The 144,179-nt window shown below is 38.4% G+C and overlaps 3 protein-coding genes across 4 annotated transcripts in view; all 3 read left to right on the top strand.

Annotated features, from left to right (window-relative positions):
• The window catches only part of il12ba (interleukin 12Ba), an 18,362-nt gene extending 6,085 nt beyond the window's left edge, over nucleotides 1-12,277 (top strand). The window contains exons 3-7 of the mRNA XM_039776064.1: nucleotides 1,035-1,152; nucleotides 2,005-2,186; nucleotides 6,169-6,338; nucleotides 7,320-7,447; nucleotides 12,194-12,277. Of these exons, the coding sequence (XP_039631998.1) occupies nucleotides 1,035-1,152; nucleotides 2,005-2,186; nucleotides 6,169-6,338; nucleotides 7,320-7,447; nucleotides 12,194-12,242 (647 nt within the window). The 3' untranslated portion in view covers nucleotides 12,243-12,277. The remainder of the gene's footprint in view (nucleotides 1-1,034; nucleotides 1,153-2,004; nucleotides 2,187-6,168; nucleotides 6,339-7,319; nucleotides 7,448-12,193) is intronic.
• Nucleotides 12,278-40,219: 27,942 nt separating this feature from the next.
• On the top strand, nucleotides 40,220-73,673 carry LOC120543301 (matrix metalloproteinase-21-like). The gene is made up of 8 exons (XM_039776337.1): nucleotides 40,220-40,396; nucleotides 54,673-55,342; nucleotides 58,012-58,151; nucleotides 65,472-65,499; nucleotides 65,578-65,703; nucleotides 68,363-68,620; nucleotides 71,414-71,586; nucleotides 73,365-73,673. Exons 1-8 carry the CDS (start codon nucleotides 40,220-40,222, stop codon nucleotides 73,671-73,673), a joined length of 1,881 nt encoding a protein of 626 aa, XP_039632271.1.
• A 16,045-nt stretch (nucleotides 73,674-89,718) lies between these two features.
• Nucleotides 89,719-143,865, top strand: LOC120542037 (sideroflexin-1). Of its 2 annotated transcripts, XM_039774133.1 has the most exons (11): nucleotides 89,719-90,448; nucleotides 123,220-123,389; nucleotides 123,721-123,891; nucleotides 127,962-128,060; nucleotides 128,150-128,225; nucleotides 128,632-128,717; nucleotides 130,547-130,674; nucleotides 132,007-132,056; nucleotides 136,019-136,068; nucleotides 138,464-138,511; nucleotides 140,234-143,865. In XM_039774133.1, exons 2-11 carry the CDS (start codon nucleotides 123,226-123,228, stop codon nucleotides 140,328-140,330), a joined length of 969 nt encoding a protein of 322 aa, XP_039630067.1. In that variant the 5' UTR covers nucleotides 89,719-90,448; nucleotides 123,220-123,225; the 3' UTR covers nucleotides 140,331-143,865. The 2 variants fall into 2 exon arrangements, with proteins under 2 accessions (XP_039630067.1, XP_039630068.1); XM_039774134.1 differs by lacking the exon at nucleotides 89,719-90,448 and having other exon boundaries at nucleotides 123,297-123,389; nucleotides 123,726-123,891.
• Nucleotides 143,866-144,179: the final 314 nt, after the last annotated feature.

The raw sequence follows: 144,179 nt of genomic DNA, 5'->3' as shown, positions 1-144,179 counted from the left end.
TGTTTCATACCTGCCTTATCTATCAAATGGACTTGTTTCATACCTGCCTTATCTATCAAATTTATTTTAGGCTTACGGTTGTTCCCTCTAATTTTGTGTAATGTTTGGGGGGCCGTGGGAGGGGGGGATTTGAATGTACGAGTGTGAGCGAACCCACCAATGCTTGGAGCTTTGCGCTGGCTTGTTACCTGCCTTGTGTGTGGTGCTTTTGGGATCGTCTCCACTCCTCCAGCGACTACATTATGAAAAACAGAAAAGACTAACTTAATTTAATGATGGGGACTCCTACTATGTTTAAATGTTGATGACTTATAGAATAGTCTATAAGTTTCTCAAACTCGTGCCGATTCAAATATAATCGCTCCAATGCTAAATATAGCCTACAGTATATGCATACAGTTATAAAATACCTACACTTTTAGCAGTCCTGACAATGAGTGTACTTTTTGTATGTAATTCTTCAACATTTTTTTTTTTTTTACGCATGCACCTTTAAAAATAGAAATGTTTTTAAGAGAAAACACTGACTTCGTAGAGCAGTTATTATAGCGCTGCTTCTCTGTGAATTCTCTGTGTGAATGATGTGTCCTGTGACTGATCGGCGTCCGACCGTGGCGCCATTCTCTTGACCTTGTAAAAAACGGACAGCAAACCTATATTTTTATTACTTGGTATTACCCAAGGCGACTTACAACATACGAAATACAATTTATTACATTTGTTTTTCCATTTGGATCACATGATGGTGAAGTGACTTTAGTGTCAGTAGCGGGTCTTGGATCCATAACCTCGGAATGTGAAGTCCAAAGCTTAAATTACTACACTATACGTATATTTTAGTTAAAATATTTATTGTCTAGTGTGTGAAAAAGTTTTCAGTAACCACGAACTTTATGTCAAATAGTTTACTTTTTATAGGTTAATCATTATCTTTCATAAATAAATGTTGAGAACAGTCAAATCAGATAATTTCAGCTACAAGTTTTATGTATTTTACAATCACGGACATTATGTATATTTTTGTTTTCTTTTAGAGAAAAATTACATTAAATGTGAGTCCAACAGTCACTGTGGAAAATTTGAGTGCTCCTGGAATTTTGATGTCAATTCACGAGGTGTCGAAATCGTGGCCAGTGCCCACCGGTCATCCGGGTAAGAATTGTTTGTATTCGCACGTTTGCTTCGAACCAATAGCGCCTCGTTATGTAAATTAGAAATATCGAAGGCTCTCCTTCCTGTACAAATGGAAAAAGTGTGAATTAGCATGAATAGAATGGAGTGATTACTTCATGTATACAGTATAATAAACAAGAACACGTGCGTCAAATATTTAAAATATTAAAATTTGGGTTTCGATGTGAATGTTTTAAATCTGAATATTCTCAATTGTAACAGAAATTTGTTATTTCTAACCTTTTGAAGATTGTCCATAGAGTGCTAGATCTCAAATAAACGATTTAAAATAAAAACAAAATAACATCATATTCATAATCTGGTTTTAAAATAGTCAAAAACGATACCCCACATACTTATGTTTGAAATGTGCCATTTATAACTTTATGGGAGTGATTCTTAGTGGGATAGGACCACAGAATCAGATATCAAACATGTGATCATATTTGTGATCAGCAACCTCAAAAATAACACAAAAACGGCATTCAAGATGCCTATATTACTTTTATGCTTATATAACGATTTATCATATGTGGAGGTTTTATGGTACCGGTTAATAAGGAGGCGCCAGATAAAAAAAAATAACTGAAGTGATTTTAAAGCATCTACAAGTAATTCTTAGGAACACAATATACGGTTGTGAAGTTTAATCAAACGAATACGAAGCTTTAGCGCAGATTTCTCTCTCTGAGCAGAATGGCAGTTGTCCTTTTAGTCACATGCATCAGCTCTGCACGCCTTTTGCCCTTTGGTGCCTTCATAATGGCCGTCAGACATTGCAAGCAATGCTTTCTGCTCCTTACTGGATGATGACACGCTTGAATGTTTTAGGTCTTCAATGGATGGCAGCATCCAGTGCACTATCGGCACAAAAGAGAAGAACAAAGCCCTATGTGAAGAACTGCGTTTTTGCCCTTACCGAGAAGAGTCGGACCAGGTCACATTTGTGATGCACATCATCCACGGCACACAGCTAGAAGAGTACGTTGAAAAATTCTTCTTGTCAGACATCGGTAAGTCATTCACAAGAGTGTTATTTTCAGATGTAACTTGTTACTCACATGTATTGGCCAGGTATGAGAGAGGGTCATCATGAGTGCCCTCCCTGCCTGGAATGGATTCATTAGTGGAGCTCAGTGCAGCCAGGTAATGCTGATCTGGATGATAATAATAATGATAGTAATAATAATAATAATAATACACATTTATATAATGCTTCTCACACTATTCAAAGCGTTTTAGTGAATGGGGAGCCACTCCAACCACCACTAATGTGTAGCATCCACTTGATGATGGACGTATAGGAATCCAGCTATGATTTTGCTTGATATATTCCTGGCTGCTGGTGGCTTTGCATTTTCTTAGCAATATGTCACTGTAATCACGGGGTTGCATTTTAATTTTGGTAGTCTTCACCAAAGTCTTCACTCTTAAGCTAGAGGGCAGTGTTACTAAATTCTACCAGGAGAAGGCGCACCCTGTTGACCTGCAGTTTCGGCATCGCTACCCAATCTGGTACTGACATGCACATATAGTGTTTTCCTTTTATTGTCGTACCTCTCTACCGTATTAAGTTTGCTCCTTAATCACGTATCTGTAAAAGAAAGTCCATATTTTGAGGCTAAATATGCTTCTCTATGATGAATTAAACACTATTTAGCAAAGAATATATGCTAAACATCTGACATAGGCATGGTGGCTTATTTTTGGAGGTAGCAAACAACTCCAAACTTACTATGTTACTCCAAAGTTCTTCATAAAAGTCAAGGAGGAGGTGAAGAGAATCAGGAACAGTAAAAGGAAATTAAGATATTCAGACAGTGAAATGGCAAATGCTCTAAATTTGTATGTATCTGAAGGTTCCTCATATGAGGAAGTGGATCACCGCCCAGCAGTCACAGTGACTACTAAAGAGGTACATAGACTTTGAGAAAGAGTAGAGGGAGAAGTGCTGCTCAGATTAAATAAGCTTAAATTGAACAAAAAACAAAACCATATCCTCAAGTGCTTAAGGAGGTTAGATAGTTCATACTGTATATAGAGCTTTGACGTATATTCTAGAAAGTTACTGAGCAATGGAGTAATTCCCAAGGACTGGAAAATGGTAAATATTATCCACTTACATGAAAAGGATTATCGAGTAGATCCAAGTAGTTATAGGCCAGGAAGCTTAATATGCATTACAGGTAAATTAATGAGAATAATTATTAAGAAAAATATTGAGCAGAACAGGAGTTTTAGGGAACAGTCAGCATGGACCCAGACAAGCACGATTGGATTTTGCTTACCTGCTGGAATTCTATGAAGGATGCATAAGAATGGTGCATATGATATTATTTATCTTGATTTTTAGAAAGCATTTGGTAAGGTCCCACGTGAGAGGTTGGGTTGGGCACCAAAGTAAAAGAAGTTGGAGTTCAGGGTGTGGTGTGTAGATGAGTGGAAAATTGGCTCAGACAGAGGAAGCAGAGGGTGATGATGTGAGGAACCCCATCAGAACTGGCCGATGTTAAGAGTGGTGTTCCACAGGGGTCAGTGCTAGGGCCGCTGCTATTTCTTATATATATATAAATGATTTGGATAAGAATATAAGTAACAAGATGGTTGACTTTGCAGATTATACTAAGCTATGTGGATTGGCAGATAATCGGACAACATACAGGTTTGGGCAGATTTGTGGCTGATTAAAGTTAAAAAGTAAATGTAAAATGTTACATACAGGAAGTAAAAATGCTAGGGTTGAATACACAATGGAAGGTCTGAATCTTGAAAGCATCTCCTATGAGAAGAACCTAGGAGTCATGGTGGGCTTATCACTAGCAGCCTCCAGACAGTGTTCAGAAGCCATTAAGAAGGCTAACAGAATGTTAGGTTATATAGCGCCTTGATATATGGAGTTCAAGTCCAAGGAGGTTCTGCTCAAGCTTTATAATGCACTGGTGAGGCCTCATCTGGAGCACTGTGTGCAGTTTTGGTCTCAAGGTTTAAAAAAGTACAAAGTAGCGCTAGAAAAGGTCCAGAGAAGAGCGGCTAGGCTGATTCCAGGATAACAGGGAATGAATTATGAAGAAAGATTGAAAGAGTTAAACTTTTTTTAATTTAAGCAAAAGGAAGAGGTGACATGATTGAAGTGTTTAAAATTATAATGGGAATTAGTACAGTGGATTGAGACTGTTGCCTTAAAATGAGTTCAATTAGAACTTGAGGCACATATGGCAACCTGTTAAGGGTAAATTTCACACAAACATTAAGAAGTTTTTCTTCACACTTGGAATAAGTTACCATACAGTGCGGTGCAAAGTAGGACTCGAGAGACATTCAAAACTTGACTTGATGTTGGTTTGGAGGAATTAAGTGGACAGGACTGGCAAGCTCTGTTGGGCTCAATGGTCTGTTCTCTTCAGAAGTTTCTCTAATGTTAAATTAGTTTTACTTGATAAATGCCACAAAATCCCATTAGAAAGACAAAGATGGGTAACACACCGTCAGTCATGCTTAGCAAATGTGGCAGGCAAAGATGCTGAGAAGAAAGCAAGCAAAGTACAGCAAGACTCTGGACAAATTATCATAAATTGTCAGCCTTCATTTGCAGGAGATATGCAGGACTCCCCTGACACTGACTGAGCATCACACTGTCATTTGTTTTCGGGGAATTCCTTTTTATAAGATAGTGTTTTCAGTAGGTTACAGTTATGCACTTACACATAGCAAGCCCAGTTTTATTTAGGAGTTTAAAATCACTTTGTTCTATTCTACTTAAATGATATAAAAGTCACAGACTCTGTTATTCTGTTATTCACACGAAAAACAGATCAAACTAACAATTGCTTCGAAAAGCTGGAATGCTGAGAGATGCCGGCGAAGTGAAAGTTGCCCATTGTTTGAAGAGTGTAGGTGTGCGGTTTATTTTGCCACTCGTGTAGCCTTCCATTAAAGTGCACAACTGTGCACTCTGCTTGTGTGAGCAGCTTTCATGTCAGTTTTCCTCACTTCAACACGGTATTCACTTCATGAGTTAAGAGTAATTTGGCGCCTCTGTTTTGAAAAAACGTACAATTCATAATGTAATATTTTAAAATAACAATTACTTTGAAAAATATGGGAACAACATACCCCATCCCACACATTGTGACCACCAGCATAGCAATGTGCCTGGTTCTCAGTGTGTTTAATAGTTCATTACTTTTTGCTGAATAAAACTGTAAGGATAAACTGGATTCTTTTCTACATCTAGGATTAAAAGAGTTTCATTAATGTTTTATTGAGACATACACAGACAAATCTAAAAATGTGTGACAGCCATACCGGTGTTGCTATTCTGCTGCAGCCCCCTCGAGTTTCACACACCGCACTGGTTGTTCATTCTTCCCTCACAGTCTTATGCTGTCCTCTAGTGGCAGGAGCTGCTCATCCTCATAATGGACTCTATGACTTCCTTGTCGACTACAGCACAGCTCCTACAGTCTGCTACCTCCTTTTTTGGTTGTAACATACGAAAGATGAGAGACCAACACTTGGAACTCACCTAACATTTATGATTGAATCATGCATCAGCTTTCTAATAAAAGCCCCTAGCATACACTTAGCCTGTTTGTCATAAAAAAAAAATCTGAAATAGGAACACTAATAGGGCGGCACGGTGGCGCAGAGAGTAGCACTGCTGCCTCACAGTTAGGAGACCAGGGTTCACTTATCGGGTCCTCCCTGCGTCGGTTTCCTCCGGGTACTCCGGTTTCCTCCCACAGTCCAAAGACATGCAGGTTAGGTGCATTGACGATTCTAAATTGTGCTTGGTCTGTGTGTCCTGTGGTGGGCTGGCGCCCTGCCCGGGATTTGTTTCCTGCGTTGTGCCCTGTGTTGGCTGGGATTGGCTCCAATACTTACTCTTAATGTAGTAATGTACCCTAATGTGGAAACTATGCACAACTTTGCACAATATAATCACCTTACTCTTAAAGGACAACTTGTGACCCTTGTGTTCTTGCCCATATTTAGTAAAGCCAGATAAGCCTCAAGACATCGAGAAAAAGAATGCCAGCACTGTCGTGTGGAAATATCCCAGTACCTGGAACCATTCCTCTACCTTCTTCCCTCTGTACTTTGAAGCCAAAGCCATCAAAGGAGGAAAAAACTGTGATGATGAAAGCGGGCAAAAGAGAAGGAAGGTCAGTGAGTTGTCATCTATCTATCTATCTATCTATCTATCTATCTATCTATCTATCTATCTATCTATCTATCTATCTATCTATCTATTTCATAGTTTAATTTCTTTAACATCTTAACATATCCATTATTCATTCAGTTAATGAAATCTTATGCAGTAGTAAAGACAAATGGAATGATTTCTTTAAATTGTTAACACAAACCATGATGATGTCTGCCAATGTTTTCTTTGCAAAGGCACAATACTAATAACTATAATAATCAGCAATAACTACCTCCGCCTGAGACCAGAATCCTCGTGTGGTGACGGATTGTGTGATGTTGGTTTGTTCTCCCACTGTCTGCATTACTCTTCCTCCCACATCATAAACACATAGGACCTCTAAATGCTCCAATGTGGCCATAGACATAGCTGTACTCTGGGGTGGACTACCACTCCATCCATGTTAAGTATTGCCTTAAACCTAATGTGACAGAGAGAGGCTCCTGCATCTGTAGGGCCGAACTTCACAGCGTTATCACTGTGACATGTACAGAGAACAGTGAAATTCTTACTCGCATGTGCTAATGAACATGCAACACATTGACTCCATGATCAGTGAGTACAACTAACTTAAAACTTCTGTGTTTCTTATCTGAAATAACTAGCGTACCTTGAAGTTAGAATTAGAATGTGGAGTTAAAGTAAAAGTATTCACCTCATTAGATTTTTCCACATTTTATTGTTACAGCATGGGCATATTATAATATTTATGACTCCTTTATTTTGATAATTTGTTGGAGTCTGAGAGCATATTTGAGGCTTTGCATTATCTGCATGTAGCTTTAAACCTCAAAATGTGAACTTAATGGATGGCATGAAACTAAAAACCTTAAAGCAGCTGTGACAGCTCAGTGCCTGTTTTTTTTTTATAATATTAGTTTATATTTATGAACCATGAGGAAACTGAAATTATTAAATTATTTCCTTGACTGCTTCACAGGAGAGCTCAACTAGTGTCTTCACTGAAGATCTTCATTTCAGCAGCAGATGTTCAAAGTGTACTGTCTGCATTCGGGCGAAGGACAGGTTCCACAACTCTTCATGGAGTGAGTGGAGTTCAGTGAACATGTAGGTATCCTTCAGCCTCAGTGCTCCCTACATGTTGGAAAATGTTCTCAATAATTCTTTTGCTCTGCACTGCCTGCTGCCCACCTGTCCATCCACCTGTTTGCCAGCACTGCCTTCCCAGTTCTCTAAGCAACAGTGATAATGCCCAAAGACGTTGGCTGCTCACTTTCAGTACCCATATCTCTTCATACTTCAAACCCCAAGCACATGCAAGGGAAACAACAGGAAACCATAACAAGTCTACCAGCCTAACCCTGCTATTGAACATCTCATCTGGAGAGTTATGGTCTCACAATGAAAAAGTTTAGCTCCTCTTGAATTCCAAACAATCGCACACTACACTAGTCATTAAGTGACTGGCATATGTAGGCGAGCCAAGCTGTACCATCATCTGTAGAGGCAGGGACCTGCCACCCTGACCCTCTGCTACAAGACTGGTTGAAGACCTCCCTCTTAATGGCTCAGACTGAGTCCATTTAGTTTTGCTGCTATGCCACCACCACCCCTTAGTGACCTGGTCCACTCTGCCTGGTTTGCCCAGATAGTCTTTGCCGGCATTTCCATTCATCCCATGTACAATGTGCAGTCAGAGCCTATTTGTTCATGAATGAATAGTTTTGGAAAATGAACTCAACACAAGAAAATGTAAGCCAGATGATGAAGAGAGTGCACTGCATCAGAGTATTAGTGTCTATACACATGAATCCATTTTCAGTATTTGAGGCTTCAAAAGTATCCAACAGTATCAGACCAAAGGCACTTTCTCAACGTGAGAAACTCAGTAACCTTTGTAGCATTCCCGCCTCAGGAACTCGGCTCATTTGTAGTTCCTGCTACTTTTTTCTGTTCCTATTTCAGGGTTTGAAACTTTTCATTCAACCAGGAACTATTGTGGGTGTGGCTTGAGAGATGACTTGTGCTGATTGGTTGACCACAAGCAGTAGTGCCATCTTACAAATCTGTTAGTAGTTTGGACTTTAGAGAGTTATTGGTGAAGATGGACCATTCTTCATAGCTGCCACTCTGGTGTGCCACATCATGCACCTCATCGAAGCAATAAGCTACCCTGTGACATCCAGAGTACGACGAAGCAATAAGAGGGAGGGGGTCCTCCATGAAGTTCAGATCACTTCACACCACGTCATTCTGCTTTGCAAGTCACGTATTTTGCATAAAGCTTACAGTTCTTGTGGTGTGATGGGAATGCAATACACAGATATAGCCAGGGACCACAAGTGGTCCAGGGCCTACATTGTACAGCACATAGTATTTTTTGGTTCCTGAAAACAAAGGACCTGCAGTGCAGTGACGTGAAAATAGAGGGCTCGCACATCAGGACCATCCTGACTGGAACAGTCCATGTTCTGCATCATAGGAAGGACAGAGGAACTCCAGCCAGAAGAATTTGGGCCTCTCACCTAAGTGCCATGGTGCCATCTTAGTGCTAGTAAATTTGTTTCATTATTACAAGAGACAGAAGCATAGATTGAAGACTCACCCAACTTCTTGAGTCTTACCGTCCATGGAGATTCATCCCACACCCCATGCTGATTGCTACTTCAATCTTGCACCCAGTTACTGCCAACTATGTAGGCATTTTTAGGTTTTTCCCCCAATGGAATATTTCTTTGGAAGGAAAAGTTTACTGGTAGTATTTATTTTGTTTTCCTTCTTAGCTCCAAAAAAACAAGAATCAAGAAATCGAGAACAGCCTCCTCAGTGATTGCTTGAAGAGATAAACAAATGTGTTAAAATGTTGTCATTCACGGAGAGCAGCCCCCTGCCCCTCATGGCCCCGATATGAGCTAACATCAAACTAACAAAGAAAGAGGGAGACTCCACGTTCAAGTGGCCTTCACTGCAGAGAGTACTGGAATAAGCTGCCCAGTAGAACACGTTTCTACTTTTTGCTTGTCTTTTTTTGCACCTTGCATTTTAAATTATTTAACTGGAAGCTGCTGAGGAATATTCATTTGTATTTATTGAAGCATGTGTATTTATTACTTTTCAAATAAACTGATCCATTCTTAACTCACCCTTTGTATTTTGTTCTCATTGAATTTCTTGTGTCTGGTCTTCACATAAGCTTCATAAACTTGCTCTCTGGAGACCATCTCCCCAGACTAGCAGCACCCAGCATAGCATGGCATCCTTATTAGGGTCTTGATTGGGGTCCTGGTCTCTGGTACTCCTTGTTAGGATTGGACTCAGCATCAAAGAGTCAGAGTTAGGACCTACTTGACTTCTCAGTTAGATGGAGGTCAACAGTGGGGGAGTCCTTTAGTTTGAGTATCTCAGCTCCGTGTCTCACCACAAAGACAAACTGATAGGAGTCTTCATGGTGTTAATAGAGAAAAGGGCAGCACCATCATGCATGGAGAGGACGAGAAAGCCAGCCAAGTACCCCTGCAGCTCTCTGTCCCTCCAGGCAAGAAAAAAGGAGACCTTCACAAACTCACAGGTAGATTGAGATCTCCTGTGCACCATCAATGTGTAACAGAGCAACTGATTGGGGACTGGGGAGCGCACTGCATGGTGGGTAAATATGGCTCCAATCAAAGAGGCTCCCTTTCTTTAATTAAACTTCAACACACCCTCTTGAAATTACAGTAATGTGTCTAAGAGCTGACCAGAAAATATCTACATCTGACTGACACACCAAGTCTGCTCCTAGGCACCCTTGGGCTAACCTCCTTACTTTAAATCTTCTTAAAGCAGACTCAGAAACCAGAAGAAAGACGAAAATGCTCATCCCAAAGGACTGATTGCAACTCTGAACTGGGAAATTAAAATTGTCAAAGGGGCAATTCAAGAGCATTGTCAATTAAACAGGCAGGGGGACAACACAAAGAAGTCAAAGAAAAAAAAGATCAAATTCAAAATGCAAAGAGCAAAAATTAGAAGCCAATAACACAGATACAACAGAAATGCTAATTATAAGAGGGAACGATGCTGATTGTAAAATTATTTTTTTTATTATATAACTTAGTTGGAAATCATCATTAGTTTTATATCAGCCCGCAATCAAGCTGTTGCCTTTGACACTAGCATGCACTTCTATCCAAAACATGTTTTTACCATCATAATCATAAAAGTTTCCATCTTAATCTTAGAAGTAGTTTTTCAGCAGTTAAGTGATTATTTGAATAACAATTTTATTCCAGATAAGTATCAGTCAGGTTTTAGATTAAATCATAGTACTGAAACAGTTCTAGTGAAATTAGTAAACGATCTGTGAATTAATGTAGATGCAAATTAAATATCTGTACTTGTTCTGTTAGTCCTGAGCGCAGCATTTGATCCTGTAGATTTGATATCTGATACTGTAGATTTGATATTTGATACTGTTGATCATGATATTCTTATAAACCGCCTTAGCCAGTGGGTAGGGCTTTTGGGTGCTGCCTTATGCTTGTTTAAATCATAACCAGGAGGAAATGTTTTACCAGTTGAGGCAGTTGTGCATCAAAAATACACAATATTCTATGTGATGCACTTCAGGGATCAATTTCATTATTTCCATTCTGCATGCTTCCATTAAGCCGTATAATTTCAAAGTATAACGTAAATTACTATAGCTATGCCGATTACACACAGCTCTATTTATCCATTGTGCCTGATGACCCAGAGGCTCTAAACCCTTTAATCCAGTGGCCTTACTAGTATAACAGAATGGATGAGTTTGAATTTCCTTAAACTACTTAAGGGAAACACAAAATTGTTATTTCCTGGGAACAATAAACAAAGTGAGATTCTTAGAAATAATCATCTGACCCTACGAATCAAACCAGAGGTTAAGAATTTAGGTGTTATTATTGACTCTCACCTTCAGATCACACATTAATAATATTACCAAGTCTGCTTTCTTCTAAGAAACACTGCAATGGTGCAGACTCTTAATATAAACATAACATTTAAACAACAACAACAGCATTTATTTATATAGCACATTGTAGCTCAAAGTGCTTTACAAAATGAAGAATAGAGAAATAGAAGACACAGTAAAAAATAAAAATAAGTCAACATTAATTAACATAGAATAAGTAAGGTCCGATGGCCAGGGTGGACAGAAAAAAAAAAAAAAACTCCAGAGGCTGGAGAAAAAAAATAAAATCTAGATGCTGAAAAATTCATACATGCATTTGTATTTAGCTGACTAGATTATTGCAATGATCTCCTATTAGGACTACCCAAGAAGGACATAAATCGGCTACAACTAGTCCAGAATGCAGCAGCAAGAATTGTAACCAAAAGGAAAAATATGAGCATGTATCCCTAATATTAAAATCTTTACACTGGCTGCCAGTGTCTTTTAGAATCGATTTTAAAATACTCCTTCTTGTATATAAGGCTTTAAACAATCTTGCCCCCTACCTACATCTCAGAATGCCTGTTTCCTTATGTACCAAATTGCAATCTCAGATCTGCTAATTCAGGTTTGCTTGTTATTCCAAGATCAAAGCATAAAAGAACTGGTGAGGCAGCTTTCTGTTCTTATGCACCTAAAATTTGGAATCATTTACTAATAGAAATACACCAGGCTAAATCTGTGCAACATTTCAAACAACTTCTAAAACCCTTTTGTTAATTTAGCTTTCCAGTAATTCTATTATAATATAGTGATCTGAATTATAAGTTTAGCTCTTTGGTGTGTTAATAAGTACCCAGCATTAATCCACTGATTTTTTTTTTTATGTTTTCTGTCTCCCATCCTGTGTGGTGGTGCTAATGCGTCCTTTTCTGCAGTCACCTGGGGTACTGGAAGAAACGAGGAGGACTTGGAAACCTTTATTGAAGACTGTAGCAGCTGTGCCCAGTGGAGGGCGGGCGACCAGCTGGCCTTTTGCAGGTCATTCTGGCTTTCATGATGCAGAAACTGATTACCACCAGACCTATTATTTGATTTGCTGGTTTCTGTTTTCTGACTGTGGTCCTCCAGAGGTTTATTTTTCTCCATCATATGAGTTTTTTGTTTTCCTTACCTCCATGTCAGCTGATCAAACATTCACATTCAGAAATCGAGAACTTCCTCTACATCCTAAATTTACTGAAACTGCTATAGACTGTTTTATTTGCTTTAGTATCTTTTTATTAACTTGAATAACATCAAACTGTTATTACTAAATGGGTTATTTAGGTAAAATGTAGATACATACTATATATATAAATTTTTATATATACTGTATTAATTAGCCTTGGTTGCTCTATTGTCAGCCTTAATGGATACATATCTAAGTATTTTAATTACAAAACCTTATTTTGCACTTTAGTGGTTAAATTTTGCTTAACAATACTGGATTGATTGTGTATTTAGTATACTTACATTTCTTAGAAATTCTCATAGTATTAATTAATGATAATAATCCAAGCAAATGTGGTATATCTTTGTTTTTGTTGATTAATCTATGGAAAGCACCTTGAGTTGCATGTAATTGTATGATAAGATGCTATATAAATAAAGTTATTATTATTATTATTATTATTATTATTATTATTATTATTATTATTATTATTATTATTAACATTGTAAAATTAAGGCATTTTCTAAATAAGCAGGATATGGAGAAATTATTTCATTTTTTAGTAGGATTGACTACTACCATATGTTATTCACTGGCTTTTCAAGTCGCTCTTTAAACAGCATTCAGTTAATTCAAATTGCTGCCTCAAGAATTATTACAAGAACCAGAAATTACAAACACATCCAGGTAACTCCAGTTCTCAAGTCCTTACACTGGCTCCCAGTTACATAAACGGCAGATTTCAAAATCCTCCATATAACATATAAAGTCTTAAATGGTCAAGGTCCTGTTTACTTATCTGAACTTAGCATTGCTCACAAATCAGAGTGTAGATTAAGATCTCAAAATTACCAGCCTGTTTATGATTCCAAGGATTAACAAAATAACTGTGGGAGGCCAGGCTTTTACTTACAGGCCCCAAATCTGTGGAATGGTCTGCCTAATAATATAAAAGTCACCCCTAAAGTCTCAGCTATTAAATCCAGGCTACTTTAGTCTAGCATACCCTGACTAGAGCTGCTGCCTACCCTGACTAGTAGTTGTGCGTACTGCATCTCTGTTGTTAGTCATTAGCACTGAAATATAAGCAATACAATATTTATATACTGCTACTAACAATCCCCTATTCTGTTTCTTTTCTCGCTATCCTTATGTGACATTTGGCGCCACTGTTCTATGGCCAAATTGTTTGGCTACCATGGAAAACTCATCTCGGATAAGGGAATGCTGGAATCATCGGGTAGATGGGTTCTTTCATCAGACTGACCAGCACAGCACTGACTCAGTTGTAAAATGGCCAGAAGAGGGGAAGGTGGCTTGTTGACCGAGGTTTCCAGGACTCTGACTGTGTCTGGTTTGCCTGGCTCCTTTTCTACAGTCTGGCTGCGGTTCTACAGTTAACCAATGAACAGATATTGTTGTTTTTGGTTTATGTTAATCAGCTTCTACTTTGCTTCTGATGTATTTTTGTTAGACAGACAGCACCAATTGGGATACACATATCATATTTCAGGGTGCACATCTCAGCATGCAACAGAGCACATATGTATTTATGGGTTGTTTGTTGAGAGAAAGAGATGCATGTACTGGTTATTTCCATATAGAGATGTGGTCATTTGTAATAACTAAGAATCCACAGTATCCTGAATCAGTAAGAGAGTGTGCATTTAATGGCCAGAAGTAAGTTCACTTGTACTTAACTTGCATTACCTGTTTGCTATACAGTTAAGACGTAATTTTGTTTAAAGTGTTCTGTTTGGTGTTTACGTATTAAGAATGTTCGTTATTTAGATGTAGTAATGATTATTTCAATAATAATTTAATTTCAGTACATTAGTATAACACCCCGTGACCCTGTGCTTGGATTCAGTGGGTTGGAAAATGGATGGATGGATGGATTAGTATAACACTAAGTTTTCGATACTTATTGATAAATTTTATTGTTTTGAATTTCGTACTGTCAACAAGTTAGTATCTAGACTAATTTGAGAGTAATACTGACATCTAGTGGACTTTTGTGTAATTTACTAATGAGTTTGCTGTGTCCTTTATTGTACAGGGTGGTTCAGATCTAATTATGCAGATCCAGATCATTTGGATGACTTTGATTTATGCGGGATGATTCCAGTTCGGTACGAAGACGATTCTTCATGTCATCAGGTTCACACACTTCTCGATAGTCTGGCATTTTTCGGGTGATTTTCTATGTAATAAACTTAATAAGTAACAGCGTAATGAAAATTGCATAATTAGATCTGAACCTCCCTATAGACACACACACAACTATTCAAATACATGTATGCTTCTTTATATATCCTCAAATACCTCAGCCATAATTTCTTTCTGAGCTGCTATGTGGAATCCTCAGAATCCTTCACCAGTGTTCTAACTGGAGTGAACACTACATGTTCAGGACTTAGAAGATTATACAGTCCTCCATTTGTACAATTTTATCAAATTTGTATCTTCATATCTGATAGTTCTGTATTTAGTGAGTGGTGTGATCTATTCTTGCATTTTGCCAAGAGTTGTTGCGGCACTCATGCACCTGCACTTGGTGAGGAGCGCTGTGCAAAAACATAGTAGTACTGTACTGTTGGATTGTATCTCTGAGGTGTCCATGATAGTTTGGCCATCTATTACTTGTGTTCTAGAATCCATTTAATCATTACAGAGGGACTTGGACAGCATACAGACGTGGGCAGAACTGTGGCAAATTGAATTTAATGTCAGGAAATGTAAAGTAGGGCGGCACGGTGGTGCAGTGGTAGCGCTGCTGCCTCGCAGTTAGGAGACCCGGGTTCGCTTCCCGGGTCCTCCCTGCGTGGAGTTGCATGTTCTCCCGTGTCTGCGTGGGTTTCCTCCGGGCACTCCGGTTTCCTCCCACAATCCAAAGACATGCAGGTTAGGTGGATTGGCGATTCTAAATTGGCCCTAGTGTGTGCTTGGTGTGTGGGTGTGTTTGTGTGTGTCCTGCGGTGGGTTGGCACCCTGCCCAGGATTGGTTCCTGCCTTGTGCCCTGTGTTGGCTGGGATTGGCTCCAGCAGACCCCCGTGACCCTGTATTCGGATTCAGCGGGTTAGAAAATGGATGGATGAATGGAAATGTAAAGTATTACACATAGTAAGTAAAAATGTTAGTTTTTGAATACACGATGGGAGGTCTGAAAATTGAGAATACACCATATGAGAAGGATGTAGGAGTCGTAATGGACTCAACACTATCAACTGCCAGACAGCATTCAGAAGCTGTTAAGAAATACCAAGATGGTTGAGTTTGCAGATGATACTAAGCCTTTGTGGATTGATAGATAATATAGAATCTGTTAAATCTTTACACAGGGTCTTGGACAGCTTATAGGTTTGGGCAGATTTGCAGCTGGTGAACGTTAATGTCAGTAAATGTAAAGTGTTACATGTAGGAAGTAAAGATGAATACACAATGGGTGGTCTGAAACTTGAAAGCACCCCTTATGAGAAGAACCTAGGAGTCATAGTGGACTTGTCAGTACCAGCCTCCAGACAGTGTTCAGAAGCCATTAAGAAGGCTAACAAGAATGACAGGTTATAGAGCACAATTGTGTGGGGTTCAAGTCCAAGAAGGTTATGCTCATGCTTTATAATGCACTGGGGAGACCTCATGTGGAGTACTGTGTGCAGTTGTGGTCTCCAGACTACAAAAAAGGACACAGCAGCACTAGAAAAGGTCCAGAGAAGAGCGGCTAAGCTGATTCCAGGGCTACAGGGGATGAATTATGAAGAAAAATTCAAAGAGCTGAGACTTTTCTGTTTAAGCAAAAGAAGATTACGAGTGACATGACTGAAGTGTTTAAAATTATGAAGGGACTTAGTACAGTGGAGCATAACTGTGACTTTAAAATGAGTTCATCAAGAACACGAACACACAATTGAAAAGCTGTTAAGGGTAAATTTTACACAAACATTAGGACGTTTTTCTTTACAGAGTGAACCATATGCACATTGAATAAGGTACCAGGTAGTGTTGTAGACAGTAGGGACCTTCAAAACTCGACTTGATGTTATTTTGGAATTTTTAAGTGAATATGACTGCCGAGTTTTGTTGGGCTGAATGGCTTGTTCTTGTTCAGATTGTTTTGTTATCTAATGCTGCAGCGTCAACAGATGCCTGCGCTATTCAAGTCTGCCGACCTGTTTAAGAACCTCATTACTTGTGAAACAGTCCATGATAGTAATAATCAACATAAGAACGTCAGCACAGTGACTTTGAAAGTGGTTTAGTACTTGGCAAAGACTGACTGGGAAATGAGCTACATCGTTGATGGAGGTGCTGGGAACAAGGCCAAGGAATGGCAGATGAAGACATGGATGAAAGTGGTGGGGCTCATTTGAGATAAATCGCTCATGGTCCTAAAGATGTGCAAGAACTGTTGAAGGGGATAAAATGGAATCAGAGGAGCAGTCACTGAGTCCTGGTAATAACAGATAATAGTCATGATGGTTTTGAGATGGTTTTGTGCAATAGATGAACTTTAAAGGAATGGGCACATCACTTGTGCCATCCATTGCATACAGGAATCAGCTTGTCCAGTACTTGTTCAAATGCCTTGATTTGTCAGCGCTTGGAAATAAATAGTCTGCTGCAAGCTTCTAAAGATCACTGAGAGGGTCTCATATGCTGTAAATGGAGTGCTTCAAATATGTTTTGCCCCCCAGCTCCTCAGCTCTTCTGCATAGGTGTAATTGTCCAGGCTTTTTTCTATTTTGCAGACTTGCCACGCTGTTCTAAAGAACATTCCTTTGCTGCACGCCAACCCACATTCTCACGAACACTGGGCTCAACAAACCTAAATCTGTTACTTGATATTAAATGTTCAATTAGCGTGCAGGTTGACAGACTTAGCGCACTAACCACAAAACACGCCTTTGTGGCACCGCTCCATGGCACAGTACAACACAGAAAAATGAGAGATCAGACAAGTTACAAGGCAGCTTTATCGTTTCATTGTTTTTTCTTTTCCTTTTTCCTTTAAGTAATAATCCCTGCGATCTGGTTTCTTCTCTTGGTCTAAAGCAGTGCATGTTAGGAAGAGCGTCACCAGTGGCCAGCAATACACAGTCGCCACAAACCTGGATAGTATGAGGCAAGTCTTCTTAGCTGGTGGGCTGTTCAGGAGAAGCCCAAGGGTCTTATTGGCCATTTTTCTGCCCTTCCTGTTTACTAGGACCTGGACATAAAGTTAAAATCACTGATTTATCAGAGTGTGTTTATATCAAATTATAAATGCCCTTGGAATACAATCACTGCTATTCATTTTTCTACCCTTATGACCTTGTGATGGTGCTGGTGGCATGGAAGGTAAAGAAGACATAAAAAAAGGAGCAGGACAGGCAGTGAAAGAGATAAATAAGAACAAGACATCCATGATTCCATATGCAATTAGTTCGTCACAACACTGGGCTTCCAGTGTTCATAGGGTGACCATTCAAAAACGTATGTATAGCGGCCCTCAGTTGGGAAAAACTAGCAACACATCCCAATTTGTGTTTTGTAGTTCATTATTCTTTCTGCAGGGGACAGAAAAAGAACAATGAAGACATTCATTGTGAGACTTAAATGAAGTCCATGAACAGCCGGAACGATTTAAATATTTGTAACACTTTTAAAATGTTAAAATTAATAATGACAACAGTATTATTAAGAATTGAATGAATTGCTGTAGTTATCTTCTACTCCCAGAAGGTTTTATTTTCTGTGTTGACATTGTGCATGACATGTCAAGTTCATCTTTATCATCAGTTTCTTTCCATTTTTCTTGACGTGGGCTGCAGTAGCAATACACTGTGGTAGGCTGACTAGGCCACCTGATCCTCAGCAATGTCTTGCAGCGTCTCTTTGGAAATTTCCAGACACTCGAAGCCTAGCTGAGAGATACGCTCCTTCCAGTGAGTCCTGAGTAAGCCCCTTGGTCTTCTTCTAGTGAGCCCTGCCTTGCACATCTGCCATGCAACATGCTGAGCAGACATTTTAACTGCAGATTAAAACCACCTCAGCAGTCTGTTGTTGATATGAAGAGGCAATTCTTCTACTCCGGGGTCCTCCTGCATCGCCAAGCTCCTCACCCTGTCATGGTCAGTGAACTCAGCACAGGAACCTTATTTTAGTTGCTTGTATTGACCATTTTATTCTTTCATTCACTACCCAGAGGTCATGAACACTGGCAAAGATGGGAATGTAGACTGACAGGTAAATTAAAACTTTCATTTAAGGGGTAACTCTTATTTCACCAACTTGTTCCAGTGCTGCATCTATAAAACTGAAGAACTGAATTGTTGATCATTTTCAATGTCAACTTCACTTTCACTTTTCATTCAGAACCAAGCACCTGAGAAAGCTGCTACACCCATAACCGCAGGTTACTCTTTTACCTTGCAATATGTTCTGTGTCTGTCTTTTTCCAGTGGGCCATGCCTTGTATATCTTCCATAGACGGTGCCCCAAGGACATAACGACAACAGACCAAAACCACCTTTGTTTGTTCTTCGTGATCCAAAGAAGCAGTACTTCCAAACTGATGCCCTCTTGTTTTGCCAGGCTGCCTACCCAATCAGCCATTAAATCAGGCAGAAGCTCCAGAGGATTATGTTTAGGGAGAACTGAGAACAACATCCATCCATCCATTATCCTAACTACAGGGTCACGTGGGTCTGCTGGAGCCAATCCCAGCCAACACAGGGCGCAAGGCAGGAAACAAACCCCAGGCAAGGTGCCAGCCCACCGCAGTGAGAACAACATCTAGTTAACAAATTTGGGACAATCACAGTATTCTGAAAACGAACTGCTTTTATCCACAATGATATTCACATTTTGAAAAATGCTTGGCAGGAAAATTTGCTTTCAGTGAAATGTGCAAACACAAATACAAACTGCGTTAGACAAAGCAAGCTGTGGAGCTCACTAGATTAGGATATGGTGACCAGCGCAACTACAACTTGTTTTATGTTAAGTCTAAGCATTTTAATATCTTTAGTCTGTTACTAGCTGTTTGAAGGTGACTAAATAGCTGTGCTGCACTGTTTTCTTAATTTCTCGGTTTTTTTTGCTTATAATGTTTTTGCCTTTTTGGAGAACTAAATTTTTTTGTGTCTGGCTTAGGTTTCTGTCATGAAGCAGATGCTGTCATTGGATTAGACAGATTTGGTCATAAATGAATGGACGGATTGGAAACATCATATGTTAAAAATTGAATATGCTTGGTCTGATAGTCATTTTTGCAAGTCTAGAATGTGCTTTTACACTGTGATGTAAATCTAAAGTTGTTATCAGTGGCAATTTTAAATCATGACAATCATCAAAGATTGGGTCTCAATAACACTTAGACTGGCAAGATTGGGTCTCAATAACACTTAGACTGGCAAGATTGGGTCTCGGAATGATTTTCAATAATTAGTAATAGGAGTGATTTGTGACAGACGGGTATCAGCAAGAGTGAAAGGGAAGGTCTACAGGATGGTAGTGAGACCAACTATGTTATATGGGTTGGAGACGGTGGCACTGACCAGAAAGCAGGAGACAGAGCTGGAGGTGGCAGAGTTAAAGATGTTAAGATTTGCACTGAGTGTGCACAAGGATGGATAGGATTAGAAATGAGGACATTAGAGGGTCAGCTCAAGTTGGATGGTTGGGAGACAAAGTCAGAGAGGTGAGATTGCGCTGGTTTGGACATGTGCAGAGAAGAGATGCTGGGTATACTGGGAGAAGGATGTTAAAGATAGAGCTGCCAGGGAAGAGGAAAAGAGGAAGGCCTAGGAGAAGGTTTATGGATGTGGTGAGAGAGGACATGCAGGTGATGGGTGTGACAGAACAAGATGGAGAGGACAGAGAGATATGGAAGAAGATGATCTGTTGTGGCGACCCCTAATGGGAGCAGCCAAAAGAAGAAGAAGAAGAAGTAATATAAACAAATGTAATACACTATTTAAAAGTACATGATTAAGCTGTCTGTATGATTTTTATTAATTTATATCCATGAAAAACATTCAATGTTGAAATACCCTGTGCCCACCCCATGCCTTTCCATGGGGCATCAAGTAGTCGTTCCAAGAATAAACTTGGGTGAATGAGTAGGACAAGATGTCACAAAAACACAGTTCTTAATAAATACAAGTTATATGGAAATAAAGTGAGGTCAATAAATAATTACATTAGTAAGTGCATCAAAATGTACAATTCAATTAAATAAATAAATGAAATAAAAAAAATAAAATAAAATCAAAATTAAACATTCCAAAAACAAACAAAAACTGAAGGACTCCAGTCCCATTCCCTTCTCCCTTGTCCAGGCCACTAGAAGGGACCACCAAAGATCTTTCAAGTCTAAACAAACAAAAAAAAGAAAAGATTTATCAAAACTCCCAGTCCTTTTCTTCTTCACCATCTTTTCCAGAACAAAGAACTGCATATCTGATGAAAACTCAAATCAAACCAATTTCCAGCTCACCACATTTATCCCCATTCCTCTATTGCTCTTTGGCAGAGTTTCTTAAACTTTGGTTGCATCCTCCCGGCTGGTGGGTTGTATTTAATGTGAATGGGTCACATATGGTTTAAGAAGTGTCTCTGTACTCGCAAGTCAAGAATTTATTCTTTCCGGGTCCAATTGGATTCCTTGCTGGACTTGCAATCATGAATACTGTCATGACTGACACGTCCTGTTAGTTCAAGGTAGACATAGTGCTTAAATTATGAGGAAAAGCCAACAAGCAGGAATTAAATAGGAACTCTTTGATTCTTCTTTGAGTTGCACTGCATTTCCACTCTCGATAAGTGATGTTAAACTCTGGTCATTTTGTCTGCTAGTTCGGCTTCAGTTTGTTTTAATTTTTTTCTTGCCCTGACCCAGCAAGACTCAAAATGTTGGGCTCCAAAGTAGTCTGTATTGTCTGTGTGATCCTACAGGGCAATTTGGTCCAGATTAGTCAAAGGGTACAAGATTGTACAATATAGGAAACATAACAACAGACAGACATACATTCTAGTTAATGCATTGTACAGTATAAACTCTCACTGGCCACTTTATTAGGTACACCTGTTCAACTGTTAAAGCAAATATCTAATCAGCCAATCACATGGCAGCAGCTCACTGCACTTAGGCATGTAGACATTGTCTAGATAACCTGCTGAAGATCAAACCAATCATCAGAATGGGGTAGAAAGATGATTTAAGTGACTTTGAACGGGCATGGTTGTTGATGCCAGACAGGCTGGCCTGAGTATTTCACAAACTGCTGATCTACTGGGATTTTCACACACAACCATCTCTAGAGTTTACAGAGAACAGTCTGAAAAAGGGAAAATATCTAGTGAGCCACGGTTCTCAGGGTGAAAATACCTTGTTGATGTCAGAGGTCAGAGGAGAATGGCCAGATATGTTGAAGCTGATAGAAGAGCAACAGTAACTCAAACCACCACTCATTATAATTGAGGTATGCAGAAGAGCATCTCTGAGCACACACCTTGAAGCAGATGGGCTACAGAAGCAGAAGACCACACTGATTGCCGCTCCTGTCAGCTAAGAACAGGCAACTGAGCCTACAATTCACACAGGTTCACCAAAATTGGAAAACAGAAGATTGGAAAAATATTGCCTGGTCTGATGAATCTTGATTTCTGTTGCAACATTCAGATGGCAGGGTCAGAATTTGGCATCAATAACATGAAAGCATAGATCCATCCTGCTTTGAATTAATGGTTTAGGCTGATGGTGGTGATGTAATGGTATTGGGGGGATATTTTCTAGGCACACTTTGGGCTCTTTAGTACCAACTGAGTATCATTAAAATGCCACAGCTTACCTGAGTATTGTTGCTGACAATGTCCATCCCTTTATGACCACAGTGTACCCATCTTCTGATGGTTACTTCCAGCAGGATAACGTGCCATGTCACAAAGCTCAGATCATCTCAAACTGGTTTCTTGAACATGACAATCAGTTCACTGCACCCAAATGGCCTCCACAGTCACCAGATCTCAATCCAATAGAGCACCTTTTAGGTGTGGTGGTACTGGAGATTCTCATCATGGATGTGCAGCCAACAAATGTGCAGCAATTACATGATGCTATCATGTCAATATGGGCCAAAATCCCTGAGGAATTCATCCATCACCTTGTTGAATCTATGCCATGATGAATTATGGCAGTTCTGAAGGCAAAAGGGGGTCCAACGCGGTACTGGCAAAGTGAATGTAATAAGGCAGACTGTGATTGTAGATAAGGTTCTAAACAATTTAGCACCTTCATATACTTTGGAGTGTTTATCTTCCTACATTCCTAATTGCAAATCTAGATTTTCAAACACTGACTTCACTTCCAAGAGTGAAGCATAAAAGAACTGGCCAGGCAGGATTTTGTTTTTATGCACCAAAATGTGACTTACTTTGCCATTAGAGCTGTGCTAGGTCAGTAGAGTTGCAAGCTTCCAGAAACATCTCCTTAATGGGTATTTTTCTTGATCTCTTAAGAAATTATTAGCATCTTTAGCATTCCTTCATAGCCTAGAATGGTAAAAATGATAAAAAGCAGTTTTATTTACTATTTTATAGACTGATCACTATTCACTACTTGTGTGTGTTTTCTTTTTCCCAGTACTTGGTGTTGGCACAATGAGCCACTACTACCTGGCCAAAGGACTCTACAGCCACCAGCAGTTGCTGGGAAGTTCAAGAAAACTCCATAAGAGTATCCTGTTACTGGTGACAATGTTGATGTCAAAGTAAAGTTCCTCAACTACAACTAGCTGAAAAAGAAATGACAGGTGAAAACAGTAAAGAAAGAAAAAGAAATTCGGAATGAACCCCTCAGGGGACCTGCTGAGTTGTGAGCTTTTCATTTTTTGCAGTAGTGGACAGAGAAAGTAAACATCAGGTACACTCAATTTGTAGACTAATGGCATAGCCTGACCCAGAGCTGCTGCCCTGAATGAGGTCTACCAGATTTTAGGGTGAACTTTTGTTAAATGGCACACGGTCAATGCCACCTTCTTTTCCTGATTAAACACTTGCAGTAAAGTTCTTCTTCTTCTTCTTTCAGCTGCACCTATTAGGGGTCGCCACAGCGGATCATCTTTTTCTATATCCTTCTGTCCTCTACATCTTGCTCTGTTACACCCATCACCTGCATGTCTTCTCTCACCACATCACGTCTTCCTCTTTTTTAAGTCCTTGGCAGCCCCTTTCCTTAGCATCCTTTGTCCAATATACTCAGCATATCTCCTCTGCATATGTCCAAATCAACGCAATCTCACCTCTCTGACTTGCAGTAAAGTATTCATGATAAAACAATAACAAACTTATGTTATTTTATGCTAACCCTATGCATGGCTCATTTTCCATGACACATACTCAGTCATACCAAACTGATCATATACATCATTAGGATTTGAGGAGAAACTGAAGTACCAGAAACAAAACAAAAGCCGTGAGAAGAGCATGCAAACTCCAGCACCAGTGGTGATCATGCTGGGATTTGAACCCGACTGCCTGGAGCTGTGAGGTAGTAAGGCTGCTGATCGTTAGGCTACCTAAAAGCTCCAGTGTTTCACCACTAAATTCTGTGGTAGGCTTCGACAATGACCCTTTCTGTTTTAATGTTGTTTTTGAGACCCTGGAATTGTGTTCACAACACGATTAAGCAGAAATTCTTTTGTTTCCCATGAGCCGTTAATCACAGGGAGCGAGAGTTCTAGTAGCTTGAAAACAGTTTACAGTTTTGTTTTAAGGATGCTTTCTAAAAGCCTTGTGTGCAGCGGTGGCTCTAATCCGCCAAGTGTGACGCACGCTGTGCTTCAGGTTATACTGGCCAAAGGTAATGAATGACGAAAGCAGACTCCCTTATTCAAACTAATTGTGCTGTAACCACAAAGAATGAAACAGAACAATTAGACTAGCAGAGAATTACTGCTCACTTGTGTAGACAGACTTCAGGGAGAAAGGCAAATGTTATTTGTGGGCCTGCTTCAGGTTGTGCAAACTTATTGTGCATGCGTCAGACTTTTAGAAAGCAAGGTGAGAAATAAATTTAATTACAGTGAGGCTAGGCAAAGGCTAAATTCACGTTTATAGCTGGAATGCCTCTATGTCTATTTGGATGAACTCAATTTAAATGCAATCAGGCAGATTTTAATAGTGCAGCCATCCTCCTCTTCATTCATTTAGTTAATCACAATGGGGAGCTGTGTCTATCCCAGCAGGAAGGCAGGATGTGGTTCTCTACACAACACCAGCCTATCCCAGGGCGTCTTTACTAGCACACACATTTTCTAAATGGAAGTCATTCAAAAACAGCACTTCAGTTTTTGCAAAGTCTTGAATGGGAAGGCCAGTGCTGGGGAAACAAGCATGGAGGTTGTTCTGTCAATGCCCTTCAGATCAGTTGCACATGTAAAATTGCCCCCCACTTCCAAAGCAATGCCACTGACAGTTTACTACTGTAAACCCTGGAGCCACTTGTCACTTATGCATGCAGGGAATTTATTCATCCGACTCCATTGATTTTCCAAAGCCTGCCTAATGTGCTTTTGGTTTTTTTTTTCTTATAGGTTTAGAAAGCTACAAGTTATGTATCCACCATTGTGCCAGCAAGCAAGTTTTCTTCCAAAATATATTAACCTGTTTCTAGCAATGCAGGTGCATGAACTGCGTCGCACGCAAGGCAGATTCTGTTATGTTTTTGCACGCACAAAACATGGAGGTGTGAAGTGTCGGGCAGATTCCCCTGCACCTGCTGACTGGCAGATAGGCTGTGTAATCCAATCACACTGCAGTCCCGCTCCTGGGGAATAATGCCGTGCCTTTCATTAGGAACTGACTCTGTGATTAAAAGGTAAAGTGATACGCGTAGCATGCGTGTTGTTTGACTGGAAATCTGCTTACGTGCAGGTGGACATCTACTGTATGTTGTGGTAGCACTACTGTACAGAATATTTATTTTTATGCTGTCTATGTATATATATATATATATATATATATATATATATATATATATATATAATTTATATTCTGTTCATACATTTACCTCAGATTTTGCCACTTAGCAATCATTATAAGTATTACTCTTTGAAGTTCATTCAATCCACCTTTCCTAGAAGGCAGTTTAGTGAATTTCAGAATGCAGTGTGCCATCAGTTAAGCCTTGACAAATTTATGTTGTAAGTTTCTCTTTTAAATAATTATTTTGTAAATGCTTGTCAAGATGTTCATCTGCCAGAGTTAATAAATTTCTACATAAATGTATTTCTGTACTGATTGTTTGATGTGAGCATTGTACTGAAAGCACTCATTGTATTGCACTTTGTAGTTTTACAACCAAGAATGAAAGATTTGTCAGTAAAAGCCTCACTCTGAGCAAGAAGCAAGTTTACTGAAGTTACTGCTCCCTATCTACACAGACACACAATCGCAAAGACATACAAGTATATGTCTAAATACGTAATTATGGATTATTAAATATAAAGTAATAGGCAAAATGGTAAATTTGTCCATTTAAAATTAATTGTATAACACAATAAAGTGTACAGAAAGTGAAGGGGTTTGAATACAGAGTGAATGCAATGTACATTATGTAAAGAAGACAGGCTGCACCTTTAAGGGGAGAAGACAGGCTGCACCTTTAAGGGGAACGAGAGAGGCGTCGGAGGATCGGGGGAGTGAAGGGGATTGTATGTACTCATTTGTGCTTTTTTGGGATCACGTGGGGGCCGTCACCCTGGTTGCTTTGGGGGCCACGGGTAGAGGGCTTGGAAGCCCTACCCTGTAGGGGCCCGTGGTCACCGCCAGGGGGCACCCTGATGCCATTGGAGCCCTGGACCTCAGCACTTCCGCCACACCATGAAAAAAAAATGGTGGTGAATTTGCAACATGTCTGCCTGTCTGTGCCCGGGTGACGTTCACATCTGGCGTAGTCGGCAGGGTTCTCTGCCTGTTCCAAGGCGGGGACCTGTATGTACAAATCTTGTTGTGGACAGCAGGGGACCCCACCCACATGCCGCAGGAGCGGCGTGCACACAGCCCCATGGGGTAAAAGTACCCCACGGACTGCCATGGGTCCGCAGGAGAGCCATTTTCTCCTGTGGTGAATCAACGGCTTGCGGAGCAGGACTGCAGCAGGCTCCTGCGGGCGCGCCATTGCTGGAGGCACCCAGGACAGCATCGCGTCTAAGAAGGCCACGCCAAGGACGTTTCCTCGGTCGGACGGGACCCGGGAGGTGAGTTCCCTGCCTAGTGGCAGTCAGCCCTGGGGGGCCGGGTGTGTGTTTTATCTTGCAGGCAGGGACAGCACGGATCCGCATCAGTGGCAGACACATGTTGGTCGGCGGGGCTTCGACAGCGCGGCGACGCCTGTGGGAGCTGATGAAACAGAGCCACTACAGCACGAGAGACAGCAAGGCTGCCGGCAAGCATGTCGCCGCCGCAGGAGAGGATCCAAAATGGCGGACCAGAAGTACCCCCCCATGATAGGCATGCGATTGGATGGTGTGTCTTGCGTGCCCGCCGATGACTGGAGAGAGGCAGGATGAAGGAATGTCCATCACATGCCGGGGGGAGACCTGATTAGGCCGGAGGAAGAGGCCCTCAGGAAGTTGCCTGCGTCTGGGGCTGACGTCGGAGCTGGAGGCGTGCCTTCAGGCCGCGGAGCAGCATTTGTTGCAGGTGCTACGTGTCCACCGGCCAGAATTGCGAGTACTGGAGATGAAGGCAGTCTCGTCAATCGAAGAGCTGTTGATGGCGATTAGACGGCGCAACGCTAAATTCTTCAGCCGGAGGAGTACGGCGGGGAAGGTGAGTACAGCCGTCCCCATACAACATAAAGGAGGGTCTGCCGAAATTGGCTGTGATACCAACAATTAGCATCGAGTAAGCAGACCTCCGACAGTGGATGCAGCACAGGGGGGCTGTGCGCGTGATGAGGAGAGAGACAGCGAGAGGGCTGGCAGGACACAGGCTGTTGAGTGCCCCAGGTCCTAGCGCCCTCCTCCCCGAGTCGGCGGCAGTCTCGTGCCGCTCTACAGGGATGCAGACGGGAAGGAGTCTCTTTTTATGCAATAAGGAGAATCAGACCGTCAGGGCGTCCCAGAGTGACAGAAGGAATTGAAGGGTGAATACCGGTTCCTCCGATAGGAAGGGACGTGGTGCTGGGTGCACAGTCCGAGTGCTGGCCGCCCTCTGCGGGAGCAGAGGAAGCCCATGAAGCCAGCGGAGAGGAAAGGACTGTAGGCGGTCCTGTCTGGTTCACCGACAGGAGGGACACGGAACCCACAGAGGGGGTGCCGAACAGGCAAGTGCCGGGGTCATGTAAAAATGGTACCCTAAAACAGAAAATACCACAAAATTAAATTTCCAAGAAACATGCAATATGCTTTAACATTACTTAACTTAACTTAACATTATTTAACAACGTAGACAATGTGCTACAATGTGTCCAACAAATACGTGTCATTATAAGAAAGTCAGTGCCACAGGATGTTTAAAATTCTAAATCCAATAAATAAATACTTTAAAAGCCCCAATGTCAGAGAGATTAAACCATTTCATCTTTTCTTTGGTCACTCTATCCTCGTCAGTACCTCTGGACTCAAGACCGCAGCCTGATGAATTCTAAACTGCCATCTTATTCAGTCATTGCAGTTCCAAAGCTGACATCTGTCTTGGTCACCACCCCAGAGTACCTTTCCCTCAACCTGATGCTACTGCATCCTGATCCAGCGGTGCTTCTCCTAATTCTTGTCTGCTTCTCCTAAGGTAAGTCAACACACTCAAATTCTATCGTAGCCATTCTCCAAAACCTCCTCACAACTTTGGTCTTGCTCCTCTGTAGCCACTTGTAGCCAGCGGGACACCACCATATTTTTGTATTTGTTGCAATAAATCCACAACTAAATCAAAAAAAAATAATGACATTTTTACATGTCCAAGGCTATCTGTTTAAAATAGATCTTTAGTTTTCATGTTGCCTGCTATTTTTTTTAGTAAAATTTGCAATTTGCCCACATATATGCCGAGCATCACAGCGGAGTGAATCGGGATAACTAAGATTCAGACCTTTCCAGTGATGCATAGTTGTCCATGATTAGTCACTTGTACTACATCTCATAGCTGTGTGTAAAAGGCAGGAAATATATTGCTTGTGTCTTTATGCATTTGTTTGTACTTAGGAATTGTCTTCCTCAAAAAAACAGAAAACATATGCCTGAGGAATTCCTAGAAAAGTTACAGAATGCTAGTGATATGGAATGTGAAGACCATGAGTCACAGTTTTGACTCTATTGAGAACTGCTGAAGGACTCAAAGCTATGCTTAATTTGTAAGTCCTATTTAGTATAACTTTGTGTGGCGGTGTGCACTTTTACAGTTCAAGCATCACAGGTTCAATTATTATACCTGGACACTGTCTCCTGCATGTTCTCCCTATGTCAGATTTCAGAACAGTGGTCTTCCACTTTCAATTTTTTTGTGTACCAGTTTCATGTGAGGAGCCCTTTGATCAAATGTCACGCAAACTTTTATAGGGGATCGCCCTTTGAGCAAATGTGTTTGTATAGTTCCATGCCATGCTGCTACTTGCAGTTTTATGTGGAAATCAGAGACCCAATAATCAAATGTCACTTAAGGACACTGAGTGAACTTTCAAAGGGGACCACTCTTCAAACTAATGTCACTGAATCACACCACACCACCACTTACAGTTTCACATGGGGAACCTCCCCCTTGACCCCCTTGTCATCAAATGTCACTATATCACACCACTCAAGAAAAAAATCTGCTTCAGCTAATGTCTCATTCACAGTAAAATTGAAGAGGCAGATAGTGCCATACAATATTTTTCCAGCCTCCTCTGGAAGACAGAAACGAGAGCGACTGCCACACTTAGTTCTTTCTGTAGATGCGCACATGCTTTTACTTTTGTCTGGACCCCTTCCCAAAGCCCTTATTTTAAATATTTAATTCTAAAAATAATCCATTAATTCCAAATCTCCATGACCTATACATGAAAAAATGAGATCAGAAAATTAATTAATGAGTAGAAGAACTATTCATATTTTCCTATACTGCATTTTTAACAAAAACAACATGTTCCTGAAAGTACTCAATGTTTATTCCCATTAGAATTAGTAGCAAAAATAAAGCATTATGTAATGAGCCCCTAGAGACTAATTAATATGTAGCCTAAAGTATACATTTACACATGTACCGCAGGTGATCTTGACTGCACCTTATGAAAGACTTTTTGTTCTTTTTCGCACCTCATTGTTTCAATGGTAGGTATTAGCATCTGACACCCAAAAAGGGTTTAAGGATGCTCCCATCCTCTTTTTTATTATATGTAATACTGATTTTATGAAATTCATTGCAATGAGTAAACCACAATTTGTTAAGACATACAGTTCTACATTTTTATTTCTTTATTTTCTAATTCACTCTTTCATTGCAGAGTTGTGTAGACCCAGAGTCTATTCCATCAGTACCCACTGTACAGCAGGGACCACCAAAGAATGGGAGGCTAGTTGATCAGAGGAGACTCACACATAGGATCAGTTTAGTTGTTCTGCAAGACCAAATAGCAGAAAACAATTTTTAAATGAGGAACAGAAGATGAGCATTATTCAAAACCAAGCTGAAATAGTTAGCCAAAGAAGTCAAATCACTCCATCATCAACTCCAAAACAATACCATAAACTCAAAGTTGATATCAAAACCAAAACCCTTTAACAAAATGCACTTGCTAAATTATAAAATAAACCCAAAACACAAAACTAACCTCGAACATCAATTCAGTAACCAAGAAAATTACTGTATAACACCATAGTATTAAAAGTTTCTGGAACAAGAAAAAAAATCATTAACAAAGCACAATCACAGCTTTAGTGAAGTCAATAAACCTAACATGCACACCTTTTGAATGGAGCATGCAGCCCTGTGTGAACAAGGGGAGAACACACAAGCTCTACACTGACTGGAATTAATGGCAGATCATTGGAGCTGTACGGCTGCACCAATAACTGTTGTGCCATCATACAATGGGACCACACTTCTCGGGGTCAAAGTCCCAAAGTCCCTGGAGCAAAGCTAAGCGTACACAAGGAAAAATTTCAAAATCCACAACTCTGTCAAAAAACCTCCAGAACACTTAAACAGAAGCACTTGTCACTGTGTCACACCTCCACTTTATATGAAGAGAGCATAATAATTCCAGTGTGAAGTGTCATCCTGTAAAGCATGACTTGTAACTCCAGGTTAGGTTGGAGATCAGGATAAAGCCACAGAAAGGGACATGCTGCATTTCCACTGAGATGATTGTCTCCACTAATACACTCTTAACTTCATGCTCAACCAAGGGGGAGAGAGAGAACTCTGTGAGCAACCTACTGAAACGATTCCTACCTGAAAACATGATCAAGAGGACTCTGCCTGACTTAGATGCTACCTTGATTCATTTACTACCTTCTTCCAGGAAGGTTTTATGCTTTTGCAGGAACTACAAGACACCTTTCGGAGAGTCATGTTCTGCATGCTTCTCAACGCATGTATTGTAGCGCCCAGCCGGGACGCCCCTTTGTCACTAGATCAGGGGCAGCAGCCATGGGAGCCACGCTACGTCCCTCGGAACATTTGTTGGCAGCCCCCTGGGTTGCACTGGGGGCACTTTTGTGGAACACCGGAGCTCATCTTGGTCTCCGTGGCCTCCGCCAGGGGGAGCTGCATAGAGCTGCACGGCTTAATGAGCCCGTCTGGGTGGGAGAGTAGCCACACCCGGAAGTGCAGCCAGATGTAGGTCAACAAGCACCTGAAGCACTTCCGGGTGGGCTATAAGAGAAGCCTGCAGCCACTACTCAGGGCGCAAGAGTCGGGAGGAGGTAGACGAAGCTACCCTGGGAGGAGTGGAAAGAAAAGTGTGAACTAGGGTGATTTTTCTTTCTATTTTGGCACTGTGTTGTGCCTGTGGGATTCACGGGGAAGATGTGCCCCATAGGTGAAGAAGAAAAAATAAATCTTTTTGTTTATTTTGCCCTTGCCTCTGGTGTTAGTCTGTGTCGGGTTGGCACCAATCAAGCGCCAATCTCACAGTATGCAAAAATAAAGTAAAAAATGCCGAGATTTACAGAAAAACTAGCTATACAGTACACACTTCATAGAAATGTTGTACATAAAAAAAATCTTTTCCCTGTGGAGCAAATCAAACGCCAGCTTTTCTCACTCACAGCCAAGAAACTCTCAGAAGTGACCTTCCCTCCATCATTACACACTTCTGAATACTGTAATTATCTCATTATTTCTTAAACCTGCACTCAGTAATTTTGAAAAGCCTTAAAAAGTTCACAATGCCCTAATAGAGGTGTTGTAAAACACCACAGAGACGTGCCGCTTTAGCCTTCCTCTAATTGCTGTGTCCACACACTACAAGAAGGCTGATGGGATCCCAGCTTTTTCATGTAGTGTTTTGTTTTAATTAAAAATCATGCATTGTCCATTCCTGCAGTGCCAGTAAGCATTATTAGACAATTGTCACATTACCAGGCTTTAGCTTTGCGCTCCTCTGCCATTCTCTTTCATTTTGTTTTCTTTTTTTATGAAAAGTTTTCAAATGTGTGAAATGTTGCAGACGTGAAGTAAGTAGGCTTATGAAGGTCAACAAAAGTACCAAAGTAACTGAACTGAACTCCACTTCAGTCCAGCTTGTATAGAATAATATGGCCACCTTCTGTTTGAAATGGTCATCCTTCACTCAACGTTCATTCCTGCAGGATTCTCTGTTATTGTACTATTTTATTAGCCCTGGGAGGTCATAGCAGCAGACATACTAAGCCTTTACTAAGGGGACCAATCACTTGGGGCCAGGAAGGCTTGTATTTTCCAGTCCACAACCACAAAAGGGGAGTCTTTTACTTTAGTGTCTAGCTTCTGTGTAAACCAGAGACTGAGTGGGGAAAATCATAGAAAAATGGAAATACTCATGCTGTGAAATATAATATCTTTTGTGTTCTCCACAATTATTCTGTAGGCCTGTAATATTTAAGAGCAGACTTTTCGTCCCTGATATTAATGCTGAACAATACCTGGAATAATTGACTTAGGAGTCATAGTGGACTCTATGCTATCGACTTCCTGACAGTGTTCAGAAGCAATTAAGAAGGCAAACAGAATGTTAGGTTATATAGCACGATGTGTGCAGTACAAGTCCAAGTAGGTTATGGTCAAGCCTTATAATGCACTGGTGAGGCCTCATCTGGAGTACTGTGAGCAGGTTTGGTTTCCAGGTTACATAAAGGACACAGCAGCACTAGAAAAGGTCCAGAGAAGAGCGACTAGGCTGATTCCAGGGCTACAGGGGTTGAATTATGAGGAAAGATTAAAAGAGCTGAGCCTTTACAGTTTAAGCAAAAGACGATTAAGAGGTGACATGATTGAAGTGTTTAAAATTATAAAAGGAATTAGTACAGTGGATCAAGACTGTTATTTTAAAATGAGTTCATCACATAGCTGCAAACTTGTTAAGGGTAAATTTTGCACAAACATTAGGAAGTTTTTCTTTGCACAAAGAACGATAGACAATTGGAATAGGCTAACAAGTAGTGTTGTAGACAGTAAAACTTTTTTTGGAAGAAATAAGTGGATAGGACTGGTGAGCTTTATTGGGCTGAATGGCCTGTTCTCGTCTAGATTGTTCTAATGTTCTAATTAGCCATTATTAGTTTAAAGAAGCTGTAAGTATAATTACCTAATAATATGGATGGCCCTGTACAGTAATAATTAAATTAGTTTCTATGTCAGTGATCCTTGGCATTATTTACCCACTGTAATAGCTTGGGCAGGGTGCTAAGAAAATACAGTATGTGACATATGTGGACACAGCAGAATAACTATGCCAAAGTTAGTACAAATGATATTTGTGACACTTTCACAACTCTAGAGGAAGACACAGCTTTATGCCTGAAGGGCCATTGTGATCACTGATGTTAGGGTAAGCTAATGGTGAACACCTCATATACTGTAGGCCTCCATTGCCTTGGCACTAAATAATGGACAATGGACCTTGTCAAGTGACATCAACATCTTTAGCACTTCCACCATTTGTGTGAAACCCAGGGTTAAGTGGCTGACCATTCAGAAAGGTTAAAAGAGCACCTGGGCTGAGGCTTTCACTTCCATTACATGATGAAACAAATGGATTTTCTGTAAACAGAGCCATTCTTAGGTTTTTGGGGGCCCCAAGCATGGAGCGTAGGTAGGGGGCCTCAGGAGGGGGGTGGGGTCCACCAAGGAGCTGAGGATAAAACTGAATTGTGAAGTTGGAAAATGGACCTCAGACGAGAGATTTATGTCCCACTACCTCTCTTCCTTTTTCAACAGAAAAGATAGCCTACATGTATAATTACAGCAGAGCAGACAGACGGACGGAGCAAACCACCCACTGTCAAGTCGCTTTGTGGAATGGTTTTTATCTTCCCAGCTTCCACTATTTATAGCGTGATCGATTTGTTGCACAGACGCTTGGAAGCAGGCGAGGTGGATGATCAGTGCCCTCCCACTGCGGCACAACCTACCACTCCGTCACCTCGATTCTGCCTGTCGTCGTCACTGTTTCCTATTTGCTCACTCATAACCATATTGATAATTCTGCCACCAGAGAAAATTTGTACTTCTGAAATATATGGACCTGTAAATCGTAGGCTATTTGGTTAAAAAAAAGCGCCCGGCAGGGCCCCCTTGGCAGTGGGGGCCCTAGGCGATCACCTAGTTTGCCTATGCCAAAGAGCGAGCGGTCCTGCTGTAAAAGCCTTGAGATGTAAGAATAAAAGAATCAGAGTTAACACACACGTTCAGGTTTCTACTTCCCAATCACTTTAAAACAGGGGTGCCCAATTCCGGATGGCCACAGTGGCTACAGGTTTTCATTCTAACCCTGTTCTTAAATAGTTATTGCTGCTGATTAATTTTATTTAATTGATTTGCTATTTAAAAATCAGACCCTTTAAATCAGGGGTGTTGAACTCCAGTCCTTGGAGGGCCGCAGTGGCTGCAGGTTTTCATTCTAACCATCTTCTTAATTAGTAACCAGTTTTTGATGCTAATTAACTTTAGACTTAGCTTTAATTAGCTTGACTCAGGCCCCTTAGTTTATTTTTTCCTTAATTAACAGCCGGACAGTAATGAGACATAAAGCAAGTAGGACATGACCAGCTCACCTGTACCCATCAAACAAAATCTGAAAATAAAGATGAAGGTCTCAGTAAGGTTGATCCCTCAGGTTACCAAAACATTTTAGGAGTTCTTAGAAAAAAACAGAATATCAACAGTTTTGGAAATGTCTGCTGTGGCAAAAAGAGAGCAGCAACAAGCCATGGAATTGAGTAACGGGTTCAATTAACAGCAAGAATCAGCTTCTCATTAAGAAACTGGTTGGAGTTTGAAGCCCCAATTTAGCTGGTCATCTATCTGTTGGCTCGTTTCACGTCTCATTTCTGTTTGGTTGTCATTTAATTAAGAAAAGAATCAACTCAGAAGACTTAATCCTTAAAAACAGGGCTATTAAAATAGAAGAAAATGATTTAATTAGCAGTGAAAACTGGATACTGATTAGGAAAAGGGTTAGAAAGAAAACCTGCACCCACTGCGGTCCTCCTTTGACACCTGTGCTTTAAATCAAGAGTGAACAACATCAGCTCTGGAGGGCCGCAGTGCATGTAGGTTTTTGTTTCAACCTTAATGAGAAGTTAATTATTGCTGACTAAGTGCTTATTTCTCAAGTGACATTTTTTTGCTTCATTTTAGTTGTTTTGCTGTTAAGAGTTTTAATTGCTTATTTTAGTCTTAAACAGCAGCATTCACTGTTTCTATTTGCTCCTTATTAACAATAAGACGCAAACAATGAGGGAACCAGCAGTTCTCCATTTAGCTTATTTCCACTTACAACTGTGTGTACTCATTACACACTATTTGTTTTAATAAAGTACTCAGAAGAAAACTGAATAAAAAGTGAAAAACTGAAAATTACTCATTTGTTTTAGGCTTCAAATCATTAAATGATATCAGAAAGGAAAAAATCTACAATTTAAGAATGACCTGACACTGCAGAGTTAAAACACGGACAGGTTATGTTGTGAAATAAGACCTATTATTGGCAAGGATTGTTTTCTAATAAAGAAACTGGGTTAGAAAAAAAAACCTGCAGTCACTGCAGCCCACCAGGATTGACGCTGATCAAAAATCAGAAGGGCATGTACTATGTGGACTATGAAAGGTACTTTATAAATTAAAGGATTTATCATTTTCAGTAAGTTGAAGTTTCTCTGCAGTGAAGGCCACACCAGTTGGTTTCTACATGCACACCACTTGGTGTCTAACTTTGATCTTCAGTACTTTTCATAGCCTTAACAAAGTATTGAGGATGGATTTCCTTTCTCTTTTGATCCACAAAAAACCACAAGAAGGATTCTGTCAGATGATCACTTAATTTTACTGGCAGAAACATTGTAACTAGATCTGGCTTTGCAATGAATAGACTTAGGCCTACAGTAAGACATTCTCACTTACAGACCTTACAGGCCTGGACACCCCCACCTCCCCCAGTCCAGAGGTAGAGTTTAAATGACAAGCAGTGATGAACATACAACAATAAATCATGTTTACTGCACACATGAGCAATCTACTGATATTTCTTCTTGCTTATCAAGATAACTGAAAGAAATACAGTTATGAATAATGTCAAAATGAGGATGAAAAAGTGTTGGGGTCCCAAGAGGGAAACAATCTGTTTATTTCTGAAGAGATGCAGTCTGACAGTGACTATTCCATGATGAATTTGGCCATAGAATAAAGTTGTCGATTTGAGTGTGGAAATAAGGGTTTTGGCAAAAAACAGAAAATGATTTATAAACCCTGCCAAACACACATTTCTACAAAATTTACCCTTTATAAATCACAATCATCTTCTAAATGGGTGTACGTGAACACTCCTTGAACCCCACATGCCTGCCACCCTGATAAAGCCCTATATTGATTATGCTAATGAACCTCATACATATTTAATCATGATGCCACAGACCTTCATTGGCTAGTAGAGCTGCCTCCCGCATCTGAAGAGTTCTATGATGCTTGCTGCACTGCATTTAAAAACACATGTTTGTTCCTCTGCATTTTGGGGGTCAGGGAAAGGTGTTAGACCCCAGAGTCTGAGTGGGTAGCCATCTGCTTCATGCAACAACGTGATTGCTATTAGAGTAAATAGTATAGGCCATATGAAACACCAAGGGTTCTGCCAGTTACCTTACCAACAAGCCACCCATCATGCACAGCACCTTCAGCAAGTCGTCTAAACAATGCTACTTTGCCTCAGAATAAGTCAACACAGGCCACTGAGCGACAACATTTGTCAGTCTTATCTTGGTATCGCAGATAACTTGTGCATTAATGGAATGTCATTGGTCACAGTCAACAAACGCAGCGTCATTCTTGCTAGGTTTCCTTATTGCAATCTAAGTGCAGTTAGGTGCCACAATTATGTTAGGGAAAACCAGATGCTGCTGTAAATTTCCTCTTTATTTTGACATGTACAACCAAATAACACAGCAACTAATTGTAGCACCTTGTCAGTCATTGATGGCTTCCAGCACGGGGGGGCATGGTGGAACTGAAGCTTGAATGAGATAATCCTGACCTGTTGGCCAGTTCCCCTGGTACTGTAGATGTCTGTTGCCAAAAAACAGCCATTGTTAAAGCCTGCATATGAGTAGGTGTAGCTGGATTGTGGGCATTTTATTTTTCTAATGCTGAGGCCAACTTTGCACAAAGTTCCAAAACAATAGCTCTTGAAAGTCTCATATGCTAGTCATTATAATGGGCAAAAATTCAGGTGTGAGTGTCAGTAGGCTTTGCACCCTAGGAACCAAGTTACCCAAACTATTCTATAACATTTCAGTAATTATTTATTGTTCTGATGCTAATCTTTCTGATCATAAAATAGGTCATTGTGACAGCAAATGATAAGAAAAATGCATAATTAAGTACTGAATTATGGTATTTGAGGGTTCCACTAAAGTGCCTCTTTCTCTTGCAAGATTTGGCTCAAAAACAAATTAGTATATCAGCATCTCATAACAGGTTTAAGTTTCGAGTTTGGTATTTTTCCATCCAGCCATTTTATCTGTAGACCATCTTGAAGAAACTATTACACTTGGACACACACACAGATAGACACACACCCATCATTGAGATATCAATGTTTTCAGTATCAGGGGGCCCTAAAACATCGAGTTCCATCAAAAACCGGAGATTGAAATTTTTGATGTATCTAAAGCTTTTGCTCCTCCCCAATAGATGATAGGTGTGCACCTTGGGGCCTGTGATGGCAAGGGGCCTTTTCAACAATACTCAACTCAATGAAATGGTGGAGTATCCACACACATTAAATGGTCAAGGGGAACCCCACTTGATGAAACAATTTAGTATGCGTCAGTTGAAAAGACCAGGGGGGATAACCATGATGAAGTGATTGAGTCTCACACCAAAATCAAGAGTGAGAAATACTGGGCTGGGTTAAATGACCTGGTGTCCGAGCGCTGCACTGTTAAATGTATTATTGACTTTCTGCTAAGGAGGTAAGTCATCCAGGGGCCTGTGGGGGTCTTAGTCTGGCCATGTACTCCCTCGTAAAATTTAGAAGCCTTTATTGTCATTATACCATTATATATTATTTTACCAAATTACAGAACAGCTACTCCTTCAGATGCAACAAAAAAAGAAAAAAACAATAATTTATACAGTAACTATAAAGTACTACATATAAAACTGCTAAATAAAAAGAATATAAATTCTAATTAATAGGTAACAATGCAGCATTGCCAAGCAACAAATGCAGTATTGCTAAACAAGAAATATTGCTGATCACAATGAATATTACACAAAGAATACTAATAACATAAAATATTGCACATAGAAAAAAGAGCAATATTGTACTGGACTTACACAGCAGACTATTGCACATCCAAATTAAAGGTAAGCAGGGGAGTTGGAGGGAGAGAGTCAGAGAGAGAAGGAGAGTGAAAAGATAGAGGGTTAGAGACTGAGACAGGGAGAGAGATGGTCAGTGCATGAAGAGATTCAATCTAGTTATAGCCCCAAGCCTACTTGTCCTTGATTTAATGGACCTGTAGTGCCTACCAGAGGGCAACAGGTCACACAAATGAAAACCTGGATGTGAGGAATCCTTCAAAATGTTTTTTGCAAGAAGTATACAAGTCTTGTACGGAGTGCAGAAAGTAGCCGAAAATCTTCTGAGCTACATTGATGACATGCTGAAGACCCCCTTATTCATTGCAGTGCAGCTTCTGTATCACACTGCGATATAGTATGTCAGCATACTCTTTATGGAGGAGTGGTAAAAGTTCACCAGCAGATTTTGATCCAGATTATTCTTCCCAAGAAAAAGTGGCAGAAATATTACATATGTATATCCTAAAGTTGTTCGTTCATCTCTGAGGGTCTTCATTTTTGATAAACTCTCACCTGCTCCAGGCCAAAAATCATTTGGATGATATCCCCAGAAAGGAAAATCTACAGTAAAAGAATGAAGTGATGTGGAAAAATGAAAACACCAGATAACAAGTAAGCATTTAGACTGCAGGAAACAAAAAAACATGCAGCTACTGATGCTCTGCAGGACTGACCTTGACAATTCAGTTTTACCTTCTTTTAAAACTATTATCACAGGAATCCTACATGTTTGTGTTCCTTCCATCATCAGCGTCATCTTGGACTCTCACCTTTTTTAAATATGCCAATGATACAGCACTGGTTGGGTCTTTAAAATACTTTATGAAATAGGAAAGAGTTTTAAGTAAGAAAGAGACAGTAGTCCCCTCTTCTCTGCTAAACTGGTCAGCAAAGCACCTCCTACAAATATCTGGGAATCCATATTGACTGTCACTGGAGATTTATTAATTGACTTTGACCAAAGTGAAGTAATTTCAACAGGTATTCTTATGCAATTTGAATGACTTCAGTATTGCATGTTCTATTTTATGTATATGCATTGCAAAAGTTATATCATAAAAAGCTCAATCAAATCTTGAACTATTCTAGTTACAATCTTCTTATTTATTCTGTTCTCAAGAGTTAGTATCGTGCAATGCAGAATAACAATATTGTGAGATGTGATGTCTCACCCCCCCATATTCAGCCTCTTTATTGTAAAATATCAACCAGATTATATGAAATGTTCATGCATTTTTCCTTTTTGTCTGTTATTTTCTATATGCAGTATACATGGCCAAATATATTTAGCATTATGGGATAATACATTTTCTCTTGACTCTGGACAGCAATTGAACCCATGCCCTGGAGCTGCAGGAACCCAGTACTAACCAGTGTGCCACTCACACATGTTCACTGCAGCTTATCTGCCTGGCCTAATAATAAAAGATCAAAGCAAATGGGTATGCTATAACTTAATGATGGATGCATTACAATCTTCCAGCACTACCATTGAATAGAGGAACTTTGGTTTCACATGCTTCTTTAATCTTATTATAATAATAGCCAGAACCTGTACAGGTGGGTGTACTCGCAAGACGTCAATAAAGAAAAGAAGGAGGAGAAGACGTGTCCCTGAAGAGTATTAAACTTATTGTCGTTAACAGAAACTCATTTACAGTAGTCGGTAGGCTTTCATTCACATTTGCTAGAGTGAGTGCACTTTCTTTGACCAAAGGATCAGCTGCCATGAACTGGTTCACCTGTGACAGGTGTGGTGTATCAGGGGCCCTTGCTGCCCTGCTCTTCTACCTGGCGGCATGGTGTGCAGTTGCAGAAAAGATTTTTCATCAGCGAAATCACTCCGACATCCAGGATCTGCCAGCACGACAAGCGAAGGTAATCCTGGAGCCCCAATCTGCAGAGGTAAGTTGCAAACTCAAGGACACCTTAATTTGGTCAATGTAAAAGAAATGGGATCACAAGAAATCTGCAAGAGAGTCATATTCAGTATGCTTTTTCATTGCAAAAAGATGCATGAATTAATTCTTCTGTTCTATGAATAAAATACAGTATATTGTATTCATTCATGGTATTCCAAACATTTTAAAATCCTTTTAACCACTTTCCCATTAGTAATCTCAAATAAGGGGCACCAGTGTGGTCTTGCAGTTCTGCTACATTTGGAAAGTTTGCAGAAATAGGGGACTTGCTTTTACACATAGAATACATTGATTGACAGATTTGTTTTGCACACTCTACTAAAAATGATTCACTAACTATGCAAAATGAATGACAATTTTAGAAAAATGTGACGGTGTGGTGAGTATTTAGTGCTTCTTCCTCACAGCACTAGTGAGTTGGGTTCAACTCCCAGCCTAGTCTATGAAATATTTACATGTGCTTTCCATATCGTCATGCTGTGGATGTCTCAAGAGTCAGTTCCTGCCTTTTTCCTGATGCTGCTGGCACAGCTCTCTGGGATGCTGTAATGGAAACAATGACTTCATAAAATGAAACAAGGTTAACTAGCTCCACTTTGTGCCAGCCTCTAATTCTCTTTGGAGGCTGATAAACATAGCTTTGTAGTTTCAGAATTAAATGTTTGGCGCCACGGTGCTTTTTAGTGTTCATGAGATCTGACTGTAGTACAATAACTAGAAATTGCACACAAAATGAAAAAAATACAATTTATCAGCCTTTAGGTAGCAGCTGTTCATACACAGACTGCATAGAGTCTTGTTAACTGGTGGCATCTGCCTTTTTCTCATTGCCACCAAGACAGTCTCTGGCTTCCTGTACTAAGACTGTAGGTTCAAAAATTGGCAGTTAAACAGGGCAAGCAGACAGAAAAGAAGAGCATTCTGTAGTAATTATCAAAAGGCCAACAGACAAACAGAAGGCTGCACAACTCAGTTCTTTCAATTTTGCATTTAGCACCCTCTTTTACAAGTGAGTGTCTGAGGTATAATTTTATAATCAATATGAGTTAGAAATATTATAGATGGCAATATTAAAATGAGTATATGTGCAATGTAAAGTTCTTAAATATAAAGGAGATAAGTAACCTGAGAAGTGAAACAGAATAGAGAGTGGTGTAAACAAACTACTGTAGTTTGGCTGAAGAAGAAAATTAATTACAGAAGCATATCTGTAAATTTTAAAACATTAAAAGAAATGTAAATTAAGAATGAGAAATTGATAAAAAATATCAATGATGGATCAGTGAAGCCTGATGCCACACATATGTTGTAGTCCTAGTTCTCTATGCCATGTATGGGATGCCTCTTCTTAATATCATAACCATACACGCTCACCTTTTGTGTTTTTCCAGAATATTCAATTTTTTCTTTGTTTTAAAAAAGTGCTTGTTTTTAATGAAATACTTTAAATGAACATAAGGTTTACTTGACTCCTTAATTACATTCAACTGGAAAACATTCTGGGGTTTGTCAGGGGTGTGTTCTTGCACCTTCTCTGTTCAATGCTTGCATGGACTGGGTGCAGGGCATGGATGTTGGGTCCAGCGGCTTACTGATCTCGACTTTGCTGATGATGCTGTGATCTTCATTGAGTCAGTGGAGTCCCTGATTGGGGCTCTCGAGAGACTGAGCAAGAAATTTGAAAGTCTGGGCTTGCAACCTCGTTGAGAGGTTTGCTTACCTCAGCAGTGACTCTTTCTATAAAGTCAGTAAGACCGATGGGGAGAGCATGGGGTATCGTGAGGTCGCTGGAAAGGGATGTGTGGCACTCCTGATATCCCTGCAAAAGGACGAAGGTACAAGTCTTTAGAGCCCTGGTTCTTCCTGTCTTGCTATATGGTTACGAAACATGGACGCTATCCAGTGACCTGAGATGAAGACTGGACTCCTTCGGTGCTGTGTTTCTTTGGAGAATCCTTGGGTACTGCTGGTTTGACTTTGTGTCAAATGAGCAGTTGCTCATGGAGTCCCAAATGAGGCACATTACCTGCATTGTGAGGGAGCGTGAGTTCCGGCACTACAGCCATGTGGGAATGACGACATGAGGGTGATCTGGCTTGCAGGCCAAGGAGACACCCATCTGGTTGCAACAGATTGACGGTCATTTCCAGAGGGTAGGACTGGACCACATATCTCCCTGGGGGGTTGCCAACCCAGCTGTGTTGTCGTGTGGTGGGTGTGGCAACACAGTGTACCAGTACATTGCTCCACAACCTGACCTGACCTAATTGTATTATTAACAGAAATCAGATACTATTAAGCTAGGTTTATGTTGAGGGAAACTTTTCAGAATTAGGTGATGTTGACAATGTTGCGAACCTCAGGAATTAGTGCTGGGCCTGCTGCTCTTTTTAATATACAGTACATAAATGATCTAGAAAAGAATATAAGTTGGTTAAGTTTGCAGATGATACTAAACTTTGTGCAAGGGCAGATAATGTAGAATTGGTTAAATTGTTAAAGAAGAACTTGGATAGCATACAGGCTTGAACAGATTTGTGTCAGATAAAATCTACATATAAAGCACAAAGTATGTGTGTGTGTGTGTGCATATATATATATATATATATATATTGTGAAGCCAGCCCTGACACAGACAGGAAGGACACCAATTGTCAAACAGCACACAGTTTATTTACAAAGTGTTGTCTTCCACAGCACACAAACCACAGATCATAACACAGTCCTTCTTGCCACCAGTCCTTCCGCCTCCACTCCTCCTCAGGCTTTGTCCTCTTCCTCCCAACTCTGGCCGCTGACTTCTGGTGACCAGCCCTTTTTTATAGGACACCCAGAAGGACTTCATGGGCCCAACAAGTTTCTTCCAGCTGTGGCAGAAGTGTGGCCAAATAGGGCCATGAAAAAATACATGCGCCACCTGGCGGTGGCCATGGGCCTCAGCAGGGTTGAGCATCAATGACCCATAGCCCCGCTGGAAACCAAGGGGGCTGCCCTTTGTCGGTCCAGGGGAAAAACTGTCCTGGAAATAGTCTCTCCCCTGGTCCTTCCATAATCAGGACATCCACCACAAAATTTATATATATATATATACTAGCAGAATACCCGCGCTTGGCAGCGGAGAAGTAGTGTGTTAAAGAAGGTCGAAAAAGAAAAGGAAAAATTTTAAAAATAACGTAACATGATTGTTAATGTAATTGTTTTGTCATTGATATGAGTGTTGTTGTCATATCTATCTATTTATATATATATATATATATATATATATATATATATATATATATATATATATATATATATATATATATAGCAAAATACTCAGCAGCTTGGCAGCGGAATAATGTTAAAGAAGGAAGAGAAAGAAAAGGAAACATTTTGAAAATAGCGTAACATGATTGTCAATGTAATTGTTTTGTCACTGTTATGAGTGTAAGCTGTGATATATATATATAGCAAAATAGCAGCTTATCATAGCAATGTCATGTGTTAAAGAAGTCATGAAAAGAAAAGGAAACATTTTAAAAATAATGTAACATGATTGTCAAAGTAATTGTTTTGTGTATTTGGTGGCAGCATCACAAAGTTATTTTCGTCTAGCTGCATCAGAAAATGTACCACGACGTCTGACACACCTCCTTTTTACTGTTTTCTCACAGCTTGGATTGCTGCTGTCATATATATATACACACACACACACACACACACACATACATACATACATACTGTAGCAACCCGGCAGTCCGCTGGCGGTGGCTGTGTGGGTAAATTATGTAAAATAGTTGTGGGGAATTCATGGGAAATTTATGTGAAAGTTATTGTGTGTAAAGATTAACTAAGTTCGTAATTGTCTTTCCTGTTGTAAATGTTATATGTGTTTGTGCAGCCGGTGGGGTGGGTTGGGATATCGCCGTCCGGGGTTGTAAAAATGTAAATAGATACCGCCGTTAAGAAATGTCGTTTTGTTGTTGACCTTGACAGTGGTTAAGCGGATGAATTTGAGCTTTGCTTTCTGGCTATCTGTGAATAAAGAGATACAACAGGACAGAGCTGTTATTCATTGCTAAGATTTCATCTAAGCAATTAATGCGAGACACTCAGAGTCGTGCGGTGTATGGGACACGAGTGCTCGTTACTTGAAAGCTGGGTACAGCTGCGTGCTGCCGAGGCGCTTCGTAGTCGTGCGGTGTATGGGACACGGCTCGTGCTTAAAGAGCTGGGTACAGCTGCGTGCCTAATGCTGGCAATCCGCTAGCCGACAGCTTGGAAGAGGTGCGGCGAAATCGGCTTGAAAATCTTCAAGACTTCGACCACGGTCGCTACATTGGTGTCAGAAGTGGGAGACCAGGCTGTTTAGAAGACGCCGTCATGGAACAGAGTCTTGAAGAAGTAGAGCGTGCCATCTTAGAGAACAGCGTTACGTTAAAGCGCCTGATCAGCGGAGCTGTCGCGGAGAAAAGAGGCAGACCGACCTGATGGTGCCAGTGTTCCCGGACAGTGTTGCGATCGTCCAAGCACGGCCAGAGTGGGTCGTCGGCAGCCACCGCGATACCCCAGGTTACCAGTCGGCGGTCCTCTTCTCGGTCACCTGCTAAGCTGCCGCGATACAGCGGATTGGCGCCCTTAGAGCCCTACCTTGCACAAGTGGACCTGGCCGCGATACACAATGAGTGGAACCGCGAAGAAGCTGCGACACACTTGGCCCTTGCCTTGGAGGGTCCCGCACTACAGGTACTCATTGATCTGACATCAGAAGAGTGTCGTGATCTTCAGGCTCTCACAGCTGCTCTCACCAGTCGCTTTGGACAAAGAACTTCAGCAGAATGCAACAGAGACAAGCTGACTAGCCGGCGTCGGCATGAGGGTGAGAGTATAGGAGCCTTTGCGCTGACGTCAGGGTATTGACAAGAAAAGGTTATCCTACCTTCTCGACAACAGTGAGGGAAGAACTCGGACTTCATGCTTTCCTGCGGGGCCTCACACCAGAGCGTCTTAGCCAGCATGTCTGTCTATCATCACCCGAGATTTGGCGAGGCAATGAGAGAGGCTGGCGGGTGAAGACATACTACAGGCGAGTCACCGGCAAAGCGAACACCACGACCGAGTCGATTAACCAGAGCCGTTGAACGAAGGGTGGAAGGGGACCTGTCTGAGGTAGTGGAGGTCAGCCGCGCCCAATCAACATCCACCCCGACAGAGACAGCGAGTGGACTGCTGTTTTCGATGTGGAGAGCCAGGACACTTTGCCAGGGATTGCCCCGCCCCAAGTCCGTTACCTCGTACAGCATCACCGCAGGGAAACGATATCGGGGTGAGGCCGTGAGGGGGCCCTCGCTCCGTTTTCCAGCACCCCTCAACAAAGACTGCTTCAAAGTTGGGCGCTGTGGATTTTCCACTGGACTATACCTGGACTGCACTATTGATGGATGGCCATGCAGTGCCTTAGTGGACACGGGGTCCACTATTTGTTTGCTGAGAAAAGGAGTGTTGCCGAAACAGCTAGTCTTCTTCCGAGGGCTGGACCCCACACATAGCGAACTACACGCGTTCGGGTGAGCGGACAGTAATGCCGGAAAGAAACTGTTATCTGTGATGGTAGGGACGAGCCAGACCAACCACGAATTCTGGCTTGCAGATATAAAAGATCCGTGCATTATCGGGTTGGACTTGTTGGCAGCTGGGAGCATGTGTCGATGTCTCTAGGGCCGTCCTTTGCTTAAGTAATGAGACTGTGCGCTCCAAGCGGGCGGAACCGTCCTGGAAGGGCTGCTGGCTTGGATGTGCCTGAATCCCGCGGCTCACCGGCTCCCAATCGTTGCTCAGGAGAATGTTGCAGCTCAGACCAGTGCTTCCCAACGGTCTTCCTCACGCGACCGCCCATCAGCTGAGACCGTCGCGCTGTAGAGGTGGGCGTCGAAGTGGGGAACATCTGAGCGCGACACAGCAGGAGCAACTTTAGCAACTTTGAGAGACTATGTGGGCGTTTTGCGGCTCGAGAGGAGGACTGTACTAGGGCGAATTTAGTGAAACATCACATAGACACTGGCAATGCCACTCCCATTCGTTTGCGCCCCCACCGATTGCCTCTTGCGAAGCGTCAAGCTGCCGAGGCAATGATTTGTGAGATGGCAGCCAGCGGCGTCATTGAGCCGGACAGCCCCTGGGCTGCACCAATGGTCATGATGCGGAAGAAAGCGGGGGTTGGCCCCTGTGTGGACTTTCGAAGGTTAAGCGAAGTCACTTTCGAAAGACTTCGTACCCACTGCCATGCATCGATGATGCACTGGATTATGTGACTGGATCCTGCTGGTTCAGCACCTTGGACTTGCGCAGTGGGTATTGGCAAGTGGAACTAGCACCAGAGGACCGACACAAAAGCGCATTCACCATAGGGCAAGGGTTGTGGCAATTCAAAGTGATGCCGTTTGGGCTGTGTAGCACCGGCCACTTTTGAAAGACTGATGGAGAGGGTGCTGAAAGACATTCCCCGAACCCGGTGTGTGGTCTATCTGGACGATTTGTTAATCCATGCCAGAGACTTTGATCAGGCTATCCACAACTTACGGGAAGTCTTGGCGGCCATTAAGTAGCGCGGGTTGCGGTTGAACCCCGCAAAATGTAACCTCCTCTCCCAACAGACTCAGTTTCTGGGACATGTGGTTAGCGAGAGTGGAGTGGCTACCGACCCAACAAAGGTGACTGCCGTGAGCAACTGGCCCCACCAGCCAGCGTCACCGAGCTGCGGGCTTTCTGGGCTTAGCTTCATACTACCGAAGATTCGTGAAAAACTTTGCAACTATTGCTAACCCCTTGCACCAGCTAGCGGTAAGGGCCAACAGTTGAGTGGGCCGGAGGACTGCGCCCGATGCCTTCCAACAACTCAAAGCTGCTCTTACCAGTGCACCTGTCCTGGCATACCCTGACCCCAACCAACCCTTTATTTTGGACACGGACGCCAGTAATGTGGGGGTCGGCGCAGTACTCTCCCAAAGGGGAGACGGAGAAAGAGTGGTGGCCTACTATAGTTGCAGCCTCAGTCGGCGGAGAAAAACTACTGTGTTACCCGCGGGAACTATTGGCAGTGATCTTGGCAGTGCGACACTTCAAGCCTTACCTTTTAGGCACTAAGTTCACGATTGAACTGACCATGCTAGCCTTACATGGCTGTTAAACTTCCGGCAACCTGAGGACCAGGTGGCAAGGTGGATAGAAATACTTCAGGAGTATGATTTGAGGTGCAACATCGACCAGGACGGCAGCATGCAAATGCTGATGCCCTCTCCAGGCGGCCATGCGTCCTCGATGACTGCCGATATAGCAGCCGGACTAGAAGAAACGGATGGAGCAGAGGAACCATTCACCATCGACCAGTTAAGGCAACTACAAGCAGGCGACCAAGTGCTGAAAGGGTGTAAGGGGCTGGCTGGAGACCCAGGAATGCCCGATTGGCAAACCGTATCTTCCCAAGGGCGGAACTCAAGTTGTTACATTCGCAGTGGGGCAGCCTGGAGTTGCGATGGTGTGATCTACGAAGATGGCAGGCACCAAGAGGGGGTACTGACCATTTGCAACTTCTGGTTCCCATGGCTTTACGCTGCGGGTCCTCCGTTGGGTTCATGGAGCAGCTGGATCTGGGCACTTTGGAAATACAAAGACAGTCGTCGGCTGCGGCAGCGATTCTATTGGCCGGATGTGCGACAAGATGCGGAGATGCACGTCCACTGCTGTGGCGTTTGCGGCACAGAAAGGACCTGGTCAGCGCTCTCACGCGCCACTACAACAGTATCTCGTCGGGCTCCCATGGAGAGGATTGGGGTAGATGTGCTGGGTCCTTTCCCTACCACAGAGGCGGAAATCGTTTTGTTTTAGTGGCGATGGACTATTTTACCAAATGGCGGAGGCATACGCCATTCAGATCAAAGTGCCTCCACAGCCACTCAAAACTGCTGGGCCGAAATGTTCACTTTCGATTGAGGTGCGAATGAACTGCACAGCGACCAGGGCGGAACTTTGAGAGCGGTTGTTTAAAGAGGTGTGTCAGCGGATGGGGGTGAAGAAGACCCGGACCACCCCCCTTCACCCGCAGAAGCGATGGACTGGTAGAACGGTTTAACCGCACCTTGGCCGCCCAACTTGCGATCCTCACTAGTCAACACGAGAGACTGGGATCAACATTTGCCTCTGGTCTTGTGGTATAGGGGCGGCTGTTCAGGAATCGAGTCAGTGCACACCGGCGGGGCTGATGTTGGAAGGGAGATCGCCGCCCGGTGGACTTGGTGTTTGGCTCACCCCTGAGCCTGAGCTTGCTGGCGGTCCGCGAAGCGGACTATCTCCGGCGATTGAAAGAGCGACTGAACACTGTACACCAACTGGCCAGAGAGGCCCTAGAGGGAGCTGGAGCCGCCAGAAGCGGGCATATTGCACTCAGGCGCATGGTCCAACCCTGAAGTAAGGGGACAAAGTGTGGGTGTTTTGCCCCAGAGGAAGCGGGGTTGTCCCCAAAACTGGCGCACCATTGGCAGGGACCTGGAGAAATTTTGGATGCAATTTGGACGTGGTTTTCAGTCGAATGCCTGGGCAGACAGGCGGGTGGTGCTGCATAAAGACCGTTTGGCACCATACCACCCATTGGCCCCAGCACCAGAAAGACTTGAGAACCAAAGCAACTCTCCAACATCCACCCTCGGTGCGAGACAGAACTTGACAGTCTCAGGACTGAGCCTGGCACGGGTGATGAAGAGTCAGGCAGGCCCAAGCGTGTCCGCCGCCGGCCAGGACATTTATCAGACTTTGTTTGTGAAAATTAGGGTTGTGGGGACACTAACCCTCTTGGGGCTGTGTAGCAACCCGGCAGTCAGCTGGCGGAGTGGCGCTTAATGGAGTAAATTATGTAAAATAGTTGTGGGGAATTCATGGGAAATTTATGTAGAAAGTTATTGTGTGTAAAGATTAACTAAGTTCGTAATTGTCTTTCCTGTTGTAAATGTTATATGTGTTTGTGCAGCTTCGGTGGGAGTGGGTTGGGATATCGCTGTCGGGGTTGTAAAATGTAAATAGATACGCCGTTAAGAAATGTCGTTTTGTTGTTGACCTTGACAGTGGTTAAGCGGATGAATTTGAGCTTTGCTTTCTGGCTATCTGTGAATAAAGAGATACAACAGGACAGAGCTGTTATTCATTGCTAAGATTTCATCTAAGCAATTAATGCCGAGACACTTTCAGTCGTGCGGTGTATGGGACATGAGTGCTCGTTACTTGAGAAGCTGGGTACAGCTGCGTGCTGCCGAGGCGCTCGTAGTGTGCAGTGTATGGGACACGGCTCGTGCTTAAGAGCTGGGTACAGCTCGTGCCTAATGCTGGCAATCCGCTAGCCGACAGCTTGGAAGAGGTGCGGCCGAAATCGGCGAAAATCTTCAAGACTTCGACCACGAATCGCTACAATACGTACATACATACACATACATACATACATACATACACACACATATATATATATATATATATACATACCTATCTACATCATATATACACACACATACATACACACACACAAATTATATATATGTGTGTGTGTATATATATATATATATATATATATATATATATATATATATATATATATATATATATATATATATATATATATATATATATATATATATATACACACATACATACATACATATATATACACATACATATACTTGTGTGTATGTTTGTATGTGTCTATATGTGTGTGTATAGCTTTGGTCACTGAGTGCAAGGGAAAAATAATAAAATATAGTCTATAAGTTATTAAACAGTAAAACATTAACGTTTTAAGAAGTACAGGTACATTGAGCTGCGGTGGGTTGGCACCCTGCCCAGGATTGGTTCCTGCCTTGTGCCCTGTGTTGGCTGGGATTGGCTCCAGCAGACCCCCGTGACCCTGTATTCGGATTCAGCGGGTTAGAAAATGGATGGATGGAGGTACATTGAGCACTACTGGAGTGGTTGCGGGTAAACTACATTTTAAAGACTGTGTAACACAACAGGTAAGTAACTAACAGCAGCTAAAATGTATATGGATCATCTCTCGGTAGTAGATCCCTTTTGAAAGCTACGACGGCTGTGGTATAGAAATTACATTTTCTATGTGAGCGTTCAAATTTGTGCCTCTGGTAATGTGCCTTACCGGCATTTAAAGAAAATTAGTTTTGTGTCCTCTGCAGTGTTAAGAGAGAAAGGCTTTGGTTTGGGATAAAAGGAAAAAGGTGTAAAGAAAGGAAAGTTGCCTTTTTCTTTTATATAGTATAGAGATGTGTTAAGCTGGCGTTATGATGCCTTTTGGGGACAGTCGCGTGGGTCTTGTGTAGACTGGTGAGATGTCCCTGCCATTAATCGGCTGTGATGGCACTGTCAGTCCTTCACTCCTGTGCGTATCTTCATAATCCGAGCTGAGGACCTCATAATCGTTATCGTGCAAAGAAAGTGTGAATCGCCTTAATATTATTTTGCCGTGGTGTATAAAAGGGGTCCGTGTTTGCACTTGTCTGGGCTATAAGCGCAGGGGAGGAAGAAAAAATTAAAAGTGCTCACTTTGACTTAAGGCAGAAGCGCAGTCAGCGTCTCAAAGGCCGGCAAGCTATACCGCCGCGCTGGCTGCTCGACTTTTGCTGGGCAGGAGACCCCAGTTTTTGTACACACGTTCATGATATCAAAAGTCTCAGCGCTCTTTGGAGGTAATTCATATATTATATATATAGCAAAATACCTAAGCCTCATGGCAGATAGTGTGTTAAAGAAGTAATGAAAAGAAAAGGAAACCTTTTAATAATAGCGTAACATGATTGACATTGTCATGAGTGTTGCTGTCATATATATTCCTGCCTAAATAAGTCACCCTCGCTTTGCTCTTACTTTGTTACCGTTCATTTAATCATGGCTAGTGGCAGAAAAATTATAAAATGGAAGGAGGATGGCTTTACCAAAACAATTATTGATGGCGAATCGATTATTCATAAAGCTTGAATTGGTGATCTGTTTTTCTGTGTTAACCTCATATTTTTCATACTTCTTCTCAAACTAAGGTGGTGCGAGGGTAAAATGAATCGGGATGCTGATCAGTGTAATCGGTGTACCAGGAAATCATGCATTGACAAAAGCTCCCTTTGCTTGTAATGCAAAGTGTGATTAAATGCATTATTTTTAGCGTTATGGAGCACATGCATGAAGCTTCTCAGCTGTGCTTGTGCTAAGAAAAGGAAAGATTTTAAAATAACGCAACACGATTGTCAATGTAACCTTTTTTAAGTAGTGCCTGGAGGATTCATTGTGAAGAAACTCTAGAGACAGAGTGTGTATTAACTTGTGGATTTTTCTGTGAGTATTTGGTGGCAGTGTGACGTTGCTTGAGGACGGCGTTAGCAGGCTCAGCTCAGAGCAAAATGAGGTAAATGGGAGGGAGATGATGGCGTGACTCCCCACCCGCCTTAACTGTCAATCCCCACAAACACAGTCTCGGAATTTGCATAAGCACACCCCTTCACCTACAATTTTAACTTAGTTACAAAGTGATCAAAACTCTCGTTTATATCCTGGTTCCTCTCATTAAACTTGTATCCCGCATTACCTGTGGGCATGTGAAGCCAGCGTAGCCTGTCTATGAACTTAATTTAAAGTTTAGGTTTACACCTTGCTTTCTTTCGAGGTAGCAGCACTCATGAATATGGTAGTATATGTCACTTTCGCTTTCTTATTGTTTAGCTGCCTTCTCAATTATATAATGCATGTTTTCTTAAGTGCTTTTGGAGGTCTTCCTGGTTTTCTACGCACTGCGTTGACAGTCAGTTCACGTGATTACGTGGGAGGCGTGATGATGTCACGAAACTCCGCCCCCTCGTCATTGCAGCTCAACTCCATTACAGTTAATGGAGAAAAATACCTTCCAGTTATGACCATTAGGCGTAGAATTTCGAAATGAAACCTGCCCAACTTTTGTAAGTAAGCTGTAAGGAATGAGCCTGCCAAATTTCAGCCTTCTACCTACACGGGAAGTTGGAGAATTAGTGATGAGTGAGTGAGTGAGTGAGTGAGGGCTTTTCCTTTTATTAGTATAGATATATATATATATATATATATATATATACCCGACATTTGCTTAATAGACATATGAATGCCGACAAAATAGCGCCGATTAAAACACGGCATCAAAATCGCGCAGACAAAATAGCAAAATTTTCATTAAATATGAATTACTAGTTTAAAGCATATATAATAATGTTTATTTTAGAAGTCAATATTATGAGACGCGGCATGCCATCAGCACGGCACACAGATAGTCTTTAAGATCACCCCCTGCATATGTAGGAAGAATTGCAGCAAGACGTCTTGATAGTTGAGCGTATTTAGACTTGCTGGCTGCCTGACTGCTGGTAATTACGCTTTGTATACGACGCGTTTTGCCAACCCTCGAGTTATTTGTTCGTGGCATGCCATCAGCAGTTATAACAGTTATAACCTAGCACATAATGTGTACATAATGCGCACGTACGTGTCCCATTAAAATGGGTTTGTCGGCGCTCATTTGTCCGTCGGGGTTTTGTCGGGGCTCATATGTCTATCGCGCTTTTGTCGGTGAACCTCTCTCTCTCTCTCTCTCTCTCTCTCTCTCTCTCTCTCTCTCTCTCTCTCTCTATATATATATATATATATATATATATATATATATATATATATATATATATATATATATATATATGTGGAGTGGTGGCTCTGAGGCTAAGGATCTGCAATAGGCAATCAGAAGGTTGCTGGTTTGAATCCCGTAAATCCAAAAAAGGGACTCTGCTCCGCTCTGCTCTGTTGGGCCCTTGAGCAAGGCCCTTAACTTGCAATTGCTTAGTAGTGAGGAAAGCACTATATAAATGCAAAGAATTATTATTATTATATATGCTGTATATATATATATATATATATATATATATATATATATATATATATATATATATATATATATATATATATATATTGACAAGTTTTTTTTTAATGCAAAAGGCATTCCATCAGACGTTTGTGGATGTGTATGTGTGTGTCACAGTATGAACTAGCTGCCCATCCAGTTGTTCAAAACACAAAATATATCTGTTCTGAAATTGACTAAACTGGTTATTTAATGGATGAAAGAATGGATGGATGTTTAAAATCTGAACACAAGTGTTGAGCAGTTTTTTAAATTAATTTTATTGACACCTTCAGGCCATATGCTATATAGAAGTAGAAAATCAAAAACAACACAGATACTGTAAATGTACAGCTCCGTGAATAGGCCTATATTGTGCCTTAACCATTTTATGCTAGGGCCAGAATCACTTAAACTAGAGGATATCTGGTTTTCTCAGTGAAGAAGTCTTGCTTTTTTCACTGCAGGTTCAAGAAGAGCTAGGGCAGCATGCCAGCCTCATCATAGGCCAAGCACACACAGATTTATATGTAGAGATGCCAATTAGCCAGATATGAATGACTTTGAGATGTCAGGGGATCCCTTATGGGCAAAAGGAGAACATCCCAACTCCACAGAGACAGGGACTTTGATGGGTATTGATGACAGATCCCTAGAGTTGCTAGTTAAGGGTGATAAACATTGCGCTGCTTATCTTCTATTCCATTATTTGTTGGGCCTGATATTGCAGAACGTCTATTCCAAAATAAATATTAACAACAAATTATCAAATTACTTGGGTTATTTTCTTAATTATATTGCTGTCACTGATTTAGAAAAATACAATTATTTGTCCCTGATTGATGTGGTTCTCAAAATATAATATGGTTGATTTTCTTGGAAATTCCATATCATAAATAAACAAAAAAGATAAGCATTGCGTAAATAGAAAGTATGATGAAGTGGTTAAAGTTGCTACTGATACTGTGACCATACGCAAGTCACTTAGTGTGCCCTTGCTCTGATTGGAAAAGCAAAAGAAATGTAACCAATTGTACCCCAATTTCATCTCAACATCAATGTCGGTTAAAAGTGAAAACCCAGCACTAGCACTCTGGCAGTGACAATCAGTCTGCTTGCACAAAATTTTACACTGTGTACAAACCTGGCTTGACTCCAGAGACTCCATACAACAAAAGCAATATCAGGTGTTTGCTAGGAGTATCAAATTCCAAGTGATAAAGAAGTCATTCACACATGTCAAACTTTAACTCTGCTTTACACTTTTCTGTCAGCTGCATTATTTGCTGGGTATACTAGTAGTGGTTTTCTTTCTTTCTACACAGGACTTCCTAAAAAAATATGGCTACATAAATCCTGTTAATTGGGAAGAGATGGCTTCTGCTACATCCACTGTTGCTGAATACTCAGACCCAGCCCCTAAAGATGTGTCTGCACTGATTTCTGAAGGGCAGTTCCAGTCTAGGTTTGGGAAGGATATGGATGAGGACCCTTCACTCAGCCCAGAGTATATTTACTCCTTAAAGAGTTTTCAACAAGCCAATGGCATTCCTATTACCGGAATTCTAGATGAAGCCACCAAGGAGGCCATGAACAAACCCCGCTGTGGTGTCCCCGATCTGAAAGTTGACTCCAACAGCATAGTGAATGGCAATGAAGACCCTAAAACTGAGACCACTGCCATCCCAGAAACTGACTCAGGTGGACTTAAACGTTCCAAAAGATTTCTTGACAGGATGGTGGAGCACACCAGGACAAAAAGGGGCAATCTGGACGTGTTGGGCTCCAGCAGTAATGGCAACCTAGTCTTCAGCAAGGCAAAGCTGAAATGGCGTCTCTTGAGTGAGGGATACAGCTTACAGTTGAGCATCAGTCAACAAAGGAGCGTACTTAGCACTGCCTTTCGCATTTGGAGTGAAGTTATACCACTGCAGTTTGAGGAAGACAATACATCCCCCTATTCTGACATTGACATCAAGCTTGGATTTGGCACTGGTAGGTCAAAGAAGCCATAAGTGGGTTTCACATAAGGCAGTCACGCATGGCCTGGGAATAGACGATAGAGAGGACCCAGAATCCTGCTGCTTGTTGTCAGGTTATTTATTATAATAATTAGAGGATAATAGGAGTGTCTTGGATTTTCTCCAGTGCAAAGAATACATTTACTAGCAAACAAGAGGTAAGGTGTCAGTAACTTTATGTTTATGAGCACTCCTAGATGTTTCTTCAGCTTGTTGTGTTCCTTTCGTAATATGTGTGATTGTTCTGGCTTTTGAAATATTTTATTTGTTCCTTTTAATCTTTACTTGTGTTAATTCTATAGGTGAGTAGTTCTTCTTCAGTGTTATGCCTAATAGGAATGCTGATGAGGCCTAATTAAAGATTCTACAGTAAATGTTCTGTAGTAATGCATCCTCTCGGCAGTCTCACAGGGGCTATCCCAAAAGGAGTCTGCCCCTAAGTTTACTCTGAGCAATCCCCATCCTCTCTCCTCTCCTCCATTGGACGTAGTCTTCTTCCAAAATTTGCTAAGCTAGTTGATATCAATACTTTTCTATATAATGAGAAGACAAGCAAAATTACTAATTTTATTGGCTAACTAAAAAGATTACAATATACAAGGTTTCAAGGCTACTCAGGCCACTTCTTCAGGCAAGATGTAATCTTGTCAAGATACTTGTCTATATAATAGTGCAAACTCACATTTGACACAGTGGTTGTGCAATTTATGAATGGATGTTTTGGATACAGACCAGCTTTATAGTTTTGCCATCCACCACTGACGCACACAATCTACCAATTCAAGAGATAAATGTGGAGTAACAATCACATGCCAATTTCTTGTACTTAAGAAATTCTTTTGTGTACCACAGTAGATTTTGCAAAATGTGCTTGAAATGTTACACACTTTCTCAACCACTGTCCCAGCCCTAAAGTTACTCTTGTCTATAAACATGTAGTAGTGCCCTGCTCAAAAATATTAGATTCAGTGTTGACCTGTCCTATTCTACTGTAGTCATATAGAAAACAGAAAAGTCATCAGGAGTGTCATGATGGGATTATATTCTACCACAGTAGGAGCCCACAGCAAGCTATTAATAATTTTTAAGTCCATCCATCCATCCATTATCCTACCTGCTATATCCTAACTACAGCTGTCACAGGGGTCTGCTGGAGCCAATCCCAGCCAAGTCCTATTGGATAAAATCCAACCATTTATTTTAGGACCTCAAGTTTTTTGTGAAAGGTTTTTGGAATGACCATATCCTAACATTGTTATGTAGACCCACAGATATGTTCGCAACCCCAACTCTTGTTTTCTTATCCTTTCACTCACCTAGCCTGGAAGGAGACACAGGCCACAGATGCAATACATTTGCACATGGCATTAATGGATCCATTCTGCATCTAGAACTGACTACTGCTGTGCTTCACTTCTCCTTTTAGAGGATGTCTTCTCGTTATTCACTTTATACTTCAGTAGGAAGGATAGAGCAAATATTAAATACAACCAAGGGAAGTCTGTAATATACTTTTATTCAGTAATTATAGTCTTGATCATTCTTAAATATTCTTAACTTGCCCGAACGCAAATGCAAATTAAAAGGTAAATATTTTTGGCAAATCAGCGATACAACCTGCTTATTTCAGGAGTTGTCAAAGATGACACCAGCTGGCTCACCAAAATGTATGTGGCATTTACTTTCTTAAGGTTACATTTCTGCAGCATATGACACCAGTCTTCTTCTTACTTCTTCTCCTCCTCCTTCCTGGTTCTTCTTTTCAAAAGATGTTTTCACTTTAAGGTTTTTAAAGTTTGTCAGGACAAAGGTAAACAGTACTTGTGCCTTTTTGTCCAATGTGCACAAAGTGATCATACACAAACATTACCGATGGTTCGAGAGTTTCACTTTACTGATGTGGAAGGTGCAGAAGGTACCCATTTCATCATTTAAAGTGCTGACTATAAAGTTCTAATTCCTTCTGTCTATACTAACACTTCCACTTCAATGTGGTTAGACAAGCTGCTTTTACAGAGGTCTAAAGTTAACTAACAGTTTAAACAATTATAATCATATACAAAATATCTATATTTTTTAACAATTTAAGGAATATGAATTACAATGAAATCACCTTCCTTTACAACCCCTTTTTCTATTGTATATATTCATTCTGGCTGTAGTAGAGACAATGCAGAAATTAGCTATGGATGGGACAGCAGTCCATCACAGAACACAATCATTTTCATATCCTCACTAACTCATAGTGGACCAGTGACTAAAGTACCACATTATCACAGTATTTTGGATGTTGGAGGAGATGTGCATGCCTGAAAATATACAAACTTCAAACAGATAGCTACTGTAATTTACTTTAAAATTCTCCTTTAAATGCAAAGCTTTTTACTATTTTTCCTCTAATCCCTTACATGAAATGAGCAAAGACTTGTGTTCTCCATGATGAAATAGACAGAACAAATCCAATTCAATTCAAGATTATTGTTCCAAGAGGAAATCTTGATTTTTCAGCAGATTCTTTTAGAGAGACCAAAATATCACAATACAAAATAGCATTAAGTCCATCTGATGTCTGATATCTTGTCTTCAGGTTGATACATACTACATACCTATAAATGGTACTCATAGATGTTTTCTGTCTCACAGGAAGACACCTGGGTTGTTCCCAGCTCTTTGATGGATCTGGACTGGAATTTGCTCATGCTTGGTACCAAGGCGACATCCATTTTGATGATGATGATCATTTTGTTGGGACCAACAGTGACCAGGGCATTAGCCTGTTAAAGGTGAGAGTGGAAGATTTTCTGAACTGCCTTGCTTGCTTGTTTATTTATGCTTAATCTATTTCCACCATTCTGCTGCTTAAAAGGTCAAGCTCAGGTAGGGGAAATCCCTTATTCTTGTGGAAACAAACAAAGTCAACCGCACTATCTGCCTTTGTTCTACAGTAGAGTTGTATGAAAAGTATATCCACTCATTTTCTTTAATTTCTATTATTTTGACCTCCAGGTTTCAGTAAAATGAACATTAAAAAGATCAATTTCTTAAGCTACTTCAGTTCCCTATAGTGTCAGACAGAGAATGGATGCCTACCAGCAGCAAGGCAAGAACCAGACCTTGACAAGATGCAACACATCCATATGTAGAGACCCATTTTATAGATACCATTCAACTTAACCTGTAAGTCTTTAGGTTGACTTAGATGAAGAGAGAAAATGCAGATTTCACACAGATAGTGAGCAGATCATGATCTGAAGGTATAACACTATGAGACAGTAGCACTAGCCACCATTCTGCTCCACTATAAAGAGACTTGGATTCTTCACAGTCAGGTTAAGTGGTTTGCTTACGTTTATCCAGTCCTGAGTCTACTTGTGTGCCTATACTTGTGTGCCTAAATTCAGACTTTAATGCAAAGAAACATCAGCTTTTAAACTCTAGAGTGAGAGGTATGGGCTACACTGTCCTGTTGGCTACAAGGCCTTCAATATGCAGCTAGTATGCTTTTTTGTATATATTAGGTCAGTTTTTTACAGTTGAGATTTCCTCTTATTGTCTAAAGACATTGGAGAAACTAAACTAAATTATGAGAATAGGATACTGACACTTACCATGAGACATTTTCAAATGGTGTATGAAAGCAGAACTTTTGTGACCCTACCATAAGGCACAGCCAAACATTAAACCCAGTGGTCTAATTACAGTCCTCCCACCACTGACATACACATCATCTAAGGCTTTTTAATATACACCTGTACTGTACATAGAGTACACAGGTAGGACCTGTAATTAATTGAAAACATATCCAGAGTGTAAATTAATTTTTATCATACACTTAGGTCATGTGGTGGGTGCAACAACACACTAGCAGCACATGCTCACAACCTACTTAGCTACATACAGAATTACCCAATATCAATCAATCAATCAGCATTTATTTATATAGCACATATTCATACAAAAAAATGTAGCTCAAAGTGCTTTACAAAATGAATAGAAAAATAGAAGACACAATAAAAGATAAACATAAGTCAACATTAATTAACATAGAATAAGAGTAAGGTCCGATGGCCAGGGTGGACAGAAAAACAAAAAAACTCCAAAGGCTGGAGAAAAAAATAAAATCTGTAGGGGTTCCAGACCAAGAGACCGCCCAGTCCCCTCTGGGCAATCTACCTAACATAAATCAAACAGTCCTCTTTGTATTTAGGGTTTTCATGGAAGGACCTGATGATGATGGTCACGTAGACTTCTGACTTTCAGTCCATCATTGTTGGTGCATCATGATGCTTTGAGTAGGTGGTGGTGGCGCAGGCCGCCACCACAAAAAACGGAAAAAGAAACAGAAGAGAGTAGGGGTCAGTACGGATTTTGGAGCCACTGTGAATAATTATTATGAAGAATTGAACATACAGAGTATCAGTATTAAGTTAAAGTGAAGTTATAAAAAGGCCATGTTAAAGTAATGTGTTTTCAGCAGTGTTTTAAAGTGCTCTACTGTATTTGCCTGGCGAATTCCTATTGGCAGGCTATTCCAGATTTTAGGTGCATAACAGCAGAAGGCCGCCTCACCACTTCTTTTAAGTTTAGCTTTTGGAATTAAAGGAGACACTCATTTGAAGATCTAAGGTTACGATTTGGAATATAACGCGTCAGGCATTCCGATATATAAGATGGAGCGAGATTATTTAAGGCTTTATAAACCATAAGCAGTATTTTAAAGTCAATCCTGAATGACACAGGTAACCAGTGTAGTGACATCAAAACTGGAGAAATGTGTTCAGATTTTCTTTTCCCAGTTAGGATTCTAGCAGCTGCATTCTGCACTCGTTGCAAATGATTTATGTCTTTTTTGGGTAGTCCTGAGAGGAGTGCGTTACAGTAATCTAGTCTACTGAAAACAAAAGCATGAATTAATTTCTCAGCATCTTTCAATGATATAAGAGGTCTAACTTTAGCTATGTTTCTTAAGTGAAAAAATGCTGTCCTAGTGGTCTGATGAATATGTGATTTAAAATTCAGATTACAGTCAACGGTTACCCCTAAATTTTTTACTTCCGTCTTAACTACTAATCCTAATGCACCAAGTTTATTTCTGATAACCTCATTAAATCCATTATTGCCAATTACTAAAATTTCAGTTTTCTCTTTATTTAGTTTGAGAAAATTACTATTCATCCATTCAGAAATACCAGTAAGACATTGTGTTAGTGTATCGAAAGAGTCATCAGGTGCTATTGATAAGTACAGCTGTGTGTCATCAGCATAGCTGTGGTAGCTCACGTTGTAACCTGAGATAATCTGACCTAACGGAAGCATGTAGATTGAGAATAACAGTGGACCCAGGATAGAGCCTTGTGGAACACCATATCGGATATCATGTGTCTTTGAGTTGTGATTACCACAACTGAACAAAATATTTTCTCCCTGTCAGGTAGGATTCAAACCAATTTAAGACACTTCCAGAGAGGCCCACCCATTGACTAAGGCGATTTCTAAGAATATTATGATCAATGGTGTCAAATGCAGCACTCAGATCTAAGAGGATGAGAACAGATAAATGGCCTCTGTCTGCATTTACCCATAAGTCATTTACTACTTTAACGAGTGCAGTTTCTGTGCTGTGATTTGTTCTGAAGCCTGACTGAAATGTATCAAGAATAGCATGTTTATTGAGGTGGTCATTTAACTGCATAATGACTGCCTTCTCTAGAATTTTACTTAAGAAGGGCAGGTTAGAAATGGGTCTAAAATTTTCAAAGGCAGAGGGTCAAGATTATTTTTCTTGAGCAGGGGTTTAACTACAGCAGTCTTAAGACAGTCTGGAAAGACCCCCGTATCTAATGACGAATTAACTATGTCCAGAATATTGTCAATTAGCGCCTGATATTTCTTTGAAAAACCTGGTTGGTATTGGATCAAGGACGCAGGTGGAGGGTTTCAGTTGAGAGATTATACTATGTAATTCAGGTAAATCTATCCTGGTGAAAGCATTTAATTTGTTTATAATGGAGTACCGGGGCTTTGGAGGTTCTGCAGTGTTGGGGAGATATACTATGTTATCTCTAATATCATTAATTTTTTGAGTGAAAAATACAGCAATGTTCTCACAGGTTTCACTGGAAGTATTCTGGGGGCATTCCTTTGTGTTACCTGGGTTTAACAGAAGATCAATTGTTGAAAATAAGACTCTGGGATTACTAACATTGTTATTTATAATATTAGAGAAATAGCGCCTCTCAAGGCGGACTGTGTTATTGTATTCTGTTATTTTAGCCTTCAATATCTCATAATGGATAGTTAGTTTAGTTTTCCTCCATTTACGCTCAGCTCTACGACATGTTCTTTTTAAATCAGACACTCTTTGGGTCTTCCATGGAATAACAATACTAGAGGATTTTTTAACTGTCTCATTCATCAATAAAACACTTATTTTAATCTACCATTTAACACCAAAGGTATATAACATGCTGCCATGTTATTTTTATTTCTAGAGAAATCCTTTACATAACATTATATCCTTGAAATCATATAAAGCAGTTTTGGGCAGGTCATTCCAGCAACACTTGGGATACAGGAAGAACCAGCACTTTAGAGGACACTAGCCTATTGTAGGGTCCACACACATATACAGACTGGACCAATTCAGAGTTGCCTATTAACATAATCACCACACCTTTGGGCATGCGGGCAGAAAACCAGTGTATCTGAAAGAAAATCCATGTAGACTATGGGAGAACATGAAAACTTAAATACAGGTAACATCCAGGCACTGCATTCAAACCTAGGATGCATTACACTTCACTACACTATGATGCCACTGAAAGTGATATTTAATTAGTCTAATGTCTATTATGTCTAATAAAAGGGTCATTAACATTGATATTTGCCATTTTGACAGAGGCCTACACATCCCTGTAAGTAGAGCTTTGAATTCTGTGCAATATTTTGAAATAACTGGCTATCTTGTTTCTGGGTGAATCATTTGGAATATCCACTTTAGAGATAATAGGCAACTGTCTTGAACTGTCTCTCCATTTATAAGTAACCTTCTCACAGCAGAATGATGGCATTATATCCCCTTCCAGAGTTGCTTTTCTGAGATCATTGCAGGCATCTTTTTTAAATTGCATTACCATAAATCTTTAAGGTCCAGACAGAACTGTTAAAGGTTCTCTTATTATACTGAGCTGGTGGCATTTTCTGATTATCAAATAATCAAGTGTACTTGACTCTTTTTAGCTTCTTAATTATAAGTAACTACCAAGGGTGTACTTATTTTTCAAATATAGCTTCTGTTTGATGGCTTTTTTGTTTGTTTTAATAAAAAGTAGCAAAATGACTTAATGAGGTTTAGATTATTATTAGTTATTCCCAAATGTAAAAACATTGGAATTAAAAGTGTGGGTACTTCACTATTCAAATGATTATAAAGCACTGGCATGCATTAGTGGGAATGTATTCTCAGAGACTGAATTCAACTGAACAAATTTCAAAATTGTTAACTCTGGTTATTTCCATGTTTAGTAAGACTAAATCAATTAAATAATCATTGTATGGAAAGCTTAACTCCATTGAATTCATTTTCCAAACCCACTTACCCCATTACATGTGCTGATTTACTGTATGTCTACCTGCCAGCACTAGAGATCTTGTGTCAACTGAAAGCAACAGCACATGATGTGCAAAAGCTTTCAGTGGAACGAATTTAGTTTTATTCCACACAGTCAGTGTTAATCTGTATGAAGTATGTCTAGACCCTAAAACCATCCATCCATTTTCTTAACCGTAAGCTCTAAATTGCAAAGATCCACAGTGCACATGGTAGAAACCTTCTCAGAATGAGGTGCTTGTCCATTACAAAAGAAGAGTGACTAGGCTGATTCTAGGGCTACAGAGGATGAATTATGAGGAACAATTAAAAGAGCTAAGCATTTTCAGTCTAAGCATAAGAAGATTAAGAGAACACTTGAGTGAAGTGTTTAATATTACATCCATGTATTCCAGCTGGATCTCAAGAAGTATGTGTTGAAACGGTAAACTATGTCACCAGTTGAAGTCTTGTCTTTTTTAATCCAATCAAAGACAGTGCTGAAAGGGCCTTCACAGACACCTGTATGAAAGCACAAAGATGAAACGAGCAGAAAGTCCAACTAAAAATATAAGGAATGGTTGTTTTCTTAGAAGTTCTAAGTGTTCTAAGACACGTACCCTACCACAATCATTAATTTTCAATTACAAATCATCTAACATCACATTTCTGGGATGAAGGAGGAAACTGGAAAAGTCCCTTACAGACCTGGAGAAAGCCCATTTTTGGAACTGAACAAAGAACTATGAAACAGGAACACTACCTACTACATCTCCATGCTCCAATCCCAAAGCCTGTACCCCTGGTCTGGATTAAGTGGATTAGAATATCACCATGCTGTCCATATGAAAATGTATGTTTCTAAATGATAAAAGCCACGTAAAGAGCTCCGAGTTCTGTTTAACCACAACATTTATTATATTGACATATTAGCTTAACACTGTATTAAAATGCTTACGAGATATGTCACCAGAAATTATGGAGCTGTAAATTGAGATGCTACAAAATTTAATGTAGGTTTTTGACACTTAGATATGTCACCAGAAATTATGGAGCTGTATATATTGAGATGGCTGGTTAGAAAGGCAAAATTTAATGTAGGTTTTTGACAATAGCAGTACTGGCTCACAATTTTGGGGTAAAAGATTAATGTCTGCTGCAGAATGTCATCTCAGATCAAGGACTAACCAAAAGATTCTAATAGTGAGGATAAGTAATGCTCTCTGTTCAGAGTTGTTGAGATATTTTACAAAAAGCAGTGTCCAGCATTGTGTCGAGTTATTATTTTCTTCTTTTCTGAAAGGTGGCAGTGTAAAGATTTAAGAACTGGGGTTATGTGTTCATATTTTCTTGTTCTTGTAATAATTCTTGCAGCGCATTTTGGATTAACTGGAGGCTGTATAGAGAACAGTTTGAACAGCCAGTGAACACCGCATTGCAGTAGTCAATCCTACTAGAGATAAATGCATGAATTAATTTCTCACAATCCTGTTTATTTAGAAAGCCTTAATTTCCTAATATTTTTAAGATGGAAAAACATGTTTTGGACGACTTTGTAGATAGTACTGAGCCCTGCGGCACCATATTGAACTTCTGTGTATAATGATGGAGTACTGTCAGCACATTTCTGTACATACTGGAATCGATTTGATAAATAAGAACTGTGTCAAATGCTGCACTTAAGTCCAACAACATAATTACAGTGGAATTTCCTTCACAGAGGATATCAGAATGTCATTTACAACCCGTGTTAGTGCCGTTTCTGTACTATGACCAGTCGAAAGCCAGACTGGAATTTCAGAAATTATGGAGCTGTTTTGTTGGCATATATTAAAATTATTAAAGTGCTGAATGCAATGAGAGTATTTGGTTTGTACTGTGATGGGGATCTTATATTTTTAATTTTCTGGTTAGAAAAAGTACCCTAGGCATCTATTAATGTAGAATAGTATTCTGAGCGAGCTTTAAAGAGGGCCTTTTTATATTTATTAACACTCTCTGTCCAAATTTGAAAGACATGTAGCTTTGTTGTTCTCCATTTATCATGTAGGACTTACTCAAGGTATCTATAAATTTTGAAGCAGAATTACAATCTAGATGTCGCACTGTCTTTGTTTTAATCTGCGAGTTAATTAAGAAGTTGGAAATAACTACATTTAATGGAGTAATATTTAAATTTTGAATTTCAACTTTGTAAGTTATAATTAAATCAATAAAAGTGTCAGTTTCCACATCAATGTGTACAGTCAGACAGAAGGTTGCTAAATTCAGTCACTGGCTCACAATTTTGGGGTAAATTTAAAATGAATTAATGTCTGCTGCAGAATGTCATCTCAGATCAAGGACTAACCAAAAGATTCTAATAGTGAGGATAAGTAATGCTCTCTGTTCAGAGTTGTTGAGATATTTTATCAAAATTTATGCAGTGTCCCCAGCATTGTGTCGAGTTATTATGGTGCTCTAATCAGTCAACCAGGCAGTTTTGCTTATTTTGGGATAATACATAAGAAGTTAGGTGGCAGTGCATGAAATTGGCACACCAGGTGCCAGCAGTGAAAGGAATGCAATGGGTAAGGGACCAGATACAATTAAATTCCGACATTTTGTTATTATTTTCACAGTGCAACATGCTTTGGGCTTGCCACACAACTACCGCACTGAGTCTATAATGCAGCCCAATTACATTCCACAAAACAATAATGCAGAACTGAACAAACAAGACAGGAAGGACATCCAGGCCCTGTATGGTAAGTGCCCCAGGTATGCTGCTAAACTGTGCTGATTTGTGCTCTGCTGAACTGTGGTATCTTTATAAAGATTTGACCTTGAAAGCTCATTTCACTGTGAAAGGATAAGTGCATCAAAAAAGTACCTGGGGAAGTTCAATAGTGCAGTTGTTCAAATCCCACAAAAACAGCCACTGTCTGTGATGAGTCTGCATATTCTCCACATGGCTGCAATGGATTTTTCTTTGGGTACTCCAGTGTTCCTCACACTGCATGTAGACATTCAGGTTGAGATGTCTTGAACTTTAAACTGAGATGGTATGAGTAGAAGTGTGCATGAGTGAGAGTTCTCTGTGATGGACTGGCTCTACATTGAGGCTTGGTTCCTTCCCTGATGCCAGGTTAGGATCTGGCTACTGCAACCCTGGACTGGATTTAGCTGGTTCAATAATTGATGGATGTATCTGGATCTAAAAGTATTAAGAACACCATACTATGCTATAAATAATTAACAGAGACCTTATTCCCCTAGCCGTGAAATTTTTAAAAGTATGGCATATTTTTTGGGAATTCCCCTTGTTTAAACCTTACTGGAATAAACATTTGACTTATTTATCACATAGTTTTGGAATGATAATAGTTTGGAACTCTCAAACAGCACTATTCAGAGCAACACCCATTTCTGCTTAATGAATTATCTATTGTGATAACTTGCACAGCACTACTAGCATGGCATCTTATCTTGTGCAGCTGGAATCCTGTCACTAAACCAAAAACTAATGTGAAAACAATGTCCTATTTATTTATGATCATAAAAAAAACCAAATTCGCTTTACAAAGAACTGTCCAAAATGTCTGTAAACTCTGGCAGAATTTTATTTGCCTGCTACTTTTTGTCAGATCATTAAATAAATATTAGTGATGCTATGAGGTAAGGAAAAGCCTCAGGGTTAAAATGGTGTTTTTCTTGCAGCAGGGTTCTAGGATGACCCTATTTTTATTTACGAATGCCCCAAATCCTATCTATAGCCCTGTGTGTGTTTACTCTTACTGTCTTACTGCCACTGTCAGGGTTGACTGCTACTGTATTTCAATTTTTCCCCTTTCTTTAACATCTATAACCCCACTCATTTAGATTGTGCACCAGAATAGATAAGAGAGATAGTTACACTTTTTATTTATACGGAGATTAATTTAAGATTTTATTTGTGTCAAAACTATAAGCAGAGTAAAATGAGTGCTAATAAAATCATACAACCAGATAAATAAGCAGTTTGTCTTGTTGCTTAGACTACTAGGTGGCTCTCTGTTTCAGTATGTTGATTTGTCTCTGATCCAATGTAATCTAGAAATGGCTCTTGGAGGAAATGCTAGAGACACACAGAATGGCTATCTGCATGTATAGAACAGAGACACTGAGCCTCTGTAAGGCTAAGGTATTGATGTACCTCTTGAATCAATGGGATGTTGTAATTAAGGGACTCTCCTAGTTCATTCCACTCCTGTTTAGGCATAACTCGGTCCTCATTCCATCTCTGGCCAGACTGTCCTTTAATCTCTGCCACCTGTATTCCCCTGGGCTAATCTTCCTGGAAAGGGAAGGGGTGTGGATGTTTCCACAACTTATTCTGCTTTCAGAGGCTCATTAAATTCTACCATTAATGTCACAAAACAGCAGCATTACTCTCAGTGGGGTGAAGATTATAGCAAAGCACTCTCATGTAATCATTTACAAACAAATCGATGCAGAGCCTTCAAACCCCTACCAGAAAATGTCCAACCCAGAGAAGTATTTAACAAAAGTTCTTCTCTGATCTTTGTCATCGACTGAGAGGAATGCACAAGACCAAATGAAATGCTGGAATGCCAGCTGGGTCACCCCGGTTACCAAAATAATAATTTGAAAAATAATAATAGGCACACAATGGCACAAAAAGCAACAAAGCAGTAGTTTTTGTGATAAGGCTCTGAAGAGCGGTCAGGCTTCAGGGTAGAGCTCCGTACCCAAATTAGATGCCTGCTTCTGGGAGTGCTCTCCTCTTATAGTCTGTAGACCCGAAAGGGTTGAAGTCAGTTGCTCTCATTGGGCTTCTTCTCAAAGCTGAGGGTGGAAAAAGAGACAAGACAGTCAGTAATCACAACCCTTTGTGTCCCAGGGTGGTAGTGCTTACCTCTGACAAGCCCAGAAGATGACCCTCTGATGTACATGCATGACACCTAACAGGTTCATAGATGTGACCATACAAAAACTGACTTATCCAACTGCTCCCTAAATATTAACATTTTTTAAATAAAAGTATGGCTCAAACATTTTTAACCTACATGCAAGATGTTACTCTCCATACATGGTAATGTAGAGTGTCTACTTCATTAAATCTTCATTTTAGTGTAGAGCTGACAGCATATATAGAACAGTTTTTGAGTCATGTCATGAGTTGTATTGTTCCCATTGGATCCTAGTGAGTTTAACTGCAGTTTTATAGTCTCTGCAGTACTGATACACTGCCTTCGGGAATCTGCACACAGAAGTCATTTAAACTCTGCAGACAGCAGGCCAAGGTGGAAATGTTTCTCTCTGGATAATTGATTTTAATTCTGTACAGCTCTGTTACCCAGCTCCACCATTTCTTGTATTTTTAGTTAGACTTTCTCCTGATTTCATCTTTGTGCTTTCATGCAGGTGTCTGTGAAGGCCCTTTCAGCACTGTCTTTGACTGGATCAAAAGAGACAAGACTCCAACTGGTGACATAGTTTACCGTTTCAACACATACTTCTTCAGATCCAGCTGGTACTGGATGTATGAGAATAAAAATAACAGGACCCGGTATGGAGATCCCATCCCCATCACCAGTGGCTGGAAGGGAATTCCCAGTGCCGATATTGATGCATTTGTGCACGTTTGGACTTGGAATAAAGATGCCCAGTATTTTTTTAAAGGTAAAACAAACATGTGTGCATTTTGGTTTTATACTTTTAAAATGTGTTCTCCCAATAAGTGTCATCAAAATTCCATATCCAATGTCACAAAGCATTCATCTATCCCAGAGCACATTCTGGCAGAATTGGCCCTGTTCTTCGCAGGGTACGCTCAAGCAAACACAAATTCTAGATGGCACTGGGCCAGTTGGCTTATATTAAATAAGTGCCAGGCTTGACTTGCAATGCCTCCTCTGTCCAGCCCACCTCACCTCACCCTTTTTATCTTTTTGATGCTGTTCAGGTTGCACAGTCCAACAAGCTTGTTTTTCCTGGCTGTCACACCAAACAAAAGATTTGTTTTAAATTGGTTAGTAGGGACAATTGTCTTGTTTTGTGCAGGCTGTGTAAATAATTACTTTCCAAATGCCTGCCTACCATATAAACTGTGTAAATGAGCCCCTGATTCACATTGTCAAGGATTTACACCATGGCTTTTTATGAATCCCTCAACCCTCCATATCCAATGTTCTCCATTCACTTAGCACTGCATATGCATATATGCATATATACTTTACATATTTCATTTTTCATCTTTCTTTCTAACAGTCTGGGTATTATATAGATAGATAGATAGAGATAGATAGATAGATAGATAGATAGTTTATTAATCCCAAGGGAAATTCACAAATCTATTTGCACCCAGTGATACAAAAGCACCCAGATAGAAATGGTTCAATCTGCTTGAAATCCAGCATGACAAATCAACATGACAAGGTATACAAAATTGTTGGTTTCATGACTATTATGCATTAGTTATGCTGTCTCACAGCTTCACATTTTTGGGCTTAAATCCTTTCTAGTTCTTGACCCAATATATCAATTATCCACTCACACCTCAAAAACATTTGTTTTTTGTGATTCTAAATTGGATGTGTGCATGAGTGTAAATTGGTTCCAGACTTATACCCAACGCTGCCAGTCATAGCCCTTAATCCCCAGGATCCTGAACTGAACAAAGCAGAAAATAGTTGGATTAATATCATTCAAAAACAGAAGCACTAATAGAGGGCTGCAATGCTGGGCTCACTATAAAAATATAATAACTGGATGGGGTCTCATGATGGTGACCTCAGAATATTTAAACTGCCTAAGAAGCATGCCAAGAATGTTTATAATACGTGTTCAGTCAAATGAAAGCTGAACTAATATCATCCATCTATCCATTTTCTAGCCTGCTTATACAGTTCTTGGTGGTGGAAAGCCTATTCCAGCATCATTTGGCGAAACTCAGAAACCTATATTGGATGGGGTATCATCTCAGGGCAATCTAATTTATACAGCGACAGTCACTCACAAGGGGCTAATTCACTCACTATCACAGCATACAGGTGGCCATTCAGATGGGACAGGTCAATAATGAAGGTTCTCCCATCTGCTTCTACCCTCTCAGGTGGCTCTGAGGCTAAGGATCTGTGCTGGTATAAAAAAAGTTTGCTGATTTGAATCCCTGTTACCTACACTGCTGAGCCCTTGAGCAAGCCTCTTAACTTGCAATTGCTCCAGGGGTGCTGTGCAATGGCTTACCCAGTGCTCTAAACCCAAGGGTCATGCTAAAACTAACAATTTTTTTATATAAGAAATTATATAAGGCAAAAATAAAGAATTGATATACTTTGTTAATCCCTGAGGGGAAGCTGCCTTTTCAAATGACCTTTGGGAGTCAGAGCACAGGGCCAACCATTACACAGCACCCCTGGAGCAATTTTCAGGCTAAGGGCCTTGCTCTAGGGCCCAACAATGTAGGATCACATCTGGCAACCTTCCAGATACCAGCACAGATCTTTAGCCACAGAGCCAAAAAGAATGTGGGAGGCCTTGTTGAAAGACAATGCAATAGGATTGGAAAATACCACTTCAAGCCATTACAGCAGCCATGTCAACGTTATCAGCCTCTTATGGCATTGCAATGCTTGGAGGGCAATGTTTCAGTCAACTGGTCAAATGACTTGTAAAGGAGAGATGCCATTCATGGCGTCCATTACTGTATCTGGCAAATTCACCTTCTTCTGTGCTGGTGTCAGTGTTGAACGTCATAGAAATGTTAAAGCTTGGCAATGGGTGTTGTCAAGCAATGAGCGCCTCTCCTCCCTTGTGAATGATTACCACAGAAATCAACAGTGCAATGTGGACAGCTTTCCTACATGCTATATAAATAAGAAGTATTATTATTATTATTATTATTATTATTATTATTATTATGCTATCTGGTAGAAGTACTTTGGCTATGTAACAATATGCTCAGAATTCTTGTCAGCAGGGACCATGTTCCACTATGATAATACCTGACAACTCATTGCAGACATTTCTTGTGAATGCCAGTGTGGTGCCAGCACACTTTCTTCAACCAGCCGTGTGTCCAGGACCTGGACCTGTCTCTAACATACTTATGTGACTCCATACCACTAGGCATGGCCATGTACATCACCAAGCATTGATGTCTTATGTGTTATAAAACTGTAGCTCAATTCCTCCCCTAATAAGCTGGTACTTTGTGCTGCTTTTAGAATTATTAGTCACATGTGGACTGTTCTGCATGCTGATTTTGGAACCAAATACTTTTTTGCCACTGAATGTATCTTGAATAAAATAATGATTACAAAAATGTAGTCCTTTCAATAAGTTCCAGAACCTCATTTTCATCACTCTGGTCATTTAATTAGTGCTGAACTGAACCAAAACCAAAAAAAGGCACTTGCTAGTTGCTGTTTTGTTTGTGATTTAATGAATGAAATATTTATTTTTGTCTTTCAGGTACACAGTACTGGCGCTATGACCCTGACAATGATATGACATTTACTGAAGATGCACAAGGAAATCAGTACCCCAAGCTGATTGTGGATGGCTTTCCAGGAGTACCCACTCCAATAGATGCTGCATTCTTTGACAAGCGAGATCGCAATATCTACTTTTTCCGAGGATCTGATGTGAGTTTTTCATTACTTTTCTGCTGTTCTTGGGCCAGGCATATTTATAGTGTGCCATTTTCTTCATAATGATTGTGGCATTATGATTTATTTGCATTCTTCAAAAAGGGTGAGGATTAAGAACCATGGACTCAGGTTTGTATAGGCGAATTAGAAATTCTGTACTGTTACTTAGCCTACAACTTTTAATATTAAAGTTAATATTTTTTAAAGATCAGGGTGATATTGCTTCGGTGATATTGTATTTGACTAAATGTTGTCTCGACACAGTGATGTAATGGTTATTGTTCAATGGTCTAGGAAAAAGATTTCTAGCCTGGTCAGTGTTAGTGTTGTACTGCATGCTGTTTCTGTGTCTACATGAGTTCTTCTCCTACATCCTGGTATTAGTCCCATAGAACTAAGAGTAGTTGTGTGTGCCTATGATTGTGGCCAGAAACTGATTGGCCTACAGTGCTAACCCTGCAAGTGTGAAACAAGGTAAGTTAATTAAAAAAGGGATGGGGGAATTGATGAATGGACTATTTGGAAAAAATAGTAAGACTGCCCTTGAGTTAATTCTTGGTAAGCAAGAGCAACTTTCATTAGAAATGTATTATCCAGTTACAAAACTCATTCCAGTAATGCAAGCACATGTGATGTCACCATGATTTGTTTATACTGAAAATGGAAGTAGTGTATTTTTAAGTAATATTGCCTCATGATAAAGAAGTTAAATTTGAAACCAAAAGGTTAAAAGTTCATTTAGACTCGTTTTTTGAATCTCAGCAAGTCGCCTGCACACTGAATGTATTCTCCCTATGCTGACTATGTTGAACGATAATGAAAATGCAACAACTTGACTTCAAAACACAGTCTATCGCAGTGCATACTTATAGTACACATTTGCTTACACTTACTTAGACCAGGCCAATTTAAAGTCACCAATCGACAGCAGTACTAGTCTTTGGCATATGGAAGGAAAATTTAAATGGATACAGGGATAATGCGTAAACTTTACACAGGCATTCGATTAAACATATTGTGCTGTATTCAATCACACAAAAAACAAAACATGGATGAAAGCAGCACATATACTGTACATCCCACATTATGGAGTTCACATTTTCTGATTATACAGGCAGCTTTGGAGTGCAGCCCTGGCAATTAAAACTGACAAAAGTGAGACAAGATGCAAAGCATCTTTTGTGAGAAACTCCCTTTGGAAGCATAGCTGGATAAGAACATTAGGCAGATGGACAGGCCAAGAAGTTAAGCCTAGCAAACAAGGAGCTGGACTGAACTCCACAACACTGTATTCTCAGCTCCTCCCACTTAACATACTACTACTTAAATCTGCCTTAACCACATTTTTGTAAAGTAATCTGGAATAGTTTCATCATTAATGAAATAATGTAAGATCAAGATAAGGACTGACTTGTCATTAATTCATCTTCTGTGAGCATGTTTATTCACACCCTCTTTTTCAAATTTAGGATTGTGTTCAAGTTCAAGCCAGGAAAAAAATGCACAGATTACAAAACTAAACAGCAATAAAGTATGATCTATGGATGTTTCAAATATCACCTTTTGTGTTCACAGAAAAAAAATATTGCATGTTGGCAGACAACAAGATAATTAAGTTTGTAAGGTTAATTAGCCATATCACTTGAATTATAAATTCCACTCAAAATAGCCTCTGGGGGCCACCATCAGCTCTTCCTGTTATTAAGAATACACAGTTTAAGACTGAAGTTGTAGATGCAATTATTGTTACTTGATGTTTGTATTTTTTTCAGGTTACTGCATTTAATGTGGACACAAATCAGAAGGTTTATGGATACCCCAAAGCCATGACTGATGTCTTCCCAGCGACAACATCTGGTGACCACCCAGTCAAGAGTCTGGATGCTGTTTACTTTTCCTATACAACTAACTCCATCTATTTTATAAAAGATAAGTTTTACTGGAAGGTGGTGGATGATTCAGACCGATCTCGTAATCCTTCCTATCCATACAATGGCTTGCTGAGCAGCAAAAGACTCTCAAATAATTGGTTTGATATTTGTGATGTACATCTTTCTGTCTTATTTTTGAAAAGCAGCTAAGGCAGAACGTTTAGGGAGAAAAAATACAATAAGAAAAGTGAGAGGGAATGTCATTAGTGTCCTGAGAGTATACTTTTAGCTTTCTTTGTTGGTCTAGACCGGGACCAGTGCTCATTTGAGCAGATTTATTTCAGCATCTACCAGTTTTCTTAAGCTATTTGAAAACTGCAGTCTTCATTTTAGGTTTTAGACCAAAATATGTTTTACTTTAGTCACAGTTTAAGTCAGACTGTCTGTATTCATTTTAGTCAAGACAAATTTACTAAAATCTAGTTCATTTTAGTAAATGATAACAGCTCTCCCTTTATTTTTCTTTTTATTTAGTCATAAGATAATGCTACGGACTAATGCAGCCAATAGACATGCTGTTTATTTAATTGATGACACAGCACTTTCCAGCTCTGAGACAGTCTATTTGTGTGTGTAAGTGTGCTCTACGATGGACTGGCGTCCCAGCCAGGGTTGATTCCTGCCTTGTGCCAGAACTGAACTCTGGTCTCCCCAACCCTGTAAGGGATGATTTAGTTCAGAAATTTGAAGAAAGAATAAAAGAATATATTTTAGTTTTCAGTAATATTGACAACGTGGAATTATATATTTCGAGAAGAACTGTAGATATGACAATGGTGTAACTTTCGATAAAACATTTAAAATGTATCTTTTGTACATGGTCATAATTTAAATGTACTATGTCTGCACATTTAACAAAATTCAGTTTTGTCTTTTTTTATTTTTACCAATGTGATTAATTAGTCCTCATCATCATTGCAATGCAGGATTTTCATTGTGCTAGCAATTTGATCTTCAAACTCAAAAAATATCTGTGATAATTTTACTCCATTAAACCCACCCTGATATCTTCCTAGACAATATCTGATCACTACTAGATGTTTAACACATACACTAATATATTTATACCTTTGTAAGGATTTTCAAACCTTCAATACATAGATTTTAATAGTTAATTTCACTTCTTGTATGACAGAGTACAAACATCTCTTTAAAAATATCAATATCTAACAATTAAAAATCCAATACATCTTATAAATGAAAATCATTCTCGGTTGATGACTTACTATATCATTCAGACATTTTTTTAATTTTTCAGGCTCCACATCCCAAATTCTTGACTGTATCATTTGTTCCAAATAACTGAAAACTTTCTCTTGTTTCTTGGATTCTATTCACATTGCATTTCCTCTTAGTCTTCACTAGGTGCTCTCAAGGAGGAGATTTACAATTTAAATTAAAAACAACAGAGGGATATCCATTTAAATGCCTGGATTAGATCTCATTTTAGGTTTTTTTATTCACAACTAAGGAGATTTCATTACAGTAGACTTTTAGAGTAAAATGTGACCTTCACTCATGAGATGCACCTGATTGGTTTCTGAGCAAAGTTAAACGAATTTATCGTAGGTATCTGTTACATCTTCATCAAGCAGCCAAAAAGCCTCTCACCAATGCAGTCAAGTTGTAATTAAATTGGGATCCTTCTTCCCCGATAAGCTGAAATTCAATTTTTAAAGAAGTCAAAATCCCCCCTAAAACGTCCATCACCATTTTAGCCAATGTAAAATTGCCCTTAGGATTTATATGAGTCCTTTAAGGTGTTGTTTAATGGGTTTATTTTAAAGTACCTGGTTCCTTATTTTGTATCTTTTGGTCCTATCCACCATAATTTTCACGTCTCTGTCATTCTCGTTGGATGATTATGTCCATTAGTCTCTACAACTTTATTACTTCTAGTTTTTCATCATGTGCCATAGAATAGTAAGCACTTTAGCTGTGAAGATCCTCCTGGCATCTCACTGGATGAAACAAAAGCAATGTTTAATACATGCCTGGAGGAACTTATTTCTAACTTAACTCTTTTAGAACTTTTAGCTGCTCATATTGACTTATCTTGTCCACCCATTGTATTATTTCTAGGAAAAGCAACTGTGCTTATCAAAACATATTTATTTTTGCTCTAATTGAAACATGAAGGGCAATGCCACCAGCACAACACCTCCTTTGTTTTCTCTGCTTCTTTTCTAAGTCATCTCTGAACGGGGCGTCACCAGCAGGTTGGGGCCTTTTCTTTCTTCTGTTTTTGATGATTGCACTTTTCCCGTTTGTCTGTTCCCCCTTTAAAAAAACAAAATAAAAAATGTTTACAAAAAATTAATATATTGTACATGTAGTGTACTGTATAAATTGCAAGACTAGTAAGCTTTGTTTAAAAACATGAACATTTTCCACACTAAATTAAGTTAAATAGCTACACCTGTGTTTTTTTAGCATCTGTAAACTATTCTGTCTAAAATATATTTACAAAGTTAAACTACTATCCAAAGGGAAATATTACAACTTAACCAAAGTGTATTCCGAAAATATGCCGAACGTGTACTCTTAATCTTGGCCCAGAAGATGTAATGTCATCTTCTTCTTTTTAATCTTAGTCCTCCTTCTGTGTTATATTATATCATGGCTCCCCACAGATCTAGTGCCCTGTGTCTGAATTCATTGTCTACTGGTTGTGTGTGTATTATTCGCATGTGCTCCCAATGTCCGCAAGGGTTTTCTTTTGGGTGGTCTGGCTTTCCCTTAACCTCTCAAGAGATGTGTGTGTTAGATCAGTGGGCATTTTCAATTTGCCCTGTGCAGGTCCGTGCACAAGTGGGAACTTTGGTGAATTGGTGCTCTGTCTAGGGTTTGTTCAAGCATTACACCTAAAACCATCAGAAGGGCCTGGGGCCTACAGCCTTTAATTGGACTAAGCAGGGTACAGAAAGGGTTAGGGTTATGTTAGGAAATGGAAAGGTGGGTGGATGAACTTGTGACTGAGCGTTTAGAGGCTCGGGATGCAGCTATGCAAGGTCAATGGGACAAGATTAGTAATAACATGTTAACAGCAAGTCTATTTATAAAGAATAAACTCAATAATAAAGCCATTTATATAATGGCATTGTTCACTTTGCAATCACAGAGATTTACCATATAATTAAAAACATTCTGAATATAGCAAACTTTGACCTCAGAATATAATTTCAATTATTTTGAAACTTTTTAGCTACATTGTCAACTTTAGGATAAGTCTGTTAGGAAAAAAACTGATGTATAACAACATTTGAACCATTTCTTTGCAGGGAATATAATGTAAATTTTCATTGTATATACTAATAATAATAATACATTTTATTTATACAAGGTGCCATTCTAAGCACCCAATGACACCGAACAAACAATAAATTAAAAAACAAAAAACTTAAAACATCAGAAAATATAAATATAATAAAAGAATAAAACAATCTGAATGGATGTAATTTTCTAAATATCTGTGTAACAAATTGAAAAAGGTGGAGATAGTCCCAATATAAAGTAATCTGGGAAGCCTGCCCTGAAAAAAGTTTGGTAATGATTCGCACTTAATATTTTCAATCTGAACCAATATAATTCTTTTTAGCTTAGTGATCCCAAAATTTTTAAGTTGAGGCAAACATTTAGAGTGATTGGGTGCAATTAACTTGTTTTATACTGAAGTTAATCTATTTTTTAAGTTGTTCTTTTTTGGCAGTTGGAAAGCCATCACGCTGGAAAGTTCGATTGGAAGAAAATACAAACAGCCCCTCAAACACAGCACACGAACAACCTAAAATATTAGGTTAACTGAAATAGGATTTCTACGTTTATTCCCTCCACCATAACTTACTTTGGTACAAACATTTTTTTTTACTTTGATTGAGATCTGAAACCAAATATTTCAAGCTACGACACTAACAGACTAATCTTAAGTTGCTTGAAAGAGAAAGTTTAAGTTGAATGAACAACATCAATGTTAAAGCCCTTAATAAAATGATTAAAGCTAACCCTAAATGGCTTAAAGATCACAGAATTATTAACGAATTAAGTACATTTATATAAAAAAACTGTTATCAATGGAACATGCTTTAGGTCCAAACATTTTACATATGTGTAATATGTTAAGTGAATCTGTCTTCCCATAAATGTAAATGCATCTCCTGTTTGAACAAGTTACTGGTCTTGATAAGCAGTAATAATGATAATAATAAAAAGCCTTGTGTTGTGGTCAATTTCTACTGGAGTTCTTCTGGACCAGGATTGGAAATGTTTGTTTTAATTCATAAATTCTCAATTTTGTTAGTCATCTGGCAGGTTGTTCTCCTGTTTTCAACAAACCTTGTAATCACATAATAATAATAGATTTAAATATAAATTGCCTGCAATTTATGCTGTTAAGGAGACAGACAGTGCTGCTGAAGTCATTATGTCTGTCCAGGTGGATCTGTATATTGTATATAACACGCCCCCAGTGTGAATAAGCTTTCACTTGTAGTTAAATAAATAATAAAACTACAAACAAATAAATAGTTTCTGACAGAAAACTAGCTGAATTTTAAGTCTTAGTTATGCTTTATTCATAACTGTGAAAGGCCTGGTGCCATTTATTTGGCCTCTCTACACTGGCTGTCTCATTAGAATGCTGTTCATTATGTTGCCTATTTTTCATACATAAATACATTTAAAAAGAAAAACGTAAGTAAAATGTTATGAGTATTGCACAGTTAAATCTCAGCAGAACCCGTTTGGCTTTATAACTGGAGTAGAGAAACAGTACACATTAGCACTGGGCTAAAAATACAGTTTCAGGTTCCACAATTACCCATTCTGGCATGCCATGCCATTATGATTTATTTTGCATATTCAAACATATCACTTTGGTTACACTGGAATGGTAGTACAGTGATTAGTACACTAGCTCCATATACATGTGTTATATGCCCAGCCCACTTTGCATATTTTACCAATGTCCTAATATTTTCTTTGTCTAGATTGGTTTCTTCTCACATCCCAGAAATGTCCATTTTAAATTCATTGGAGATGTTCAACTTGACCAGTATGAATGACTCTGTGGGCCTGAATGTGTTCTGTAATGGATATTCATTCTGTTTTTATTCTTGGTGCTGCTGAAAGTGTGGACAAAGAAGGTCTGGGACATAAGAATGAACATTTGATTTATAGTCTTTGTTTGTTTAATGAACCATATTTACTATAATTTAGAGTTGCTCATTAACCTAACAGGCTCATCTTTGGAGGAAACCTACAGTATGTAGACGTGGGTGAATGGAACTGAGTGGCAGCATTGCTAACCAGTATAACAAACCCACTGTACTGACTTTGTAATTCACTGTGTGTTGAGTCTGCTACCCCATGACTAAGTATAGCCTGTTACGTTTTTTGAAGGGCTAAGATCTTCCAAAACTGCCTCTTATTTAAAAGCAGCAGATTATGTTGAAATTGTTGAGAGGACTTTGCTTTTTTTGGTTCATGTGGACTCTGATTAACAAAGTTGTACAAGAAATATCTTAAAAAAAACTGAAGAATCTATGCGAACATTACAGGAACAATACTGCCCAACCCCTCACACAACTTATATATGTTTTTTTGTTTTTGTATCGTTGTTCTTTTTTTTTGTAATTCCTACACAGGGTGTTATTTATTTGAGCTTCTGACAGAAGAAATTTAACATATCTAATGAGTTCATCAATAACATGGCTTGAGGTTCACCAACTGTTTTCTGCAATCCTAAAACTCTTTGACACACCACCTTAACAAGCAGACTGCAGATCACAAATAACTGCCTGAGACTTTAAACAAGCAGAGCTCTAGGGTGGCACAGATATGACAATACGTTCCTACAGATGTGAGGATAACATTCAGAATGCACAGTTCTGACAAATAGCCCGGCTGGCTGGGCTGAAGAGATCACATGAAATGTGACAGTTTCTTCAGTGCCACAGGTGAACAGCTTGAATGTTTCATTCTTCGAATGTAAGACTGTTCTTTATGCTGTAAAACACTCTGTGATGGTACCGATAATTATAATAAATATAAAACAACGATTCAATCATATCATCATTAAATTAAATCATTTGGCTAATTTTCTTCATAAGCTCTGGCACCTTGTCCAAGTTTGCTTCTTGCCCTGTTCCTAATACTGTTAAGAAAGGCTTTGGCACTATTTCATAAAAACAAATTTATATTCAAATTCAAGCATCAAAGTGTTTTAGATTTACATGTCAAATAACAGCTGGAGGTTTATCTTGAGGAATATCACAAATATGATGGCTGGATCTTCATAAAAAGTTCATGTTTATTGTTCTCAAGTGAAAACTCTTGTAAAAGACAGTTACTTTCCCAAGATACCTTTGTTAACCTTTAAAAAAATGTTGTAAATGATTGTAAGTTAAGATGGCAAAAATACAGTTTTGTATAAAAATAAATTAATCCACTTACCATTTTTTGCTGATCTTTTACGAGTGTTAAGTGTACAAAGGTGCCACTCTAGCTACAGAATTCCATACCAACACAGTAAAGAGCATGGATTTTGTTGTGAATCTTGAAAGACTGAACAGTAAAAATAAATTTACCATTAAAACCCCAAATGATGTTGCTAATGTGAGCATATCTTATAAAATTGTTGGTATTTAGTAGAAGATGATAGTGTGACACAAACTGTTAAGTTTTAGTTACTAAGTTTACCACAAAACAAAACTGGCTTACAAGGATGAACTGACCATAACACAATCCTGCTTAATTCAATTCAGCGTCCAAAAGGTAACATCAGGTACAAAGCAGGAGAACAACATCGACAGGGTGCCAGTCCATCTCAGTGCACCTACAAGCTCAACATGTAATCTTAGATTTAGCACAAAAACTCTTCAGATACAAAGGAAGAACATGTAGCCTCAACACATGGTGACCACCCTGCGATTCAAACTAAATGTATTGGAGCTGTGAGGCAGTTGTGGTAACCACTGCACCTCCATATCACTCATAAAAGCAAGTTTACATTCAAAATGAAGCATCAGAGTGTTTTACGTTTACATGTCAAATAACAGTTGGAGGTTTATCTTGGTGAATATCACAAATCACAAGTATTTAGCACACTTGTTTCAAAATAATTTGCATGAAATAAACGTGAAAATAAGCACAAAAGCTCTAAGGCAGATGTCTGGTTTACGCCAACCCCCACCCTGCTTTTTTGACCCTCTAGTCAGTGTAAGTTTGTGTTCACTCTAGTTTTATTTACTGACGAGCTCAGTTTCGACATTTTGCCTCACAGAATACTGTATGCTGTTGCTACTCTAGTGTTTGAAGACTTAGTGGTGCGCACAGCATAATTAGAATCCTGCATACTGGCGTATGCAAAGCACTGCAGATATGTTTGCATAATAATTGCTGCAAGGCATAGGGTGACAAAAATGTTTGCAAACTGCTGCTGACAAGGAGCCTCAAGTGCTTCACAACAGACGAAAGCATGGCAGTAAAACAAATTGCAGATATTTTGCATCTCCATTGGTCTACTGCTAAAAGCAAAGAGAGTCTCATAATCAGTGTTTGAAAATGCATTCACTTAAAGGTTGCTCAAAAGCTTCAGATGTACACCATAGGTTCTAGACATTAAGCTTCTGTTCATAAAGCTGTTATTCTGAGATGTGAAGTCAAACTGTGCAGCCAGTTTGAGGTCACAGAATGTAAATTACATTAAAATAATTTATCACACCATACACAAACCATTTAATATCATTTAATATGTGCAGAGAGGCTTGGCAAGAAAAAATGAACAGCCTCCATCAAGTGTGCTGGGAAGTCAAAGAGTGACCTCTGCTGGCAGCCCGTGTAATTTACAGGATCAAAACAAAAATTGAAGTTGAGACTCCTGCAGGGTGAAATCAGATTTCATGTCCACTGTTTGTAAAATGGGACAACAATTTGGGAAATAAGATGAGTGGATAGCAATTGGAAATACAGCCTTTATGGATGATGGGTGGGAATGAAGTTATAATGTTTCTAAGAAAATAAGAGAGTCATCCACACTTTCATAATGTCATATGTAACACCAGTAACGGCACACCGCACGATAACGTGCAATGAATACATTTGACTTGAGCGTTCCTAGTTTTCATACTCTTTCTCTGTATGCTTAGCATTAGTTTACTCAGAGGTTGATGCGCTGAGCAGCTCTTATTTTCTCCACCCTAGCAGTCCGCTTCTTCTCTTTTTTCGTCGGCATCTTTTCTCGTTAAAACTGACTAAGTCAGTGTTTGTGTTGCAATTACTTAGTGCGTTTCACTTAAGCTGGAAATTAAGTCTTCAATCTGCCTCAAGAATGATTTAAGATATGAAGAGGTAGGGGAAGTGACAGCTAAAGTGGTGGAGAAGAGAACGATGCCCGTATGCATGCGCCGCATGGCTGACATGCTGGCCGCTGCCGAGAGTTGATCTATGTTAATAAAAGACAAAGCCCTCACTGACTGACTGACACTCACTCACTCACTGACTCATTACTAATTCTCCAACTTCCCGTGTAGGTGGAAGGCTGAAATTTGGCAGGCTCATTCCTTACAGCTTACTTACAAAAGTTGGGCAGGTTTCATTTCGAAATTCTACGCATAACGGTCATAACTGGAACCTACTTTCGTGCATATACTGTAATAGCCTGCAGCTCAGTCGTCGTGTGAGGCGGAGTTGCGTCTCGCATCATCACACCTCTCATGTAATTGAGTGCCTGCCCATATAAGGTAAATATTCGCGGGTGAAGGACTGTGCTTAGCATATTCATAAGTGCAACTACTGCGGAAACCCTCCCTCAGCAAAAGTGCGAGAGAAACTTTTAAGTGCCGGGTCTGAGCTAAAATTAAAGAGAAGACGCAGGGTATAAAGCCTCGATGCTAAAGACCTGGTGAAGTCATGCCTTCTCTGCTGGCCTAAAAAAATATCTAAATTCATAAACTGATGTTAATTATATTTTGTCCATGAATACTTATTAAATAATTACAAATAGTCTGTCCGCTTCCTTTCATAGCTTTTCCGATGGTTGTGCTTGCTCCAGACATGTATTTTCGTATTAAAGCATTTAACCAATCACATTTCAGCCATCATTTGTTGCCAGGCAGAGAGGCCTTCACAATCCGTTGTGCAGGCCCTCTAACACAGAATAAATGTCGATTAAACTGTTGCTTCAACCAATCAGATTTTGAGTTGGTGTCAGTAGGGCCCTCTAGCAGGCGTACAGCAACGTCACCGTATTCAGACCCATTGATTGGATAGAAGCCGATATGAGGAACTCTGCGAGGCCACTGAACGCACCGCAGGTGCTCCGAGTGCAAGGTCCTCATGGGCACTACCGCCAACTCCATGGCAGGATTCTGGACAATATTATTTGCCAGACACAGACCAGATTTCAAGACCACGAAAAACCGATGTTTGTCACGCTCCTCGACCCCCAGAAGTTTCGGGAATACAAGAAAAATTTCCTGCATGTAGCCTTCTCCAGTTTTACACAAGAGCCACGGGACAGTTTTTGATCTGTCTCGGCTAAAAACAAAACTGACTGTAATGTTTGCCATGGATGATTTTGCAGGAAAATCTCCCACTGATCTCCTTGACTTCCTTCATCAGAAAAATCTGAATGAGAGCATGGGGCAGCTGTTCACATTCGTATATTTGGTGGTGACCATTCCCGTGTACACTGCTTCTGTCGAGCGGACATTTTCAGCCCTAAAGCGAATTAAAACTTATGCCAGAAATACGACAGGGCAGGTTCGACTTTCAGCATTAGCTTCGATGGCGATAGAAAGGGACTTTTTGATGGAACTGAAGCGCACGGATAATCTGTACGACAGTGTAATTGAACTGTTTTTGAGGAAAGAGAGGAGGATGGATTTTGTTTACAAATAATCCGAATTTTTGGTGAGTAAAATGTTGCGATTTTCCTAAATAATATTGCAAGTTTATGAGTTATTATTGATGTTTTTTATGTGTGTCACGGCTGTAGCTGCAGTAGAAAGGAACTTGTTCACCCTGGTTTGTCTATTCAATAAAGGCATTTATTGTGGCTACAAGAGTTATCTATCTGCGATGCAGCAGCTCTTTATACTGTATTTCTGCATATTAAGATGGTTTTTATAACCATAAATTAGTTTTGAGGCGGGTTGATTCAGACGGAACACTACTGAAGGCCTAGGTGTGAGATGCACAGTCCGCCACTGGACCAGATGATACGTAAATTTGATGAACATTACAACCCGAAAATAAATAAATCTGTAGAGAGGTTCAGATTATACTTCTCCCAGTGCGTCTCTCTAAATCCTCCATGCGGGAACATTATCATAAGGCTTAACAATCTTATTGTTACACCTTCTACGTGCACCGAACCGTCCTTATTACAAAGTCTTCCTTGCTTTACCGCTGGCTGCTTCTTTCCATTCACCTCCCTAGCTCTTTATTTAAACAGTTTTCCTTCTCACTTTTCTGCTCCTTCACTGTCTTCTCCCATTTCGTTCAAAATACGCGCCTCCTTGCCTTTTTACAGTCAGCTCCCCTTACGTCACACCATGGTACGTTTAGCACAAGTTAATACCGGAAATGCCTGTTAAACATCTTACATTAACGAGTAGCGATTTGCGTAGTGAACACTTCGATGAATGAAACCTGTTATCTTTACAACGGTTGACAATCATGGAATGTAACTTCAAAACAACACATCCTCCAAATACGAACCTGATTGAAAGAAATAATGATAATCAATTCCTTAATGACAGCAACACTCATAACAGTCACAAAACAATTACATTGACAATCAGGTTATGATATTTTTAAAATGTTTCCTTTTCTTTTTCATAACTTCATTTACACACTACTTCTCCACTGCGAAACGTGGGTATTTTGCTAGTTCTACAATAAAAATAAAAAGCGGAATAATCAGGTCAGGTCAGTCATCACCCCGGAAGAGGATAGTAGACGTCATATAGCATACATGTACCAAATTTCAGGTCAATAGGTCAAACGGTTTGCGAGCTAAAGGTGATTTCAACTCCAGGGCAGACAAATGGACAGCCATGGTAGCATATTGTATAAGAAGATAGTTATTAAAGGGTCATTACTGTCACACATATGGAGTACAGTGAAATTCTTGCTTGCATGTGTTAGTCTGGTTGGACCTTTTCAAATGAGTAGCCTTGAAATAAAACAGTTTTTCCTTAAAATAAGGCAGATCCAGAAGGATTTGAATGACTTGTAAAGCATGTTAATGATCTGTCAGCCTCATTCCAGCTGGGTAATTAATTCAGCAATCAGAAAAAAGACTAGAAAAGTGCAGTTATAATGAATTAATTATAACTGCATGCTAGATTTACCATAGACACAATGAAATGCTGGTGTTTTCATAATCAGTTTAAACTGGTCATAAACCAGCAGCCACAGACTTACCCCATTGATCATTCACAAGTGGCATTTATGAGGACTTTGTCATACTGTAATTATAATGCCCTAACTCATTGTATGAAATCAACTAACATTAATTACTTAGTCACTATGACTGTAGTCTCGCAGGGCCAAACATATAATACACACATCTGGAGACAGCTAGGAGTGAGTTCTGCTTAAAAGTGGGTGGTAACAATTAGATGGCTCACTGAGGGTCACATTTCTAAACCAATGCATCATCTCATCAAGGTTGTGCTCAAAGCAGAGCTGGTGATTTTGAAATGTAAGAGCAACCTAGTCTGACAGAGAGCCCAGCAAGCTTCTGATTATGATGAACTGTCTACAGCCAAAAAGTATGTCGCGTGTGAGAGTACATTGCATGTGTTAAAAACAAACATAACCTGTTATAATGAAAAACCTTTCTGTAAAATTAGATTGTACATTGGCATTCAAAGACATCAATGGACTAGTGGTGAAAGTGAACAATGAATTGCTCCTTGTTGTTCAGTAAAAATGATAGTGTTAGAGTTGATGTAAAGCTGAAAAAACTGGCAACTATGTTTGTGGAAATATGAATGATAAACTATGCTCTCAAAGTAACTGTGTCACACCTCTTCAAAATGAGGGGAAAAGGAGTTTCGTTAAGGGAGTTGATAATGAAGATCTACAGGAGGTGCAGATTTCGGTATTTAAAACACCCAAATCAGTGCCTAATGCCATCAGGAGAAGCACAGACATGGCTGCACAGCATTTGACCGCACGTCTAAATGAATGCCTAAAGTAAGTTAACATTTCTAATTGAAAATGCAAACATGCCATGCTACAATATAGCCACAGGGCTTTAACTCATAATAAATGCATAGAGCACAATCCTTATCTAAACTTGTTGTTATGCCATACAGTGATGCAACAGTCACAATGACAGAAAGATATTGCAGCAGACTTAAGCATTTCTCAAACATGTGGACCCAAGTAGCTGTAGTGGTCTACATGAGTGTGCCAGTCTTTTTTGTTGATGCGCTCATTACAATGTACATTTTACCTTGTGCTACTGAGCTCCTGAATTGATAACAGAAGTTTTAGCTTTTTACTTTCTATCTGCATCAGATCTTTTGTTCAGTTTCTTTTGCTCTCCTTCTGCAACCATAGTCGTTTAAAGTGCAAGGACGGGAGAAAACCTTACTGATGGAGCTTATTCATCAGAGGATTTCACTGCTGTTCACTACAAATCTTTGAATTAGTTGCCCCCAGACATGTATTCTCACTTGAGAATCACGTCTGACCCCACATGACTACTATGACTGAGCACAACCTTTTGACAGGTTTCTGGAGTAATCAGACTAGGCCAAAATCCCAGATCTTTGATATAATATTTGTATTTGAGCATGATCAGAGCTCCAAAAAAAAAAATATATACACTGGAAACTACACATCACAAAGAAGACATAACACTGCTTAGGAGACCCCCAGAGTGAAACATTTAATTTGTCTTTGTATTATCATTATATTCTCCTCTACTTACCTTTTACTTATTTTCTTCAAGGTAAGCGTACTCACCAGGTTTGTTACTGGGTTTGTCTACCTTAAGATTAACACACACATACATAGATAGACCCTAATCACAAAAATACCATATGAATGACATATACACATGCACGTTATTCTGTAGTGCTTTACCGACTCAAGTACCATATGAATAATACACGCACAGTCCATCATTCCCTTGTTCTTCAAGAGACTTACTTATCATAGGCAAGAACAATGTGAGATGTCTTAGATATACAGTACCTTAGACCTAAATATTACTTTGGTCTCCAAGTATTTATTCAAACATAAAAAGGCTCAACATCCTTTGCTATAGGCCATTTATCAACCACTGATGTCTTACTTTAATGCATTATTGGGCATACAATAAATCTCGCAGTTTGGATCATACGGTACTTCCTTACTGTTCCAGGTGCTCTAAATATTTACCTTATTACTTCAATCACTCAAGATATAAAGACAAACTGTAGAACGTTAAAAGCAACTTGGTATTTATTAAAGAACAATAATAGCAGCAGAGGACAGTATAACATAAAATTTAGATAGCAAAGCCTGACTATATATAGTGTGAATCCTGGGCACGTACAGCCACTCCAACCCGACACAAACAGGCAGGACATGAGTTCCAGTCAGTACACAAGTTTATTTACAGCTGGGAAGTGCTTTTTCTCTGCTCTCCACAGCTTAGTACATAAAGCAAAGCACAGCACAGTCCTCTTTTCCTTCTCTCTGCCTCCACTCCTCTCACAGCATGGTTCATCCACCTCCTCCTGACTCTGGCTCCCCAAATGGAGTGAGGCAGCTCCTTTTATTCAGGTCCTGGGAGTGTTCCAGGTGGTTCATCAAGATTACCTGGACTCACTCCCAGGTGTGGTAGAAGTCCACTATAGAGCTCTGCAATTCCCCCAGGTGGCCCCCACGGAACCCAGCAGGGCTGTACCAAACTCCAGCTCCCAGCATGTCCTGCGAGAATCCGTGCTGCCATAATCTCCCAGGAGGCCTGCCCTCTAGTGTCCCAGGGGAGGTAACGCCTCACTGATGCCCTTTCCCCTGGTCCTTCCATTATGTTGGCGTCCCAGACCAGGTAATGCCCGTGGTCGCTCATCACAACAGCCTTTAGAAAAAGCTTACAAAAAAGTTAGAGATGTCAATGATGGATGTCCCAGGGCGGTGTAGATTTAGCAATTCATATTGTTCACGAGATGCTTTAGCTAACAATCAGATGAAAACGGGTGTGTGTCTCTCTCCTGCTACTAACTTTGCTGTCGCCCTCTCCTGACATCGCTCTGTTTTCTCCTCTTGACGTCGCTCTCAAACAAAGCATATTTATTTTAAAATTCCACATGGGATTCCAGAATGTATGATGTTGCACATATTTGATTGGCTGGCTAACTGTATGATAAATGACTTCACTTACAGTCTTTGGTCTTTTAAATATGTCCAGATTTCTTCCTTTCCCAAACTGTAACACAGTTTAGCAATTCCTTTTCCCAGGTGCCCATCCACTCGCAGGTTATAAAGTTATCAATACAGTCAAGGCATCCTAGCCATTTCCTTGTATTCTGCTTGTTTGAACAGATATTACTATGATTGATTACTGGTATAATTCGGAAAAAAAAAGGATGCTTTGATGTCCTGCCTTCTTAAAATCAAGTTCATTTTTGTTTGCATGTACAAAAAATAAAACAAAATTATAAATCCATGACACTACAGTCCTCCTTTTCTGCTTTCGGAGTACTCCTTTGGCTACAGTTTAATTCTACACTCCTAAAAATAAAAGTTCCTTCATGGCATTTTACTGAGCTGCGTGGTTCTTCATGGAACCATTGCTTGACAAAGATCTATTTAAATCTAAGGTGGTGCCTAACATGCACACGAAACGGAAATTTGAGATATAGTAGACCACATAGCAGGATACTAACAGATCAAGAAAACCCAAACTTAGTGTTACTGTATGTGGCAAAAGACATTGGAAAATCAGGAACAAATTAGTATTTCACAAATCTGTTATCATCTGTTCATTATGTTGCCTGTTATGGATTTATATAAACAAACGTTCTTTCTGCACCCTTCATATGGATGGTACTTTTGTGAACCAAAAATGATTCCTCTGTGGCATCAGTCTGAAGAACCATTTTGGCAACCTTATTTTTAAGAGTGTAAGTCTTGCTGATCAATTCACTATCAGCCTGACTTGTATAATAATTTAATCACTAATTGGTAATTTGACACACAAAAGAGAACATTTTAAGTCACTTGAGATGATAGAATTTGAGAATATCCTACTGTATAACTTTTAGTCATCACCTTCATTTCATATTTCACATTTTGCTAATACTTTCATGGAAGGTTTTTGAAAGTTACACATCTGCTATTTCAAACTTTTTTTATATGTGTAATATGTGATAGGTTCTCTAATATTGAAACTATCCTGGAAAGTAGGAGGATCAAATTTTCAAAGTCTCAAACCGGACCACTTGTGTATAGGCCAGGCATCTCCAGCTCGGGTCCTGGAGTGTGCTATTCTGTCTGCAGGTTTTCATTGTAACCCTTTTATTTAATCCCAATTTTTTTCTGTTAGTTAATTCTTTTCTTTTAATTTTCACTGATTTAATATTTAAGACTCAGACCTCTCAATTATTTATTTCCTTAATTAACAGCCAAACAATAACAAGATACAAAACAAGACAAAACATGGTCAGCAACCTGTATCCATCGTACAGTATCTTGAAAGAAGAACGTCTCAGTAATGTTGATCTGCTTGTCCACAAAATATTTTAATGCTGTCCTTAGATAGGCCTATAAAGTAGAAAATCAACTGTTTTGGAAATGTCTGCAGTGGCAGAATGTCAGCATCAACAAGTCAAGAAATTTAGAAAGGGTTTAGTTAACAAGAACTGGCTTCTAATTAAGAAACTGATTGGAGGTAAATTGGTTGGCATTGGTGTCTCCATCTTAACTCGTCACCAGTTGGCTAACTTCACATCACATTTCTGTTTAAAGCAAAAATTAAGCAAATAAGAGGAATATATCTTAAAATAAGTCAGTAAAAAATAAGGGAAAATACGTTATTTAGCAAAAAAACCTGGTCACCAATTAAGAAAGGGGTTAGAATGAAAAGGTCCGAAGTTGGAGACACCTGCTATAGGCTGCAGATTGTCATGGCTCCCAAACGGGATACAACTCATTAATCCCGTGAGTGTGCTAGACGCAAATGAAATTGAAGACCCTTTGGATTCCCCCAATAAGTGTCGTGCACCTGGTAAAAATGGGCATGAAATAGAACTTTTGTTCCCCTCAGTGCTTCGGTCGCCTAAAAACGGGGGCAAAATCGGAGAAATTGGACATTTTGTTCAATTCCGGCATAAAAGGGTAACTCGGAAAAAATGTGACTTCTTGTGAGCCAAATCGGGGCGCATAAACTGAATGGAGACGTCTGGTCACTCTATTGAAGTTCGGTAATCAAAACAGTCGTCGTATTTATTAAGGATTCTGAGGCTGCATGAAAAGACGTTACAGCACAACCAGAGGTACACGGGCGTCTGAAAACGCATCATCAGCAACAATAGATTGTTGAACACGCTAAAACTGGTGGCAATTGTATTGCCAACTATTCAATCTGTAGTACTGCTTTGCCAAGTACAGCCTCACATACTACAACAAACTACTGAAGCTAAATTCCAGCGTACACTGTTACGGAGTAATTCTAAACTCTACGAAACGTTAGCATAAAAGAAGAAGCCTGCAAGTAACCATTCGTCATCTGCTTATCTAAGTCCTTTTGCTGTCGATGGTGCTCAGGCAGCGCGTTCAGACCCGCTTGAGAGCGAACACTTCCGGGTTAGTAACTGCAGAGGTTTTCGTGTGACTGCCTGTCAGATCAGCGCGAGCATCAGTAGTTGCAGTAGCGACGCCGGCACAGGCTAAAGAAGGCGAGAAGCAGATCCAGTATTACAGTAAGTATGTTACTTGACTTTCGCTGTTGGGGTTGTTGGTTGTCAGCTACTTTTGGTAGTCTTTCCAGTCAGCGAGAAGATGTTCAGTGTTCAATCTGGAATCAATTATTAGGAGCTGTCAATAGATGACTGGTAGCCATCTGCCGCCGTAGCAGTCAATCAGAACCTTCGAAAAAGAACTCTCTAGCAGCACGGCAGCATGGTACCATTAATGTTTTTACAATTAGATTTTTTTCCTTGTTAATCAACAAAAGGGGATACTTCTAATTTCCTTCCCACAATATGAACGAATCATGTCGCAAGCGATGGCAGATGTTGCGTAAGACGTGGCAGCTCTCAAAGATAGACACGTGTTTGCACATCAGTCGCACCAGTATTTCCAGTGAACGGTTTAATTATATATTTTAGAATGAATATAAACGAACATTATAATTAATGCACATAGTTCAGTGCTTCAGAAAAACAATCTCTTGTTGCAGTTGGGGTTTTAAGGGGGTCTCGGAGTGACATCACGATTCACTCCCGAGCACAGTAAATCCACACATAGTCGAAGATTCTGTAGTTATTATTTTAAAATGCCTACTTCTTCCAGGATTAAAGATGACCTCGTTTCTACGTGACTGAAAAGATAGACAGTGCTCCAGTTAGAGTTTTTATTCATTTTTAATTCGTTAAAATTTTTGTTTCTTTTAATTTTATTTTTATTGCCTTACTTATTCTCTTTAGACGAGTTGTTGATGACGGCTTCGTGAATAAAAATGGCCTTTCAGTTTCGTATTACAGTCCAATGATTGTGCTGTCAGGGAGTTAAAAATTGTGGGAAGAGAGACTGAGATACGCGGTCCCTCTTAACAGAGATCAAGGTCGTTCCCCGCCTTGGGTTACTGGTCACTGCATGCAGTAACTGATGAAATCTTTGCTTAGATTTTACCAAAGATGGCTGCAGGGAGCGCACGTAACCCGTGCTGTGTGTTCTGACTAACCGGGCATCTGTTTCAATGAGAGAGAATGTTCCTTGCCAACAGCTTTTGCAGGTTTAATTCCAAACTCCCGAAACATCTTTGATCAACATCAGGATTCCTCTTTAAATAACGCTCCACTGCTATGCAAATGCACGGGTTTTACCTTTGAATTTAATGTAGATTTATTATACAAACAAGAACTTATTAAACGCTTGTCTGCCCCACTCTGCAGTTTATAACGGTAAACGGCTTATTTACTCCAGCATGAGCAGGCGTGTACAGCTGCAGTATTTACTTTGTAAAAATGCACAATGCTAATATAAAACACTTTTTCTCTGGTACTGTTATTGATTTCATATGTGAATTTGTGTAGTCAATCCATCATATTTGTTAATATTATTAACAAGTCAGAATGCTAGATAAATTGGCACAAGAGTGTTTTGTATCAAAGTGATGCTGGAATAAATGTAGACTGGAATTAACTCCTTAGTTTTATTGTGATCCAATAATGTTGAATCCTTGCGCTGACAAAACTCTGTGCTGGATTACTTGCGGGTGGCCTGAGTCTATCTTGGCAGCATCAGGTACAACATACAACTTCAGATGATACACAAATCTGGTCTTGTATCAAGGATGATAGGATTTCGCAGCAATCAATGAAAGATGGGTGACCATTTGGTGGATTCACTGCTGAATTCATGCTGGAAAATCCTTATATGATGTCTTTCAATATAAAAAAAGTGATGCACCTAGGCCTAGACCTAGGCACCTAGATCTTTTGAAGATGGTTTTTAAGGAAAAGACTACCCAAATAGATATATCTGCTAAAAGTTTTTATGATGTCTGTGATCACACTTATTTAAATAATTCTACATTAGGAGATTGTAAAATAGAATACAATAGTATTTTAAATTTTAATTTCCATGCCAATTAAATATATGCAATGCCGAGACATGAATTACATTAACCAAGGACTAATAAGTATTACTTCTTTGTCATGTAATATGATAGAAATAATAATCAGATCTAAACAAGGAGACCACTTCAGTGAAAGTAATATACTAAATAACAACCTGCATAGATTCATAAGAGTAAGATCCTACCAGACTAACCTAATAGTAGACAAAAACGAAGTATACAGCAAAATTTACCTAAACGTTGAAAAAGCCTTGGACACAGTGGTACAGCAAAGTTAATTTTGAAATTGGGAGACATTGGAATGGGAGGTAACTTACAAAATTGAGTTTTGAGGTGGGTAACAAGCCAGAGATAAAGAGTGTAGATAAATGCCAAATGCTTCATATATGAGGAATCAGTGGAGTCTCTCTTGGGATCCGTGCCTGAACCTTTAGCCTTCCTAGTTTACGTTAATTGCATTGATTCTCATATTGTTGATTTTTTTAATTTCATAGATGACAACATCAAAATTGTGGTGATAACTGAAGAAACAGCAAAACAAATTTTAAAAACCTGGACCATTTTCAACATTGGACAAATGTGGAGAATGTGATGTACTAGCAAAAGAAACATTAATTATACATATAAAATTGGTGATTCTGACCTGTAGGAAGCAATCCCTGGGAAGGAATTAGGGGTTTAAATTAGCACTACATTCTCAGTTTCTAGATTATGTATATAAGCAATTAAAAACGCAAATGAAGTCCTCTACAGGTTGTGCAGAGGACATCACGTAAGTGATCTAAGCACTAAAAGTCCCACCCTGTTGTAACAAGCTATGTAAATTAAACCATTTTGGTCTTGAACAGAGAAGACAGTCTTCTTCCAGCTGCTCCCATTAGGGGTTGCCACAGCGGATCATCTTTTTCCATATCTTCCTGTCTTCTGTATCTTGCTCTGTTAGAGCAGATAAGACAGTGTTAGGACATATTCCAGGTGTTCAAGGGCCTTGATAAAATCAATCTATCTGAATTATTTCAGTTGAATAACAAATCGCATAGTTAAAGACACAGTTAGAAATTAAGGGGAAGTTCCAGGAAGTACATCTTCTCGCAAAGTTTTTACGTAAATGAGAAACGGGCAAATAGAAAAGAACTTTTATATGCAGTATATACAGTGCATACCGGAAAGTATTCACAGCGCATCACTTTTTCCACATTTTGTTATGTTACAGCCTTATTCCAAAATAGATTAAATTTATTTTTTTCCTAAGAATTCTACACACAACACCTCCTAATTACAACGTGAAAAAAGTTTACTTGAGGTTTTTGCCAATTTATTAAAAATAAAAAAAATGAGAAATCACATGTACATAAGTATTCACAGCCTTTGCCATGAAGCTCAAAATTGAGCTCAGGTGCATCCTGTTTCCCCTGATCATCCTTGAGATGTTTCTGCAGCTTAATTGGAGTCTACCTGTGGTTGATTGGACATGATTTGGAAAGGCACACACCTGTCTATATAAGGTCCCACAGTTGACAGTTCATGTCAGAGCACAAACCAAGCATGACATCAAAGGAATTGTCTGTAGACCTCTTGAGGCACAAATCTGGGGAAGGTTACAGAAAAATTTCTGCTTCTTTGAAGGTCCCAATGAGCACAGTGGCCTCCATCATCCGTAAGTTGAAGAAGTTCGAAACCACCAGGACTCTTCCTAGAGCTGGCCGGCCATCTAAACTGAGCGATCGGGGGAGAAAGGCCTTAGTCAGGGAGGTGACCAAGAACCAGATTGTCACTCTGTCAGAGCTCCAGAGGTCCTCTGTAGAGAGAGGAGAACCTTCCAGAAGGACAACCATCTCTGCAGAAATCCAACTATCAGGCCTGTATGGTGGAGTGGCCAGACGGAAGCCACTAATTAGGAAAAGGCACATGGCAGCCCGCCTGGAGTTTGCCAAAAGGCACCTGAAGGATTCTCAGATCATGAGAAGCAAAATTCTCTGGTCTGATGAGACAAAGATTGAACTCTTTGGCGTGAATGCCAGGCGTCACGTTTGGAGGAAACCAGGCACCGCTCATCACCAGGCCAATACCATCCCTACAGTGAAGCATGGTGGTGGCAGCATCATGCTGTGGGGGATGTTTTTTAGCGGCAGGAACTGGGAGACTAGTCAGGATAAAGGGAAAGATGACTGCAGCAATGTACAGAGACATCCTGGATGAAAACCTGTTCCAGAGCGGTCTTGACCTCAGACTGGGGCGACGGTTCATCTTTCAGCAGGACAACGACCCCAAGCACACAGCCAAGATATCAAAGGAGTGGCTTCAGGACAACACTGTGAATGTCCTTGAGTGGCCCAGCCAGAACCCAGACTTGAATCTGATTGAACATCTCTGGAGAGATCTTAAAATGGCTGTGCACCGACGCTTCCCTCCAACCTGATGGGTTGCTGCAAAGAGGAATGAGCGAAACTGGCCAAGGATAGGTGTGCCAAGCTTGTGGCATCATATTCAAAAAGACTTGAGGCTGTAATTGCTGCCAAAGGTGCATCGACAAAGTATTGAACAAAGGCTATGAATACTTATGTACATGTGATTTCTCAGTTTTTTTATTTTTAATAAATTTGCAAAAACATCAAGTAAACTTTTTTCACGTTGTCATTATGAGGTATTGTGTGTAGAATTCTGAGGAAAAAAATGAATTTAATCCATTTTGGAATAAGGCTGTAACATAAAATGTGGAAAAAGTGATGCGCTGTGAATACTTTCTGGATGCACTGTAGATATAGTATATTATACTTGCTGTATTATGTATTGCAGGTTTTTGTATATTTCCTTATGTTTTGCTTTTCTTTATGCATTTCTATAAAGGTTTTGGTCTCATTTGTACAATGGTCCAGCCCATGTCTTTAAATTTATTTACTTTAAGAGCTAAAATGCAAGTATGGCAAATAAACCCTGAACTTGAACTTCCTTACGGTTTATATAAAATTTGCTTCTTGTTTCATCCACCCTTCTACCCAATTTCTGTCCTCACTTGCTCCTTTTGAGGAGCATGGGAGAGCTGGAGCTAGTTATTGCAGCAATAAGCAGGTGCATTTAACCCATCCTGGACATATTTGCACACAGTTACTAATTTGGGGTTAGGGTGACAGTCTCATGTCCGGTGTCTCATGTTTGGGAAGTGGTGAGTAAAATGGTATATTTGGAAAAAATATAACAAGAAAGGAAGGAGATCATGAAGTTACACACAGAAAGGGTCTCACTTAGGTATTTAACCTTGGTTCATTTAATGTTGCATGTAAATTAAAAATTTAGAGAAACAAATGCAACACATGCTATAAGACGGAGAAAGTGAATAAACACGTCCCTCAGCATAATGTACATTCAGACATACAGCAGTTTGTTTTATGCTAGAATCTGTAAAATAAATGTTTAATTACAAGCTGAAATTTTTAAATTACAGCATTTCTGTATTCTAAAAGTCCACCTTTTTAAGACAATGCAAAAATAATTTCTAGAGTTATTTATACAGGTGGAAGTCTGTCTACACAGTAGTACAGCAGCTCTCCTAATTCAGATCCTTCTCTCTTGCTTGCAGCTGTTTGTAGTAACAAACTGACAACTGCATAATTACTTTTAATTTATGTCAAATGGGTGGAGGGGTGACTCTGAGGCTAGGGATCTGCACTGGCAATCAGAAGGTTGCTGCTTTGAAACCCGTAAACACCAGAAGTGACTTTAGTCTGTTGGGCCCTTGAGCAAGGCCCGTAAACTGCAATTGCTTCATCCTGGGTATGACATTGATCTGCATCCAGCCCTGCAAGCAGATCCTCAAATTTACAGGGAAAACTTGGGTGTTGGTGGCAGAATTGGCACTCCAGCCTCCCTAAAAACTGTTCCAGCATGGTTCTGAGATGTCACCTGCTGCTCTCAGGTCCCAACCCAAGTGGTTCATTGTGTAGTGGGTGCGGTAACACGCTATCGGTTCATGCTCCCAAAATCGCGCTCTCTCTTTGTGTCAAATGATTTATTTCAGCAATTCCTTTCACAAAGCTTACCTCCATCTGAGTTTTTGTTAAATTTGGATCAGTGCTTTTGTTTTATAATACTGGTTACCTCTCTGTTTTGTTTTCTATTTTTTATTACTCTTTTCAGCTTAGTCACCTTCTCCAGTTTATGGTATACAATTTTGCAGAATTGTCTGTAGACGTAACCCAGTCACCGTTTATTATCTGTGACTGTTGGAATGCTTCTGTTAGTTCCAGGTTGATGGTATAATATAGTTCTGAATTACAGTTGTGACATTTTGTTTGGTTTTCACAATACAGTACCAGGAAAGCAAAGGTCTGTATATTGAAACCGTAAAAAGTACAATTGATTTACTTGGTTAGTCTTTCTTTGGAGAATTGTTTTTAATGGCTTAGAAACTTCAAGTCCACTACTGTATACTAGGTTGTAAGATTTTTATAGCTGAGCACAAGCTGTTATTTCTAAACAGGGAGCGTTGGAGTTTATGTAAAGTGTAATTTTAGTAGTTTTATATTGTGGCCTATAAATATACTGTATTTCCTAAAATGCATTTATTATATGAACATATAAATACATGGGTGGCACGGTGGTGCAGTGGTAGCACTGCTGCCTCGCAGTAAGAAGACCTTGGTTCGCTTCGCGGGTCCTCCCTGCATGTAGTTTGCGTGTTCTCCCTGTGTCTGCATGGGTTCCTCCGGGTGCTCTGGTTTCCTCCCACAGTCCAAAGACATGTAGGTTAGGTGCATTGACGATCCTAAACTGTCCCTAGTGTGTGCTTGGTGTGTGGGTGGGTGTGTGTCCTGCGGAGGGCTGGCACCCTGCCCGGGGTTTGTTCTTGCCTTGCTCCCTGTGTTGGCTGGGATTGGCTCCAGCAGACCCCTGTGACCGTGTGTTAGGATATAGCATGTTGAAAAATGACTGACTGACATATAAATACAGTAAAACAAGTACAGTGCTGTTTTTGCAGTACATTCACATTTTATTTTTTTTATTCAAAAAAGCAGGACAAGAAGGATGTTATCGGTTTAAATAATAATTATGTTACCAAATTTTGTGCAATATGCAAATTTCCATTATTGTATTGAGCTAAAATTTTAACCAGTGTAGTATGTGAGTGTACTGGACCTTGAATTTAGATTAAGTGGGTATGAAAATGGTAATGTAAATTAAAGGAATACACCACCCAAAAATAATTTTTTTTATGTTACTTACCCCATGTGTTTTGTAGTTGTGGCTGGCAGAAAAAAACATTTCATGTCTATATGCAGAATGTCGAGAATAATGTAAATAGCATAATAGAAGCCAATAGTGATCAATACAGTGAATCAGCGTGGTATTCAGAGCCAGGACACATGAGGCAGTAGCAATAACGACTGCACTACCATGCCATCCTTACAGAATAAATCTGTAAATATTTGAATTTCAGATTTGGGGGGGGAAACAATTGTATTAAAGATTTGTAATTGAAAATTTGATTTTCATTATAATTTTTTGCAGTATGTGTTTGTTTTTGCTATCATAAAATTAACATTCAAGGTGAATACTGCATTTCTTGATGTTGTTCAGCTCTGATCTGTTATCCCATTATGATGTTAACCATATAATTGGTGAACTTTAAATACTGTAAGTGTAGTTGAAAGGAGGAAAAAACAAAAATTTCATGGGGGAAAGCTGGGTTAAACTCTAATCAGCACTGGTTAAATTTCACCTTTGAAGATACCAAGCTAAATGAGCAAACCTTTGAACCCTCTAAAGGACTAACTTGCATATTTAGTCTTCAGGCTAAGTACATTATTAAGGATGTATTTTCAGAAGCTTTAACACATTTATTCAGTTTATTCTTTTAAAGAAAAGTTTATACTGTGTTGTTGCAAATGTATATAATCACCAGAAAAAAAAGACTTCTTGTTCACCATAAAGTAATAAATTTGAAGAGAACTAATAAATCAATTATTTTTCTTTAAGTTACATCAAGTCTACAGAGTAAATTTTCTCATGACTTGACTGTTTGAGTTATACTGCTGACGTTTTAAATCACTGTAAATAAAGGCTGCAAGAAATTGTTAACTTCTTCATTGTTAGCAGTTTTTAGTGCTGCTCTACATTTCTGCTGTGTTGTGATGTACTATGACTGATTCAGAAGTGGCCTGCCCAGTCTAATGAGCTTTTAGCTTCTTTGTAATACAAATTCATGTTTGTGTTTTCAGGGCTATGTTTTATACTTTTCTTGTAGCCTATTATGATTGTGTTAAATGGTGTTGACAAAAGGGTCCATAGGGATTATTTGATAATCTCAAGAAGTTTTAATAACTACTGAATCAAAAAATCTGAATATATTATTGGAAATATTTTCAAAGCACATTTATTTAGTCCTTTATTAATTCTTTGGTAATTTCACATTGTACTATATTTTGCTTGATAACTTAAATTACTAAACAAGAAATCTGCTTGTGCTGTTAGTTTGAATTAAATGCAGGAATTAAGAGTCTTATGGTAGCAGGCACAGAAATTCTGTTGGATAGACACTGTTGCTTCAGTGAAGTCTATAGCCATTAATATTCCTTAATACTGGGGAAACACTGTGCCAGCAATAAATTCCTTTTTAAGTGCCCATCTATTCATTTTCTAAATCCACTTTTTCTATTACACTGTCTGGGTGCAGAGGTGCCTAAACTTAGAGCATTGAGTTCAAGCTAGCTCATCTTGGGGTACGTTCACTCACCAATAAAAAGCCACTAATCAAACTATTATCCATGTCTTTGTGGGAGATAACTGAGGTACCTAATTCATATGCAGAATGCTGGAAGTAGAGCTTAAACCGACAGTAGCAGGGATTGTGATCTAATGTTGTCGCCTCTGTGTATGAGGCAGCAGTACAATCCACTGTGCTTGTTGTCCTTTTTTAAAAACATGAGCTTCCTCAAAATCATTCATTGATTAATTTATGGAAATTACTTATTTCAATATACTGTGGTATAGTGAATGGCACAAATCCCAGCAAGCATTTGCTAAAATAATGTAAAATCTTATCCAAAGTTTAGAAATATTTATCAGAGTTAAAGTGATTAGAATTGCTCAGTAATTTAAAACGGCTACATGCACAACTTATCATCACCAGCGTATGAATGTGTGTGTGAATGGGTGAATGACTGTTGTGTTGTAAAGCGCCTAGGGGGGTTCTTGAACTCTAGTTAGGCGCTATATCAAATACAGGCCATTTACCATTTACCATAACTTAATATGAAAAATTTAGCGCTGCAAGCTTCAGGACAGAAGAATACAACCACATTGAAATAAGTCTCAAAAATCTTACAAAGGAGAATAAAGCAGTCATGTAGACATCCACACCACATCTTTGTTTGGCAGTTTATATTAAAAAATATCTCTACATTGGCTTTAAAGAATGTCTGAAAAATTGTGTTAATCATGTCTGTTAGCTTGCAGATCTGTGTTGGTATCAGCATCTCTACATGCCTTTTAAGTACATGCATATTATATTTATATTCATGGTATGGCCTTAATTGTGATTGGCTTCTGATGTAATGGTTGAAGCATACTTCTGTAGATATATATTGTAATAAGACTCAATCATGAGCATGAAGGTTTGGGGAATTACTACCCCGTATACTTGAAAAATAAGGCAGAATAGGAAAAACATCTTCACAGACAATGCGGAACTGACATAGAACATGATGATGGTTGATTTATATAACTGGAACAGGAAGAGGTGGGATCTTGAGTGAGCCGGAAGGGAAGTCATCATCAGGCAGGATCTTGGGAGGCGGAAATGATGTCTTTAAGAAGTGGGTTCTGATGAGGGGCTGCAGAGGGAGAAAAGGAGAGAGTGCTACTGGACAGCGCCAAACCCTGGCTCGGCTGAAAAACACTTACTTTTAAGCCCATAAACCGTCTCCCATGTGGAAGAGAGCAATATTCTGATTGCTTCCATAGTCTCAAGAGTACAATTATTCATAACTCCGTAATAAACTGGAAGTGTGCCCTCAGCTTTACATTTTTACAGATTTGTCTTTTTAATGCATGGCCTTTTTTCCTGTGAATCAAACATTTTTAAAAAGAGGTTGTTAATGTAGAGAGCGCTCAGGAACTGCAGAGGTACTGTATACTATATTGAACGATGATTGAAAATTAAAGAACAGATGTCTAGCTTTAGAAAATTCAGTTAGATCTTGTGATCTTTTGTTTTGATTTACTATATAGTTTAAACTTTCAGTAGGATTTTGATGTTGATATTAGGTTACAAGTCTAATCTATAAGATGAGCGCTCAAGAACATCTATTTTTCGTTTTTGGAAAGACTGCTTGATGACTGAGTAGGGTTGTTGATAAAATGTCTTATTTAGCTTTCTCAAACATACAGTAGTTAACATTAACTGGGCTAGTTTAACAGACATCTTTTTATAAACTTCTGCTAGATATATGTCTGGACTTGCAGCTGTCAAACTTTGTAAAGTAGTTATACCATCTTGGATTTAATAAGCCTTGGTATTTTGTTTAGCTCGTTTATGACTATTTTATCTACCCACAGCAATTCTGCATTTGAAGGAATTTGTTGGAATAGGCATCTCCTTCATTGCTGTCTGATATGTGTAGAGAAGTGTTCCTTAAATACAGTATGTTTCTTATGTTTGTTGAAATGGAATTGTAACCATAACTCCATTCCGAAGCTTCTTTTTACATTTTCTAAACAGAAATTGTACTATCCTTTTCTCCGCTTTCATAACTAGAATAACACGACTTAAAAATTTAAAAAGCAGTTGAAGTCTGCTATAATGTATTATACGTTAATTTGTAATAAAAACCTTTTTACAAACTTTTCTGTGAGATATCTTGGGCAACCTAATACAATTGTTTATTAAGTGGTAATTTTAGATTTTCCACAGTAATCATACAGTATTTTTTAATGAATATTTATATTTAATTGTAACTGTATAAAATGTTTACATTTTTAAGTATTTTGCAGTGAATTGATATAACCTCAAAGTGGAGTTTCAACATTTAGTTATGTGATTTAGGGTTGAATCTCACATTGTACTGTTAGAATAGTTTATTGATAAGAACAGTACTATGTTTCTCAAAGTTTTGTTCCTTGGATGGGAACCTATAATGAAGAAGTTGAATTGTTTTAAACAGTATAATTAAAGTGTTTCTGGCAGTAATCCTTTAGAATATTTGATGAATGGTGATGGAGTAATGCTTGTGGGTTATGAATATTAGCTGCTTGACCCAGGTACCATAGAATGCATCTACGTAGGTTGGTGGGAAAATGGTGTGCAGGCAGTGTAAGCTCAAGATGCAGGAGTTTATTTTGTCGTCTCACAGATTGCTGCGGCTCTGCATGCATATTGGTATTCGGTAATGATATTACAATGATTCAAAGGTGATTCATTCCAAGTTCATTTACAATTGATACAAATCACAATGCAGTATCGGCATTAAGCTCCAAAATTAGTTCTGCCTCATCATAAAATGGTTTTGAATAAATATCTACCAACTCAAACACGGAATCCTCGGTTGTTCTCCTTCTTCCATCTTCAGAACAAAAAAAGCGCATACGTTATAAAAAATATTGTACATTGTGTTTCATTGTGGTTTGGCTATACCACATGTTTTTCTTTTCTTATCATGCATGCAAATGACATGGCACAAAAAGAGCACAACACTGAATGTTGATAGATATTGTAGGCTTTCAATGTATGATATGCATTTAGGTGGACAATGGCACGTTTTTTTAAAAAAAACTGTTAAGGAGGGTTTTGTACTGTATAGTGTAATCGGTTTATTTCAGATTGATTTTTCTCATTTACACAGTACAATTAGATTTCTATTTTCCTGCAAGCAGTGCAGTTGTACTCAACAAATTAATAACTGTGAGACAGCATAACATTCTTCAGTGTACCACTCAAATATATGATGTGCGATTTTACTTATGGATTATACTCGTGTGCATTAGTTTGCCTTCAAAAGCCAAACAGATGACACAAATTCAGTGTTTGCAGATTCATATTTACCAAGAAAGTATACTGTTTTGCTTGTCCTGTTAACTTTTTGTTTCACTAATTATGCATCTATGTTAACACGGTACACGGTGTATTATAGGGTCATGTACCTTTCCTTCAAAACATTAAAACACTAAATACATTTTATTGGTATTAACAAATGGAGCAGCTCATGTCATTGCTGGGGTAGACAAGCCAAATAGTCATTTCGTTTGAATCTTGCCTTGATGTTTACTTTCTGCAACTATTGTTAGAGCTGCCAGTCCCTCCACATCTCGCAATTCTATATGTGTAACTGTGGATGCGTGTGAGGCGTATATATACAGTTGTGTTTGAAAGTTTGTGAACCCTTTAGAATTTTCTATATTTCTGCATAAATATGACCTAAAACAACATCAGATTTTCATTCAAGTCCTAAAAGTAGATAAAGAGAAACCAGTTAAACAAATGAGACAAAAATATTATACTTGCGTCATTTATTTATTGAGGAAAATGATCGAATATTCCATATTTGTGAGTGGCAAAAGTATGTGAACCTCTAGGATTAGCAGGTAGTTTGAAGGTGAAATTAGAGTCAGGTGTTTTCAATCAATGGGATGACAATCAGGTGTGAGTGGGCACCCTGTGTTATTTAAAGAACAGGGATCTGTCAAAGTCTGCTCTTCACAACACGTTTGTGGAAGTGTATCATGGCACTAACAAAGGAGATTTCTGAGGACCTCAGAAAAAGAGTTGTTGATGCTCATCAGGCTGGAAAAGGTTACAAAACCATCTCTAAAGAGTTTGGACCCCACCAATCCACAACAGACAGATTGTGTACAAATGGAGGAAATTCAAGACCATTGTTACCCTCCCCACGAGTGGTCGACCAACAAAGATCACCCCAAGAGCAAGTCGTGTAATAGTCGGCAAGGTCACAAAGGACCCCAGAGTAACTTCTAAGCAACTGAAGGCCTCTCTCACATTGGCTTTCATGTTCATGAGTCCACCATCAGGAGAACACAGAACAGTAATGGCGTGCATGGCAGGGTTGCAAGGAGAAAGCCACTGCTCTCCAAAAAAAAAATTGCTGCTCGTCTGCAGTTTGCTAAAGATCACGTGGACAAACCAGAAGGCTATTGGAAGAATGTTTTGTGGACGGATGAGACCAAAATAGAACTTTTAGGTTTAAATGAAAAGCGTTATGTTTGGAGAAAGGAAAACGCTGCATTCCAGCATAAGAACCTTATCCCATCTGTGAAACGTGGTGGTGGTGGTGGTATCATGGTTTGGGCCTGTTTTGCTGCATCTGGGCCAGGATGACTTGCCTTCATTGATGGAATAATGAATTCTGAATTATATTAGAGAATTCTAAAGGAAAATGTCAGGACGTCTGCCCATGAACTGAATCTCAAGAGAAGGTGGGTCATGCAGCAAGTCAATGACCCTAAGCACACAAGTTGTTCTACCAAAGAATGGTTAAAGATAGATAGATAGATAGATAGATAAAGAAGAATAAAGTTAATGTTTTGGAATAGCCAAGTCAAAGTCCTGACCTTCATCCAGTCAAAATGTTGTGGAAGGACCTGAAACGAGCAGTTAATGTGAGGAAACCCACCAACATCCCAGAGTTGAAGCTGTTCTGTACGGAGGAATGGGCTAAAATTCCTCCAAGCTGGTGTGCAGAAATGATCAAAAGTTACCGGAAACGTTTAGTTGCAGTTATTGCTGCAGAAGGGGGGGGGGTCACACCAGATACTGAAAGCAAAGGTTCACATACTTTTGCCACTCACAAATATGTAATATTCGATCATTTTCCTTAATAAATAAATGACCAAGTATAATATTTTTGTCTCATTTGTTTAACTGGTTTCTCTTTATCTACTTTTAGGACTTGAGTGAAAATCTGATGATGTTTTAGGTCATATTTATGCAGAAACATAGAAAATTCTAAAGGGTTCACAAACTTTCAAGCACAACTGTGTGTGTGTATGTGTGTATATATATATATATATATATATATTTTATTAAATAAATATGATTTGTGCACTCCCACACTGAAATGCTCCTGTGAAAAACACCATTGTGAGCCATTTTTATATATGCTTTTTACTCATGGTTTTCTCTCTTATTATTGTGCTTTCCAGAGTAATTTGTCTACTTGCAGTCAGTACTTACTGACTTTCTCAGTACTACTGATATTTTAAAAAAGATGGTGCTGTTACATTTTTGGAAGTTTGGTATTGAATTTGAACTGAAATATAGTACCCAAAGTACATGGTGTTGTCCAGGTGTATTTGTATAATGGGTTAAGGTAAAAAAAGGAAGTATTAATGTGTTTTTTTAATGTGCACCCTTTTGTCATTGCTGGTGGAAATGTGAATGTCCCATTCATCATCTATACTACCTCTATGATAAATATTAATTTCCCTGCTCTCATGAGTTGAGAATTTGCTCTTTTTGTGTATAGTTGGTTCCATAATTGCGGTAACTTCTTGCTGGATTGGAATTATGAACGGTACTTTTTTTCTGGTTTACTGTGGTTTTACAAATAGTTGTTTAATACCATGTTAATAAATTGGATGGCTTTAGGAGTAATTAAATCATTAATATGATGATAGTAATTCGTTACCTTTTATATAGCTCTTTTCTCACTACTCAAAGTATTGTCCATGCATGGAGGACCTTGGACGTGAACCCATGATCTCCTTACTGCGAGGCAGCAGCGCTACCACTGTGCCAATATAGCATGTATGATGGGCAAAACTACCATTTTTGTTGTTGTTCCCCCTGTTGAACCTGCATTCATGATGAAACTTTGAAAGTAAATTTTGCAAGGACATTACAGTTAACATTACTTAACATATACATTTTATTTAATGAACGTCCATTCTGCTGCTTTGGAGTAAAGTGATGTTTTGTGGTGTTAGCCTTGACATTATGTTTCCCCAGTGAAATTCTTAAAACTCCATGAAGCCTATATTTTGCATTCCACAAGCAATACTTTAAATACAGAATTTCATGAAAGTAGACAGAAGTGTTTTCGAGTGATGCTCGGTTTTTGTGTTGGTAATCTATTACACCACATTCACTTTTTCCACTGAATCGCTTATGTGGAATGTAGCCATCACTAAGTAGGGCCAAAACTAAACAATATGCATATGCATCACCATCAGCTGAACCATTTTGGCATGATTATGCTTCTTTGTTTTTGAAACCAACACACTGCTAAATCTGCAATGTGCAGGAAGTTTTTGATGAGAAGACTAAACAATGAAGGAGTGGTACTCCAACATTTTGTAGCAAGATGGGTCTAGCTGTCCAAGAAGGCACAACATTTAACAGATAGTTCTTGATCTGGTGAATCTGCATTGATCTTCTTTAACATGTTGTTTTAAGAAGAAGCTTGCTGGGTGACAAATGCACATTCAGCACCTTTTAGTAGCTACTGACTGTTTATTGGTGAATTAAGTGGAACATTTTTCATAAGATCTAACTTCCAAGAACTTTTTTGTATTTATATTTAACTAAAATATACAGTATATAAAATAAACATTTAATGTGTATTTTTTTTTGAGGTCAGTGTACAAGCCGGAAAGATTCCTTAAGATTGCAAACAGAGAAATGTGATGCAATAATGTAAAAAGAGTGTTGGCCAAAATTAGTAATTTTAAGCTATCATCATTTGCATATATTAGTGGAATCTATTATAAAAGACTAGTTATGAAAGTAATAAAAAAAACCTCTGATAGCAGTATAAGATCTAATTTTCTCCATGCAAGACTTATCAACAATCTGTAATGCACAGGGTTTCAGTGCATGGAGTGTTATGTTGCAAGGATCGTTTTCTCAGACAGGTAATGTCTGATGCGAGGTCTTGCTGGGATCAATGGCAGGATTACTACTCTTCACAACATATGTAAGTTATTCAGATCAAATGTAATAAACAGAATTGTAACATTTGTGTATAATGCTGAATTACGCAGATTAGATGGACATGAGAGTTAGTAAAATTCCTATTGGTAGACTTAAATGAAAATGCAAATTTGGCAAAAATATTTGACAAAATTAACTTTTAAAATATTAGTATTAAAATAATTGTATTATGTTTTCAAACAGTTTAGTTATGTCTCAATTAAAAAATATTTTACTTAGATCTTGGATGAGCAGTTGAAAAGAAAACATTAAAAGACAGTTAAGTATATTGCTCAAACATTTAGACAAAATGGCCTTTGTGATTCAGTTGCAGCATAGATTAGAATATAAAAATAGCCTTAGTAAAGTTCTATAGAGTTGACTGACATGGATAAATGTCCCTTTCACATCCAATATATTTTCCTTTTGTCTAAAGACTAATGGTAGTTCAAATCTTGTTCAGTTAATAGCTTTATTGATATGACTGCTAGTGATGCTGCTGTGATATGTGCTGCACTTCTAATAAATCTATAAAAGCATAATCTTTTAATGATAAATTAAAGGTAAACAACAGTTTCAGCTTATGTTTCTTACAGTGTGTTGTAACCTACTTCTGTTATCTAACTTCTGCACTTACTTTGCTTTATTTAATATTTACTTTGAGAATGTAAGATATATTTGTGAGTACAAGAAACTGGAGGACTATGTTATATTTCACCATTAATCTGTGCAGCTAAAATATCTTTTACATCCTTGTGTGTGTTAGTTTAAAAAAAGCGAGGGTTTGGTCATAAAAAGAGAACAATAATCTATATTTAACTGTGAGCCACTGAAACAGGCAGCCAAATAGTAGGCCTGAAGCTGGAATGCCTCAGACCAGATAATTCATTTCTATAAATAGCTGCTGAGCTAATTTCAGACTTTGACTGAAAATGCTGGTGTCACTGATTCCAAAATTCAAAGCAGCGGTGCTTCTGTAATTATCTATTGCATTGTTCTCCTGTCTCGGCATTATTTGTTCAATAAATGAGCTGCATAATTTTTGCTGCTTTTGTATTTAAAAAAAATATGAATAAGCAAGGAACAAACACAGAATATGGTAATGTGATAAACTGTTTTTGATATCAGCAAGCTGGACTTATGTATTTTGAGAATAAATTAAATCAAATTAAATTTTGTGACTTTTAAAACAAGATTTCATAATTTCATGTTCAGGAACGGAGTGTGTCCCTCTTTATCTTCAATGAAACCTCATTCATTATAATCAATGTGATGTTTAATATGTTAAATATAATATTTATGTTAAATATCAGATTAATAATAATACCTTTATAAATTTCCTTGGGTTAATTCATTCTCAGCACTATATAATCTATTTTAGGGAACTTTGAAATCTGTTAAACAGTCAAACAACATATAAAAAAGTGTTCCTTTAAGTTAATAAAACTGAAAGGGTGAACAAAGGGAGTAACTAAGTAAAAAGTTATCAAATCAGTAAATGTAAGCAAAACTATCCTGTCCACTGAGTATCATTATTCTGCTTTTTCCTTTTTTTTTAATAAATAAGGCAGGTCGCCCACTCTCCTCTACCACAGTTTTTACAGCCTCACTTCCTCCCTTTAGGCTGAGTCTTTGATCTGTAACTAGCAACCTAGAGTTAATTGCAGGAGCAATAAAAGATTCTAGTGGCACCATCTTTTAATAGTCCCTGGAACCACTGTGTCCCTGAGCCATGCTTCTAGTTAAAGGCACAGGACTTCTTTAATATTTTTCAGGTTACAGCTCTCTGTACTGGGCAGGTGGGTAGCACTTACCTATGCAGTGTACCACTTCTTTCATTAGTTAAGTTTGAGACAATTCGCTTCTGGGTCACCAATTGCATTTACAAGACATAATGTCATTTTGTCAACCACCGTCAATGACCGTGTAAGGAACTTTTCATTTGTCAGTTTGGTTTTATTTATTTTTTGCCTTTTGGCGGCAATTCTAACATCTACTTTTGGAAAATGGTCAACCTGTCACAATTTAAAACTATAAAATTACAAAATAATTGGCACTATTATCTGCAAAATGCAGATTGCCCAACTGAAATGGTGGGATGTTCCTCGCTAAGCAAGTGCCTACTGAACTATTGATATGCAGGAAGACAATTAAAATGAATTATGTTTACTGAAATTATTTAGCATTCCTGTTCTGGTTCATTTTGATGTTTATTTCAATAAACATTTATGCTTTTTAAGTGACCAGATAAATTCCAGATATTCAACAGTCATAGTCTGAATAGCTGACAGTTTAAATACCGTATGCTATGAATTCAGCGGATCTCATGTTTTTCTACTGTTAAGTACAGCTTTAAACCTAACATTCTTATTTCTTTCTGCTTGTACCTATTGATATATATTGTAAAACATGTGAATACAGAATAAACCTTTTCTATTATTCATGGTGCTGTTTCTTTGCAAAAAGTACACACTCTGCCTGTACACTTTCTTTTGTTGCTGGCTATACACATGCATTGACTTAAATTTGATTTTTAATAGCAAGCAGTGTTTTACCAATCTTGTATGATTTACATATAAACGTAATAATTTAATAACATCCTGTAAATGTAGATATAAAAAATAAAATAGTTCATTAAATATGGAAATTACTAATGTCTCTCTGTTAATCTTTGTAGTACCACACTAAGATGCAGAAGCTTGGAATCAGCCTGTCCAGTACTAGTTGTTTCTATACTGATTAATGCACTGCTAGATTTTAAGTTTTAACCAGTGTTTTACAATGACAACGTGCCATATCAGCAGGTTGGAGAAGATAGCATCTTGGTAGATGTCAAAAAATAAGCACAGTCTAGCAAGTTTGTTTCATGTTTTTTTGCACTCATGCTTCATTTGTTAATTACTGTAATTTAGTTGAATTGGATTGCAGACTCAAATATTCTCAAAGGAAATATAAAAATAAAACTTTCATTTTTTTCAGGCGGAAGCACACAACACTAGAATCAGTGTATCCCTGATATATCTCAAATCATAATTAGCTGGACGTTTAGCATAGATACACACAAAGTGGTAAAGAGATATGTTTGAGTGATTTTTGTATGGCTTGAATTTACTGTTGAATTCTTTAATTGTAAAAGAAGAAATCTAAAAGTTATGATCATGGTCAGTTTTATTCAAGAAGAAAAATGTTTGGCATGCCAAGTCATTATCATGTTGCATTGTCAGTGAATAACGTATCTCCCTGCACAATGCACATTAGCCTCAAGAGAGGACAAAATAACCACCCATACTCCTATTGTACAGTCAGGCAATTGTATTGTGAGAATTTTTTTTTTCCATCATAAAATCATCTCAACAACAACAACAACAACATTTATTTATATAGCACATTTTCATACAAACAGTAGCTCAAAGTGCTTTACATATTAAAGAATAGAAAAATGAAAGACATAATTATAAAAAATAAATCAACATTAACATCGAATAAGAGTAAGGTTCAATGGCCAGGGGACAGAAAAACAAAAACTCCAGACGGCTGGAGAAAAAATAAAATCTGTAGGGATTCCAGACCATGATACCGCCCAGTCCCCTCTGGGCATTCTACCTAACATAAATGAAACAGTCCTCTTTGGATTTAGGATTCTCACGGAAGGGCTTGATGATGATGATGGTCACGTAGACTTCTTCCTTTTAATCCGTCCATCATTGTTGGAGCATCATGAAGCTTTGAGTAGGTGGAGGTGGCGCAGGCCACCACCACAAAGAAACCGGAAAAAGAAACAGAAAAGAGAGTAGGGGTCAGTACCGATTTTAGAGCCACCATGAATAGTTGTTATGATGAATTGAACATACAGAGTATCAGGATTAAGTTAAATTACGATTAAAATGAAGTTATAAAAGGCCATGTTAAAGTAATGTGTTTTCAGCAGTGTTTTAAAGTGCTCTACTGTATCAGCCTGGCGAATTCCTATTGGCAGGCTATTCCAGATTTTAGGTGCATAACAGCAGAAGGCCGCCTCACCACTTCTTTTAAGTTTTGTTCTTGGAATTCTAAGGAGACACTCATTTGAGGATCTGAGGTTACGATTTGGAATATAAGGTGTCAGACATTCCGATATATAAGATGGGGCGAGATTATTTAAGGCTTTATAAACCATAAGCAGAATTTTAAAGTCAATCCTGAATGACACAGGTAACCAGTGTAGTGACATCAAAACTGGAGTAATATGTTCTGATTTTCTTTTCCTAGTTAGGATTCTAGCAGCTGCATTCTGCACTAGTTGCAAACGATTTATATCTTTTTTGGGTAGTCCTGAGAGGAGTGCGTTACAGTAATCTAGTCGACTGAAAACAAACGCGTGAACTAATTTCTCAGCATCTTTCAGTGATAAAGAGGTCTAACTTTACTTATGTTTCTTAAGTGAAAAATGCTGTCCTAATGATCTGATTAATATGTGATTTAAAATTCAGATTACAGTCAACAATCACCCCTAAGCTTTTTACCTCCGTCTTGACTTTTAATCCTAATGTATCCAGTTTATTTCTAATAGCCTCATTGTATCCATTATTGCTGATCACTAAAATTTCAGTTTTCTCTTTATTTAACTTGAGAAAATTACTATTCATCCATTCTGAGATACTAGTCAGACATTGTGTTAGTGAATCAATAGAATCGGGTCATCAGGTGCTATTGATAAGTACAGCTGTGTGTCATCAGCATAGCTGTGGTAGCTCACGTTGTGCCCTGAGATAATCTGACCTAACGGAAGCATGTAGATTGAGAATAACAGCGACCCAGGATAGAGCCTTGTGGAACACCATATTGGATATCATGTGTCTTCGAGTTGTAATTCCCACAACTAACAAAATATTTTCTCCCTGTCAGGTAGGATTCAAACCAATTTAAGACACTGCCAGAGAGGCCCACCCATTGACTAAGGCGATTTCTAAGAATGTTGTGATCAATGGTGTCAAATGCAGCACTCAGATCTAAGAGGATGAGAACAGATAAATGGCCTCTGTCTGCATTTACCCGCAAGTCATTTACTACTTTAACGAGTGCAGTTTCTGTGCTGTGATTTGTTCTAAAACCTGACTGAAATTTATCAAGAATAGCATGTTTATTTAGGTGGTCATTTAACTGCATAATGACTGCCTTCTCTAGAACTTTACTTAAGAAGGGCAAGTTAGAGATGGGTCTAAAATTTTCAAGAGCGAGGGGTCAAGATTATGTTTCTTAAGTAGGGGTTTAACTACAGCAGTCTTAAGACAGTCTGGGAAGACCCCAGTATCTAGTGACGAATTTACTATGTCAAGAACATTATCAATTAGCACGCCTGATACTTCTTTGAAAAACCTTGTTGGTATCGGGTCAAGGACGCAGGTGGAGGGTTTTAATTGAGATATTATTTTTTGTAAATCAGGTAAATCTATCCTAGTGAAAGAGTTTAATTTGTTTATAACAGGATGTTGGGGTTTAGGGGGATCCTTAGTGTTGGGGAGATATACTATGTTATTTCTAATATCATTAATTTTTGATTGAAGAATACAGCGACAGCCTCACAGGTTTCACTGGAAGCACTTAGGAGGCATTCCTTTGAGCTACCTGGGTTTAGTAGGCGATCAATTGTAGAAAATAAGACTCTAGGATTACTAGCATTGTTATTTATAATATTAGAGAAATAGCAGCGTCTCTCAAGACGGACAGTGTTATTGTATTCTGTTATTTTGACTTTTAGTATTTCGTGGTGGATAGTAAGTTTACTCTTCCTCCATTGACGCTCAGCTCTACGGCATGTTCATCCACTAAAACTCTCAGTCATAAAAGTATTTGTTTTTTGTAAATTGAATACAGATTTCTATTACTTTGCCTATTACCTAGTACCTTTTCTGCTATAAAAAAACACTCCAAGCTGCACCAGAAAAGTCCAAAAAACCAAAGACTGAATTAGGAGATAATTCTGTATGGACAAATGAGGTTTTTACACGTTGTTATTTAAATAGTTTCATTATCAACGCCAGCAATTTCACGCACATAATGTGGTAGTGTGCTTGCACAAGGGAAGGAATTTCTATGAAAAGAGAAGTGTTACCATTCAGTTTCAGTATTACTAAATGAGTGCCAGTTGAATGGGGTGAAGGGTGTGTTCCTCAGTATATTGTAATGTCAGAAATTTATGAAGGGAGCTTGTAGATATGTTGAAGTATGATTGCTCACTTTCCTGAATGAATGTGTTTTATTCACAGAATGTTTATTCCAGATTTACAAATGCATGTCACATTATATATCTTTGCTTGTAGAAGAATTGTAGCTGGAATGATTGCTTCCATAGGGTGAACTATTAAATCACATGTACTTGCCATACTTAGATTTACCAGTTGTAGCCCAAAGCTACATATGATATATGTTTGTTTTAAGTGACAGGCTATTTCTGTTGATTTAATGGTTATTTGGTTGAATGTATCTTGTCATTTAGAGCTAAGCGTACTTAGTGAAGCAAATCTGGGCTAGCATGGTAGTGCGGTTGTTATTGCTATTGCCCCATTATTTCAGGGCCCTAACTTTGATTCCCAAGGCAGCAACGCTCAAGCTGCTGTTCTCATGTTCTGAGCATATTTCTTCCACATACCTGGTTTGTCTTTGAATTCAAACTGTTCATGTTTGTTTAATATTTAATTGTAAATTTGTTAGGTAGGAGAGAATTCAGATGCATGTTAGGGCTTAATAATGTGTTGCATTTTTTTTCATCGTTATAATATTCATTTCCACAACAAACACATTATAAAGTGTTGCAGTATCAAAATGGCCTAGATTCTGGCAAAAGCCAGAAATTTAAAGTTGAAGCACAGAGCAGTGAAACATTATCATTAACATCTTCACCTGTTTAACAACTATTTTCTTGGTCTATCTAGGTTAGCTGGTTGCCCCCCAAATCTTTATTTTTCTCCACTGTCTTAGATGCCATTTGGTATTAGACCCATTCTCTATATGTAACTTGTTACCATCTCCAACCATGTATTCTTTGACGTTCTTCTTGGCCTCATTCCCCACACTTCATTTGTGGTGCACCTCTTCACACAATCATCCTCATCCTTTCACTATACGAATCGAAACCAACTTGGTCTGTTTCTCTTCACAAAACACATATTGCCTCCACATCAAATCTTTCTCCTAATTCAGCATTTGTCGTCTTCTCATACTGTGAAATACTACACATCATTCTCCTCTCTTTTTTTTTTTTTAACTTCATTTTCCACTTTCATGGACATGTCTTCCTTCCATAGAACATACTATTCCTCACACGGCTTTCATAAACTTTATGGTTCAATGCTAGTGAAACTCCATTAGATGTTACAATGGGGAGAAGAACCTAGAATTTCTTCCATGTGTCTCTCTCCAAGACTATCAACTGCTGTGTCCACAACTCCATCTGCACTGAATTTGTTACCGAAGTAGCAAAGCTTTCTAGCTTGCTCCAAAACGACTCCATTGGTAATATCTACTGTAAATTTACAAATACTACATCAGCATAGAGCAGAGGAATATCCCTATTCATAATACATTACCTGCATACAAATCTACAGTAATATGCACACACATGACATATTCAGTTCAGGGCAAGTAAAGATAGACCTCTGCAATGTGAAATACAAGCTATGTGAAACAGTTCAGCATATAACCATGGAATAAAAATTCTTGAATAAACAATCTTGACCAAGAATATAAGTGAAGAACCAGCCGAAGATCTGATATCAAAAACTGGAAATAGTACATCCATTGTGTTGGCCATACTGTGGTTATAAAAGAGACGGCTATTTGCAATCACACATTTTGTGCATAACCTGTTGTTCTGTGGTGGCTACTACATTGAGAAACACAACAAACCACATTTCGTGTCTAAAATGCAACCATTGCAAAATTGTATTAAAAGTTAAAAAAAAAAGTCTTAAAGCACAGTTATACCTACCATTCAGAAAATTTTAAAGTTTTTATTTTTATGTGGTATGTAGATACTTCTTTGATGAACTGACACCATGTGCATGGCTGTTTTGTTTCTTGTCCCCTAGTCCTCCTTACATAGCCTTGGCCCCATACAACTCTGAATTGAATTAAAAAATGAAATGAGATCTGATGAGCTATAGAGACTTTGTCTGCAGCAGAGGATCCTAAAGTGTTTTATATATATATTTGTGAGTAAATCAATACCACTCCCTTAATTACTTGAAAAATGATTGTGCAGGCAATGTTGTAACAAGAACATTGAAGCCTAAATCAAAAAAGCTGTTTCATCAGTCCCTTCCTCCATATTGTTTTGTGACCAGTGCTAGAAGTGGACAGGTACTTTGTAGCAACACTTACCCATTCTGTCATTAGGAGAATATTTTATAGGCAGTTAATGTTTGCACACCGTTAATTTTCACAATGCTCATCCCAAGTATTTATTTCAGTGAGTTTTTACACTTCCAAAGCAGAGACCCTAACCCTCAAGTCTCCAAAATAGTATCTGTATATCAGCACGCTGACAGTCCTGAAAGGAGCTGAAGGGGGGAAGAATAGCATCTTTCCAAAAATATTTTCTGTACATCATCATGCTTTCATACCTCCAATCGGAGACTCCGAGTCTCATTGCATCTAGAACATGAAATATGTATGAGTTTGAAGAAGCAGAAACATGGAGTACTGTCATTTCTATATTTTTTTTTTTTTTTACACTTCAGCCACTGTGTGTTACCACAAGCATTGTTTTATGAGAACATAAGAAAAGATTTGATGAGAAGAGGCCATTCCTCCTAGCATAGCTTGTTGGTCCCTAACTTAATAATATATAGCAAGTCACCTTGGGAAGAGGTAACTGCCAAATGTACAGGATTAATAATCATTTTATTTGCAGATCTTTTCATCTGTACTTTTGATTACACATTTTTGACATTATAGTAAAGGTAGTTTCTCACGTATTCAATCGCATTTAATGAGAATGCATTGGTGAATTCTAAAAAAATTCCATAAAATATGTATTTAACCTACATTGTATGAAACCTCTTGCATATCCTTTTTTGCACCTTAGCAGGGAAGTATCACATTCAGACAGTTCAGCCTACACAGGCCTTGTTACATCTGCAGACAGAAAATGTGTAAAACACCTTTATGCAAATAATGACTACAAAATGAAAGACATATAATGTCAAATTTGGTTTAGAAAGATGAGTGACGAGGACATAATGTGTACATATTTTTTAAAAATATGAACAGTTTAAAATTGTAGAATTTAAAAATAGTAAACAGTTCTAGTACTTCACAGTCACTTTTCTGTCCATAAAATCAACACAGAGATGTCTGTGAGGTGCCAATGTTTGTGTTGTGCACTCGTAGCTAAAGTCTTCATTTTCTATGCTGTCAGAAGCAGTGCTCACTGGAAATGACAGATATTTCAATATTGTTTTAACAAAATATGCAACTGTCAGCTTCTTTAAAAGGTGGCAAATCAAGCATGTGGCATTATATGAAAACATTAGTGTGTTAATGTGCTGTGCAATGGAGGCTGTCATGGAAGGCTTGTAGCACTGTTTAAAAATGAAAGCAAGTGTGCTCTAGAGAAAGAAAAAGAGAGAAGTACATTATTTTGTTTAATAAAGCAGCAAGAAATGTAACATTTAACTGCAATCTAGCTCCCTAATTTATCAAGAGGAAAGCTGACTTTCTGTCCACTGTTGTTAACTAGTAGAAAATGCTTTTTTAAAGGCTTATGGTAGGTAGACGTTCTGTAGGTTAAGTTTTGCGCACACACACTTCATCCATAAATTGTATTGTGTTTTCTTGCATGTGTGAATGTGTTTCTGGTTTGTCTCCTTTACAGTTTATTACTTTTAAAAAGATTAATCTGCAAAGGCCATTTTCCCCTTATATCTACCTTTTTTATCTGCGGCAGTAGACAGTTTTGTGCATATGACATGAAAGCTGGGATGGCACCTTACAAACGCCAAAAATGCATCCTTCAAGTCAAGGTCCAAATGTGTTTTCAAGATTAGCTAACTGCAAAATGATAAAATTTTGATTATTTTAAGGGCATGGCTTTAAATCACAATAGGAACATTGAGTAGCAAAACACATGAAGAAAAATGAAGACAAAATAAAGCTTTTTGTCTCCACAAACTTATCTTCATAAAGTGATAGGACAGTTAGTGTGTATTTTTTAATGACAAGTCACTTTTTAAATTGATTTTTTTTAAAAGAACTTTGAAATTATTAGAGCATTTTAGGGAACTTTAACTGGGACCATGCAGCTATCTGGAGATGTTTAAAATTAATTTATATTTTATTAAGCAAGTTTTATTATTATTATTATTATTTGTGCTGGGGGTACGTTTGTTGCCCTCCATTGGAACAGATTGTTTGGGGTTTCAGATTTATCGAAAAAAGATTTCATATTTAAAACTTTGTAAAGGTTTCATACCTGACTGCCAAGTGGTTTTACTTAGATTCTTGCCCACCCTTTATAAGAGGGAACTGGGCAGTCTAATGGTCTGGAATCCCTACATATTTTATTTTTTTCTCCAGCCGTCTGGAGTTTTTTTTTAGTTTTTTTCTGTCCACCCTGGCCATCGAACCTTACTCTTATTCTATGTTAATTAATGTTGACTTATTTTATTTTCTTACTGTGTCTTTTATTTTTCTATTCTTCATTATGTAAAGCACTTTGAGCTACTTTTTGTATGAAAATGTGCTATATAAATAAATGTTGTTGTTGATAACTGCAGTGCCTCCAGCATCAAGATACCCTCCTAGTTGTTTCCACCCAATGTCTGATTTAAATGTCTGGCTGTACTCTCTTGCTTCCATTGTGCCCCTTACCCTCTGCTCTCCCCTGAACTTTAATTTCAGTGTGCTACTAGCAGAGGCAGCCTTTTAAACCCCACTCAGGGATTATTTCTTTGGCACTTTTAGCACCAAGAATGCTACTTGAAAGAACTAAGAAGTTCTGTCTTATTTCCCTTCTCATCACCTGCATCCAAGTGTCCTTATTCCTAGTTAAAGTGCCACACATTCTTAGTGACTCCCAGATTCCTTGCCTTCCAAATTAGACTTAATGGTCCCATCTATTCCTTTTTTGCTTATGATAGCTATTGGTTGAGAGTGGTGTCTAGTGTTTGTACCAGTTTCCCATGACATGTTTCTCATTTTGGTACCCATATTTACACTGAGACTAGTAGCAGCAAAATGACAGTAGCCATGTTTAAAAAAAAAACCTGAATAGGTACATTATTTATTGATTTTTTTTTTTTTTTTGCCTGCTGTCATGTTAAAAAAAAAGAATTTTTAAGAGGCATGGTAAATAGTAAATATTGAACACCACAGCCAAGTAGAGGCCAGTGTTTGGAATACAAAAAGTGGCAAAAAAATTTCAAGAGATTACACCTTATTATGTATAGTGCGCTGTCAATACAAAGTTTTCAACTCCTTGGAAGTTTTCACCTCTTATTGTTATACAATACCGTATATACTCATGTATAAGTTGGGTCTTGAAACCCAACAAATCGATCATAAAATCAGACACTGACTTATACGCCCATTTTAAAAATTTTTTTACATCTTCTTGCCTCCTCCAATCTTGCAGTTTCTCAGATGCATCAAATTTTGTTGTAGCAGCACAGTTACCAATTTCTTTCACTGACGTTTAATTTAAAACAAGCTTCATATTTTCTTCTGATTGAACGCTCCATTGTAGATAAGGGATGCTCTTACGATAAAGGTGTATGAGGGTGTGAGATACAAAAAACACAAATCAATGCAAACGTTGCTTCGGAATAGTTTGGGTATTACCGTGTGGTCACATAGGCACAATAGAGAGAGGGAGAGAGAGGTTAGGAGAACGCGCTGATACAGCGCATTGCCGCACCCACATAGAAAAAAAAGGCAGTGCTCTGTGGTTACTTTCTCAGATGGGCGTTAGCATATCATAATCTCTTGGACCAATAGCGTGAGCTTTCCACATTCGACTTATACAACCGGCGGCACGGTGGCGCAATGGTAGCACTGCTGCCTCGCAGTTAGGAGACCCGGGTTCGCTTCCTGGGTCCTCCCTGCGTGGAGTTTGCATGTTCTCCCCGTGTCTGCGTGGGTTTCCTCCGGTTTCCTCCCACAATCCAAAGAGTTGCAGGTTAGGTGGATTGGCGATTCTAAATTGGCCCTAGTGTGTGCTTGGTGTGTGTGTGTGTTTGTGTGTGTGTCCTGCGGTGGGTTGGCACCCTGCCCAGGATTGGTTCCTGCCTTGTGCCCTGTGTTGGCTGGGATTGGCTCCAGCAGACCCCCGTGACCCTGTATTCGGATTCAGCGGGTTAGAAAATGGATGGATGGACTTCTACAACCAACATTATAAAATACCAGAAATTATACTGTCCCAACTTCTCCACAAGTATATACGGTAAATCACAGTGAGTTTAATTTGGCTTTTTATGACATTGATCAACAGAAAAACAGACTCTTTAATGTCAAAATTAAAACAGACCTCTGCAAAATGGTCTAAATTACAACTATAAAGCGCAAAATAATTGAACATGTAAGTGTTCACCCCTTTTAATGTGACACATATAAGTCCTCACTGGTTCAGCCAGTTGGTTTTAAAAGTCACATAATTTAATTAAATTGTGGTCACCTGTCTCTAGTCAAGGGGTTTCCATTGATTATAGTGTAAATGCACCTTATCTGATGAGTCAGTGTTGTGGCCTAATCTATACCATGAAGACAAAAGAACACTCCAAGAAATTTAGTGAAAGATGATTGAAAAACACAAATCAGGGAATGGAGACAAGAAAATATGCAAGTCACTGAATATCCAGTTCACTTAATCATTAAGAAATGGAAATATATGACGCAGTTGTAAATTTGCCCAGGTCAGGCTGCCCACAGTTTGCAGCCTATGTTTGAAGAGTGGTGAAGATAAATATATTTTATACCCATTTCAGAAGTACTCCTTTTCTGAAAATAAAATTCTAAAGTCTGATTTGATATCTGATTTCATAAGTGGGAGCTGCTTACATCTGCTTTTATGAGAAATGCAGTTTATAACATATACTATTGTTGGGCACACAGCAAAACAGAAAGATACTCTACTTTTTCAGATAATATTGTGGAAAGAGCAGCTTACGGAATATCAGTAAAAACATCTGGATTTAAATGAAAAAACTTGGAGATTAATCAGGTAAAATGCTGTTGTGAAGCATTGTGATGTTCATGCTGGAAGTGCACAAATGTTACATTGTAAATGTTGCCAAAATTTTATGTGCCAATATTTGTCCTTTTAGTTACATTGTGGTGTGAGATAAACAAAAATGCTGTAAGTAGAATGGTAAATAATTCAGTCCTATTTTTAATATGTTTACTGTGAACTTTTAATGAAAATAGCCAATGAAGAGTAAATTATTGGATAATCCAAGAATGAAGATCTGATGATCAATATGAAAAGAACTACAATTTAAATTATAAAAAATTATGAAAAATGCACATAAAGAAAACTGCTTCAGTTTAAATTCAGTATGGGACCACAGATTTACTTAAAGAATGGCGTTTATCAATAATTAATTGTGATTGCTTTCAGCACAAGTTAAACTGTGAAGAAGCATTTCTTATAACCTATGCCTCATGAGATTTAGAAGAAAGAAGAAGTGTTCCTGTAAATTTATGATTTACTACCAAGGAACAGTGAAAGGGGAAAAAAATAACAATGACGTCAAATGTAAAAAAAAAACTGACAAATGTATTCAGCAGCCTGATAGGCATTATTTTTCTCAAGAATTTCAATCCTTCATATTCCTCCACGGTGGCGCAGTAGGTAGTGCTGCTGCCTCACAGTTAGGAGACCTGAGTTTGCATGTACTCCCTGTGTCTGCGTGGGTTTCCTCCGGGTACTCTGGTTTCCTCCCACAGTCCTAAGACATGCAGGTTAGGTGAATTGGTGATCCTAAATTGTCCTGTGTGTGTGTGTGTGTGTGCCCCCTGGAGTGGGCTGGCGCCCTGCCTTGCGCCCTGTATTGGCTGGGATTGGCTCCAGCAGACCCCGGTGACCCTGTAGTTAGGATATAGCGGGTTGGCTAATGGATGGATGGATGGATGGATATTCCTCCATTTTTGCAGAATTATGGTGTATAGAAAATGTAAGAGTAAAGCTATTAGACTGAGCACTACGATAGGAATAGAGATGGCACAGTCTGTGCAAGGCTGCCAGATATATCTGATGATTTAAAAGAAAAAAAATAAATCTGACATTTATTTTAGAAATGAATTGCAATTTTTCATGCATTACTGCTGAACTATATACTTTTTAGTTTTTTTAGAAGTCTTATTTTAGGATTCGAAAGAAAGTAGTTTATTTTCCAGCAGATGGGTTTTTGAAGTTGTTTTAAAGTTAATTCAAAGCTCTTAAATATTCACTCTGATATAAGAGACCACTGCAGTCTACATTTTACTTGATTATTTACTATACCAATGTTGCACTTATGGTTTGTGTATCTGGCTAGTATTACAGATCTAATAAAATTTTAAAATCAAGAATATTTAGTTTTTATTCACTATTTTTGAAATTGGAGAGATAGCAAAAATGTTGTGTTTAGCCATTCTTTTGAAGTGTAAGCTCATTTTATAAATGAGCTTAGTTCACAATATTTTTGCATTTGTATTCTGTAAAGTATCTGTAAAAGTCAAAGTAATATTGTTCAAATTAATGTGCAGTCGCAAAACTGAAATTTAAAATTGATTCTTTTTTCTTTACTATAATGTACTGTAAGCGAGTTGTACTGGAATGATGAAATGTTAATTATATTATCTTCAGCTGCGTGAACTTTTGCACTTTATGTTTTATAATGTTAAGGAACAAAGATAAGAAGTCACATGAAAGGAAAAAAAAACTGAAGTTGGAAAAACAACACCCTAATTTCTTAATCATTAAAAGTCAGATTTATGTGCTAGCTATCAGAAGATATTGTTCTGGTACAGATGTTGGTAACTGCTTTCTTAATAATCTTCTTCTTGTGTAATTCTGCTGCATTATGTACCAAGTTGAGGATAATTTAATCACAATGAGTTGCATTTCCTTAGTTATCATTAGTTTTCATTTAATGTATGGTCATGTGTGAGAGGAGGTCTTCGCTTAACTGTCTACTGTATAAATAATGGAAAATATTAAAGATTTAATCTTGCACTTAAACAATGTGAACATCGTCAAATTTGCTTTGAATAAGAGGTCAATTGTTGCTTTTTTCAACAAGTTGTAACATATATGTTTTTTTAAATCTATATTCTGTATGAAATAAAAGTTGACTGAATGACTCACTCACTCCCTCGCTTTCTCACATATCAATAAGAACACTATTCCCTGTTTATTTTAAAAGCTGAAATTTGGCAGGATGGTATATCTAAGGCATTAATTAGGTTTCTGCTTCAGTATATCAGTATTTAGGGGTAACCCAAACCCCACCCCAGTATAAAAATTAAATACCTCAAAACTCAAAAATACCTTGACGGATTTGATTGAAATTTGGTGGCACTATAGAAAAAATAAAATTAGTCAACACGTGTTTTTTATTTGTTGGTCGTTATTAATATTATGCTAACTTACGTGCTGTTTGCTGCACTGAGAGTATAGTTTATACAAAAGAAGGAAGCAGCAGAAGTGATTGATGGGCCATACGAATAGTACCAATATTGTAGACAACTGAAGACAGGGCGGTGTCCTGGACAGGAAAAAAGACGTGATCACATTGTAAAATGTAAAGAGAAAGTTCAGCAAATGATTAGCAAGCACTGTTTTTTGCTGTTGACAACCAGCACTCTTAGGTCATGGCACTGAAAAACATAACACTCACATGCCCACTCAATCCCATGGTGGCCTGAGCCTATTCCAGCATCACCCAGCCAATTTACGCATAGATGCACTCGAATGAAGATTCAATATAGACTCGCCAGTTAACCTAACCCTAATATTTTTTGAAATGTGCTAAGAAAGCCAGAGTACCATAGGAAAATCTACACAAACAGTTAGTAGCAATGAGATTTATACATCCTGCTAGATATTTGGGGTAGCAACACTGATATTATTATGCATGTTGCTGGCATTTTTTTTTAATTGTCAATGTCTGCAATATATGGTGAATCATTAGCAATAAATAAATAGTTGCTCTCAAAATATTTTTGATTTTTTATATACTGTACCAGTAAACATATGAAAACTTATTTGTTTTACTGTAGCACTTCACTCTAATAAGAAATGAACATTTTACTGATTCCAACAAACAATTAATTATTTACAGTATTAAACTTGCTTCAATGTGGATGACAAAGTCTGCTACCAAAACAGCCTTACAGCCAACGTTTATACTTGTTGCAAAACAAACCTCCATTACTGACATCTAGTGGTCATTATACAGTACATATGAATACAATTTGAACATCATTTTTTTTTTTTTTTGTATATGCTGTGAACAAATCAGAAAGAGACAAAAAGAAGGCTTGGATCTTCAGAGGATGCTTTGTTTAATGTAAAGATTGTAAAAGTAGAAAACAAAAAATTAGAAGAAAGGTGCAAATGTCACAAAGTTGCAAATGGTTTCTGTAACCTGTGAATAGTGTCCAGAGGAAGCTGACATCTGTCCTTCTTGGAGGCTAGGTCCCAAATCAATGTCAGATTCTTCTCTTGAGGCTGGTTTTATAGGATAGTAAGCAGAAGGGGTGGAGTTGGCGATATCTAGGCTGGATGTAATGTCAGATGTCTTCAATTGTCCTCCACTCTAAAGTAAGTGGAAAACTCTGTTAGTGGCTGTATCACACTAAAAATCTTTAGTAGACGCAATACTTATGAGTCACTCACAACTCTTCCTTATGTGACATTGTGTAAATAGTTAAAATGGACAACCATCTGTTCAACTTACAAAAATATAATTTGTTTGTTTTACTTACTTATTTACAATTTTTTTTTTCTTTTTCAGAAAAAAATGTCTTCTGAGCTAGCAACAAATATTAATATTAGAGAACCACGTTGGGATCAAGGCACATTTTCTGGAAGAGCAAAACACTTTTTCACTGTTACTGATCCTAGAAATGTCCTCTTGTCCAATGAACAGCTAGAGAGTGCCAGAAAAATAATCCATGACTACAGGTATAGTATTTTTAATTAGTTGACTTTAACCTCAGCATAAATTTTGTAATGGTGTATTGGCATGCACTTTAGAACCATAGCAGTGTAAATATATTGCATTATATTCTAAACACACTGCACTCTGTTATGATACAGAATCCATTTTTATTTAGTATCTGGTACACTGTATTAATCCCCAAAGGGAAATTGTCTGATGTCTCTTGCTTAGAAATATGTTATACAAATATGTTCTATGTATAAGAAAAAGTGTATCAAAACTGATTACTGCCAGAACCCGTATTTCCTTCTATTACATTTCTTGTGTTTGTTTTTTTGTTTTTCTTTCCTTGAGGCAAGGTGTTGTGTCTCCTGGCCTCACAGAAGATGAGCTATGGAGAGCCAAGTATATCTTCGACTCTGCATTCCACCCAGACACGGGAGAAAAGATGATCCTAATCGGCCGGATGTCTGCACAGGTGCCTATGAATATGACCATTACAGGGTGCATGATGACCTTCTACAAGTGAGTGTTTTAAATTCTAGTAATTACAAGTTGACTGATTTACTCCCAAATTTCTTTTATTCTGTGTTCATGGTCTTGACTATAGTTAGGTGTAAGTGCAATTCTGCTCTTGTCATCCACCAATAATCCTATTTCTGTGCTGGTGTTGCGGTTGTCCGTCTAAATACGCCTCTAATACCCAGTCATTCTCTACTTTCAGTGTAAACGTACCTTAATTAACTTTAGCCCTTTTTTTTGTTCTTGCCACATGTATCTAAACCAAGCAATTTTCTTCCATTTCATTCCTCATTTTCCTCTCCCACAGTGAAATTCTCTATAATCAACCCATCGTTCTCACCTGCATTTTTCTTATAATCTACTTTCATTAAAAACATTTCACTTGCACACACCTTGTTATGAAAAGCTTTTCCTTTCAGTGCCACATTCTCCTTTAGAAGTCAGACCTGTTACTGTTTCTACAACTTATTTTAATAAACATATTGCCCTTGCTACCAAGAAACATTTTGTAATTCCGTTTACATTCAATACCTGTTTTCTCCAAGTAAATTCTGTTGCTGATATCTAAGTTTGCAGTTACTACATTAACATTCAGTACCACTGTAACTTAGAAAAAAAAAATACCTGCAGATTTAACTGTGTCTACTACAACTCACTTCAAACAACTAATACCAGATAGGTTGTTCCTACCAAATTCTTTATAATACACACAATGCACCCCTGCATGAGTCCCTTTCATTTTTTTATTGATTGGCAAGCATAAGTTTCATCATCCTTAGTCTTAAACTTCCATTTCAGCTTTACATTTCATTATACAGTATTCTCCTTCAATTCCATTGATGTCCCTTTCTGATGGCTTCATGACTTCTTTGTACAACAGCATCACTGCACTTAGCTTTATTAATACACAGCTAGCTGCCTCTTGAGGTGCCCACTAGCTGCCTCTTGAGGTACCCTTTCTAATGCCTTTGGCAAATCTAATAGATAGGCTTTCACTTTTCCATTATATGCTTTCCGACAATGATTGAGCATATTTCTTTATGAGGCAAGAAACATGCTGCCTTTCACTAGTTTTCACCTACTCCCATGATTATTTTATTTAGCACTATCTGAACTAAATACCTGCTTTAAAACTGTGGCAAAACCTCCAGTCCATTACACTACATTTTTCAGTGTTAATTTCTTGAATAAACATAGCACTTTTTCAAATTACCTGTATCCTGTCTTACCTAACAACAAAATTGTGCAGAGCCGCCTGTCATTCATCTGCAAGATCTTTAGCAGCCTTTTATCATTTCAATCACCATTCATGTTAGACCCATTGATTTACCTTTTGTTATCTATTTTCAGTACCTTTTGCAAACTCCAACATTGTTACCCCATTTGTTCTGCTCATTCACAAACTTCTTCATTTATATTTTTTAGAAAATTCTTGGTTATATTTTTGTCTCTATTGAATATACCATCTATATTTTTCAAGAAATACATACCCTCTTTGTGATCTGGAACACATTCTTTCTTTGTTTTTTTACCACTTCCTCAGCTGTCTGTCTTCAGTAATATGTATTCTTTCATTGACCTTACACTATCAGATTCATAAGGGCATGTATTTTTCCTTCTTCTTAAGCAGAGTTTTATACACAGCCATTACTATTCCATTAGCAGACTCCAGAATTTACTTATCTTCAACATTCCACATACCAAAACTAATGTCCCATTAAACTCCCTCATAGCTCCAACTGTACATTCAGGTTGTGGTACATTGGTTTTGAAATCTGAGTGCACTGCTCTGCTACATTTTCCCCAATGTACAATATCTCTGGCCACTTCACAACGGTTAAAGGTGCCTATAATGTGTGTCAAGTTCAAGGCAGTAGCTTATAGTATTTAAATGCCTTCTTATTTTATTTTATTAGATCTGTTCTTATTTTTTTTTTTTGCTTTTTTTAGTCATTTTAGGCATCTGTATTTATATTTGGTCTTTACCAGTTCCCTTTCCTCTGATTTTTGCCTGTCTCTGCTCTCACCCATGCCTGAATAATCTCATCTTTTTCTGTTCTTGAGTTGCTAGTATGATGACTTGCAGCCAACCTTTTATACCAGGTCAATGATCTTGCTCTTTGTTGCAGTAACAGACTCCCCATCTGACATCTCTGTAACAGAAACCTGAAGCCCAAAACCTTTACGTTGACCAATATTGGTAGCATATGTTGAAAGAATGTTGATCATTTGAATAGCAGCTGCATCATCTGATCATGGAAATCCACAAAATATTGGGAGTGATGCAGATCAGCTGTCTGGAGAATGGACTAGAACCAAAACTAAGGAGAAAATAGAGATGGAGCACTGCATATATATGTTTATCAATGAAAATTACTACAACCCATCACATACAGTGGGTACGGAAAGTATTCAGACCCCCTTCAATTTTTCACTCTTTGTTATATTGCAGCCATTTGCTAAAATCATTTAAATTCATTTTTTTCCTCATTAATGTACACACAGCATCCCATATTGACAGACAAAAAAAAGAATTTTTGAAATTGTTGCAGATTTATTAAAAAAGAAAAACTGAAATATCACATGGTCCTAAGTATTCAGACCCTTTGCTCAGTATTTAGTAGAGGCACCCTTTTGAGCTAATACAGCCATGAGTCTTCTTGGGAAAGATGCAACAAGTTTTTCACACCTGGATTTGGGGATCCTCTGCCATTCCTCCTTGCAGATCCTCTCCAGTTCTGTCAGGTTGGATGGTAAACGTTGGTGGACAGCCATTTTTAGGTCTCTCCAGAGATGCTCAATTGGGTTTAAGTCAGGGCTCTGGCTGGGCCATTCAACAACAGTCACAGAGTTGTTGTGAAGCCACTCCTTCATTATTTTAGGTGTGTGCTTAGGGTCATTGTCTTGTTGGAAGGTAAACCTTCGGCCCAGGTCTGAGGTCCTTAGCACTCTGGAGAAAGTTTTTGTCCAGAATATCCCTGTACTTGGCCGCATTCATCTTTCCCTCGATTGCAACCAGTCGTCCTGTCCCTGCTGCTGAAAAACACCCCCACAGCATGATGCTCCCACCGCCATGCTTCACTGTGGGGACTGTATTGGACAAGTGATGAGCAGTGCCTTTTTGTCTCCACACACTGAGGAGAGGCAAGATGCATGACAGCCCGCATGGAGTTTGCTAAAAGACACCTGAAGGACTCTGAGATGGTGAGAAATAAGATTCTCTGGTCTGATGAGACCAAGATAGAACTTTTTGGCCTTAATTCCAAGCGGTATGTGCAAATGGCTGCAATATAACAAAAGAGTGAAAAATTGAAGGGGGTCTGAATACTTTCCATACCTACTGTATTTCCAAAAGAACATCTTGTGTGTACAAAGTATATTAAACTCTTAGTCTTTAATCTAAGGCCAAAATGGGGAAAAAAGTAACAGTTGTTTCCTTACTGAAAAAAAAATAAAAAATGGGGTTATTAACATTGTTTTTGATTTGTAGCCATGCTGATGTAGACCTTCACTAATTCCTTTTAATCAAACACCATACTATATGCTAGAGGGAATATGTCAAATCAAATTTATCGTTGTTTACATTGTTCCACCTCCTCCTACTAAAGCTGCTGCAACTGTTTTTTGTAAAATCATGATACAAATTGAGCTGGATAATGTAGTCCTCACCAAATTAATTATGGAAGACTTAATCAGGACTCTAATTCTGGATCGCTGTCTGCCAGACTTTGTGCAATTTGTCAAGTGCAACATCCATTTTAAAAAAAAAAGTCTAAGTCAATGCTATGGCAAACTCGGTGACACTTGTTTCTCAGACTTATAGCCATCTCCACCCATAATATGATTTACGTATTTGAGATGAGACAAATTTAAACTAAATTATAAGCTGTTCAGTTGTCATGATTCTAATAAAACCATGGTGGCAGCTTATGAATTAATATTTTTTGCATTGTAATAATGTTTGACATTTTATAATCTTACTGTAATTAAAATGATTTAACAGATACTATAAATAAAACATTTTTTTAACAATTTAAATAAAAATAAACTTAGTAGATGTATTTTTTCTTCAGGACAACTCCAGCTGTTGTCTTCTGGCAGTGGATTAATCAGTCCTTTAATGCAATAGTCAATTACACAAATAGAAGTGGAGATGCACCAATCACTATCAGGTACGTTTTATGCTTATTTGCTATTGCATCTGCATTTTTCAAAGGTAACAGAATGCATCTAAACTTGACTTTTAATCTTTTAATTCCAGTCAGCTTGGTACAGCCTATGTATCTGCGACCACGGGTGCCGTTGCTACAGCTTTAGGACTAAATGCACTAACCAAGGTACATCTGCATAGAAATATGTTTTAATTTTTGCTTTTGTTTTTTAACCCATCCTCTTGGTGAAGATTTATTGTGAACCAGTATGCATATAGATTCATTGGCATAACAAAACATTTATTAATTCCCCACATTGCTCACCTCCTTATAACAGACTAATCATTTTTAGAGCTGGTTGTTTTATTTAAAACAAAATTATATTTTTGATCCTATCATCAAAGACAAGTGGGATATCTGACTGTACAGTGAAGGACAGTGCAGATTCATCATTACTATATTCAAGGAGATTTCTGAAGATACTGGGTTTTAGTCATAGTTCAAGAATATGCACTGCTCTCTAAGGACTTTGTTTTTACATTCTACATTTGCATATGATACTGAGATGTCATTACTTTCTTTTTCACTGCAGCATGTTTCTCCACTGATAGGGCGGCTTGTTCCGTTTGCTGCTGTGGCAGCTGCTAACTGCATCAATATACCACTTATGAGGCAGCGGTAAGTTTGCCAAAAAATGTTCACACCTGTTGAACCTTTGAAATAGAATATCCTTTAACCTTAAAATCTTAATCATCTCCATTTTTTTATTCATTGTATAGTGTTGTTTAAAATGCTTTGGCACAAGCACTAATATAGCTTTTGCACATATCTCTGGAACTCTGTGTAACTGCATTGTGCTAACCCGTACATCCTTGATTCATGTTAAAATGTTAAGTTTTCCTTCATAAAATTATTTCACTATCCTTTTTATAATTCAGAAGGCTCTTATTTGTTGAGCTTGCTATTACTGAGATTTTTAATCTATAGGGTATTTGTGCATATTTATACATTGTAAGTGTGGTTTAGAGAAACCATAGTTTCAGAAATGTAGATGTTCATTTTCCATCCGAATTCCAAGGCTTTTCATTCGATTCAAAATATATTGAAAAAAAATTTTGTACTTTATGCAATTGACTTATTCATTCATCGGTTATTGGTTATTTTGCAAATTGCAGAAAATACTATCATAAAAAACTTCACAGGTTAACCTTGGTTAGGTTAGATTCAGTAGACTTTATTATCCCCAAGGGAAATTTATTTGCAGCAGAAACATACAAAAACATAAAGCATTGTTACACAGAAACAAGAAAATAAGCCAAGACACAACACCAGACAGGTAGTGTTATCATAAGTACACAAGATCAAGATTAGTACAAAGATGAATAATTACCTTTAAAAACCTATAATAATTCAGAACTATCATTTAGCAACATGCATGCAAGTAACATAATTCAAAATGCTTATTGCTCTGGTGATAAAACAGTTCTTAAATCTATTGCTCTTTACCCTCAGAAATCTAAATCAGCAAGCCTAATGGCGACACCTGAAATTTAGAGAAAAGAAGATGGGCACTATCTGACAGAATCAAGTTGTTTCTTTTCTTGACCTGTTTGTAATACAGTTCAGTAACCAGAGGCTTGCTGCTAACCAATACATTTTACGACTAGTTTGTACAGTGTTGTTAAGATGTTTTATATTCTTAATGCTGAGGTTGCCAAGCCAACATATAAAAGCAAATGTAGCAATAAATTCATTAAAGGACTTATTAAAAAGATGTCATTACAGTTTTGTCCACTTTAAAACTATTAAGTTTTCATAACAAAGAAGACCTGTGTCTGCTGCTTCTTACAAATTCATTCTGTGTTAAGATCAAAGTTTAGCCTGTTATCAATGATTGTCCCTTGAAATTTGTAGTGTCCTACCCTCTTCATTCTCTCCCTTTTAATCAAAGGGGAGACAGTGGAAGGAGATCTATAATTGTATCCTTTGTTATAGAAATACTTAGCTGTGAAAATTAAACATTAAAAATCATTAAAATTGGAATAATTAAAAATGAAAAATCATTCCTACCTAGCCTTTTGCAGTGTACTGGCACCCTGTGCCATAATGACATAGAGAGAGGCTCTGGCACCTAAAACCATGAGCTAGACATTTGCAAATGGATGGATATATTTCCCCTGTTTTCAGATTAAGTGTTCAAACTGACCCACTTTCCACTTCTCTTAGTGAGTCTTATTAGCAAGAACTTTCCTTCTAAGTTGTGACGAATGTCATTTATACCTATTCATACATACTAAGCCTTCCAATGCTACTGGCACATTTCAAGCTTTTCCTTACAAGGCTTACTAGTGTGATCAGCATGTCTGAATTATGATGCATTTCATGTATCCTTTTGCTTAAACATAAATCCTTTCTAGCAGGACAACAATCTTTGTTATGTTCATCAGTTTTTTATAAGTGTTATAGGCAAGGAATATTAAGATCATTAATTTTACACATTGTACCAGGGAACTGAAATTTGGCATTCCTATAACGGATGAAAATGATAACCGATTAGGAGAGTCGTCAAAGGCAGCTCAGCAAGCAATTACACAGGTAGTTGTTTCCAGGATTCTTATGGCAGCACCTGGCATGGGTGAGTATTTTTTGTACATTAACGCAGGTAAATTTACAGTGTACTTATTTGTTATTTGCCTAAAAAGGGTTTGTACAATAACTTTCAGGTTACCTGTGATATAAAACATTGGTTTTATAGTGCAAATGTACACAATCTTGTTGAAATAAAATTATTGCCATATTACAAAATAGACAGCACATATGCATGGTGCTTCAACCATGACCCAATTCTGCTATTTGCATTCATTTAAATTTGTAAACATTTAAATGGAATTAGTAATCAGTTAATGTATGTTTGGTTAAAGGTATGTATAGTATTTGTTACACAATACATAGTATTTTATGTTTACTGTTTATTGGAAAGAAAAATGGCACAGTGGTTACTGCCCCATAGTAAATTCAGAGCAGAGCACTATCCAGGTGCAGTTCTCTTCGCGTGAGCATGTCGTTCTCCAAATACTTGAGTTTGCCACCAAATCTTAATATTAATTATCTATTCTGTTTTGGACCAGTGTATGTATCCATTTCTACAATTTGGTACAGAATGATAAAAACACAACATTTTTCATAACATTCTTCAGGAATTAGCAACATTTCAAAGAGGTAGCAATTTTGGATAATGTACTCACTTCTATATGAGTCAAAATATTATTTCTGTGTTTTTGCTCATTGCATAAATGACACTTTCTTTTTTTATTGATGAGCATTTTTGCCACCTGGAGTCAAAACTTTGAATAGATATTCAAAGCATAATTCTCAAAGCTTTTTGTGGTCTAAAGGACAAGGAATGCTGCATTTAGTTCTGTATTCCGTATAATAATCAATAAATGTGTAACTGTGGGCCGCCAAGCTTTATTAGGGTGGATTTGGAAGTATTTGCTCTATATCCAGTATTTGATCTGTATTATAAATTAGCTGCAATTTAACACCTGAGCCAGACCTTTTGCTACAGAATAGAGTATAGTAACATGTCAAATTAGGGTGCAGTTGTTTTTTCATATAGGTTTTTCATTGATTGTATATGATGAACGCATATTATTTGGCATGGCAGTGTTGGTGTAGTGGTTAAGGCTTTGAACTTCAAACCCAGAGGTTGTAGGTTTGAATCCCTTCACTAATACTGTGTGGCCATGAGCAAGACACTAGACCTGTCTGTGCTCCAATTGGAAAACAAAAAAGAAATGTAACCAACTGTATGATAAACCTAGTAAGTCACCTTGAATAAATGCATCAGCCAAATAAGTAAATGTAAATATTATTTAACCCCATATTTTTACTTGCAGCATTGTGATTTTAAACTGACTAAAATCTCAGTTCTAAGCCTTTCATGTGTACTTTTGTCTTTGTATAGCCATCCCACCTTTCATTATGAACACTTTGGAAAAGAGAGCTTTTTTAAAGGTAATGTCTTGTGTTATTTTATAGTGTGTGTGTGTGTGTATATATATAATATATATATATGTATATATAATATATATGTGTATATATATATATGTGTGTGTATATGTATGTATATGTATATATATATATATGTATGTATATATATATATATATATATATATGTATATAGGTATGTATATATATATATATATGTATATGTGTGTGTGTGTGTGTGTGTATATATAAAATTTATCTATCTCTTATATATACACACACAAGTAAAATTCCGTTACAACGGAATTTTCTTTACAGGAAAGTATTTTTATGGTCCCGACAGTTTCCCCATATGACGCGAGTCTATAGAAATCTCATTACTACGAAGTACATTCAGCAGATACTTTCATTACAACGAAGTGCGCAAAACATCTTGAAATGGCTGAATGAATCACCCTCAGAGCAGCTAGTTCTGTGGCAGCAGCACAGTTGTACACAACGATCCCCCAACTTCCTCGTACTGTTTGTTTTTTGTTTTGTTTTTTTTTTTGCCTTTTTTGTTTCCGGATTTCAGTGATACCTTTTGCTTATTGCTCGTCAACATTTGAAAAACATCCATTGGAATTTAACTCATTGTCACCCTCCTATAGAAACGGCAGACACGAAAAAAATAACAGTTCATATTAGAAATAAAAAAACTTTACATTTTTGCAGCTCTCGATTGCGGCAAAAAGAAAAAAGATTTTGCCAGTGAAGTTGGAATTTTGCCATTGATGCTGTCAACTTTCTTGAAAGACTGAGCAAAGAAAGAAGAAAAATCTCGGGTTGCAAACGTATGTGAACTGCTACATTTGAAGACGTTGAAAAAGCAGTTTTTATGTGGTTCAATGATGCTTGTTCAAGAAACAATCCTATTAATTTGGCACTCATTGAAGAAAATGGGAGGTTTGTAAACTCTGTCCTGGGACCTCACCCAACTAGACCGCACACTGAAGAGCGTCCCGAAGTCCGATCTCCGCATCTATAGAAGACTGTTTATCTGTTGCCGGGGCAACAGCAGGCTCAAAGCTATGCTACGTCTCTCCAAAACAGAAAAGATCTCGATGGATGGTGCAAGGTACATTGTTAAATGCAAGTAACACGATTACTTGATCACTGATCTGGCCACAACCCTGCCTGACTGCTGTGTCTGTGTATAGCAGAGTGGCAGATCATGCTACAGTAAATAAGTGTGGCGTTCCTGTTTCAAGCTGAATAAAACTGGTTTTGCTAAAGTACTTAGACTCCGCCTCGTGCTTTGGGATTCAAGACAGGGGATTATAGCGTGACCCCGATCTTTTATGATTTGCTTCTGTGTCACTTCACTGCAGCACTATGAGCCTGTTTTTGCCCTGCCCCAGCAACGGACAAAGAATCTTCCACAAACACTGCAATCGCGCTTTGGGATGCACTTCAGCATGCCGTTCCCGTTGGGTGGGGAGTGGGGGGGAGGGATGTCTCAAAAGAGTTCAGAAACCTCACAATATGAAGAACAAAAGGATGATTCGGCTCCTGATTGATAACTGTGCCGCCCACAACATGCTTCCTCATTTAGATAATGTTCCTCCCATCCAATTGCACAGCAGTGCTTCAGTCATTGGATTTGGGCATCATTCGCACACTGAAAGTGTATTATCGCAAAGAAATGCTGAGAAAAATTCTCATCAGCATAACTTGTAGGCAAGAGGAGATTAAAATTAATGCAAAAGAAGCTATTGAAATGATTGCACTATATTAACAAATACAGAATCTAATTACAAGTAAATTTTCATTGCAACAAAATATTTTTTAGGTCCCTGGGAGTTCGTTGTAAGGTAATTTTTACATGTATATACATATATGCATGTATATTTGTGTACATAAAAAGATTTAATTATGCAACGTTTTTGTCTGGCACTCTATACAAGTGTTTATAACAATTAATGTTATGTAGACAAAAATACTACACTTTTCCAACAACCACTCTTCATTGCATAAACGAAGTTGTGTTAGGAGTTTGTTCAAAAGGATTAACACCCAGTATAACATAATGGACACAAAAAAACTGAAAAACGTGTATTTTTTAATCTGCTCACATTAAATGGCTACCCCATAACATTTATTAAACAATGCCTATATAGAAGAAATCCCAGATCTCAGCAAACGGTCAACTTCAACTTCGTCCCTCACTGCAGTTACCACATTGTGGAGTGTCAAAAAGTGCAGCACGCATCCTGTCCAGATCTGGGATGAAGATAGTGCACTTTACAGACTGTCCTCGTCAATGCCAATAGCAAAAAAATCAACCACATAGACAAGAAATGCAGTTTACAGCTTTCCATGCAATGCATGCCCAGCAGTATACGTAAAACAAACACCTAAAAAACTTGCAACACGTATACAGGAACATCATAATGCTATTAGAAGGAAAGACCCATGGTTTCTAAATTTAAATTTTTCTACTGGACACAATGGAAACACTTTTAACTGGGACACTGTGGAAGTAAAATTCAGGGCCAATACCAAGAGTTCCAGAGAGCTGACTGAACCGTGGCTCTCTAATAAAAATGCCATTAACAGACACTTGGACTTGAACTCAACATATGCAGGCTTAAAAAGAAGAACATCCAAATAATAAAAAAGACTTTATGACCAACACCTTCCAAACCGCACCTTATTAATACACCCCCATTTCAACCTCCCCCCACACCCCTATTTATTATTGATTGATTGATTGAACAGAATTTTATTGAGCTAACGCCTGTCCACATAGTGGCATGTGTTTAGAAGGGATCCAATGTGAACTAAGTTACCACAGCCTTCATACATATGTGGGTATCCATCCATCCATCCATTATCCAACCCGCTATATCCTAACTACAGGGTCACGGGGTTCTGCTGGAGCCAATCCCAGCCAACACAGGGAGCAAGGCAGGAAACAAACCCTGGGCAGGGCGCCAGCCCACCACAGGGTGTGCACACACCCACACAACAATCGCATACTAGGGACAATTTAGAATCGCCAATGCACCTAACCTGTATGTCTTTGGTCTGTGGGTGGAAACCGGAGCACACGGAGGAAACTCACGCAGACACGGGGAGAACATGCAAACTCCACACAGGGAGGACCCGGAAAGCAAACCCGGGACGCCTAACTGCGAGTCAGCAGCTGGGTATACATATTTGGCCAAATTTGAATAGATATTTCACCTAGCTATACATCATTGCAATATGGATGGACACTGGAATCTTTAGAAAAAACATATAAAAAAGAGAATAAGTAAACTTCATGTAGAGATTACCCAGCCAGAAATTACATTGGATTAAAGAAATAATAAAGTAGTTTCGCAGTATTGTATTTCTGCATCATGTCTTGAAAGCAAGAATTTAGCAGTGTTGTTTAATCTTCTAAAACAAAATAACTGCAGTAGTTTCCCAAAGCCCAAAACAGAACATGTTTTCTCCTTCGTAAATGATGGAGTCTGTGGTGCTTTCAAAGAGTTAAGTTTAACTCAAGTGTACTTTTTAATTAAAAAATTATTAGTGTACATATTATTAATTTGCACAATTTGTTATAAGTGTAATTTAATGATCAATTTGGAAAATGTTGTTGTGTAGAGATTTTTCAGATGCATTCTGTACATCCAAATTAGGATTCCTGACTTTCACTATAAAGCTCTGGAGCCTAATATACAAAATACTAATAAAAAAAAATAAGTGGATTGAAAAGTACGGACTCCTTTCCCTGGCAGCCATTTCTTGGAGTTAAGTAATCAACTGTGGTAATTTATTCCTAGAATCCACGAAAATGTTACCAGCAGCACAACTTTAATCTCTGTATGTACAGTATATGTGATAATAAATTACTGGCATGCTCAAAACATAACATGCTTTATCTGCTATAGACATTATTATTACCAATTGAGGTTCAAACATAGTAACATAATTTGGTTTAATTTTATGATTTCCAGAGATTCCCTTGGATGAGTGCTCCAATTCAAGTTGGGCTTGTTGGATTTTGGTAAGTTAAGAAAAAAAAATGTAATATTGAAGCATCAACCCAATTCTTTAACGTTGCACATTGCATTTGTAAACTAGGTTATAAATAATTCTCTTTACTATTTCGCTTTTATTTCCAGACATAATGGTTAATATTTCCAATGACTAGAATGCTGAAGTGGGACGTTTTTATGTGGTTGTGCTTTGTATGATCTCTTCTCTACGCTTTAAAAAATAATTCTTATTTTTAAAAAAATGTGTAGAAAAACAACATGTTGTGCAGCAGGGCTATTCAATTACAAATTCAGTTGGGCCAGATTTTCAAACCAAGAAATTTAGCCTGGCCAGACATTTTCAGCGGCTGGTAAGCAGCAGGTAATAACTAATTTTAAACCAACACAAATGAACGTATTGAAAAACATGTTTACTCATTGTTTCCCTTTTACATTTGGTCACATCTGACACAGGCACATCAAAACATGCAAAGAAAAAACAATAAAAAAGCAATGATTGAGCAATGACATTTGTTTCCCTTTTGAAATAAAATAAGCATTTTGCTCACATCTGAGCCAGGCACATCTCAAAGTGCATAAAATCAAAAAAGGTGCAAAGTATTTCCATAAAATTTGTTCACCTACTGAAATAAAATAAATAATATGGTCATATATGACCCATGCACATTACAGAGTGATTTAACAGAATTAAAAGGAACTATCAATGCTGTCAAAGCTATCAGTGCACAAACCCATAACAACTGATAACAGTGACACACATGATGAATACAATGTCTACTGCATACTTTGGAAACGCATGTTAGTTTTAAATCACCACATGTGTGATTGGCAGTGCCTTTTTTGTAAACAAAAATGTGGCAGTACACATATGTTGCATTTGGATCAAGTTTGAATTACTGTGAAGGTATATAGAGGCCGAGAGTCCTAGTGCTGTATGTTTTGTTTATTTGGTGGAAAAGTATAACGTTTAAAATGTTGATATTGACAAATCGTCAAACATACTAATAATTCTTGACATTTACAGTACATAGCTCTTTATTCACTACCTCCCCCAAGGTACCGTTGGTTAAACTTTGTGTCAAATGAGCGGTTGCTCATGGAGTCCCAAATGAGGCACATTACCTGCATTGTGAGGGAGCGTCAGTTACGGCACTACGGCCATGTGACGCATTTCCCCAAGGGTGATCCGGCTCATAAGATCCTCATTGCTGGGGACCCAAGTGGCTGGACCAGGCCAAGGGGTCACCCATGTAACACCTGGCTGTGGCAGATAAAGGGTCATTTCCAGAGGGTGGGACTGGACCATGTGTCTGCCTGGTGGGCTGCAAGCCAGGATCCCAAGTTATTTCATTGTGTAGGTGGTGCGGCAACACACTATACTAGTGCATGCTCCCCAACTTGACTTGGCTTGACTTACTCACTACTCAGTGTTTCGCAAACTGTACGCAGGGAGGATCCGTGGTGCAAACCCATGGTCTCCTTGTTGTGAAGCAGTGGCGATACTGTTAAGATGTATTGTACTGCATAGTATTGTACTTGATAGTTTAAAATTACAAACTCAGAATTTCTGAAATGAAAGAATATTAAACAGAAGTTAATAACGAGCTCTACATTCTTCTTCAAAAAAGTTGTTATGCAGTCCTGCAAAGCAGTGCTTCATTTGATTGAGTTTTGAGGAAAATTCCACACCTTTTGCATGTTTTCATCAAATGCAGTTTTTCTAATTTGTTCTTTGCTTTGAGTGTCAATGGCTGATGTCGTCCTTGTAACAGCCATGAATCCACAAGATCGAAGCGTGTGAGTTGAGGGCCAACCATTCGTATGAAGAGAAGTGTGAAGACAGTGCTTGTCAGTAAGGAGGCTCTCATTGGAGTAACAATTAGATTAATTTGCGAAAACTCATATTCACACTCACTTGATGAAACTGAAATACAACTAAAACTCGACACACAATTGATTATAAAATCATTTAATATGTAGTTAATGCCATGACTAGCTATCGCAGTAAGTTGTCAGTACAGCGTACCATGTACCATTACCAAGAAAAAAAAGTCACTTTCATAGACTACTACTATACACAACAATGCGCTGCATTGTGAGTTGAATGGTCCTAGGCTACGTGGCATTTGCATTCATGGTCTGTACTACTTTAGGAAGTTATGTAGGAATTTCCGATGGCTCGTGAAATGCGCTTTCTTTGTTTTTTTCTTTCCGTTTCTGGCGGGACCATGAGCTGCGCCACTCGGAGTTTGCTTCTGGGCCGCATTTGGCCTGCGGGCCGCCCTTTGAATAGGCCAGTTGTACAGCATCAATCTTGCATATATTGCCCTGTTATTTAAAAACCACATGTGCTACTATTCTAAATGTTTTACTTAATAATGTATTTGTTTGTTTTTATTATAGTTTGGTATTTGCAACTCCTTTGTGCTGTGCATTGTTCCCACAAAAAAGGTATGTTTGCTTACATACTTCAATTTTTATAGGCTTTCGGTGATCCAGAATAAGAAGTGCTACCCTTCACATTTGTTTTGTTTGTTTAATACTTGGTTAGCTTTGGGCATTTTTTGTTTTGGTACAGATTCTCTTTAGAATTGCAAATCGATGGAAACTTTTAAGAAGGCAGCTGGAATTCAGTTTTAGCTTTATTACTTTAAAAAAAAAAAAGAGTATTCTCTGTCTTTAGTTTAAGTTTATAATTGAATGAATGCAAAATCAGTATTTTGTAATCAGTGGGATTGTGTTGTATTGATTGATATGTGGACATCTATACTAAGTTTCATTATTGATTGTTTTTTTTTTTTAATTTCAGCCAAATGTTCTGCAACAGTCTTATTCAGTTCTGATCGATATCATTTAGGCTTAGATGTGCACCGGAAGTTGTACATGAATAGATAGATAGATAGATAGATATAGTATATTATAAACTGCAAGTAAGATATCTTTAACAGAAATGAAACACTTTACACATTCTATTGAATAAAAATGTTTTGCAAAATAGATATTGCCCAAGTAGGCAATTTGAAGACATTTGCTTTTCAAATTACAATCTTGGTCAGTGAAGTTGGCAGTGAGGCTCACATATGATTCAGATGTGCAATTTGACCACAGAACTGATGTGGTAGCAAAGTATGACACACTTTGCAGCTCCTTTTCAGCTATTTCTCTACAATCCCTGTATAGCTGGGGAAGTGCCATCTACGAGAAATTGTTATGGCCAGGGTGTTGGTAACAAGGGTCAATTACTTTAATCAGCTGCTTAAATCCAACATTTTCGACCATGCTTACTGACATTATGTCTTTTGCAGTAACGTAGGCTATTGCATTTGTTATATTACTGCGTCTTCATTTTTTGCCAAAAGGCATGGCGCTGAAGAAAGTGCTCGGGTCTGGGACTGCAATATCTTGCATTGTGTGTGCTGTATAGAATGTCACTGCTTCATATGGCACAGAATATTACTGGTGTTACCTGTCTTCATGAGAACATGCTTTTCGACACAGTTTGCAGTGCACGCTACTCTGCTTCTTGTCGGACTTTAAATAGCCAACATATCTCCACACTCCATCCCTTCTGTTCAACAATGTCTTCATCTTATGAGGCTTGGGCGGTGTCCATTGGAGTGTCTCCAGTTTTTGTTAACATTTTTCTGTCATCATTTTCTGTTTTATCTCGCTCCCACTCCTGACATACTGGTGTGCATGGCTGCATGTGTACTGCAGCCAGCTGCTACTTGCTCAGTGCTGTGTGCGTCAGCCTAACCTGACATGGCTGATACTCAATTCTAGCCATGTGATTGGTTCGGGGTGGTGCTATTCTCATTATCATTGGCTTTAAATGTTGTCTGTCAAAACATTGCTGGAATGAGTTCTATCGACGTTGTATCAACCATGTCTTATATTTCTATTGAGGAAAGTTATTTTGAGATAATTATCTTTATCATTTTATCACCTAGCCCTACTCTATGGTTATTCATTGGTTTGGTTTGCGTCTAAAGCAAATTGGTCTGAGACTATCTACCTGTGTACTTTAAAATATTGTATTTGAATAAGTTGGTTTCTGGTTATCCTTGTCTTTGAAATTCATTCTCATGTAAAAAAAATTATGAAAGAGCTTTACTGTTTTAGATAGTTTAAATTTCTAGTAAATTAACAGCTTTTTTTTTTTGCTTTATTCAGCTCAATGTCTGTTAGTCGTCTGGAGCCTGAATTGCAGGCAAAAATACGGGAAACAAATCCTGGCATAGAACGAGTTTACTTCAACAAAGGACTCTAAATCAACAAGCTCTCTTCTCTCTATGAACATGCAAAAGAGCACAGTTTGTTCAACATTTTATGTTTTTGTGCCAAAGTTTTAATATTTCCACAATTTTTTCCTTATATATCTTAATGGTTTTAAATTACTTTTAACATATCAGTTTTTTAACTGGTTCAGAACTCCCAGTGATAAACAGCTGCTCATTCATTCTTTTAGAGTCAGTATTTTGCTGGTACATTGTTTCCTGATTTTACTGCCTAAAATTATTTTCAAATGTTAATGAAATGGGGAATTCATCGTCATAAAATGACACATTTTGTTTGACAGTTCTATTCTAAAAGTAAAAGTTTATGAAAAGATTCAGTGATTAAAGAAAAATAACCTTGCTGATTTTTATATATAATTTTAAAGATGGTGAATTAAGGGAATGCACCAGTTCTTTATGTGCAGTTGTGATTTTGTATGGTATTGATAAAAGAATTGCAGTCCACTAATGCAGTATAAGTTTAATTCTGCTAAGAAATGCAGTAGGTGGTGCAGATTTATATGTCTTGTACAAACTTCTTAAATTCTTTTGCCGTTTGTGAGAGTGCAAATAGACAAAAGGTGCCAATTAACCTACAGTAACTTTTGCTTTTATATACACACTCTTTTTATTGGGTCACTTAGTTAAAAATACACATTTTAATCTAAAATTCATTTTGGATTTCTTCAATAGCAAATGCTATTGCTTTAGGTACATGGTTTTTACTTTTTGTGCCATTGTAATGTATTAGATATGGTAGAGCTAATCCACAACATTCTGAATCTGCTGCTATTCCTGAATCACTGGAATCAATGTGATGTGCCATTCCAAAATTGATAACCATGTTTTGTTTTGTCCAACAGGTAGCAATCTTATAAACTCCAAAACTTGTTTGTGGACAAAAATAGTATTTTGCCAAAATCATGTATTTTTTCTTGTACTGTATGTCAAAATGAAACACATATATGCCTTTTGTATTTGTCATGTACATACTAGTCCATACTAGTCTCCATATTTTTGTTACAATGGCCAGAAATGGAAGCTTAGACTATTGTTGAAATAGAAATAGTCACAGTGCAAGATTTTAGTTCCACGGTAGGATTGACTTTACTTTATAGAAACTAGCAGAACTGAAAACAATAGGAGTTTTAATTAGAGTCCCTACACCAGATGAAAGAAAGGCAACTTATGATTTGCTTCTTCTGGATATTTTAAGTACAATTTTGTTCAAAGTTGATTTCATATTTAGTACTGTGCAAAGTTATCATAATTAGAGCCAAGATTGTTTTTAATCGAAGCTGTGGCTAACATAAATTTAAAAAAAATTTACAGAGATGTTCATATCTTTGTCAAAGCACAGGGTGATTTTGAATTTATAATGCACATTCCTCTTATCAAAAGAAAAAACAAGGTGAAAATCTGTAGAGTGGATAAGGCATGAGTTGATATATGTAGGTAGATGGATGAACTTTATAGGAAAAAAGAAAACATTATTTGTATGAACGTTGTATGTTTCAAGTAAAGAGACAAAAATATTGTGTTTGTGGAAAAGCATGACCCGCCAGTACCCCCTGGAAATGTGATCAAAAGGCAAACATTATGGTTAATAATTTTATTTATTTAATTACAAAAGGAACAAACTAGAGTGCATCTCCATTGCAGTTTCACTCAGATAAGGTATCTGCCGTTGTCATTAGCAGTGTATGAGACTGTTTCTCTTTGGTGTGATGTTCACAATCATATAGTTTTTAAATTTGTTACAGACCTGAAATTATGTACTGTATCAGACTCTACGCACCAGCAAAATGATGCTTAGAAAGCTGTACTGCTTCCTATTGTCCTTCTTCATAGTGAATCATGACAATGCAAGATTCTGCTGATTATGACATGCCAACCTATCTGTGATTTAAATAACACGGTGCTGGTTTTTATGTGAACAGCACAAAATGTCAACCTCCATATGTCACGTGCAAGCTGGACTGGTGGAGGTTCTGCTAGTCCACAGCTGCCTGTAGATGACGTTTTTCTACACTCTGGTAAGTCTGTAGAGAAATGTATATCAGAGTTTTGGATGACTTTGAATTAGCAAAATTCAAATGACACTTTTAGAAATGTGTTGTTTATGCAGTCTGTTTTTATAAAACGATTTTAAGTCAAATTACAATAAGAGGTACAGGCACAAATTCATACATATGCTGTTTATATGCAATATGTTTTTAGACCTATACAAAATAGATTTTATTTGAATTCTTTTATAGAATTTTTTTTTTTAAGCGAACAGATTACTTTCACTTTTGGTGTAATGCGCCTACGATACTAATTCTAAAAACTCTTCACTGATAAATGACTTTTAAATATGTGTGTGTGTGTGTGTGAAGTCCACACAATAACCTATAAAGAACTTTTAAATGAGTATGTGTGCATAACCTATTTTCTTACCCTACCAGTGGTGTTAAAACCAAATGCATTTGTGTTTGTAACACAGTACTGTGCATTGTCACATATCAAACAGACATGGGTTTCTGGGTTGGGGTATCAGCCCAGCAAACTTAAATTTAATTTTGACAAAAACAAAAAACAAAAGGTTTCAACACAAAAATTAGCAGTCACCTCCACGTCGTCTATGGCTTCCAAATTTAGTTGCAGAAGTAAGTAGAGTTCTGTCTCTGTCTCATGCAGGTCCTATAATGAACACCCATGTACAGTCTGCGGACTGAATAAACTGCACTCATTCCAGAAGGGGTGGGGCTTCCAGAGCCCTTCAGAGCATAGGCAGGGATCCTTTGATGCTTCACCTTCAGAGCCGAGAAGGAACAGGAAAAGGTAGTTAGCAACAGTGCCCACTCTTGTCCTGGTTTGGAATTCCTTACCTCAGCAGAGCCTTGAAGATGCTTCCTAAGCGCATATGTGTGGTAACATGTTCATTCATTTGAAATAAGATAGGGCTTTTTTCCTCCATATAATTTAAGTTTTGATGCCCTGTCTGCTGCTCTGGTGCTTGTCAGTTACTAAGGTTATAGAAAAAAAAATGTTATTCAGAAGTGGTTTATTTGTCTTGTATTACCTCAGTGTCAATTAAAACTTGTATGTTTTGGATGGGATGGGCATACAAGAACAAAGAAAAATCATCTTTTTTTACATAAGACTGATTGCTTTAACTTCTGGAACTCTTCTTGTGATACACTGTATCAAACAGAACAAGGTACTACAAAATCTGTGCTCTTTATAAAATGTATTTGTCACAAAAGAACTGAAATTAACTGTATCAATGCAACAGGGGGTTACTGGTGGATATAATGGTACGATAACATTTTATAATAAAGTCTTAATTTTGCCAAATGTGCAATAATTAATAGAAGTGTATTAGAGAGATGGTTACTTTATTATTTGGTTTCCATAAATTTTCATAATTTAAAATTTTAAATCCATAAATAATATGGTAGGAGAATGTTTTGATGGTGTTACATAGTTAATGAAGGTGTTGTATTGTGTAGACTAACTGAAACAATAAAGAGATTCCTATCCAAATTGTGACTCTTTTTTGCTCTTCTTCATCTGTTAAAGTTCTGTTTTTTCCATATGACATTTGGATTATTATCTACAAAGGTAATTTGGAACTGACTAGGATAAAAGAGTATACAGAGGACTGAAAAATGGGAAGCAAGCTTAATTAAGGCGGTGCAGTTTGATTTATGACTTAGCATTAAAAACACATATTAAATCATAATTTTATGAAAATTCATTGATATTGTAAATCAATACTGTCTTCCAAGTGTATTGGCCCACCATTTTAACATGTGCATATTTTGAAATGTAGTTTGTAAAACTGAAATTCGGGTATT

Source organism: Polypterus senegalus, chromosome 13 (assembly GCF_016835505.1).
Source record: "Polypterus senegalus isolate Bchr_013 chromosome 13, ASM1683550v1, whole genome shotgun sequence".
In the NCBI taxonomy this organism is placed as follows: domain Eukaryota; kingdom Metazoa; phylum Chordata; class Cladistia; order Polypteriformes; family Polypteridae; genus Polypterus; species Polypterus senegalus.
The sequence above is the reverse complement of the archived record's forward strand: the minus strand, read 5'-3'. Positions and strand labels throughout refer to the sequence as shown.

Coding starts and splice junctions, on each gene's coding strand:
- LOC120542037 (XM_039774133.1), top strand. CDS start 123,226: ATGTCTTCTGAGCTAGCAACAAATATTAATATTAGAGAACCACGTTGG. Junction 123,892..127,961: donor TGCATGATGACCTTCTACAA/GTGAGTGTTTTA, acceptor TTTTTTCTTCAG/GACAACTCCAGCTGTTGTCT. Junction 138,512..140,233: donor GCATTGTTCCCACAAAAAAG/GTATGTTTGCTT, acceptor TGCTTTATTCAG/CTCAATGTCTGTTAGTCGTC.
- LOC120543301 (XM_039776337.1), top strand. CDS start 40,220: ATGAACTGGTTCACCTGTGACAGGTGTGGTGTATCAGGGGCCCTTGCT. Junction 55,343..58,011: donor CAAGCTTGGATTTGGCACTG/GTAGGTCAAAGA, acceptor TCTGTCTCACAG/GAAGACACCTGGGTTGTTCC. Junction 68,621..71,413: donor TGCCCAGTATTTTTTTAAAG/GTAAAACAAACA, acceptor TTTGTCTTTCAG/GTACACAGTACTGGCGCTAT.